Source organism: Pelophylax lessonae (genome assembly GCF_965119305.1).
Source record: "Pelophylax lessonae genome assembly, chromosome: 13".
NCBI classification, from domain to species: Eukaryota; Metazoa; Chordata; class Amphibia; order Anura; family Ranidae; genus Pelophylax; species Pelophylax lessonae.
The window spans coordinates 2,863,990-3,008,168 of NC_138780.1; the positions used below are offsets into that span (position 1 = coordinate 2,863,990).

Consider the following 144,179-nt stretch of genomic DNA (forward strand, 5'->3'; position numbering starts at 1 on the left):
GGGGTTTGGTTAAATTCAGCTCCTCAATACTCCCCCTTCTGGCAGTTCCTGCACCTCACACCCCATCTATACTTCTCTGTGGTCGGAGAGGCAGGGATATCTTCCTATAGAAGTCTATGGGATTGTAATGCACAGCCACCACCAGGAGGGGGAGCCGTTCACCACTGGATGTAAAGAAACCCCAGAGGCTGTGAAATGAGCTAAGTGCGCATCAGCGGAGGAGCGGGGAACGGAGCAAATAGGATAAATGCATTGTGGCTTGAGGTGCACCTGTCCTATAAGTATACACCCCCCCCTCCCCCCCCGGGCAGAATGTGTAAGATCATCACCAAACACATTCCTTTCATTTTCATTATGAGACCTCGCAGATCAATCATGAGACAGGGGGGGGGGGGGGGGATGATAAAATATTCTTGATTATGTGTGCGTCCCCCCATCCCCAGTCCTCCAATATCATGTATTGCCCCCCTTTACTAGCAATGGTGGCCTATCAGCCTTTGATCAGAGTTGTGAATGAGGCCTTTTATTTGTTCATGAGATGCCCATCCTTCCGGTAAGTTCTGTGGTCGTCTATCATGAGCGCCATGTTTTATGTCTCCCCAGTGTGCCTCAGTGAGGTCGGGAGATAAGATGGCCACTCCGGAACCTTCAATTATTTCCACTGCTTCCACTGAAGGGTCCACCTGGCTTTATGGTTGGGAAGTCCAAGCATGCGTCATGTGCATTCCAGTCTGATGAGTGCAGATTTCCTACCAATCCCTATCCCTCACCCATGGTAGAGACCCACCACCATGCTTCTCCGCCCAAGACGGTGTGCTTCTCATAGGTCTTCCCTATAAACAGTATTTTATGCTGCTTTTATCATTCCAACTGATTTTGTTTCTGATGTTTTGAGGCTTCTCTGGGCGCAGTTTTGGGGTTGATACACACATGGCCCATTTTCCGGTTTCTGTCGGGGGTGTAAATACTTATGAGCACATCTGAATGCCTGTCTTGCACCCATCTCCAGAGGGCTCACATCTCTGCATTGGCCTCTGTGTGTTCAATCATAGAGAAGCCTGGGCTAAGGGTGATCCTTGAATGTCAGAGCTCCCCCTGTGGTTGCCTGTATTTCGACATTTGTGAATATATTCGAGTTTCAGGAAGAGGAGATGGTCGCGGTGTCTGTCTTAAGCCTCGTACACACGCATCGATTATTGGCCGGAAATTTTCGTCCAACGTCCGATCTGCCGATTTTCGGCTTGTTAGTATGATTCTTTCGACAACCAACTCCCGACTTTTCGGCCGAATAAAATCTGGTGTGCAGGCTATAATATTTTTGTTGGCCGTCAACACAACGGCCGATTGTTCCTCAGTCAGTACAGATTTCGGCAGACAAAAATCTGATGAGTAAGTCTGGGCATGCTCAGAGAAGAAAAAACACACGGAAAGTAAACCAGCACATGACATCACTTCTGAAGTAGATTTTTGTTGGCCGAGAAAATTCGTGTGCAGTCGAGGCACATTCCAACCAACAAAACACCACTCTGGACAAAAGTCGGACGATCGGTCGGCCGTTATTGTTGCGTGTGTACGGGGCTTTAGAGTGCCGATGCTTTCTCCTCACATGTTAGAGAAGATGCCGGGGTTTATAGGCTGGAGCAATCTTTAGTTGTATGTTTTCTGGCCTTTGGGAAATAGGAGGTGTAGCGCCTCGTGTGTTGGAAGAGGAGATGGCTCGGAGGTCAGTAGGGGGTCCTGAGTTTGATTCTCACCTTAGTCCTCCTCGTCTTTGGTTTAGGTTGAATCCTCCTACTGAAGTATGATGGACGAGCACATCAGTGTGTTGGAAGAGGAGATGGCTCGGAGGTCAGTAGGGGGTCCTGAGTTTGATTCTCACCTTAGTCCTCCTCGTCTTTGGTTTAGGTTGAATCCTCCTACTGAAGTATGATGGACGAGCACATCAGTGTGTTGGAAGAGGAGATGGCTCGGAGGTCAGTAGGGGTTCTGAGTTTGATTCTCACCTTAGTTCTCCTCGTCTTTGGTTTAGGTTGAATCCTACTACTGAAGTATGATGGACGAGCACATCAGTGTGTTGGAAGAGGAGATGGCTCGGAGGTCAGTAGGGGGTCCTGAGTTTGATTCTCACCTTAGTCCTCCTCGTCTTTGGTTTAGGTTGAATCCTCCTACTGAAGTATGATGGACGAGCACATCAGTGTGTTGGAAGAGGAGATGGCTCGGAGGTCAGTAGGGGGTCCTGAGTTTGATTCTCACCTTAGTTCTCCTCGTCTTTGGTTTAGGTTGAATCCTAATACTGAAGTATGATGGACGAGCACATCAGCGTGTTGGAAGAGGAGATGGCTCGGAGGTGTAGCGCCTCGTGTGTTGAAAGAGGAGATGGCTCGGTGGTCAGTAGGGGGTCCTGAGTTTGATTCTCACCTTAGTCCTCCTCGTCTTTGGTTTAGGTTGAATCCTACTACTGAAGTATGATGGACGAGCACATCAGTGTGTGGGATGAGGAGATGGCTCAGAGGTAAGGTCTCTGGCTTCAGACCCTGGAGCTGTGAGATCGAATCCCAGAGCCAACATCTCCTAGTGACTCTGCATGGGTTGCCTCACCTCTCAGAGGAGTCACAGGTTCTCCCAGGATGGTATCCTAAGTGCACTGGGAATATCCCCCCAGGAGCACCTCTGATACCCAAAGGGTCAGAGTGGACACCTGGGGGTGAGCCATCACCTCTAAGCTGGTGACCATCCACCAAATCCCAGGAGCAGCACCCCTTAGATGGCAGTGTGGCCACCTAGGATGGGATAAAAAAAAAATATATATATTTTTTGTGGTCTATGACAAAACGTCTTCTTTTGCGAGTCCTCTGAAGGTCTTTGACCTTCTGTAGATACCACTATCCATGGGGGCTACCCTTTGATACCAGGCCATGGTTACTAGCAGCCCCTTGGTTGGAGTCAACTGAAGGTCTTCACCCTTCTGTGGTTAACCCTGTGTTACCAGGGGGTGGTCACCAGAGGCAGCTTGGCTGGGATTACCCTGCTGCCCAGGACACTGGAGGTGAGGTGAACCTGTCCAGAGTCACCAGGAGACCACTCAGGGATTTGAACTCTCAGCCCCATCGTACCATCAGCCCTTGTTGTGGGCGATAAGTCCTCTGAGCCATCTCCTCCTCACACAGAACAATATGTTCGTCCTCCTATTTCTCCAGGACTGGGGCTGGTGAAATTATGAGGAGGTAAAGAAAGGGTTCGAACTCACAGAACCAGCTCACCAGCCAGAGCACTTACCACCAAGCCAACTGCTTAGTAGGAAGTATGGGTTCTTGTCCTCCTACTTCCCCAGCACAAGAAATGGTGGAATTATAAAGAGGTAAAGGAAGGGTTCGAACTCACAGACCCAGCTTAGCAACCAGAGCACTTATCACCAAGCCAACTGCTTAGTAGGTAGTATGGGTTCTTGTCCTCCTACTTCTCCATCACAAGAAATGGTGGAATTATAAAGAGGTAAAGGAAGGGTTTGAACTCACAGACCCAACTCACCAGGCAGAGCACTTACCACCAAGCCAACAGCTCGTTCGGCAGTGTGAGGTGTGTTCTCTCCAAGACAAGGACTGGTGGAATTATAAAGAGAACAAGGAAGGGTTAAAGTCCACCAGTATCTAGAGCTTTTACATTATATCTACTCTTCATAGAGTATGGTGTGTTCCTCCTTTTTCTCTAGGACAAGGACTGGTGGAATTATAATGTGGTAAAGGAATGGTTTGAACCCACAGCTCTTTCTCATCATCTCGAAAACTTACCTCCAAGCCATCTCCTCTACCAACATTTTCTTCAATGCTCGGTGTAAAGAAGCAGTAAGGGGGAATCGAACCCATGTCTAAAAATCACCAACCATCAAAAATCAAAATACTTCACAGATGGATCCCTCGCCATATTTTTGATAGGAATGTATTTGGTAATGAGGTTTAGGAAGTCGGCTTGGATGGGGGAGATCTTCCGGTCTGTGGAGAATCATCTCTCAGCTGGGGAATTGTCTGTAGTATGGAGATGAGTTCTGTTAGGAGGAGATGGCGCCCCCGGGTGTCAGGACGGATAATGTGTTGTACAGTCATAGGACTCTATTATAAAAGAAATCACCTTTCTCAGGGCGGCTTGTTCTTGGGTTCTCCTTCCTTTATAGCGGGGATAGGATTTCCAAGTCTCCCATAGCAGGAAAGAGAAGGAAGGTTTGTGCCGGCTTCTCAGGTGCTGAGATCTTCTGGAGTCCGGGATCTCGGGTGTAATAAAGATGGGGCAATGTGGGATTGAACTCAGGGCTCCAAAAATCATACTCCCGAGCACTTACCACTGAGCCACCAGCAACTCTCAACTCTCAACCCAAGCAGCCATCGGTCTTCTATATCACAATACAACCCTAAAAGTTGACCTAAAGTTGGGCTTTTCCCTTCAAGAAAAGAAATGGGCTTTCCTAAATGGTGTAATAAAGATGGTGCACTGTGGGATTGAACTCAGGGCTCCAAAATCATGTTCCCGAGCACTTACCACTGAGCCACCAGCAACTCTCATCCCCAGCCACTCCTAGCCGCCATCAGTCTTCTATATCACAATACAACCCTGAAAGTTGACCTAAATCTGGGATTTTCACTTGAAGGAGAAAAGAAATGGGCTCTCCTAAACGGTGTAATGTAGGATTGAACTCAGGGCTCCAAGATCATATGTTCCCGAGCACTTACCACTGAGCCACTAGCAAGTCTCGGTTTTCTATGTTCTATAACACAACCCTGAAAGTTGACCTAAACCTGGGTTTTCCACTTGAAGGAGAAAAGAAATGGGCTCACCTAAATGCCCCGTCCCCAGCAGGGGAATTGTGAGCTGTTAGGAACACTCAGTGTCTACAGATGCCCCATCCAGCAGACAGTAAAAGGTCCCAGGAGGCTGTCCTGGTCATAGGCCTTGCCCCCGAGAAGCACAGATGAGATTCAGGATGTCACATGGTGCTTTAGTATTTCCAGCAGACCGTAAAGTGAGCTGGTGCTGCTCAGTTCCCAGGAGGCTTTCCTGGTCACCAGCCACTCCCCCGAGGAGCACAGATGAGATTCAGGATGTCACATGGTGCTCTTGTCAATAAACGGTTGGTCTGTCAGTGCCACACAAAGGTGTACCTGGAGAGTATGGGAACACTGTAGGCTGTTGTAAAGAAAACCTGTCAGGAGGGCCATTACCTGTCTTATTTGGGACTCCACCCAGAACTGGAATGTCGCTGACTTTGAAAACGAGGGCTTCTCTTAAACACCCCACACATTGACCACCCATGCCAGAACTAGCCCCACCTCTGGATGTAGGCTATGGCTGTCTATGACAGGTCTACTTTAAAGCCTAGCATTTTCATTGTTTTGTATAGACACAGATCTGATGTGTACACCATTCCCCCTTCTTCAGCTACAGGAATCATTGTTACGTTGTCATTGGCTGTCAATACTCTAGGGGCCATATAATGTAAAGGTGGAGTTATACTTTATAGGGTTTGGATTTAGGATGCCCCTCCCCCCCACACACATACACCCCTCCAGGAACAGACAATGTGACCACAGGGGCAGAACGGTGCATGATGGGTAGACGTAGGCGGACTCTATAGATGTGCTCCCGGTAGTCCTACAATCATGTGTCCCCTGCTCGGCCCGGTGCAGGGTGATGATGTCACCCTCTAGTATGTGACTACGCGGTGTGCGTCTTCTCTGCGGTTTCAGATTGTAAATGTGGTTTGAAATTTCTGATTTTACTATATAGACATTTTTTTTACATGAAGCTCAACCAATCACCTGTGTACAGAAAATAAAAATGTCTGCTTAACACAAACCTGGTGTCCTGTGATGTCACTGCACCACCGCCCACAAGGGGCACCGTTTTATGAAAATAATGCTACTGCTTCATTGATTTTTTTGCAGCAGTCGTTCAGCAGGGATGCTGACTGCACCACCTTACTTACACAGCGTTATAAATGTGAGATGGTAATGTAAAACTTTGACATGAGGTTCTCAGAGGATCAGGAAACAAAAAGTCAAACCCTTCCAGATCTTGGACCACCTTTATTTCTCCAGGTGGGTACACAAAGCTCTCCCAAACTTTATTCCTATGTGAGGCCAGTGTGGTGGTCCTTTGTGCACCATGGGGCTGGTTCCTCCCCAGCAGGACTACACCCCACCCCTGAGCTACGCAGAGGGCAGAAAATCCTCGGGGAATGCAGCACTGGTTCTCCGCAGGATCCCATACCCCACCCGAGCTACCCAGAGGGCAGGAATTCCTTGGAGGCCGCGGCACTGGTTCCTCCCTCAGCAGAACTCCACACCCCACCCCTGAGCTACCCAGAGAGCAATAATTCCTTGGAGGCCGCGGCACTGGTTCCTCTACAGCAGAACTCTACCCCACCCATGAGCTACCCAGAGGGCAGTTATTTATTGTAAACCGCAGCACTGGTTCTTCCACAGCAAGACCCCACCCCTGAGCTACCCAGAGAGCAGTAATTCCTCAGACTGCACAACTGGTTTCTCCACAGTAGGACCCCACACCCCTCCCCCTGAGCTACCCAGAGGGCAATAATTCATCAGATGAAGTCCAGGACGACGAAACGTACATTGGGTTGGATTGAGCTTGTTCCATGATATTGCGCCCTTTGTGGACTGTGATCACAATTTGAATGCCTGCGATTTACATGGAAAATGTAATTTCCTGGCCAGCCCCACGTCCGCACACCTGGGTTTGCTCCTCCTGCGAACCCTCAGGACCACCCATATCCTAGCTTATAAGAGAGGGCCCTCCCATTCCCTCTTGTTCTTTTTTTGGTCTCCAGGCCACCTGAAGCAAGATTTGGAACGGCAGTAGTGACGGCACCTTTGCAGATGAAATAAAGTCTATTCATAGGGCATTAAAACGGACTGTTCTTTTATTTCATTATCCCGCCCTACATAGCTAGGAAAATCCCAGGTGTGCTGACGTGGGGCTGGCCAGGAAAACGGAAAATTGTTACCAATACTTACCGTAATTTTCCTTTCCTGGCCAGTCCTCACGTCAGCACAACCTTGGAACCCTCCCTAAGTGGCCTGTCGTCGCTAAATACAGAAGAACAAGAGGGAATGGGAGGGCCCTCTCTTATAAGCTAGGATAAGGGTGGTCCTGAGGGTTCGCAGGAGGGGCAAACCCAGGTGTGCTGACGTGAGGACTGGCCAGGAAAGGAAAATTACGATAAGTATTGGTAACAATTTTCAGTTTTTTCTACTTTTTAAAAAAAGTTGTATTTTTTTGACGGTGTTGCACTATATTGAGATTTTTGTTTTTCTGAGCACCTGAGAGAACGGAAGAGGCACAGATAATCAAGGGTCGTAATAATAAGGCCTAAAGCCTACTTACTGCTTGTATGACTCTTTGCTATTGGCAGTAGAGTCCACAATTTCTGGTAAGCGCTCCTGATTTCCCCTTATGGTGACTGATGCACTTGTATTTACATAGTTTGTGATGTTGAAAAAAAGACATCAGTCCATCCAGTTCAACCTATGATGTGTGTGTGTGTTTGCTTTTAACCGTACATTGTATACCCCTGTATGTTGTACATTGTATACCCCCTGTATGTTGTACATTGTATACCTCTGTATGTTGTACATTGTATACCCCTGTATGTTGTACATTGTATACCCCTGTATGTTGTACATTGTATACCTCTGTATGTTGTACATTGTATACCCCTGTATGTTGTACATTGTATACCCCTGTATGTTGTACATTGTATACCCCTGTATGTTGTACATTGTATACCTCTGTATGTTGTACATTGTATACCCCTGTATGTTGTACATTGTATACCCCTGTATGTTGTACATTGTATAACCCTGTATGTTGTACATTGTATACCCCTGTATGTTGTACATTGTATACCCCCTGTATGTTGTACATTGTATACCCCCTGTATGTTGTACATTGTATACCCCCTGTATGTTGTACATTGTATAACCCCTGTATGTTGTACATTGTATACCCCCTGTATGTTGTACATTGTATACCCCTGTATGTTGTTACAAACAAAAAGGAGCTGGGGGAGCACACCCTGAACATGCATTTCTAAGGCTGGTGCAGCTATAGACCAAGAGACATACATATTTACAAAAAAGCACACACATGCAAAAGAAATGACTATCAAATATAAAGGCAATCAATGAATGAATAAAAATGGGTATTTAGTCCCACCATATGGCCATATTGTGCTCAAGCCCACCACTACGTCAAAGTACCCCATTATAAGTGGGATACTTTGACGTAGTGGTGGGCTTGAGCACAATATGGCCATATGGTGGGACTAAATACCCATTTTTATTCATTCATTGATTGCCTTTATATTTGATAGTCATTTCTTTTGCATGTGTGTTCTTTTTTGTAAATATGTATACCCCTGTATGTTGTACATTGTATACCCCTGTATGTTGTACATTGTGTACCCCTGTATGTTGTACATTGTATACCCCCTGTATGTTGTACATTGTATACCCCTGTATGTTGTACATTGTATACCTCTGTATGTTGTACATTGTATACCTCTGTATGTTGTACATTGTATACCCCTGTATGTTGTACATTGTATACCCCTGTATGTTGTACATTGTATAACCCCTGTATGTTGTACATTGTATACCCCTGTATGTTGTATAACCCCTGTATGTTGTACATTGTATACCCCTGTATGTTATACATTGTATACCCCCTGTATGTTGTATAACCCCTGTATGTTGTACATTGTATACCCCTGTATGTTGTATAACCCCTGTATGTTGTACATTGTATACCCCTGTATGTTGTACATTGTATACCCCTGTATGTTGTATAACCCCTGTATGTTGTACATTGTATACCCCCTGTATGTTGTACATTGTATACCCCTGTATGTTGTACATTGTATACCCCTGTATGTTGTACATTGTATACCCCTGTATGTTGTACATTGTATAACCCCTGTATGTTGTACATTGTATACCCCTGTATGTTGTGGTCTTTAAGGTGCCCATCTAATAGTTTTTTTGAAACTATCGATGCTCCCTGCTGATACCACTGCTTGTGGAAGAGAATTCCACATCCTTACTGCTCTGACGGTAAAGAACCCTTTACACAGTTTATAAGGTTAAACCGCTTTTCCTTTAGTTTTAGTGAGTGGCCACGTGTCTTATTGTATTCCCTTACTCTGAATAGTTTGTTCCTTATGCTAGGGTCGCCAGTACAGTATTTGTACATTGATATCATATCCCCCCTCAATCGTCTCTTCTCCAGAGAGAATAGGTTCAGTGCTTGTAGTCTTTCCTCATAGCTGATGTCCTCCATTCCCCTAATTATTTTTGTTGCCCTTCTCTGGACTCTCTCCAGTTCCAGCACATCCTTCCTGAGGACCGGTGCCCAGAACTGGACAGCATACTCCAGATGTGGCCGGACCAGAGTCTTGTAGAGCGGGAGAATAATCTCTTTATTTCTGGAGTGAATCCCCTTTTTATACATCCCAGTATTCTGTTGGCTTTGCTTGCAGCGGCTTGGCATTGCATGCCACTGCCAAGCCTGTTGTCTACCAGTACCCCCAGGTCTTTTTCCATCCTAGACTCCCCCAGAGGTTCCCCCCCTAGTGAGTAGCTTGCGTTCGTATTTCTGGCACCCAGGTGCATTACTTTACATTTTTTAACATTAAACCTCATCTGCCATGTAGTTGCCCCCCCCCCCCCCCCGTTATTTTGTTCAGGTCTTCTTGTAAGGTTTCCACATCCTTTATAGAAGATATTGGCCTTCTTAGCTTAGTATCGTCCTCAAATACTGAGATTGTACTAGATATCCCCTCCTCTAGATCATTTATGAATAAATTAAACAGGATTGGTCCCAGGACAGAACCCTGGGGGACCCCACTTTCCACCCCCGCCCAATCCGAGTACTCCCCATTAATCACCACCCTCTGTACTCTCCCCTGGAGCCAGTTCTCTATCCAGGTACTCACCTTATGGTCCATACCTACCTTCCTTAGTTTGTACGGAAAGTCCAGATACACCACAGCCACAGGTCTTCTTTTATCTAGGTGGCAGCTCACTTCATCGTAGAAGGTTAATAGATTGGTCTGGCAAGAACTATTTTTCATGAAACCATGCTGATTACTACTCATGATACCGTGGTGGAACACGGAGTACTTGGTTCTTTTGGATATGGATTTCACTTCTGATTCGGACATGATCTATTCACAATATGTGAACTTTGCACTTTTGTATATTTAAATTGAAATTTGGAGTTATATGGAAATATAATATATAACCAAATTATACTTTGTTATATTGGACAGTTTTGCACCACGCACTCTGGTAGATGTTACATTATATGATTGAAATGTTTATATGTGGCACTTTATATGTTGGATCAATCTGACTAGTTTCCATGTTTTTAGCGTGGCATTGTTTTTTTAGTTGCCTAAATAATATTGTCGTATTGTAGTGCCATCAATGTAGTTTTTTCTATACTTCTATAATAATTTATTAGAGTCGGTAGCAGTGGTTCATTCTCAGCAGGACTCCACCGCCCCCCCAATCCCGAGCTACCCAGAGGGCAGTAATTCTTCAGAGACCTCAGCACTGGTTCCTCCACAACTAGACCCTGCCCCTGAGCTACCCAGAGGGCAGTAACTCCTCAGGGACTGCAGCACTGGTTCCACCTCTGCAGGACTCCACACCCCACCCCTGAGCTACCCAGAAGGCAGTAATTCCTTGGAGGCTGCAGCACTGGTTCCTCGACAGCAGGACTCCACCCCACCCCTAAGCTACCCAGAGTGCAGTAATTCCTTGAAGACCACAGCACTGGTTCTTCCACAGCAGGACTCTACATCTCACCCCTGAGCTACCCAGAGGTCATTCATTTATTGTAGGCTGCAACACTGGTTCCTCCACAGTAGGGCCCCTCCCCACACCCCTCCCCCTGAGCTACCCAGAGTGCAATTATTTATCGGAGACAGTAGCACTGGTTCCTTCTCAGTGGGACTTTACTCCACAGACCCCCCCCCCCCCCAAGCTACCCAGAGGGCAGTAATTCCTCAGGGACCACAACACTGGTTCTTCCACAACAAGACCCTGCCCCCACACCCCACCCTACCCCTGAGCTACCCAGAGGGCAGTAATTCCTCAGGGACTGCAGCACTGGTTCTTCCACAGCAAGACCCTGCCCCCACACCCCACCCCTGAGCTACCCAGAGAGCAGTAATTCATCAGGGACCGCAGCACTGGTTCTTCCACAGCAAGACCCTGCCCCCACACCCCACCCCTGAGCTACCCAGAGGGCAGTAATTCCTCAGGGACCACAGCACTGGTTCTTCCACAGCAAGACCCTGCCCCCACACCCCACCCCTGAGCTACCCAGAGGGCAGAAAATCCTCAGGCACCGCAGCACTGCTTCTCCCTCAGCAGGACTCCACATTCCACCCCTGAGCTACCTAGAGATCAGTAATTTATTGTACACCGCAGCACTGGTTCTTCCACAGCAAAACCCTACCCCTGATCTACCCAGGGAGCAGCAATTCCTTGGGGACCGCAGCACTGGTTCCTCAATAGGACCCCACCCCACACCCCTCCCCCTGAGCTACCCAGAGGGCAATAATTAATCAGAGACAGTAGTACTGGTTCGTTCTCAGCAGGAATCCACACCCCTCCCCCTGAGCTACCCAGAGGGCAGTCATTTTAAGAGACCACTGCACCGGTTCCTCCACAGAAGGGCTCCATCCCACACCCCTCCCCTGAGCTACCCAGGGGGCAATAATTCCTCAGAGACGGTGAATTCCGCTGAGGGTTGTCACTTTATTGTTCTATAAATAGATGCAGCGTTCACCTCAGCACAAAATATAAAAACTGTAAAAAGCAGTAATAAAAGACAACTGAATTGTGTTCGGTATGTACAGTGCAGAAAGGCGTCCACTGAGCTTCGTCCTTGGGGTGGAGCGTCAATTGCGCTTACACAGGAGGCGAGCTATGCAAGATTCTTCTAAGTTAAAAGGTCCCCACCCTCCTCCATGGCAGGTGACATTTGGGGTCTTGGTTTTGGCGATTCACGCGTGTCAGATCTTCTCTACGTAGTTCCCAGGGAACAGACCTTCTCGCCCGCGAAGCCGGCCCTGCCACCATCCTGAGGAGTCTGCAGGAGAAAAAAAAAAGTTAGGAGGTTGGTTCCTTGAGTTTCCCCTCGGTGGGTGTAGAGCCGAATCTTACAGCAAAACTTCAGTTATCCTAAGAATCAAAGCTTCAGAGGCCTCCATTGTCCCCCCAATAAATCTCCCAATAAACTCCTCGTGGAAGGAGTTATGCAAATATCAAAACACCTGTTGGTGTCAGCCTGTAGGAGTGGACATTACTAGGCAGGCTGTATTTACAAAAGGGTAACACCCCCACATGTGATCGGTGCTGTATTTTGGCCTAGGCCAACAAGGCCCAGGCCTAGGGCGGCACTTTGCAGGGGGGCAGCAAAAAAGTCGCCCCCCCTCCACCTGAGACTTAATTGGCCACTGGTTGCTAGAGCCACCTCTCTCACCCCCCTCTCTCACTCACCCCCCTCTCTCTCTCTCTCTCTCTCTCACACCCCTCCCTCTCTCATCCCCCCCCTCGCTCTATAATCCCCCCTCTCTCTCATCCCCCCCCCTCTCTCATCCCCCCTCTCTCTCTCTCTCATACCTCCCTCTCTCTCCCATCCCCCCTCTCTGATCCCCCCTCTATCTCTCTCTCATCCCCTCTCTCTCTCTCTCTCATACCTACCTCTCTCTCTCATCCCCCCTCTCTGATCCCCCCTCTATCTCTCTCTCATCCCCTCTCTCTATCATCCCCCCTCTCTCTCTCACCCCCCTCTCCCTCCCTCTCTCTCTCTAATACCCCCCCCTCTCTCTCTCTCTCTCTCTATCTCTCACCCCCCCCCTCTCTCTCATCCCCCATCTCTCTCTCATCCCCCCCATCTCTCTCTCATTCCCCCCTCTCTCTCTCACCCCCCCTCTCCCTCTAATACCCCCTCTCTCTCCATCTCTCAACCCCCCCCTCTCTATCATTACCCCTCTCTCTCTCATTCCCCATCTCTCTCTCATCCCCCCATCTCTCTCTCACCCCCTCTCCCTCCCTCTCTATCTCTCACCCCCCCTCTCTCTATCATTACCCCTCTCTCTCTCTCTCATCCCCCATCTCTCTCTCATCCCCCCATCTCTCTCTCATCCCCCCCATCTCGCTCTCATCCCCCCTCTCATCCTCTCTCTCACTCTTTGACCCCCTCCCTCTCTTTCATCCCTCCTCTCTCTCCCTCCCTCTCATCCCCCCTCTCTCTCCCTCACCCACCCCCTCTCACCCCCCCCCCTCTTGTGAGATCTCAGGGGTTCATGCTGGGACTTGTAGTCCTTCAATTATGGAAGGAGTCACATCCGTTAAAAAAGAAGTGGGGCAAATATCCAAAGGAGGGGGGCGCCCAATTTTAGTTTTGCCTAGGGCAGCACAAAACCAAAAATACACCACTGCATGTGATGCTGAACCTCTATGATTGGAGAAACTAAAATCCAAGGGGTGAGCCAAGGACAGTGAGGCTCATTAATACGAACCCTCTCGGACAATCTCCAGCACGTCGTTGGCGTTGAAGCTCAGCTCATCCGTGTCTTGGGCATCGTAGGCGTAAAGAGCTCGGCAGTAGGGGAGCTGCGGCTGAGGTTTCGGCTTTGGCGCAGGTTTGGACCTCCCTCCTCCAGGCACGGGTTTCACCTCCTTGGAAAGTCTCCGCTGTAAGCTAGAAAGGCAAAGATAAAAATGTGAATAGGCCTCCACGAGCCGCGTTCTCTCCTGCCATTATACAATTTGTAAAAGGTGTTCCCTCACCCTAAACTGGGCGTTCTCACACCCTAAACTGGGCGTTCCCCAATTTTTTAGATGGGAGGATCTAAAGATAACATTTCCTCTAACATATACAGGTCCTTTAGTCCTCCCTTGTCTGCCATACTTACCCTGCCACCCCTTGGTCGGGCACGTTCATGAATCCCAAGTCCATAGCAAGTGGTGGCGCCTTGGCGCGAGGACTGGCGCCCTGCCTGGGAAGACTCGGCTGGTCGATGCTGCTCTGACGGGACGTGAATGAAATTCTTTTTTGCATAGGAGGCCGGGAACCCTTCTTGTTGCCTCCATTGGCGACGCGGGATCCTACAGAGGTCAAAAAGAAGGAAAATTAAATGCCAAATTTTATTGGAGACACCGAGCATTACAGAGAGAATTTTATCCCTGGGCAGAAATACCTAGCTCCTCCCCCAAGGAGCTGAGGAGAGAAAAATGATGCATCTACAACACCAACCAGTGATTGGAGGATGTAAACTAATAAAGGATTGGTCCTTATAGACAGTGCCGGCAAAAGGTCATCCAGAGCCCAGTATGCCAAAATGTGGGCCCCCCCTCAAGATATATGAGCATTATTTGCTAGCGAAAATCCTCTCGCCCAAATAAAAAAAAAAAAAAAAAAACAAGCACTAATCTGCATGCTCGCCCCTAAGAGCAAAAATTCCCCCTCCTACCAGTACAAATCACCTCCCCCTGCTGATATCACTCCTCCCTCCTACCCATATGCCCCTAGCACAGATTCCCTCCCCCCCCCAAAGAAAAAAACTATTTACCCCTCCTAGCACAAATTCTCTCCCCCACTCCAAATCCCCCCCCCCCCCTTTCCAGTACAAAATTCCCCTCCCCCAATCTCCTAACCTAGCACCAATCCCCCCCCCACACACACACAAATCCCCCCCCCCCAATCATCCCTACTAGCACAACCCCCCCCAAAAAAAAATTATTTCCCCTCTACCATTTTCTCTTTATAATCCCCCCCTTCCAACACAAATCTCCCCCAAATAACCACTCCTAGCACACTTCCCCAAATTTTCCCTACCAGAAAAATTCTTAACCGCGGCTGCCGCCCCCAAATTTTCCTTCTCAAAGCAAGTTCCCCCCCCCCCCCCCCCCACCTCACAATACCTCAGTGCCCACCCCTTGTCTAATGCCCTTTATTTCTTCAGTTGCTGGATGAAGTTGCTACCATTACTGACTTGCCCCGTCATCTTCATCCTTCTGTAACTACATAACGCCATTGACAGAGTCACAATGCGGCCATTGAAGCCGCAACTCCAGAACTGCATGCTTGTTTCAGGTCAGGTCTTCAAAAAATTACCAAAGCCTTGGAACATGCGCCTCCAAAAACAAGTCAGCAACCACCACTCAGAGAAGAACAAAAACAAAATGGTGGTCCTTGGTGCATCAATGCTGTGGTACGCGGTACTCACCGGTGTTCTTGGTATGGCAGTTGCCTCCCAGGTACTGGCTCTTGCGGTTGTCCTTCCGGGTGGGACCTGGGGTGGGAGAGAGTCAGAAAGATGTTAGATATTATTGTAACATTTCCTCGACCAGAAAACAAGATACGCCCGAAGGTTGGGAAATACTCACGGGAATCTTTGGGCAAGCCGGCTCCAATCATAACCAGCAGCACCTTTCCGTTCACCTTCGGTACCGCCACATCGCCGGATCCTGTCTGGAAGTGGATCTGCCGGGTCCCTGCCGCGCCCCAGGGGGTCCAACCTTCCTTCTTCACCTTGAACTCCAACCTGACAGAAAGAACATCACCATCTCAACTAAGTGGAATTACGTAAACAGAGGTTTTTCTCAGAAAATAGGTGCAGGTACTTCCCAATTCCAAGTCACCCCTTGTCTCTATCCCCTACCCACCTCCGAACAGAATCCCCTGCAGCCAGCAACAATAGATCCTCCCAGCAACAACAGATCCCCACAGCAACAATAGACACCCCCCCTCCAACAATAAAATAGATCATTCAGCAACAATAGACCCCCCCATAAAAAATAGATCCCCAACAGACCCCCCCCCCCCCCAATAACGATAAATCCCCCCAGCAACAGTACATTAGATCATCCAGGAGCCAGAAAAATAGACCCCTCCCTCAACAGTAGATCCCTCCAAGCAACAAGTGAGCCCCTAGTGTCATAATATCCCCTCCAACAGCAATAGACCTTCCCAGCCACAACTGGTTCCCCAGCAGCTGCACCAATAGACCCACCATCACACCCTAGTACAGGGGTCTTCAAACTACGGCCCTCTAGTTGTCCAGGAACTACAATTCCCATCATGCCTTGTCATGTCTGTGAATGTCAGAGTTTTATAATGCCTCATGGGATGTGTAGTTCCGCAACATCTGGAGGGCCGTAGTTTGAGGATCCCTGCCCTAGTACCTCATTCAGTGCTGGAGGTGCTGGAACGGCGTTCCCCCCGAGTTCCTGCTGAAAAACAGCCCTGGACTTAACCCATTCCAACCAATCATGGATCATCTCAACTGACAACATATACCAGATCTGCCGATTTGTAGCCATCTGAAGCTCAACAGATCAATAGGAAGCTACATGAGCTCTGCAGAGGACGGACAAGTAAAACAGTCCCCGCCCCTGCTTACTGATTGCTGAATCGAACGTCCATCTTCTTCTGCATCCGTTCCTCATAGCGCTTGTAGAGCAGGCTGAGGAACTCCGTCTTGAAGACACTTTCTAATACGCTGTCATACTGCGCTTCGTGGAGGATAATGAAATCGTCTTGAAGTGTGCTGGAGAGAAACATACACAAATGGGTCATACCGCATACTGCGCATGCTCCCCGTTTCAGGGCTTCGGCTTAGACCCAACTCCTGCCAACAAAAATTTTCTTAGTTTTGGGTGGAATAGTGCAGATGCGTGGATTTTTTGTCCCCACTGGAGATATTCCTCCTAAATTCCTGTGTGGTCACCAGAACAGGAAGTGAGGGGAATCCCCCCCCAATGGGGACACGGGCAGCCATAGCCTTCAGTCTTAGTTTTCTGATCTTTAAAGACACAGTGTACATTTTCCTCCAGCTACCTACCTCATCGAGACGAACTGGATGTCCTTCAGTTCAATCTTCCTCTTCAGAACCTCTTTGATTTGGCCTTTCTCTGGCCCCTGTTTCATCTTCTCCCGACCAATCAGGTACACGAACTTCGGCGTCAACACCATATCGCGCTTCAGCGTCTACACCAAAAGGGGGACAGTTATTGATCACCATTGGAAGAGCCAGAGATCCACAGATATGGGGGGGGGGGGGGGTGGATGGGGGGGTTCTAGGCTCTCACCTTAAACCGGCGGTCATATTTCACCACCGTGTCGGCAAAATCTATCCTTTCTCTGCGCCCAACGAACTGCCGCAGTTCTGGGCGACCATCCATCCCGATGTAGTCGCCCACAAAGTTGCGGTTGATGCTGTTCCGTCTTCGCTCCTTCTTGTTCAGGACGACGTTGGAAGCTGCAGACAGGAAACAATTATTGTAATTGTACTGAAAATAGGTTTATTAGTCTTTGGGAGAAGCCTCAGATAGAAGCTGTCATGGTAAAGTGGTATGTAAGCCTCCATCACAGGCTTCTCACTCAGGTACTTCTGAAATCCTGCGCCTACCTTCCTCTCTCATTCGGATGTACTTGCGGACTGCGGTATGTTTGCGCCAGGCTTTTTGGATGACACGGGCATAACTGTCGTACTTCCTCTCCCGCATCTCTTCCAGCAGGAACAGCTAAAGAGACAAACAAAACCAGAAAACCTGAGTGACCAGATTCCTGGATGTCTTCTCTGATTCGCCAATGACCAAACGCGCCCAGCCGTCATCTTAGTCAAAGCGTACAAAGCCAAAAGACTCACCGACTCCGGAGCCTTGATGAAGACTTTGGTCTTGCCCAGCTGGTACTGATCGGCGTCCATGTTCACTGACTTTAGAAGGTGGAGGACGCCATTTTTCTCGTCCCCCCGCCACTCCGGCCACGTCTCTCGCGTCAATATGGCGTACCTGATGAAATAATCAACCAGTAAAATAAAGTCAAGAAACAAACGTGCATTTGTTTCAGACGCCCTATAAAAATCCTTTCCTTGCTGAGTTATCTAGGGGGGACACTACAGTCTTCTGATCTCTATGGAAACACAAGAGTGTTCCCAAAAATTGTTGGTCAAGCAGGAGAAAAAAAATATCAGACTGACCTAGGAGGCATTATTTCACCAATTCAGCTACCATGGTCAAAGATTCAGAGGTGTGGGCAGGCAGTGGTCATTGCAAGATGGAGGAAAGCCCAACAGAACTCGGGGTACCAAAAAGCTTACAGTGACCTTAATGTGACAATAAGTGGAAGATTTAGGGGCCTCCAGGCCTTTGTGTAGTTCATTGGAGTTACGTCTACCAGGACACTGAGCAAAAACTAAAGTTCTATAGGGGTACGAGTATCTTAAACTTCCTCCTCCTAGGATTGGAGCTTACACCCCAGAGGTCTGTTGTGTCCACTATTGAACACTCAGTGGAGCGCAGACAAACTGGCAGCCCAGGTGCATGAGTCGTCTCGTACCTGTTGAGGAATTTTCGGAAGATTCTACGATAGGCGTATCCAGCACGGCGTACCCGGATGTTCTCCCGAAGACCCAAGTATTCTACCTGATGTTTCACCCTAAAAAAAGGCATATTAGAGAAGACTTAGACCCCGCCCTCGGCAAATCTCACAGCCCCTTTCTCTCACAGTTACCTTTTGTCCTCCCATTCCGTTCCCTACAGCCAGATGGATGCCCTCAACCCTACAAAGGGATGCCCCATTTCCTACAGACAGACTAATTCTCCCCACCCCACAGTAACCCCCAATCCTACAAACAGATGCCCCAACCGAAACAGATAGTCCCCCCGACCCTACAGACAGATGGACACCCCAACCGTACAAGCACATGTCCCCAGCCCGACAGATGCACACCCTACAGACCTGTCCAACCCTACAGGGAAATGTCCCCATCCCTAGAGATGGATGGATACCCCTACTGTACAGGGACATGTCCCTAACCCTACAGACAGATGGACACCCCAACCCTAAAGAGACATGTGCCCAACCCTACAGACAGATGGACACCCCAACCCTAAAGAGACATGTGCCCAACCCTACAGACAGATGGACACCCCAACCCTAAAGAGACATGTGCCCAACCCTACAGACAGATGGACACCCCAACCCTAAAGAGACATGTGCCCAACCCTACAGACAGATGGACACCCCAACCCTAAAGAGACATGTGCCCAACCCTACAGACAGATGGGCACCCCAACCCTAAAGAGACATGTGCCCAACCCTACAGACAGATGGACACCCCATGCCTACAGAGGACATATTCCCAACCATACAGATGGACACCTCAACCCTACAGAGACATGTCCCCAACCCTACAAGCAAATGGACATCTTAACCCTAGAGACAGATGGACACCCCCAACCCTACAGTTACCCTTTCCCAGTGACCTGTTGTCCTCCCAATCCTTTCCCTACAGACAGATGGATTCCCCAACCCTACATGCGGTCACCCCCAACCCTACAGAGGGATACCCAACTACCTATAGACCGATGGACACCCCCAGCCTTACAGTTACCCTTTCCTAGTTACCTGTTGTCCTCCCAGTCCCGTGGCTTCTTGGACTCGTTGGGTTTTATACAGCGGATGTAGTGGGGGGTGCACTTCATCAGCGTCTGCACCAAGTCGTTGGCTTGTTTCTACGAGGAATAAACATGGAAGAGAGTTGGGAGATATGCGCAGGAGTGAGGTTCAACGCAACAAACCCCCAGATGACAAAACAGCGTGGCCTGTTAAAGGGCCAGTTGAACTGTTGATAGTCTGTATTCACGCATTGCGGGAAGATAGAGGCCTCACCTTGATCTTGGTGCTGGCGGTGGTCGGTCGGCCTTTCTTATCCGCGTTGAGGTTCTCGGGGAAACGAGCTCTGATGAACGGTCTGCGAGATTCATTTTTATCACAGTATCACATCGGGTAGAGCAAGAGCAGAAACAAAAAAAATGTAGGTAAAATGAACAATTAATTTAATATTTTTATTTATAAATTGTATATAGCTCTACAGCCCTGATGAAGATCCCCTATAGCCCTGGAAACGCGTTTGCTTAAGACCTTGGATGTGGGTTCCCTCCTGCTTCTTTTACATCTCCAGCCAAGGCCACAAACAGGGGGGTACAGACAGTACATCTGTAGCAGGCATTGGCCCCATTGGGTCAACCAGGGGGCCCTAGGCCTAGACTTGGCATGCATCGAAGAGCAGCACTTCATTTCGTGTTTTCTTTCTTTGTGTCAACAAGCTTTATTGCCCATCCAGCCAAATTTACAAAAACAGAATTATTCTCCGAAAGGCCCCCCCGCTCCTACTTCTGACGTGTTTCTTGTCAGTAGTCATGGGGGACGACCTGTCATGTAAGATGTATGGGGCCCCAGGATTTCTATAAGAGGCCCTGCCTGTGATCATAAAATCCTGACAGAGGTTCTAACCCTTCCTGAAAAACATGTCTGTCTTTAGAGGCTCTTTAATATGAGGTACAAAACATATGCAGTTGGTTGGGTTGGTAGGTAGGTAGGTAGGTAGGTAGGTGAGAACTCACATTTCACTGCTCTGCATTAATTCAATGAGATCAGAGAAGAGGACGTCTCGATTACGCTCACAGAATCCTTCCACGTCATACGATACCTGAGGACAGGAAACAAACGTTGAGGTTTAGTATCATCAGTTGTGGTCCAACTGTACACAGAGACCCTCGGGGGCGGGGCTTAAAAAAGAACTGGAGAAAAATATATCTTCCAAAATACGGTGAAGAGTGGCAAAGCAAATACTAGATTACTTGCCAATGTTTCCTTTCTGCTCTGTTAATACCTACAGTCCCCAGCCCTGCATCTTACTTCACCAATCACAGTAAAGGGTCAGCTGCCACACACCCAGTGATTGGTCGTCTCCGCTTCTTACCTTCCCTGCATAGTGGTGGATAATGAAACCTTTGTTCCAGCTGTTGAAATGTTCGTGGCTGCCGATGGCGGATTGTAGTTTCTGGAGGAGCGTCTGATCGGCACCCTCCCCTTTGGCATGCATGGTGGCGCAGACGTCGTCCAGGATGCTCATGACCCCCGGAGGACTCTGGAAAGAGAGGAAGGAAAGAGGACAGTTTATGAACTGAGAGCAACAAGTAGTTCAAAGTGTTCAAAAGTGGAAGATCCAGCAGAAAATACGAAACCAGTCTCACATACTGTACAACCCCCATTCCATATCCAATCCCATCCCTTGAATCCCCCCCCCAACCGCTATTCTACACTCACCCTTCACTTCATCTCATGCCAATCAGCCCCCTACCATCCTACAGCCCTCCTAATCGTTACACATCATCTCCATCCCATCCAATGCACCTTTCCACCCATTCTACCTTCCCATTCACACCCAACTACCACCCCATACCTCACACTACCATACCCCTCCTCCTAACCTACCATTCCACACACCCCCCATCCCATGTCTGGTCACTCACCACTTTGTTCTCTATCAGGTCACACACAACCTTGTTGTTGAAATACTCAATCGGAGTCCAGCGGATCCCTTCTTGGACGTATTCTTCCTGCAAAATGAAGCAATTTCAGTGGGCAAAATGCATCAAAAACAGACGGACGTCCCCAACTCTATAGACAGATGGATGCTCCTAATAACACAGATGCCCCCACACCTACAGAGAAAAGGATACCTTAATCCTACAGAGCGATGGACACCTTAAACCCTACAAATATATGCCCCCAACCCTACAAATGTACGCTCCAAACCCTACAGTCCAATGAACAGCCGCAAGCCTACATACAGATCCTCCCAACCCAACAGATAGATGCCCTTGACTCCACAAACTTACCTAACCCTAAAGACAGATGGACTCCCCCAACCCTTTAGACAAATGGATGCCCCTAATCCTACAGACACATGAACACCTTAACCCTACAGAGACATGGAATACCAAAACCTTACAGACGTATGCCTCAAACCCTACAGATAAATTGTCTCCCCCAAATCTACACACAGACGATGCCAACCCTCAACAATACAGATGGACATCTCTTACCCTACAGGGAAAATGGACACCCTACCCAACAGATGAATGCCCTTGACTCTACAAACTTACCTAACCCTAAAGGCAGATGGACACCCCCAACCCTATAGACAAATGGATGCTCCTAATGTTACAGATGCTTTCCAACCCTACAGAGAAAGGGACACCTTAACCTTACAGAGCGATGAATACCCCAAACCCTATAGACAAATAGATGCCTCCAACCCTACAGACATATGGACCTCTCTAACCCTACGGACATATGGACACCTCAAAATCCACTCCCAACCCAACAGATGGATGCCCTTGACCCTAAAGTCAGATGGACACCCTGAACACTATAGACAAAAAAAAGCCCCCAACCCTACAGATGGACATCTCTAACCCTGCAGACAGATGGACCCCCAATCAGACAGATGTACACTTCAAACCCTACAGACAGATGAACACCCCCAAACCTATACACAGACGCTCCCCAACCCAATAGATGGATACCCTTGACCCTACAAACTTACCTAACCCTAAAGACAGATGGACACCCCCAACCCTATAGAAAAATGGATGCCCCCCAAACTTAGAGACAAATGGACGCCTTAACCTACAGAGAAATGGTCTACCCCAACCCTACAGACATATGCCCCAAACCTTAAAGACAAATGGACTCACCCAAACACTGGCAACCCTACAGATGCCAACCCCCAACCCTACAGATGGGCATCTCTAACCCTACAGAGAAATAGACTCCCCTAACCCTATAGTTGAACACCCAAACCCCACAGACAGATGGACACCCCCAAACCTACAGATGGATGCCCTTGACACTACAAACTTCCCTAACCCTAAAGACAGATAGACATCCCAACTCTAAAAAAAAACAAAAAAAAAAAACAGATGGACTCCTCAACCCAACCCCTATAGATGGACGCCCATGACCCTACAGCCAGACATCCTGAACCCTACAGACAGATGGACATCCTCAACCCTACAAACCGATGGACAGATATCCAAACAGACAGATGGACAGACAACCCAACCCTACAGACAGATGGACAGACAACCCAACCCTACAGACAGATGGACAGACAACCCAACCCTACAGACAGATGGACAGACAACCCAACCCTACAGACAGATGGACAGACAACCCAACCCTACAGACAGATGCTCAGACAGACAGACAGGTGGTCAGTTTGCTCACTTGTTCGGCTTTCAGGGTCAGCTCGATGAAGATCTGTTGCAGTTTTTCATTTACAAAGTTGATGCAAAATTGTTCAAATCCGTTTTTCTGTGAAATGACAACAATAGTTAATTTTACGCCCCTCCCCCACGTTTCTCCCCAGTGCGGCACTGATCTCTAATCCCTCGTTCAGGAGGAGGACACAGCCCTCTGCCAATATCGCCCACAGATGCCGTGTACATGTACAACGTACTCCGATCTCTCACCTGAAATATCTCAAATCCATAAATATCCAAAACTCCGATATTGTATTCCTCCACGTCCTTCCGCATCGCCTTATTCACCGCCTGCCGAGATAGAAGAACGTTATACCGTGGAGGACGACATGTCAACCCATTGGTTGGAGCTCGAATCTCCGCCATCTCACCTCCACCAGGAAATCAAAGAGTCGGGTGTACAGGGCTTTGGAGAGCGCGTCTCGGGTGAAACACGCCTGCTCCTTGTTCAACGTCACATCGATCACCTCCGACTTTCCACCCCATTTACTGTCCATCTTCCGGCTGGTCAACTTCTCCTGCAAACGCGTCTGGTCAATGCCCAGCAGATAAGACGGGAAGGCCAAGACTGAGCAGGGACAGAGAGAGAACCAATCAGATGTGAAGGCCAAGACTGAGCAGGGACAGAGAGAGAACCAATCAGATGTGAAGGCCAAGACTGAGCAGGGACAGAGAGAGAACCAATCAGATGTGTTGTATACTCGCAGTGTAGCTGAGGCTCAGCTCTGCATTGGTTGCCAGACTGGCATCTAAATGGCGCATTGGTCAAGATTCATAACGCCTTCTATACACCTGATGGAAACAAGTTTCCACTGAATTCCCACCACCAGGTTGGGACCACCAAGGGCATAACAGAGATCAGAATCTCCACCGCCAGCACTCACAGTCTGTGCTCTCCACCACAGCGTAGTTGCCGCTCTCTTTGAAGGCAATGTTCCCCAGATGGAGGATTCCCGCCACTATCTGAAGGACGTTGGCCTGCTCCTCGTGGGTGAGACCCACAACATCCATCGCCGTCTGTCGGGAGAGAAGAAGAGGGGCAAAAATTAGAGACAGGTATAGAGACAAATCAGGACAATGACGATGGGAGAGGAGAAACAGGGAAAGTCAGAATATTCCAGAAGTTTGCTAATTGGGGAATCTTCCCATTGTGGCATCAATTAGTCTGGAGACATTTGTGAGCGTCTGTTCCCTACTCACCACTTACTGGGGTCTCCCTTACCCGCTCACCAGGGAGGATCTTCCTTCCCTACTCACCGGGAGAGGGGGGGGGGAATCTCCCTTCCCTACTCACCGGGGGGGGGGGGGGGAATCTCCCTTCCCTACTCACCGGGGGGGGGAATCTCCCTTCCCTACTCACCGGGGGGGGAATCTCCCTTCCCTACTCACCGGGGGGGGGGGGAATCTCCCTTCCCTACTCACCGGGGGGGGGGGGATCTCCCTTCCCTACTCACTGGGTGGGGGGGGATCTCCCTTCCCTACTCACCGGGGGGGGGAATCTCCCTTCCCTACTCACCGGGGGGGGGGGGGAATCTCCCTTCCCTACTCACCGGGGGGGGGGGAATCTCCCTTCCCTACTCACCGGGGGGGGGATCTCCCTCCCCTACTCACCGGGTGGGGGGATCTCCCTTCCCTACTCACCGGGTGGGGGGATCTCCCTTCCCTACTCACCGGGTGGGGGGATCTCCCTTCCCTACTCACCGGGTGGGGGGATCTCCCTTCCCTACTCACCGGGTGGGGGGATCTCCCTTCCCTACTCACCGGGTGGGGGGATCTCCCTTCCCTACTCACCGGGGGGGGGGGATCTCCCTTCCCTACTCACCGGGGGGGGGGGGGGGGATCTCCCTTCCCTACTCACCGGGGGGGGGGGATCTCCCTTCCCTACTCACCGGGGGGGGGGGGATCTCCCTTCCCTACTCACCGGGGGGGGGGGGGGGATCTCCCTTCCCTACTCACCGGGGGGGGGGGGATCTCCCTTCCCTACTCACCGGGGGGGGGGGGGATCTCCCTTCCCTACTCACCGGGGGGGGGGGGATCTCCCTTCCCTACTCACCGGGGGGGGGGATCTCCCTTCCCTACTCACCAGGGGGGATCTCCCTTCCCTACTCACCAGGGGGGGATCTCCCTTCCCTACTCACCGGGGGGGGGGGGGGATCTCCCTTCCCTACTCAGCGGGGGGGGGGATCTCCCTTCCATACTCACCAAGGGGGGGGGATATCCCTTCCATACTAAACCGGGGGTCCCTCTCTTCCATACTCACCAGGGTCCCCCTTCCCCACTCACTACGGGTCTCCCTTCCCCACTCACTACGGGTCTCCCTTCCCCACTCACTACGGGTCTCCCTTCCCCACTCACTACGGGTCTCCCTTCCCCACTCACCACGGGTCTCCCTTCCCCACTCACCGGGGTCTCCCTTCCCTACTCACCGGGGGGGGGATCTCCCTCCCCTACTCACCGGGTGGGGGGATCTCCCTTCCCTACTCACCGGGTGGGGGGATCTCCCTTCCCTACTCACCGGGTGGGGGGATCTCCCTTCCCTACTCACCGGGTGGGGGGATCTCCCTTCCCTACTCACCGGGTGGGGGGATCTCCCTTCCCTACTCACCGGGGGGGGGGGATCTCCCTTCCCTACTCACCGGGGGGGGGGGGATCTCCCTTCCCTACTCACCAGGGGGGATCTCCCTTCCCTACTCACCAGGGGGGGGATCTCCCTTCCCTACTCACCGGGGGGGGGGGATCTCCCTTCCCTACTCACCGGGGGGGGGGGATCTCCCTTCCCTACTCAGCGGGGGGGGGGATCTCCCTTCCATACTCACCAAGGGGGGGGGATCTCCCTTCCATACTAAACCGGGGGTCCCTCTCTTCCATACTCACCAGGGTCCCCCTTCCCCACTCACTACGGGTCTCCCTTCCCCACTCACTACGGGTCTCCCTTCCCCACTCACTACGGGTCTCCCTTCCCCACTCACTACGGGTCTCCCTTCCCCACTCACCACGGGTCTCCCTTCCCCACTCACCACGGGTCTCCCTTCCCCACTCACCGGGGTCTCCCTTCCCCACTCACCGGGGTCTCCCTTCCCCATTCACCGGGGTCTCCCTTCCCCACTCACCGGGGTCTCCCTTCCCCACTCACCGGGGTCTCCCTTCCCCACTCACCGGGGTCTCCCTTCCCCACTCACCGGGATCTCCCTTCCCCACTCACCGGGGTCTCCCTTCCCCACTCACCAGGGTCTCCCTTCCCCACTCACCAGGGTCTCCCTTCCCCACTCACCAGGGTCTCCCTTCCCCACTCACCAGGGTCTCCCTTCCCCACTCACCAGGGTCTCCCTTCCCTACTCACCAGGGTCTCCCTTCCCCACTCACCATGGTCTCAGCAAACTCCTGCTTGTCGCTGACGTCCTCCACATGGTAAACTGCCGACTGGTTGAGGTATAAATAATAATCGGGGGACGTCACTCCTAGATTCTCACGGTCTTCTGCCGTGGCGCCATCCAGCAGCTGTGAAAGGAAAAGAAAGAGCGTCAGCTTCATGGCCCAGAATGACCCACCAGGTGCCATCTAAGGGTCACAACAAACAGGTGAACCTGGGGAGAAACTCGACCAGATCAGCCCCGGAATCGTCATCTCACCTGATAGAAGATGTGGAAGTTCCTCTCCCCCGTATTCTGACTGACCACCCTGGACTTCTCCAACAGGAAGTTCGAGATCTTCCCGCCATCCGGCTCCCCGCCCCTGCTGAACTGAATCTCAAAATATTTCCCCTGAAAGAGAGACACCAAATATCCCATCACTGACCCCTCTCTGCAGAGCATCGCACCATCTCCATAATCCTGAAGATTATTCCATCACTGACCCCACCAAAGATCTGCAGAACATCGCTCCATCCCCTCCCCCCTCCTGACAGATCCATATTGATATATTCTGCTGATCATTCCATCACTGACCCCTGCAGATCATCGCACAGTTTCCTATACTCACAAAGCGGCTGGAGTTGTTGTTTCGGACGGTTTTGGCGTTCCCGAAAGCTTCCAACAGAGGATTGGATTTGAGGATGATGTCCTTCACGTGCTGCGGGATGGGACGGAGAACACGATGACGCCGGGAGTTGTACAGACACAAGACATGGATACAATGAAGATACAAAGTATCACACGGAGCTTCTTCCCTACCTGGACCTTGGCCCCTCCCCCGGAGACCTTCGAGATGTAGCCCATTATATACTTGGCAGCGACCGTCTTCCCGGCTCCGCTCTCCCCGCTGCGAATCAGAACAGAGAGACGCCCCCCACAGACAGTCAGATATATATATATATATATATACAGTATCTGACAAAAGTAAGAACACCCCTCCCATGTGACAACACTGAAGAAATGAGACTTTGCTACAATGTAAAGTAGTGAGTGTACAGCTTGTATAACAGTGTAAATTTACTGTCCCCTCAAAATAACTCAACACACAACCATTAATGTCTAAACCGCTGGCAACAAAAGTCAGTACACCCCTAAGTGACAATGTCCAAATTGGGCCCAATTAGGCATTTTCCCTCCCCGGTGTCATGTGACTCGTTAGGGTTATAAGGTCTCAGGTGTGAATGGGGGGCAGGTGTGTTAGATTTGGTGTTATCGCTCTCACTCTCTCATACTGGTCACTGGAAGTTCAACATGGCACCTCATGGCAAAGAACTCTCTGAGGATCCGAAAAAAAGAATTGTTGCTCTACATAAAGATGGCCTAGGCTATAAGAAGATTGCCAAGACCCTGAAACTGAGCTGCAGCACGGTGGCCAAGACCATACAGCGGTATAACAGGAAAGGTTCCACTCAGAACAGGTCTCACCATGGTCCACCAAAGAAGTTGAGTGCCGTGCTCAGCGTCATATCCAGAGGTTGTCTTTGGGAAATAGACGTATGAGTGCTGCCAGCATTGCTGCAGAGGTTGAAGGGGTGGGGGAGGGGTCAGCCTGTCAGTGCTCAGACCATACGCCGCACACTGCATCAAATTGGTCTGCATGGCTGTCATCCCAGAAGGAAGCCTCTTCTAAAGATGATGCACAAGAAACCCCGCAGACAGTTTGCTGAAGACAAGCAGACTAAGGACATGGATTACTGGAACCATCTCCTGTGCTCTGATGAGACCAAGATAAACTTATTTGGTGTCAGATGGTGTCAGGCGTGTGTGGGTGCAACCAGATGAGGAGTACAAAGACAAGTGTGTCTTCCTACAGTCAGGCATGGTGGTGGGAGTGCCATGGTCTGGGGCTGCATGAGTGCTGCCGGCACTGGGGAGCTACAGATCATTGAGGGAACCATGAATGCCAACATGTACTGTGACATACTGAAGCAGAGCATGATCCCCTCCCTTCAGAGACTGGGGGGCAGGGCAGTATTCCAACATAACGACCCCAAACACCTCCAAGATGACCACTGCCTTGCTAAAGAAGCTGAAGGTAAAGGTGATGGATTGGCCAAGCGTCTCCAGACCTAAACCCTACTGAGCATCTGTGGGCATCCTCAAACAGAAGGTGGAGGAGGGGAAGGTCTCTAACATCCACCAGCTCTGTGATGTCATCATGGAGGAGGGGAAGAGGACTCCAGTGACAACCTGTGAAGCTCTGGTGAACTCCATGCCCAAGAGGGTTAAGGCAGTGCTGGAAAATAATGGCGGCCACACAAAATATTCACACTTTGGGTCCAATTTGGAGATTGTCACTTAGGGGTGTACTCACTTTTGTTGCCAGCGGTTTAGACATTAATGGCTGTGTGTTGAGTTATTTTGAGGGGACAGTAAATTTACACTGTTATACAAGCTGTACACTCACTACTTTACATTGTAGCAGTGTTAGACAATTATGGACACGTTGTGTCGTCTATCACATAAACTCCCAATAAAATACATTTATGGTATTTGGTTGTAACATGAGAAAACGTGGGAATTTCAAGGGGTGTGAATACTTTTTTCAAGGCACTGTATACACACACACGTATATATACCGTATATACATTCCTCACCTGATGATGACACATTGATTCTCCCCATCGATCAGCATATTCCGGTACACGGTGTCCGCCAGAGCGTAGATGTGTGGAGGATTCTCATACTGAGCCTGGAATGACATCATCATCAGACATGACATCATCCCCCTGCTCCTGCAACTGGCTCAGTGATCTCTGTACAGCACTGCGGTATATGTCAGAGCTATATAATGTATAATAATAATAATAATGTGTGACTGTGGGGGAGGGGATATTAGAGTGTAAGCTCCTCTGTACAGAGACTGATGTGACTGTGGGGGGGGGGCACTAGAGTGTAAGCTCCTCTGGTACAGAGACTGATGTGGGGGGAGGGGACATTAGAGTGTAAGCTCCTCTGGTACAGAGACTGATGTGACTGTGGGGGGGGGGGGGGAGACATTAGAGTGTAAGCTCCTCTGGTACACAGACTGATGTGACTGTGGGGGAGGGGACATTAGAGTGTAAGCTCCTCTGGTACAGAGACTGATGTGGGGGGAGGGGACATTAGAGTGTAAGCTCCTCTGGTACACAGACTGATGTGACTGTGGGGGAGGGGACATTAGAGTGTAAGCTCCTCTGGTACAGAGACTGATGTGACTGTGAGGGAGGGGACATTAGAGTGTAAGCTCCTCTGGTACAGAGACTGGAGTGACTGTGGGGGAGGGGGCATTAGAGTGTAAGCTCCTCTGGTACAGAGACTGATGTGACTGTGGTGGGGGGGGACATTAGAGTGTAAGCTCCTCTGGTACAGAGACTGGTGTGACTGTGGGGTAGGGGACATTAGAGTGTAAGCTCCTCTGGTACAGAGACTGATGTGACTGTGGGGGAGGGGACATTAGAGTGTAAGCTCCTCTGGTACATAGACTGATGTGACTGTGGGGGAGGGGACATTAGAGTGTAAGCTCCTCTGGTATAGAGACTGATGTGACTGTGGGGGAGGGGACATTAGAGTGTAAGCTCCTCTGGTACAAAGACTGATGTGACTGTGGGGGAGGGGACATTAGAGTGTAAGCTCCTCTGGTACAGAGACTGATGTGACTGTGAGGGAGGGGACATTAGAGTGTAAGCTCCTCTGGTACAGAGACTGATGTGACTGTGGGGAAGGGGATATTAGAGTGTAAGCTCCTCTGGTGCAGAGACTGATGTGAGTGTGGGGGGAGGGGACATTAGAGTGTAAGCTCCTCTGGTACAGAGACTGATGTGACTGTGGGGAAGGGGATATTAGAGTGTAAGCTCCTCTGGTGCAGAGACTGATGTGAGTGTGGGGGGAGGGGACATTAGAGTGTAAGCTCCTCTGGTACTGGCTCAGTGATCTCTGTACAGCGCTGCGGTATATGTCAGAGCTATAGACATACTGGTAGCATAGATGCAGTACTGATGATGACCACACAGTGACAGCGCAGAGTCAGAGATCTTTAATCGCTGTGTGTCACATGACCCTCTCTCAGGCAGCGTACCTGATTAAGGTGTGGTGTCAGCTGACTCATTTCTCGTATCTCACCTGCCTTCCCATCATCCTCTCTGCTCCGGCACAGCTGAAAACCCTGACCCAGATCTATAATTCAGTTACACATTTTATAATATTTGATACATTGTAGTTCTGGGTGGAGCTGATAAAGTGGATTGCTGTGTCCCCATTTGAAGGACTCTCCTCCACTTCCTGTGTGCCCCATGTAATAGAGAGGTGGGGACACAGAGGGTCCAACCCTTCCCAGCTCCATCCAAACCTTGGTGTACCCTTGGTTGGTTGGGTGGGAGGGGATTCCACTTCCCATTGGATCTCACTCATTGGGTGATTTGCCCGCATTCTCCACCTAAAACTGAAATATCCTGTTGTGATGTCATCTGCGCACTCACCGCCCCCTGGTACATCTCGATCTCCTTGTCAGAGAAGTACGGCAGTTGTTTGAAGGGGTTGACGGAGATGAGCACCGGCCCGATGTACGTCTGCGGAGCGCTGCGCTAAGGAATAACACCCGAAAAAAGGTAACATAACTCCGCCCCTCTATAGGGAGACCAGTGACATCATCAGCTCTTCTAAAGAGACCAGTGACGTCATCAGCTCTTCTAAAGAGACCAGTGACGTCATCAGCTCTTCTAAAGAGACCAGTGACATCATCAGCTCTTCTAAAGAGACCAGTGACATCATCAGTTCTTCTAAGGAGTCCAGTGACATCATCAGCTCTTCTAAGGAGTCCAGTGACATCATCAGCTCTTCTAAGGAGTCCAGTGACATCATCAGCTCTTCTAAGGAGACCAGTGACATCATCAGCTCTTCTAAGGAGACCAGTGACATCATCAGCTCTTCTAAGGAGACCAGTGACATCATCAGCTCTTCTAAAGGAGACCAGTGACATCATCAGCTCTTCTAAAGGAGACCAGTGACATCATCAGCTCTTCTAAAGAGACCAGTGACGTCATCAGCTCTTCTAAAGAGACCAGTGACGTCATCAGCTCTTCTAAAGAGACCAGTGACGTCATTAGCTCTTCTAAAGAGACCAGTGACATCATCAGCTCTTCTAAGGAGACCAGTGACATCATCAGCTCTTCTAAGGAGACCAGTGACATCATCAGCTCTTCTAAAGGAGACCAGTGACATCATCAGCTCTTCTAAAGAGACCAGTGACATCATCAGCTCTTCTAAAGAGTCCAGTGACATCATCAGCTCTTCTAAAGAGTCCAGTGACATCATCAGCTCTTCTAAAGAGACCAGTGACATCATCACCTCTTCTAAAGAGACCAGTGACATCATCAGCTCTTCTAAAGAGACCAGTGACGTCATCAGCTCTTCTAAGGAGACCAGTGACATCATCAGCTCTTCTAAAGAGACCAGTGACATCATCAGCTCTTCTAAAGAGTCCAGTGACATCATCAGCTCTTCTAAGGAGACCAGTGACATCATCAGCTCTTCTAAGGAGACCAGTGACATCATCAGCTCTTCTAAAGAGACCAGTGACATCATCAGCTCTTCTAAAGAGACCAGTGACATCATCAGCTCTTCTAAGGAGACCAGTGACATCATCAGCTCTTCTAAGGAGACCAGTGACATCATCAGCTCTTCTAAAGAGACCAGTGACATCATCAGCTCTTCTAAAGAGACCAGTGACATCATCAGCGCTTCTAAAGAGACCAGTGACATCATCAGCTCTTCTAAAGAGACCGGTGACATCATCAGCTCTTCTAAAGAGACCAGTGACATCATCAGCTCTTCTAAGGAGACCAGTGACATCATCAGCTCTTCTAAGGAGACCAGTGACATCATCAGCTCTTCTAAAGAGACCAGTGACATCATCAGCGCTTCTAAAGAGACCAGTGACATCATCAGCTCTTCTAAAGAGTCCAGTGACATCATCAGCTCTTCTAAAGAGACCAGTGACATCATCAGCTGTGTGTATCATGAATTGGTCAATGCATTCTACGCTCCATTCTCCTTCATTCACGCCGGCGCAGGCTCTTGAAGTATCCACCGCTCGTTGCAATCAGGGACCATAGAAATTGCTTCCGTTTCCTAGAGACGGCAGATACTTCCAGAGCCTACGCAGGATGGAGCTCATTAATCCCGCCCCCGCGTGGTGACCTCATCGCCACCCCCTTGTGAAGGATACGAAGATGAAGTCGTCCATGTATCTCTTCTTCAGGTTCTCCACGATGGCCTCCTCCGTGATCTTGGACAGGAGGACCATGTCGTCCACTCCGCTCTGCCGCACATTCTGCGTCTGCCAATGGTAGCGCTCCTTGCTGCCCTGCGGGGGAGGAGACAAGACGGCTTATTTGTTATTGAATTACTGGCCCTCAGAGCTGACACTCAAGTAGCACCAACATATCCATTGTGTATTATGGGACCCTTTATAATACTGACACTCAGAGCTGACACTCAAGCAGCCCCTGAAATATCCATTGTGTATTATGGGGCCAATTATAATACTGACCCACAGAGCTAACACTCAAGCAGCCCCGACATATCGCATTGTGTATTATGGGGCCAATTATAATACTGACCCACAAAGCTGACACTCACACGGCACCAACATATCCATTGTGTATTATGGGGCCATTTATAATACTAACCTACAGAGCTGACACTCAAGTGGCACTAACATCTCACATTGTGTATTATGGGACCGTTTATAATACTGACCCACAGAGCTGACACTCAAGCAGCACCAACATATACATTGTGTATTATGGGGCCGTTTATAATACTGACCCACAGAGCTGACACTCAAGTGGCACTAACATCTCACATTGTGTATTATGGGACCGTTTATAATACTGACCCACAGAGCTGACACTTAAGCAGCACCAACATATACATTGTGTATTATGGGGCCGTTTATAATACTGACCCACAGAGCTGACACTTAAAGTACTGCGTTGTGTATTAAAGGGACATTATATTTCTGACCCACAGAGCTGACACTCAAGCGGCCTGAATATACTGCTATATGGACCATGGAGCACTTTATTTTATAACACTAACCTACAGAGCTGACACTCAAGAAGCCCTGACCTACAGCATTGTGTATTTACAAGGCCACTTGTTATATTTCTGACCCACACAGCTGACACTTGAGCAGCCCCCAACATACTGCTATTCGTATTAAGGAGTCATCTATAATCTTATAATACTGACCCACAGAGCTGACATTCGAGTGACCGCAACATTCAGCTATGAGTATTATGAAGTAATTTATAATATTGTAATACTGCGCCACAGAGCTGACACCCAAGATGCGCTGACCTACAGTGTTGTGTATAACAAGACCGATTATATTTATGACCCACAGAGCTGACACTTGAGCAGCCCCAACATACAGCTATGTGTAATATGGGGCCATTTATATGATTAGATTTTTGACCCACAGAGCTGACACTTAAGCAACCCAGACATAATGCAATTTGCATTAGGGGCCATTTATATCACTGACCCACAGAGCTGACACCAGCAGTACCCGGTCATGGATAAGGGACTATTTAGTATATTTCTGACCCACAGAGCTGACACTCGAGCGGCCCCAGCATACCGCATTGTGTATTTTAGGGCCCTTTATATTTACTGACCCACAGAGCTGACACCTTAAACTACCATGTTATGTATATTATTATTATTACATTGCTGATCCACAGAGCTGACACCCGAACAACTGTGTTAGGTTTATTATTACATTTCTGACCCACAGAGCTGACACTCAAGCGGGCCCAACATACAGCTATGTGTATTATGGGGCATTACATAATTTTATGTTACTGACCCACAGAGCTGACACTTGAGGGGTCCAACCTACCACATTGTGTATTACAAGGCCGCTTAATATATTTCTGACCCACAGAGCTGACACTCAAGATGCCCCAACATCATGCTGTGTGTATTATGGGGCATTTTATGTTATTTTTTATGCTACTGACCCACAGAGCTGACACCTGAACTGGTGTGTTACATATTATTATCTTTCTGACCCATAGAGCTAACACTTGAATTGCTGTGTTATGTATATTATATTTCTGACCCACAGAGCTTACACCTGAACTACCATGTTATATATATATATATTATATTTCTGACCCATAGAGCTGACACTCAAGTGGCTCCAACATATAGCTGTGAATATAGGACATTTTTAATTTTTATGTTACTGACCCACAGAGCTGACACTCAAGTTGCCCCGGTCTATGATGGCTGAATTTTTAAGGACTGGGGGGGGGGGGGCATGCATTTTTCCGATCGGTCACATTTCGCTCGTTGTTTTGCGCTCGGTTCTCGGGCTATCATTGCACACAGGCCCATCGGTGAGGGTTGCTGGCCCTTTAAGTGAACAGTCATCCGGAGACCTCTGTACACCTGTGGAATGTGCTGCGAGCCGCGCCCTCCCAGAGGCTCCGCCCCCTACCTGCAGGTCCTGACAAGGTAAAGGGGTGAGGAATGCAGCAGCCGGTGGGTGGAGCCTAAAGAGCCCTGAGCACGTTTCTGTGTGTCAACTGTACACAGCCAGACCACAACCGTGTCAGTGTCAGCTCGCCGACCGCCAACCGACACACAGCCAATCAGAGCCAAGCGCCAAATCGGAGCCAAGCGCCAACCGCAGAGCCAAATCAGAGCCAAGCGCCAACCGACGCACAGCCAATAAAAGCCAAGCACCAACCGACGCACAGTCATTCAAAGCCAAGCGCCAAACACACAGCGAATCAGAGCCAACCGCCAACCACAGAGCCAATCAGAGCCAAGCGCCAACCGCAGAGCCATTCAGAGCCAAGCGCTAACCGACGCACAGCCATTGAGAGCCAAGCGCCAACCAACGCACAGCCATTCAGAGCCAAGTGCCAACCACCACACAGCCAATCAAAGCCAAGCGCCAACCGACACACAGCCATTCAAAGCCAAGCGCCAACCGACGCACAGCCATTCAGAGCCAAGCGCCAACCGACGCACAGCCATTTAAAGCCAAGCGCCAACCGACGCACAGCCATTCAGAGCCAAGCGCCAACCGACGCACAGCCATTCAGAGCCAAGCGCCAACCGACACACAGCCAATCAAAGCCAAGCGCCAACCGACACACAGCCATTCAAAGCCAAGCGCCAACCGACACACAGCCAATCAAAGCCAAGCGCCAACCGACACACAGCCAATCAAAGCCAAGCACCAACCGACACACAGCCATTCAGAGCCAAGCGCCAACCGACACACAGCCAATCAAAGCCAAGCGCCAACCGACACACAGCCAATCAAAGCCAAGCGCCAACCGACACACAGCCAATCAAAGCCAAGCGCCAACCGACACACAGCCATTCAGAGCCAAGCGCCAACCGACGCACAGCCATTCAGAGCCAAGCGCCAACCGACACACAGCCATTCAGAGCCAAGCGCCAACCGACACACAGCCATTCAGAGCCAAGCGCCAACCGACACACAGCCAATCAAAGCCAAGCGCCAACCGACACACAGCCAATCAAAGCCAAGCGCCAACCGACACACAGCCAATCAAAGCCAAGCGCCAACCGACACACAGCCATTCAGAGCCAAGCGCCAACCGACACACAGCCATTCAGAGCCAAGCGCCAACCGACGCACAGCCATTCAGAGCCAAGCGCCAACCGACACACAGCCATTCAGAGCCAAGCGCCAACCGACGCACAGCCATTCAGAGCCAAGCACCAACCGACGCACAGCCAATCAGAGTCAAGCGTCAACCGCAGAGCCAATCAGAAATCTTTCAGCAAACTTTTTTTTTTCCCCTCCTCAAGGATGACGCGACTTTTCAGCCTTGTATTTTCTGTGGGCGCAATTAGGGTCTCATTCACATCGCTCAACGCAAAGACAGCGAGAAAATAACCGCGTGTGCCACATAAAAAAAGGCAGTTTTTTATTTTAATGAATGTCACAGTTTAAAAATTTTTTTTTTTTTTTACTTTTAATAAAAGTTAAAAAAAGAAAAAGAAAAAAAAAAAAAAAAAAAAAAAAAAAGGTGGTTCGAACCTTTATTCGATTGGCCTTTGTGTGCATTTTCATGCGATCCGCATTACTTTCATGGGTTTCATCAGCCAATTAAATGTTGAAGTTACTATGGAAGGGGGGGGGGGGCTAGCATGCCCTGAAATTGCGCTAGAATGCATGACATGCGCCGTTGCACACTTTGGTGCATTGTGTTTCGGCCTGCAGCGTACCGAAACGCGTCAGAGGGAAAATGGACAGACACCACATACTGCAGCGCAGCAATTTTTCACACAGAGGTGTCCCTAATGTTACAACGCACGGCGACGCATCGTCACATGAAAAGTCATTTCAATAAAGTTAAAAAAAACAAACAGCCCATCGTACTCTGAGGGGGGGGGGTCAGCTGGAGGACTAGAACTCCCATCGTACTCTGGGGGGTTAGCTAGGGGACTAGAACTCCCATCATACTCTGGGGGGTTAGCTAGGGGACTAGAACTCCCATCATACTCTGGGGGGTTAGCTAGGGGACTAGAACTCCCATCGTAATCTGGGGGGTTAGCTAGGGGACTAGAACTCCCATCGTACTCTGGGGGGTTAGCTAGGGGACTAGAACTCCCATCATACTCTGGGGGGTTAGCTAGGGGACTAGAACTCCCATCATACTCTGGGGGGTTAGCTAGGGGACTAGAACTCCCATCATACTCTGGGGGGTTAGCTAGGGGACTAGAACTCCCATCATACTCTGGGGGGTTAGCTAGGGGACTAGAACTCCAATTGTACTCTGGGGGGTCAGCTAGGGGACTAGAACTCCCATCGTACTCTGGGGGGTTAGCTAGGGGACTAGAACTCCCATCGTACTCTGGGGGGTTAGCTAGGGGACTAGAACTCCCATCGTACTCTGGGGGGTCAGCTAGGGGACTAGAACTCCCATCGTACTCTGGGGGGTTAGCTAGGGGACTAGAACTCCCATCATACTCTGGGGGGTTAGCTAGGGGACTAGAACTCCAATTGTACTCTGGGGGGTCAGCTAGGGGACTAGAACTCCCATCGTACTCTGGGGGGTTAGCTAGGGGACTGGAACTCCCATCGTACTCTGGGGGGTTAGCTAGGGGACTAGAACTCCCATCGTACTCTGGGGGGTTAGCTAGGGGACTAGAACTCCCATCGTACTCTGGGGGGTCAGCTAGGGGACTAGAACTCCCATCGTACTCTGGGGGGTTAGCTAGGGGACTAGAACTCCCATCGTACTCTGGGGGGTTAGCTAGGGGACTAGAACTCCCATCATACTCTGGGGGGTTAGCTAGGGGACTAGAACTCCCATCGTACTCTGGGGGGTTAGCTAGGGGACTAGAACTCCCATCATACTCTGGGGGGTCAGCTAGGGGAATAGAACTCCCATCGTACTCTGGGGGGTTAGCTAGGGGACTAGAACTCCCATCGTACTCTGGGGGGTCAGCTAGGGGACTAGAACTCCCATCATACTCTGGGGGGTCAGCTAGGGGACTAGAACTCCCATCTTGCTCGGGGGAGGGGTCAGCTGGGGGACTAGAACTCCCATCATGCTGGGGGGGGGGGGTCGGCTGAGGTGGGTTAGAATGCCCATCATGCTCTTGGGGGGGGGGGGGGGAGGCTGCTGTATGCTGTGGATGACACTATCTGGGGGGGGCAAAGTCTAGATGAGGCGATCAATATTCTGTACTGATTACAGAGTGTTGTATGGGGGAGGGGAGGTTGTGGCGCCCCCAGGTGACCCCCTCCAGGCTCTGCAAATATTGGGGGGGGGGGATATTTGTACCACCGACATTGGACTATGCTTTTTGTTTTGCATCCGTGTACATTATGTCAGAAAATCCCATCCAACCGACCCCCATTGGAGGACACTTTATTTTTTATTTAGCACCGTGTGCGTCCGACGCGCCAGAAAATCCCATCCAACCAAAAATTACCACCTTTGGACGACGCTTTTTTTTTTTTTGGAGCATTGTGTGCATCCACCGCGCCAGAAGGTCCCATCCAACCAGAATGACCGCCATTGGACCACCCGTTTTCTATAGCACCGTGTGCGTCCACCGCGCCAGAAAATCCCATCCAACCAGAATGACCGCCATTGGACGACGCATTTTTTTTACTTAGCACCGTGTGATTCTACGGTCAGAAATCCTTTCCAACCAGAATGAGCGCCAATGGACGCACACATAATTACGTACTTCCGCCATATTGGAATAGGAGAGGGGCATTCTGCCATTGGTGGGAGGAGCCAATCTGAGATCTTCCTGTTAATGATCTCATTGGTTCTCTTTCTATAGGAAGACGGAGGCGGCCATGTTGGCTGGTTACATATTTGGGATCGGCTTCCTACGACCGATGGAATCCCATAGACATCCAATCTGATTGTACAATTCCTGCGCAATCCCCTTCAGAGCCGTATAATAGGAAGGCCGGCCTGAACCGGTCATTCGGTTTATATCCAATCCGCCAGCCCTGGAATTACAAGGATCGATTGATTCGCCATCATACCGAGGGGGCGGAGCCTCCGCAAATCAATAACCTGACGAATAATGTAATGAATGTGGGGATTGGCTGGCATCCGATAATAAAGGCAAATCGTTTGTTTTAGTGTTGGATGGAGGAGGGGAGGGATGAGAGCCCCTGGCAGGTCTTTATTGCTTTCTGTGTCCCGGTGACCCCCATCCCTGAGAGTGAGAGAAAATACCAAGGGGGGGATCGTCCAATCACAGCCAGGGATTTCCTCACTTCCTGTTGTGTCTCTGTGACAGGAAATGAAGGGAAATCTCTTTAATGGGGACACCAGACAGGAGTATAACCCCAATTCCCCCCCCCCCACCCATTCAAAATGGAAAAAAAAAAGTTAGATTTTGATAAAGTTTTCATTCAATCAGAACCCGCCGTGTGGCGACAATCGCTTCTCATTAAGGATTGGCTCCGCCTCTCGTTATGGCGACTTAGGAGCTGGAAAACAACAAGATCAGAAATTCTCACAGCACCGTACGCCATCCGACCCCACCGTACGCCCTCCGACCCCACCGTACGCCCTCCGACCCCATCGTACGCGCCCTCCAACCCCACCGTACGCCATCCAACCCCACCGTACGCGCCTTCCGACCCCACCGTACGCCTTCCGACCCCACCGTACCCCTTCCGACCCCACCGTACCCCTTCCGACCCCACCGTACGCCCTCCGACCCCACCGTACGCCTTCCGACCCCACCGTACGCCTTCCAACCCCACCGTACGCCTTCCATCCCCACCGTACGCCTTCCATCCCCACCGTACGCCTTCCATCCCCACTGTACGCCTTCCATCCCCACCGTACGCCTTCCAGTCCCACTGTACGCGCCCTCCAACCGCACTGTACGCCTTCCAGTCCCACCGTACGCCCTGAAACCTCACCGTACGCCTTCCAACCCCACCGTACGCCATCCAACCCCACCGTACGCCATCCAACCCCACCGTACGCCCTCCAACCCCACCGTACGCCCTCCAACCCCACCGTATGCCTTCCATCCCCACCGTACGCCTTCCAGTCCCACCGTACGCGCCCTCCAACCCCACCGTACGCCTTCCAGTCCCATCGTACGTGCCCTCCAACCCCACCGTACGCCTTCCAACCCCAACGTACGCCTTCCAGTCCCACCGTACGCGCCCTCCAACCCCACCGTACGCCTTCCAACCCCACCGTACGCCCTCCAACCCCACCGTACGCCCTCCAACCCCACCGTACGCCTTCCATCCCCACCGTACGCCTTCCAGTCCCACCGTACGCGCCCTCCAACCCCACCGTACGCCTTCCAGTCCCACCGTACGCGCCCTCCAACCCCACCGTACGCCTTCCAGTCCCACGTACGCCCTGAAACCTCACCGTACCCCTTCCGACCCCACCGTACGCCCTCCGACCCCACCGTACGCCTTCCAACCCCACCGTACGCCTTCCATCCCCACTGTACGCCTTCCATCCCCACCGTACGCCTTCCATCCCCACTGTACGCCTTCCATCCCCACCGTACGCCTTCCATCCCCACCGTACGCCTTCCAGTCCCACCGTACGCGCCCTCCAACCGCACTGTACGCCTTCCAGTCCCACCGTACGCCTTCCAACCCCACCGTACGCCATCCAACCCCACCGTACGCCCTCCAACCCCACCGTACGCCCTGAAACCTCACCGTATGCCTTCCATCCCCACCGTACGCCTTCCAGTCCCACCGTACGCGCCCTCCAACCCCACCGTACGCCTTCCAACCCCAACATACGCCTTCCATCCCCACCGTACGCCTTCCAGTCCCACCGTACGCGCCCTCCAACCCCACCGTACGCCCTGAAACCTCACCGTATGCCTTCCAACCCCACCGTACGCCCTCCAACCCCACCGTATGCCTTCCATCCCCACCGTACGCCTTCCAGTCCCACCGTACGCGCCCTCCAACCCCACCGTACGCCTTCCAGTCCCACCGTACGCGCCCTCCAACCCCACCGTACGCCTTCCAGTCCCACGTACGCCCTGAAACCTCACCGTACGCCTTCCAACCCCACCGTACGCCCTGAAACCTCACCATACGCCCTGAAACCCCACCGTACACCATCCAACCCCACGTACGCCCTGAAACCTCACAGTACGCGCCCTCCGACTCCACCGTACGCCCTCCAACCTCACCGTACGCCCTCCAACCTCACCGTACGCCCTCCAACCTCACTGTACATGTCCCAATAGTGGGAAGGGTGCAGAAATGTAATAATTATGATGGTGTAAAGTGTGCAGTAAAAGTGTCTGAGCCGCGGAGGAGGGCGGACCCCAGATATCGGGGGTTAGAAGAAGAGCGCCAACTAATGGTCAGTTCAGGTTCTTAAACAATATCTTAAAGAGGACCCGTCACCCATACACAGCCATGAGGAGGTAGATCACCCAATTATCACCGGATGGGTGGAGATTGGCTCATGTGTGGTCCATAGGGTGACCGAATAACGCAGAGAGTTTAGATTTCGCACCCCATCCCCCCCCCATAGACATGCAAAGCGAGAAATCTGCATGTAAAGAGGACCGGTCTGGTATCGGTGACTCTCTCCCCCTCCCCCGGCCGGGCAGTGATCACAGACAGGTCCTCTTTATATGTAGATTGCTCTGTTTGTAGGACACAAAGGAATGTCGGTTGTCTGGTCGGCCCGGTCTGCTGCATCCGTTCCTGGAACTCGTCTGCCACTCCAACCCCCGCTGGGCGACCCAGCCTGGGCCCAACTACCCCTTCACTACACCCATAATTCACTACCCCTTCACTACACCCATATTTCAGCCGGCTGACTTTTCATGATTTCCCATCTTTGCACGCCATCAATGTATGGGAATCTGAGTCGGTCACACACGGTACAATCTGATTGTACAATCTCCTCTAGATTTACCAAAACGGCCTATTCATTATTATTAATAGAGATCCAACTTCTGTCCAATCAGGACACGGCTTTGGGGGGATATAAAGGATGCCGATCTATCGGCGATATTTTGGTAGGTACAATGTTACAAGTGGCGATGGATCTTCATGGAGAGATCTGCCTGTGTGTGGGAGAGATCTCAGCCATGAACAGATCCCCGCCACCGGGTGTGGAGGTAATAAAACGCGGGGTGTGGATCCGGGCGTACCGACTTTGTATAACGGGGCGTACAGTTATGTCAGGACAGTTACCGGAGGGTCACAAATCTGTACGGGGCCCCCGACCAACCGCAACACTCACACCCAGATAGATATATATACACACAGATTGTATATACACACACAGAGGACGAGAAGTGATATTATTATATAAACAATCTACAGAGAACAGAATACAGAGGGAGGGGGGGCATGGACCTTAGAGTAGATTGTATAAGGAAGGGGGGGGGTAGATCTGGGTATAGGGGGTAGAACTGGGGATAGAGGGGCAATTGATTGTATAAGGGGGTAGATCTTGGTATGGGGGTAGAACTGGGGATAGGGGGGCAATTTATTGTATAAGGGGGTAGAACTGGGTATGGGGGGGGGGGGCAATTGATTGTATAAGAGGGTCAGATTTGGGTATGAGGGGGGCAACTGATTGCATGAGGGAGGTAGATCTGGGTATAGGAGGCGATTGATTGTATAAGGGGGGTAGATCTGGGTATAGCGGGGGGGGGGGGTAATAGATTGTATAGGGGTAGCTATGGATATAGGGGGGGGGGGGGTAATACATTGAATAGGGGTAGATATGGATATGGGGGGTAATAGATTGTATAGGGGTAGATATGGATATGGGGGGGCGGCAATACATTGAATAGAGGAAGATATGGATATGGGGGTAATACATTGTATAGGGGAATAGCTGTATATGGGGGGGGGGGTAATAGATTGTATGGGGTATATGTGGATATGGGGGGTAATACATTGTATAGGGGTAGATATGGATATGGGGGTAATCGATTGTATAGGGGAATAGCTGGATATGGGGGGGGGGGGTAATAGATTGTATAGAGGTAGATATGGATAGGGGGGGGGTAATACATTGCATAGAGGTTGATATGAATATAGGGGGGTAATAGATTGTATCGGGGTTGCTATGGATATAGGGGGGGGGGTAATAGATTGTATAGGGGTTACTATGGATATAGGGGGGGTAATACATTGTATAGGGGTTGCTATGGATATAGGGGGTAATACATTGTATAGGGGTAGATATGGGGGGCAATACATTGTATAAGGGGAAGATCTGGATATAGGGAGGGGGGGATACATTGTAGAGGGGTAGATATGGATATAGGGGGGGGGTAATACATTGTATAAGGGGTAGATCTGGATAACGGGGGGCAATTCATTGTATAAAAGGGTAGATATAGATATAGGGGAGGGGGCAATACATTGTATAGGGGTAGATCTAAATATAGGGGGGGAGGTAATACATTGTATAGGCGTAGATTTGGATATGGGGGGTGTAATACATTGCATAAGGGGTAGATCTGGATATAGGGGGGGGGTAATACATTGTATAGGGGTAGACCTGGATATAGGGGGGTAATACATTGTATAGGGGTAGATCTGGATAACGGGGGGCAATATATTGTATAAGGGGTATATTTGGTAATGGGGGGTATTAAACAGTATAGGGGTAGATCTGAATATAGGGGGCAATACATGGTATAGGGGTAGATCTGGACATAGGGGGGTAATACAGTGTATAGGGGTAGATATGGGGTGGGGTAATACATTGTATAGGGGTAGATCTGCATATGGAGGGGGGGGGGTATTGCTGGGAATGGAGGAACCATTGGCCTGTATATAGGGGGGTTCAGTAGAGTCGCCCGCTTCGCTGGGACTGTCAGTGGGGGGGGGGGGGGTGATCTTAGGGGGAAGGGGGGGGGGTAAGACTCACCATGGTGCTGCTGTGTCAGGGCTGCAGGTTCTCCTGGGTGATGTCTCCCTGGGTGTCACACTCCCATTCCCCCCCGTCTCTGGGGTCTCTCACACTCCCCCCCACCCCAACCCTGGAGGTCTCAGTAGTCCAGGTGAGTATCCTGCAGGTAGCCCAGGTAAGTGTCTCTGCCCTCCTGGAGGTCTCCCTCTGCTTTGCCCCCTCCCTGGGGTCTTCCTGAGACTCTCCTCCCCCTCCTGTGGGGTCTCTGTGTGCTGAGCGGGGGTCTCTCTTCCTCTCAGGTGTCCTTTCACCTGGGCGGCTCCTGATCCAGGTGAGCTGTGAGGAGGGTGGGGGAGGAGGAAGAGGTGGTTTGGTGACACCTGCTGGACATAAAGGTACTGCACCTCACGGGAACCCTACTGTATTAAAGGGACCCGCCCCATCACAAACAGACCGCCTCTTCCTCCGGAAAATGCTCATCGCCTGGCTGCCATACCAATCCATCGCCTTTAGTGTTTTTTTTTTTTGTTTGTTTCACAGAAATACATGAAAACGCTTGGTTTGCACGTTTTTTGAGTGTTTATAGCGCCTTTTGTCGTGCGTTTCTGAACGTTTTTCTGCTCAAACAAAAATAAATATTCAGAAATGATGAATAAATAATAAATAGATTACATAAATAATAAAAATCATAAATTATAAAAAAAAGTAAATACAAAAAATAACCCTAAGCCTAATATTAACCCATAATCCTAGTCCTAACCCCTAACCTAACAAAACAAATAAATATATAATAATAATAATAATAATAATAATAAATAAATAAATACATATATTTATCAATTAATTAATACTTAACCATAACCTCTTACAAAAAAAAAGAAGTAAATAATAAATACATTACATAAATAATTATAATAAATAATAAATAAATAATAATAAAAATAAATACAATAAAAAAAAACCTAACCCTGATACTAAACCCCATCTATTAACTCCTAACCCTAATTTTAACCCCTAATCCTAACCCTGACCTAACAAAACAAATACATAAATAAAAAAATAATATTAATAATTAAATAAATAAATACATTCAGTATTAATTAACCCCTAATCATAACCTTTAACCCCTTACAAAAAAAGAGAAGTAAAAATAAATATATTACATAAATATTTATAATAAATAATAAATAAATAATAATAAAAATAAATACAATAAAAAAAACCTAACCCCCAACTCCTAACCCTAATACTAAACCCCCTCTAATAACTCTCCTAACCCTAATTTTAACCCCTAATCCTAACCCTGACCTAACAAAACAAATAAATAAATAATATTAATAATTATATAAATAAATACATTCAGTAGTAATTAACCCCTAATCATAACCTTTAACCCCTTACAAAAAAAGAAGTAAAAAATAAATACATTACATAAATAATTATAATAAATAATAAATAAATAATAATAAAAATAAATACAAAAAAAAAAACCCTAACCCCAACTCCTAACCCTAATACTAAACCCCCTCTAATAACTCCTAACCCTAATTTTAACCCCTAATCCTGACCTAATAAAATAAATAATATTAATAATTAAATAAATAAATAAATAAATACATTCAGTATTAATTAACCCCTAATCATAACCTTTAAACCCTTACAAAAAAAAAAGAAGTAAAAATAAATAAATTACATAAATAATAGTAATAATCAATAAATAAATAATAAATAAATAATAATACAAATAAATATATAAAAAAAAAACCTAACCTCAACTCCTAACCCTAATATTAAACCCCTTCTAATAACCCGTAATTTAAACCTAATATTAACCTTGAATCCTAGTTCTTAACCTAACAGAACAAATAAATAAATAATAATAATTAAATAAAAAAATAAATGCATTAATTATTTAATCACTAACCATAACCTTTAACCCCTTACAAAAAAAGAAGTAAAAAATAAATACATTACATAAAAAATTGCAATAAATAATAAATAAATAATAATAAAAATAAATACATAAAATAACCCTAACCCCAACTCCTAACCCTAATATTAAACCCCTTCTAAAAAACCCTAATCCTAATCCTAACCCTAATTTTAACCCCTTAACCTAACAAAACAAATAAATAAATAAATGATAATATTAAATAAATACATTCATTATGATGTAACCCTTAACCATAGCCTTTAACCCCTTACAAAAAAAAAAAAAAGAAGTACAAATAAATAAATAAATAAATGACATAAATAATAGTAATAATAAAAAAATATATAAAATAACCCTAACCTCAACTCCTAACCCTAATATTAAACCCCTTCTAATAACCCCTAACCCTAATCCTAGCCCTGGTATTAACCTCTAATCCTAGCCCTAACCCTTAACCTAGCAAGATAAAAAAAAATAATTAATAATATTAAATAAATAAATGCATTCATTGATTAATTAAACAATCCCTAACCATAACCTTTAACACCTTACAAAAAAAAAAAAAGAATTAAAAAAATAAACTACATAATAGTAATAATAAACATATTATACATAAATTATATATACATATAAAAAATAAGTTATATATATATATATATACACACACATACAGTAACTCTAATCCCAACTCCTAACCCTAATATTAAACCCTTCTAATAACCCCTAACCCTAATATTAACCCCTAATCCTAACCCCTAACAGAACAAAATAAATAAATAATAATAAGTAAATAAATAAAATAAATAAATGATCCCCCTACCCATAACCTTTAACCCCTTACAAGAAAATAAAAAAATTAAATAATAAATAAATTAGCCCCTAACCATAACCTTTAACCCTTTAGAAAAAAAGGTTTAAAAAATTACTAATAATATTAATAATAATAATAATAATAATAATAAATAAATTAACCCCTTACCATAACCTTTAACCCCTTAGAAACAAAAAAGAAAAATACATAAATAATAAAAATAATAAACCAATTAACCCCTAACCCCATACTAAAAGAAAAAAAAGTATAAAAATTAATAAATAAATAAAAATGGATGAAAAGCTAAAAAGCATGGCAGGAAAAGATGAAACAGGAGATATTTTTCTCTGTTGGCTAATAAAAAACGCCAAAGCTCAAAAACGCTTAAAATGCCTGAAAACCCCCAGAAAAACTCTCAAACAGGGCGGTATAAATGCAGCGTTATTCTCAATGGCACCTCCCACAGATCTGTACACGTGAGCGCCCTGCGATTCGGAGAGGACTTTGGATGTTTCTCGTGTTTGGATCAGCCCGTGGTCCCGCCCGTAGGTGTGAACCGCGCCTTTATTTCAATGCACCGTCCTACGCTTAAAAAATGTGGAACAGAAGTTCCTGACCCCATTACAAAAAAAAGTGCCTCTCCGAAACGCGTAGTGCTACGACGCCATGCCATTTCGCGCTTGAAGATGCGTGGGGGCGCCGTTAACAATTAATTACAAAGGTCAACGCGTCGGAAAAGCCAGTGATGTTCCCATCGTAAAAAGATCTGAACCTAGCTGAATGGGACGGCCCACACATGGAAATGTAGAAGTGATCCAAACGTTGGAGGAGGTCCCTTTAAGAACCAGTGAGGATGGGAAGCTCCGATTTAAAGGAACATTCCTCATGGCGGACATCGTCATCCTTCTTCAAAGTGCGCCACCATGAGGAGTAATGACCAGGATCTACATGCTGGATATCAGGAGGCACCGACGGTATAAAATCTGACCCCCACCCTCCCAGTGTAAAGCTCCTCCCCCTGGACTGAAATCCTCCCTCCATCCTCTGGGTGTACAGACTCCTCCCCCTGGACTGAAATCCTCCCGGTGTAAGGCTCCTCCCCCTGGACTGAAATCCTCCCTCCATCCTCTGGGTGTACAGGCTCCTCCCCCTGGACTGAAATCCTCCCTCCATCCTCCGGGTGTACAGGCTCCTCCCCCTGGACTGAAATCCTCCCTCCATCCTCCGGGTGTACAGGCTCCTACCCCTGGACTGAAATCCTCAGTAGAGTTGCCGCTCCTTCTCTTCTGTGTATTCTTCCTCCTCCATAGAATCCACATTGGATATACGGAGGGGAGGGGGATAATGATTGGATCCCCTGCAGATTGTGTCCCCACCTATAGAGAAATGAATGGTCTAGAAGTTATCATAGGTCTTTTTTACCCCCCTTCCTGCCCAGGTCAATTTTGACCTTTCGGCGCTGTCACACTTTGAATGACAATTACTCAGACACACAACACTGCACCCATGTCACATTTTTTTCACACGAATAGTGCAAAAAAGTTTTTCAGATTTTGCAAACAGGTAATTTTTCTCCTTCACTGGTGGGCACTGATAGGTGGAACGGCCTTATTAGTGCCTCCTGATAAATGCAGTCTATAAGTGCCAATCAGTGCTGCCTATCAGTGCCCATCATCATCATCAGTGCAGCTTCATCAGTGGCACTGATGGCCATGGATAAGTGGCAGTAATCAAAGGGCACTGATAAGGCTACACTGATGGACATGGCTAGGTGGCACTGATGAGGCTACACTGCTGGGCATGGCTAGGTGGCACTGATGAGGATACACTGATGGGCATGGCTAGGTGGCACTGATGAGATTACAATGATGGGCATGGATAGGTGGCACTGATGAGGATACACTGATGGGCATGGATAGGTGGCACTGATGAGGATACACTGATGGGCATTAGTGCCTCCTGATAAGTGCAGCCTATAAGTGCCCATCACTGCCTCATGATCAGTGCTGCCTAATTAGTGGATCCTGATCAGTGGCGCTGATAAGGCTGCACTGATGGGCATGGTTAAGTGGCACTAATCAGGAGGCACTGATGAGGCTACACTGATGGACATCAGTGCCTATCACTCATCAGTGCTGCCTATCAGTGCCTCCTGATAAGTGCAGCCTATAAGTGCCTATCAGTGCAGCCTCATCAGTGGCACTGATGGACATGGCTAGGTGGCACTGATAAGGCTACACTGATGGACATGGCTAGGTAGCACTGATAAGGCTACACTGATGGGCATGGCTAGGTGGCACTGATGAGATTACACTGATGGGCATGGATAGGTGGCACTGATGAGGATACACTGATGGGCATTAGTGCCTCCTGATAAGTGCAGCCTATAAGTGCCCATCACTGCCTCATGATCAGTGCTGCCTAATCAGTGGATCCTGATGAGGCTACACTGATGGGCATGGATAGGTGGCACTGATGAGGATACACTGATGGGCATGGTTAAGTGGCACTAATCAGGAGGCACTGATGAGACTACACTGATGGGCATGGATAGGTGGCACCGATGAGACTACACTGATGGGCATCAGTGCCCATCACTGCCCCATCATCAGTGCTGCCTATCAGTGCCTCCTGATAAGTGCAGCCTATCAGTGCAGTCTCATCAGTGGCACTGATAGATGGCACTGGTGGGCAGTAAGGGGACGGATGTCCCTCTAACAGAAGCCGGTTACCGGCTGTCTTCTTTTCTTCATGCTGACAGTGGGAGGGGAAAAAAAGTTTCCGTTTACTTCCACGATCAGCTGTCGTTGGCTGATCACGTGGTAAAGGGCTCGCTGTGATTGGCCCTTTCCCCCGATCAGTGATCAGCCGAGTCCCAAGGTCTCAGGAGTTACAGATCGTGCAAGAATGGCGGGAGGTCCATGCCTGCCCTCCTGGCATTCTAAGCCCATGCTGTAGCTGTCTTCTGGATATAGCGTGAGCGCTAAGTGGTAAATGATAGAGACAGAGTATCAACCAATCCAGAGAAAAAACATGATACAAATGTTATAAATGGAGTTGCAGTTCAGTGAGTAAAATAAGTATTTGATCCCCCAACCAACCAACAATAATTCTGCCTCCACAGACTGGCTACAGTAGGGGCTCATGTGGTCACAGATTAGTCCTGTCAATGTAAGAAGGAGCTCCTAACGACAACTCATTATGTGTATAGAAGACACCCGTCCACAGAATCTCTTTCCTCCAATCACAGCTCACCATCATGGGAAGACCAAAGAGCTGTCAGAGGATGTCAGGGAGAAGATTGGAGACCTGCACAAGGCTGGAATGGTTACAAGACCATCAGCAAGAAGCTGTTGGAGCGATTATTGGCAAATGGGAAGAAACACAAGATAACCATCAATCTCCCTTGGTCTAGAGAGCACCATTGAAGATTTGACCTCATGGGGTGAGGATGGTCATGAGATAAGTGAGAACTACACAGGAGGTGCGTGTGAATGATCTCAAGGTAGTTGGGACCACAGTCACCAAACGATCCATTGGAAACACAATACGCCGCCATGGATTGAAATCCTGCAGCGCCCGCAAGGTCCCTCTCCTCAAGAAGGCACATGTATAGTATAGGCCCATCTGAAGTTTGCCATTGACCATCTAAATCGGGGTTTTTCAACCAGGGGTTCCTCCTGAGGTTGCTAGGGGTTCTTTGAGAAATGGGCAATTTCTGCCTCTCAGATAAGTTCCCAATGACACCATTGTTCCTTTTATCTATCTGTAAGGGGGGTAATTCTTCCCAAAGATGACAAGAGTAAGGAGTATTCTTCCCACTGACTGTCACACTAATGTGTCATGAGTTGTAGATTTTTAATTTTTAGCAGGGGTTCCCCCAAGACCAGAAATTTATTTCAAGGGTTCCTCTGTGTTGAAAGGGTTGAGAAAGGCTGATCTGAATGATTCAGAGGATTGGAAGAAAGTGCTGTGGCCGGATGAGACCAAAATTTATCTCTTCAGCATTAACGCAACTCAACGTGTTTGGAGGAAGAAAAATGCTGACTATGACCCTAAGAACACTGTCCCTACAGACATCGTCCCTACAGTCACCGTCCCTACAGACATCGTCCCTACAGTCACCCTCCCTACAGACATCGTCCCTACAGTCACCGTCCCTACAGTAACCCTCCCTACAGACATCGTCCCTACAGTCACCGTCCCTACAGTCACCCTCCCTACAGTCACCCTCCCTACAGACATCGTCCCTACAGTCACCCTCCCTACAGACATCCTCCCTACAGACATCGTCCCTACAGTCACCCTCCCTACAGTCACCGTCCCTACAGTCACCGTCCCTACAGTCACCATCCCTACAGACATCGTCCCTACAGTCACCCTCCCTACAGACATCATCCCTACAGTCACCGTCCCTACAGTCACCCTCCCTACAGTCACCATCCCTACAGACATCGTCCCTACAGACATCGTCCCTACAGTCACCCTCCCTACAGACATCGTCCCTACAGACACCCTCCCTACAGACATCGTCCCTACAGTCACCCTCCCTACAGTCACCGTCCCTACAGTCATCGTCCCTACAGACATCGTCCCTACAGTCACCGTCCCTACAGTCACCGTCCCTACAGACATCGTCCCTACAGTCACCCTCCCTACAGTCACCCTCCCTACAGTCACCATCCCTACAGACATCGTCCCTACAGTCACCGTCCCTACAGACATTATGTCTGTAGGGACGGTGACTGTAGGGACGATGTCTGTAGAGACGATGTCTGTAGGGACGATGTCTGAGACATCGTCCCTACAGACATCGTCCCTACAGTCACCGTCCCTACAGACATCGTCCCTACAGTCACCCTCCCTACAGACATCGTCCCTATAGTCACCTTCCCTACAGTCGCCTTCCCTACAGTCACCGTCCCTACAGACATCGTCCCTACAGACACCGTCCCTACAGTCACCGTCCCTACAGACATCGTCCCTACAGTCAAGCACGGAGGTGGAAACATTATGCTTTGGGGCCATTTCTCTGCTAAAGGTAAAGGCCAACTTTGCCGCATTGAGTGGCCAATGGGCGGGGCCATGTATTGTAAAATCTTGGATGAGAACCTTCTTCTCTCAGCCAGAACACTGAAGATGGGTCATGGATGGGTCTTCCAGCATGACAATGACCAAAAACATATCGCCAAGGCAACAAAGGAGTGGCTCAAGAAGAAGCACATTAAGGTCATGGAGTGGCCTACTGAGTCCCCAGACCTTAATCCTATAGAAAATGTATGGAGGGAGCTGAAACTTCGAGTTGCCAAGCGGCAGCCAAGAAACCTTAAGGATTTAGAGAAGATCTGTAAAGAAGAGTGGACCAAAATCCCTCCTGAGATGTGTGCAAACCTGGTCACCAACTACAAGAAACGTCTGACCTCTGTGCTTCCAACAAGAGTTTCTCCACCGACTACTGAGCCATGTTTTGCTTGGGGATCAAATACTTATTTTACTCACTGAACTGCAACTCCATTTATAACATTTGTATCATGTGTTTTTTCTGGATTTTTGGTTGATATTCCGTCTCTATCATATAAAATACACCTATGATAAAATTATACACCCGCCATTTCATTGTAAGCGGGCGAACTTACTCAATCTGCAGGGATCAAATCATTATTTTCCCCTCTGTATGTACAGAGCAGCCTGGAAATATTCACAGAGCTTCACTTTTTCCACATTTTATGTTACAGCCTTATTCCAAAATGGATTAAAATTAATTTTCCTCAAAATTCTACAAACAATCCCCCATAATGACAACGTGAAAAAACTTTGTTTGAAATCTTTGCAAATGCATAACAATTGAAAAAATCCCATGTACATAAGTATTCACACCCTTTGCCATGTACATAAGTATTCACACCCTTTGCCCAATACTTTGGTGAAGCTCCTTTGCCACCAATTCCAGCCTCCAGTATTTCTGAGTATGATGCTACAAGCTTGGCTCTCCGATTTTTGGGCAGTTTCTCCCATTCTTCTTTGCAGGACCTCTCAAGCTCCATCAGGTTGGATGGGGAGGGTCGGTGCAAAGCCATTTTCAGATCTCTCCAGAGATGTTCAATCGGGTTCAAGTCTGGGCTCTGGCTGGGCCACTCAAGGACATTCACAGAGTTGTCCCGTAGTCACTCCTTTGTTATCTTGGCTGTGTGTTTAGGGTCGTTGTCCCGTTGGAAGATGAACCTTCACCCCAGTCTGAGGTCCAGAGCGATCTGGAGAAGGTTTTCATCAAGGATGTCTCTGTACATTGCTGCATTCATCTTTCCCTCCATCCTGACTAGTCTCCCAGTTCCTGCCACTGAAAAACATCCCCACAGCATGATGCTGCCACCACCATGCTTCACAGTAGGGATGTTATTGGCCAGTTGATGAGCGGTGCCTGGTTTCCTCCAGACATGACGCTTCCCATTCAGGCCAAAGAGTTCAATCTTTGTTTCATCAGAGCAGAGAATTTTGTTTCTCATGGTCTGAGAGTCCTTCAGGTGCCTTTTGGCAAACTCCAGGCGGGCTGTCATGTGCCTTTTACTGAGGAGTGGCTTCCGTCTGGCCACACCCATACAGGCCTGATTGGTGGAGTGCTGCAGAGATGGTTGTTCTTCTGGAAGGTTCTCCTCTCTCCACAGAGAAACGCTGGAGCTCTGTCAGAGTGACCATCGGGTTCTTGGTCACCTCCCTAAGGCAATTCTCCCCCAATCGCTCAGTTTGGCTGGGCGGCCCGCTCTAGGAAGAGTCCTGGTGGTTCCAAACTTCTTCCATTTACAGATGATGGAGGCCACTGTGCTCATTGGGACCTTCAATGCTGCAGAAATGTTTCTGTACCCTTCCCCCGATCTGTGCCTCCATACAATCCTGTCTCCGAGGTCTACAGACAATTCCTTGGACTTCATGGCTTGGTTTGTGCTCTTCTTTAGTCTCGGTTCACACTAGGTCGCTCCGACTTCGGGGGCGACCTGTGAAGTCGCGTGCCCCGCGACTTCGGAGCGACTTGCATGGACTTCATATAATGAATGTCCATGCAAGTCGCTCCGAGGTCGCCCCGAAGTAGTACAGGACCCTTTTTCTAAGTCTGAGCAACTTGTGTCGCTCCTATTAGAAGGGGTCCTGTAGCACTGCATGGACCACGACTTGTCAGGCTGACAAGTCACGGTAGTTTGAATGGACACTTAGGGACCTTCTATATACAGGTGTGTGTGCCTTTCCAAATCATGTGGACTTCAATCAAGTTGTAGAAACATCTCAAGGATGATCAGTGGAAAAAGGAGGCCCCTGAGCTCAATTCTGAGTGTCATGGCAAAGGGTGTGAATACTTATGTACATGGGATTGGTTTCCTTTTTTATTTTTAATAAATTTGCAAAGATTGCAAACAAACTTCTCTCACGTTGTCATTATGGGGGATTTTCTGTAGAATTTTGAGGAAAATGAATTGGATCCATTTCGGAATAAGGCTGTAACATAAGAAAATGTAGAAAAAGTGAAGCACTGTGAGTACTTTCTGGATGCACTGTATGTTGTGATCAAATCTCAATATATCCCACCCCCCATTACATAAACAGAGAGGGACGGAGGCAAAGACGGAGGGAGGGACGGGCGGAGGCAAAGACGGAGGGAGGGAGGGACGGGCGGAGGCAAAGACGGAGGGAGGGAGGGACGGGCGGAGGCAAAGACGGAGGGAGGGAGGGACGGGCGGGCGGAGGCAAAGACGGAGGGAGGGAGGGACGGGCGGGCGGAGGCAAAGACGGAGGGAGGGAGGGAGGGACGGGCGGGCGGAGGCAAAGACGGAGGGAGGGAGGGAGGGACGGGCGGGCGGAGGCAAAGACGGAGGGAGGGAGGGAGGGACGGGCGGGCGGAGGCAAAGACGGAGGGAGGGACTGGCGGAGGCAAAGACGGAGGGAGGGACTGGCGGAGGCAAAGACGGAGGGAGGGACGGGCGGAGGCAAAGACGGAGGGAGGGACGGGCGGAGGCAAAGACGGAGGGAGGGACGGGCGGAGGCAAAGACGGGCGGAGGGAGGGACGGGCGGAGGCAAAGACGGGCGGAGGGAGGGACGGGCGGAGGGAGGGACGGGCGGAGGGAGGGACGGGCGGAGGCAGAGACGGAGGGAGGGAGGGACGGGCGGAGGCAAAGACGGAGGGAGGGACGGGCGGAGGCAGAGACGGAGGGGAGGGAGGGACGGGCGGAGGCAAAGACGGAGGGAGGGACGGGCGGAGGCAAAGACGGAGGGAGGGTCGGACGGAGGCAAAGACGGAGGGAGGGTCGGACGGAGGCAAAGACGGAGGGAGGGTCGGACGGAGGCAAAGACGGAGGGAGGGTCGGACGGAGGCAAAGACGGAGGGAGGGTCGGACGGAGGCAAAGACGGAGGGAGGGTCGGACGGAGGGAGGGTCGGACGGAGGCAAAGACGGAGGGAGGGTCGGACGGAGGCAAAGACGGAGGGAGGGTCGGACGTAGGCAAAGACGGAGGGAGGGTCGGACGGAGGCAAAGACGGAGGGAGGGTCCGACGGAGGCAAAGACGGAGGGAGGGTCGGACGGAGGCAAAGACGGAGGGAGGGTCGGACGGAGGCAAAGACGGAGGGAGGGTCGGACGGAGGCAAAGACGGAGGGAGGGTCGGACGGAGGCAAAGACGGAGGGAGGGTCGGACGGAGGCAAAGACGGAGGGAGGGTCGGACGGAGGCAAAGACGGAGGGAGGGTCGGACGGAGGCAAAGACGGAGGGAGGGTCGGACGGAGGCAAAGACGGAGGGAGGGTCGGACGGAGGCAGAGAGGGAGGGAGGCAGAGACGGAGGGAGGGAGGAAGGCAGAGACGGAGGGAGGGAGGGAGGCAGAGACGGAGGGAGGCAGAGACGGAGGGAGGGAGGGAGACAGAGACGTGATGTTCACTGAGACAGAACTACGCGTTTCGGATTTCCTTCTCTCTGTAAATGACAAAATAAACTGAACAAAGACGAGACGGAGACCTTGCTGGATTATCTCATTTTAATACAAAGTAAACATGAAAGCATTCAAGATGTATCTGCTTCTTTAAAAAGGCCCCTCCCACCCCTAAATAAAGACACCCCTCCCACCCCAACAAGCCACGCCTCCACCCTGCATCAGGGGGAGGGGTCAGAGTCCGTCTGCAGCCTGACGAGGCCTTGCTTACCACATCCTGTGCGGACCGATCAAAGTGCCTTTTTTTTTTTTGCGCACACAAATGGAACGCCACAGATGATAGCGGCGAAGGGATGGCGGACAGAATTCCAGATGACAGAAGAAGCGTTTTACCCAATAAAACCATTTAAATAAAAATCGGGAAAGGAGATAAATTTATAGACAAAAAAAAAAAAGTTGAACTTGATGAGTGCGGGAATCTGCGCAGCCCTCGCTGTGTCGGGAAGTGCTGCTCGTTCCTGATTGGGGGAGGGGGGATTAATAAAAATAAACGCAATTATACAAACTGTGAGAACAGAGTGAGGATGATTTTATACTGCGGACAGAAGGGGGCGTCACAGTAAGAGGTAATGCTCAAAGAAAGGGAAGGGGGGTTTGTAAACTTGCGGGGGGAGGGAATAATCGCCATCCTGCCCCGTCTCGGTAGGGGGCGCCGCTCCTGATTTGAAGTGTGTGCTGTAGTCACATGATTGCGCAGGGGGATGGGTTTGGCGGACTTGTCTGAACACTGTAGAGAGAATACTGAGAGACGGGAAAGTGGCTGCATAGTGGTCTGTGAGATGCCAGCGGGGGCGGAGCCGCCGTCACAGCATGATCCAGTTCTGAGGCGGGGCAGGTGAGGTCGCTCCTCCCCCTGCGGCTCCGGTATAAAAGTCAGGAGTCCTGGAGCGGGGGAGGGGTGCGCCTCACCCTCCGCTCCTCCTCTTCACATGATACCATTGGTCAGGTACTGGAAACCATCGTAGAGTTTGGTGGTTATGGACCTCATGCTGCCGTCCACCATCTGCTCCACCAACAGCTGCAGCTGCTCCTCCGTCATGTTCATGTGGAAGCGTTCCTTCAGGTTCCGGATGGTGCTGGAGCCATGGAAACAGGGCAGATGGGAACCTGGGAGGAGGGGGGAGAGAAAAAGAATGAGAGGGGAGCGAGGAGAGGGAGGGAGGGAGACAGAGACGGAGGAAGGGGAGGGGGGGGGGGACTGAGGAAGGGGAGGGGGGGGGGGACTGAGGAAGGGGAGGGGGGGACGGACTGAGGAAGGGGAGGGGGGGACGGACTGAGGAAGGGGAGGGGGGGACGGACTGAGGAAGGGGAGGGGGGGACGGACTGAGGAAGGGGAGGGGGGGACGGACTGAGGAAGGGGAGGGGGGGACGGACTGAGGAAGGGGAGGGGGGGACGGACTGAGGAAGGGGAGGGGGGGACGGACTGAGGAAGGGGAGGGGGGGACGGACTGAGGAAGGGGAGGGGGGGACGGACTGAGGAAGGGGAGGGGGGGACGGACTGAGGAAGGGGAGGGGGGGACGGACTGAGGAAGGGGAGGGGGGGACGGACTGAGGAAGGGGAGGGGGGGACGGACTGAGGAAGGGGAGGGGGGGACGGACTGAGGAAGGGGAGGGGGGGGACGGACTGAGGAAGGGGAGGGGGGGACGGACTGAGGAAGGGGAGGGGGGGACGGACTGAGGAAGGGGAGGGGGGGGGACTGAGGAAGGGGAGGGGGGGGACTGAGGAAGGGGAGGGGGGGGGAGACTGAGGAAGGGGAGGGGGGGGGAGACTGAGGAAGGGGGGGGGGGGAGACTGAGGAAGGGGAGGGAGAGGGTGGGAGACGGAGGGAGGGGGAGGGCGGGAGACGGAGGGAGGGGGAGGGAGGGAGAGGGTGGGAGACGGAGGGAGGGAGAGGGTGGGAGACGGAGGAAGGGAAAGGAACGAGTGACGCACACAGAGACTTGCTTACCTTGCTGCATGATCTCCACAATCTGCACCACGCGATCCATGTGTTTGCGCGCAGCGATCAGCCCCTGCAGCATCAGCATCTTGTAGTAATTGAACATGTCTCCATCCAGTCCCCCCATCACCTGGAGGACAGACAAGGCGGGTCAATACAGGAGGAACCGCCTACTGCAACCCCATCACACCTTCTGTATTATACAGCACCCCCTACAGGAGAAACTGGCTACTACAATGCCTTTATAACTTCTTTATCATACAGCACCCTCTTAAGGAGGAATAGTGTACTGCACCGCCTTCACACCTTCTGCAATATACAGTGCCCCCTACAGGAGGGCAAGCTGCTGCATGCTCTTCTACTGTCCAATATGTAATATTTGTGGAGCGTATCTTCATATAATTCAATTATGAGAACATAAAAACACCACAAGACTATTCCCGGGATGTTCCACTGCACAGACAAGGCGGGGGGGGGGGGGGTGGGAGGGTGGAAGAACACGTTAAGATTTGGAAATGATAATTAAGCGGCTGTTGCAGGTCTAAAGACCACATAGAGGAAGAGGTGGCTTCACAAAACACAGATAGTTGTTTACAGAAGAGAGGAGAACAATAGGGGTGAACTACAGGGGCGTCCACTCCCCAAACCCGTCTGTCTGCATTCCTCTGAACGCAATCACGTCAGAGCTACAAGATTCTGTCACCACACTGATGGCGGATATCGCCAAGAAATCAGAGGATTCACCCAAGAAGCTGACGGATCAGCGACCGGACTGCCCCCCCCCCCCTCCCCCAATTATTAATGCTCAGATCGCACGTCCGGCACCTCCTGGGATACGCTGCACTTACGTCCACAAACTCCGACGTCAATTTGAAGGCTGAGGTCTCGAAGCCCAGATTCCGGGGGGAGCTGGACAGGATGAAGCCAAAATCGATGTGTATGATGTGACCCTCGGCGTCCAATAAGATGTTCCCGTTGTGCCTGGAGGGAGACAACATTGGTCGTTATGGTTCTCACAACGTGTCACCATGGCAACCGAGACCAATAATATTCCCCAAAAATACCAAAGCTTTCCGACACGCAACTCTGACCCAAGACAACTTCTAATAGGTTAAGGTGAGAGTAGGTCTTGCCGGGATGAAAAAGCAAGACAACCTAAAATGCTCACCTTTCATGGGGAAAATGCTGCTCCAGACCCCCTCCAGTGATGGTCCCATGACCGAAAACCTAAGACTGGCCATGTGATCTCCGATGAAAGGGGGGAATCAGAGGATGGAAAAGCAGATCTTGTAGCCAAGTGCCAAGGCCAACACCCATAGCAACACTGAAGGGGGCAAGAAGCAGCGTTTTCTCCAGTAAAGGGTAATATCAGCAAGCCCGATGACTGCAGTTATAAAGAAAACTGTATATGCACCCATGTAATTGTAACACATGGCACAACATATATCTCACAAAAGTAAGTACACCCCTCACATTCTATCTTTTCATGTGACAACACTGAAGAAATGAGACTTTGCTACAATGTAAAGTAGTGAGTGTACAGCTTGTATAACAGTGTAAATTTACTGTCCCCTCAAAATAACTCAACACACAGCCATTATTGTCTAAACCACTGGCAACAAAAGTCAGTACACCCCTAAGTGACAATGTCCAAATTGGGCCCAAAGTATCAATATTTTGTGTGGCCACCATTATTTTCCAGCACTGCCTTAACCCTCTTGGGCATGGAGTTCACCAGAGCTTCACAGGCTGTCACTGGACTCCTCTTCCCCTCCTCCATGATGACATCACAGAGCTGGTGGATGTTAGAGACCTTCCCCTCCTCCACCTTCTGTTTGAGGATCCCCACAGATGCTCAATAGGGTTTAGGTCTGGAGACGCTTGGCCAGTCCATCACCTTTACCCTCAGCTTCTTTAGCAAGGCAGTGGTCATCTTGGAGGTGTTTGGGGTCGTTATGTTGGAATATTGCCCTGCCCCCCAGTCTCTGAAGGGAGGGGATCATGCTCTGCTTCAGTATGTCACAGTACATGTTGGCATTCATGGTTCCCTCAATGATCTGTAGCTCCCCAGTGCCGGCAGAACTCATGCAGCCCCAGACCATGACACTCCCACCACCATGCTGGACTGTAGGAAGACACACTTGTCTTTGTACTCCTCACCTGGTTGCCCCCACACACGCCTGACACCATCTGACACCAAATAAGTTTATCTTGGTCTCATCAGAGCACAGGAGATGGTTCCAGTAATCCATGTCCTTAGTCTGCTGGTCTTCAGCAAACTGTTTGTGGGCTTTCTTGTCCATCATCTTTAGAAGAGGCTTCCTTCTGGGATGACAGCCATGCAGACCAATTTGATGCAGTGTGCGGCGTATGGTCTGAGCACTGACAGGCTGACCCCTCCCCCACCCCTTCAACCTCTGCAGCAATGCTGGCAGCACTCATACGTCTATTTCCCAAAGACAACCTCTGGATATGACGCTGAGCACGGCACTCATCTTCTTTGGTGGACCATGGCGAGGCCTGTTCTGAGTGGAACCTGTCCTGTTATACCGCTGTATGGTCTTGGCCACCGTGCTGCAGCTCAGTTTCAGGGTCTTGGCAATCTTTTTATAGCCTAGGCCATCTTTATGTAGAGCAACAATTCTTTTTTTCAGATCCTCAGAGTTCTTTGCCATGAGGTGTCATGTTGAACTTCCAGTGACCAGTATGAGAGTGAGAGCGATAACACCAAATTTAACACACCTCCCCCCATTCACACCTGAGACCTTGTAACACTAACGAGTCACATGACACCGGGAGGGAAAATGGCTAAATGGGCCCAATTTGGACATTGTCACTTAGGGGTGTACTGACTTTTGTTGCCAGCGGTTTAGACATTAATGGCTGTGTGTTGAGTTATTTTGAGGGGACAGTAAATTTACACTGTTATACAAGCTGTACACTCACTACTTTACATTGTAACAAAGTCTCATTTCTTCAGTGTTGTCACATGAAAAGATATAATAAAATATTTACAGAAATGTCAGGGGTGTACTTACTTTTGTCAGATACTGTATGTGACCGGCCTTTGATGTCTATGTGCAACTTGGAATATAGGGAGGAAGAGTCTGTGAGTTGCCGCAGACTGAAGAGCGCACTGCCCGTCACAGACCCCGCCTCCTCATATCCCAACTATATTTCCCATGATGCTCAACTACACTGCAGAGTGCATGAGCATCATGGGAATTGTAGTTCCAAAACATCTGGGGGTGCCGAGGTTCCCCATCACTGATGTGGTCTCTGTTCACCTCTGTGACCAGCCGGCCGCACCGTCGGATCGTTTCTCGGGTGTGTTGGTAAAATGGGTAAGCCCAGGAAACATCAGCAAGCGAGGCGGAAGGGGGGGGTGATGCCACTTCGGAAAGTGATCCGGCACCTAATGAGCCGCTCGGAGCGCTTTTCTAAGAAAGTCAGCTGCCAAAAACAAAATAAATAAACAAATACAATTCGAAAACTATTTGAATTGATTCAAATTTTGTCCCCTTATTTTTTGGATTATTTTACGTTTGGCTCTATTGTAATTGGAAAATTCGGATACATCCGAATCTCTGAAAACAGAAAATTCGTCCTTCTGGATCTTCTTCGGCCAGATCCTTGTGGATCTTCTACCCCCGGCTCCCTCTGATAGCTTGAGCCATAACCCCGGTAAACCACTCGCACACTTTATATACGTATCGCAGTCCGCATGTGGTTATAGTCCCCCGGGCCTGTACTTCCTCCAATCACACCGGCCTGTCCTGGGCACTAAGCCCCTCCCCCAGATGGGTCACCTCTGATCTCTCACCTGTCCTTGACTTGCAGAAGGTAGCAGACCAGGCAGTAGCCGGCGCAGCTCTGTACAAAGTTGCGTTGTGCGGTCAGGAAGGCTTCGGTGGTGTAGCTGCCGTGTTCCTGGAGGAAATAATCCAGAAGGGACAGCTGGGACTGCTTCTTCACCTGATGGATGGACACGGCATTGACCACCGGCTCAATCATACCGCTGTCCGCCGAGATCACCAGGATCTTGTATGGCCGGATCCACAGCGGAACGCGTTCCGTCTCCCATATGGACTGCGTGGAAAGAGAATGAGACGGGGATTAGTACACGTCACCACTCACTTGGAATCGTCACCACCAGGAGGGTGAATGGAGCGGCGGGGGAGAAAAGAAACGGCTAGGATAGGTTGCTGGAGTGGGCGGTATTAAAGTGAACCGGTTTCTTTGTGCTGCTTTAAGGTAAACAAAGCAATATTAACTCAGAATATACACTGAATGAAAATATAATGCACTTTTCCTTTTAAGTAAGGCAGCAGAAAAGTAGCATCTCACCAGAAGAGGGAGCAATTCTTAGCTATTACTCCATTACCACATCTCTCCAGCAGAAGGAGCAATCATTCCCCGCCCACCACTACCACATCTCTCCAGCAGAGGGAGCAATCATTCCCCGCCCTCCATTACCACATCTCACCAGCAGAGGGAGCAATCATTCATCGCCCTCTACCACATCTCTCCAGCAGAGGGAGCAATCATTCATCGCCCTCTACCACATCTCTCCAGCAGAGGGAGCAATCATTCCCCGCCCTCCACTACCACATCTCTCCAGCAGAGGGAGCAAACATTCATCGCCCTCTACCACATCTCTCCAGCAGAGGGAGCAATCATTCCCCGCCCTCCATTACCACATCTCACCAGCAGAGGGAGCAATCATTCATCGCCCTCTACCACATCTCTCCAGCAGAGGGAGCAATCATTCCCCGCCCTCCATTACCACATCTCACCAGCAGAGGGAGCAATCATTCCCTGCCCTCCATTACCACATCTCTCCAGCAGAGGGTGCAATCATTCCCCGCCCTCCATTATCACATCTCACCAGCAGAGGGAGCAATCATTCCCCACCCTCTACTACCACATCTCTCCAGCAGAGGGAGCAATCATTCCCCGCCCTCCATTACCACATCTCTCCAGCAGAGGGAGCAATCATTCCCCGCACTCCATTACCACATCTCTCCAGCAGAGGGAGCAATCATTCCCCGCCCTCCATTACCGCATCTCTCCAGCAGAGGGAGCAATCATTCCCGCCCTCCATTACCACATCTCTCCAGCAGAGGGAGCAATCATTCCCCGCCCTCCATTACCACATCTCTCCAGCAGAGGGAGCAATCATTCCCCGCCCTCCATTACCACAGCTCACCAGCAGAGGGAGCAATCATTCTCCGCACTCCATTACCACATCTCTCCAGCAGAGGGAGCAATCATTCCCTGTCCTCCATTACCACAGCTCACCAGCAGAGGGAGCAATCATTCCCCACCCTCCATTACCACATCTCACCAGCAGAGGGAGCAATCATTCCCCGACCTCCATTACCACATCTCTCCAGCAGAGGGAGCAATCATTCCCGCACTCCATTACCACATCTCTCCAGCAGAGGGAGCAATCATTCCCCATCCTCCACTAACACATCTCCCCAGCAGAGGGAGCAATCATTCCCCATCCTCCATTACCACATCTCTCCAACAGAGGAAGCAATCATTCCCCGCCCTCCATTACCACATCTCACCAGCAGAGGGAGCAATCATTCTCCGCACTCCATTACCACAGCTCACCAGCAGAGGGAGTAATCATTCCCCGCCCTCCACTACGACATCTCTCCAGCAGAGGGAGCAATCATTCCCCGCCCCCCATTACCACATCTCTCCAGCAGAGGGAGCAATTAATACCACTTCCCCATCCTTACCTGCAGCTGTTTGAGGACCTGATAGGCCAGCAGCTCCTGTCTCAGGTCATCACCGCATTTCACGATGACGGAGAGCAGTCTCCAGTTAGGAAAGTGGCCATAGGGGGAGCCCTCACGGATCCTCCTGTAATACAGTAAGTCACATTAGATATATACAGGACAGTCTGGAGCTCATAGAAGGAAAACTGACCCCGCCCACAACACGCACCTGACTTTCTCCTCCCAGGGCTCCTTAAGTGCTACAGCGGACGGGTCCTCTGGGTCTCTGCGGAAAGTTGTGGGGGTGTGCGCCAGCTGCTCTGACAGGCGCCGCCTGCAGGAGATACAGGGAATTTTCAGATCATCCATTTATGACCCCATAAAAATGGTCTACTTATATGAAAGGGTTCAAAAATATTCTAGAGGTTAAAGTGCTACGGTTGGCTGAAGACCTCCAACATTGGCCTCCTACCATACAAGCTTGACTCACCGGATGTCCCCGGCAGCGATAAACACGGGCTCCTTGCTCTCCTGGCTGGTGATACTGTCTACGGAGAACTGGGAGATGTTATCACAGCTGTTGGTGTGAATTTCCGGTAGCTGGAGGAGAAGAAAGAACATCCCGGGGATGAGAACCCGCAACGGGTAAATCAGCAACCTGACGACGGGAAGATGCTCACCTCTACCTTTAGCTCGCCGATGTCGTCCACCGACCAGGCCTCATCGTCGTTGTCGTAGTTGGGCACCGTCGTGAAGCTGCTGGCTCTCTGCTCGTGGGTGATGCCACACTCTGGAAGGTTCTCCACCGATCGTGTGCTGCGGATGCGGTTCTCGGGAATGCGGGTTGGGACCAAAGATGTCTCGAAGTTCTCGCACTCAAGAACCTCCACGTAGATCAAATATGGAGCCTACAAAAGGGAACTTCTAAATAGTGATCGGCTCTGGGACTCCCTAGGCCCAATTGGGAAAAAGCCATCAAAGCAGATAGGGGGTTGTGTCTCTGCCTCTCCTACAATGGTGAAATCCCCCCAGTGGTTTGTGTCTCTGCCCCTCCCACAATGGTGAGATTTCCCCTCAGTTTGTGTCTCTGCCCCTCCCACAATGGTGGGGGGGGATTTCCTGCAGTAGTTTGTGTCTCTGCCCCTCCCACAATAGTGAGATTTCACCCAGTAGTTTGTGGCTCTGCCCCTCCCACAATGGGGGGATTTCCTGCAGTAGTTTGTGTCTCTGCCCCTCCCACAATGGGGGGATTTCCTGCAGTAGTTTGTGTCTCTGCCCCTCCCATAATAGTGAGATTCCCCCTCACATAGTTTGTGCCTCTGCCTCTCCCGCAATGGTGAAATCCCCCCATAGTTTGTGGCTCTGCCCCCCCCCCCCCACAATAGGGGGGATTTCCTGCATTAGTTTGTGTCTCTGCTCCTCCCACAATGGGGAGATTTCCTGCAGTAGTTTGTCTCTGCCCCTCCCACAATGGGGAGATTTCCTGTAGTAGTTTGTGTCTCTGCCCCTCCCACAATGGGCTGATTTCCTCCAGTAGTTTGTGTCTCTGCCCCTCCCACAATGGTGAGATTTCCTGTAGTAGTTTGTGTCTATGCCCCTCCCACAATGGGGATTTATCAGCTTACACTGCCCCTGATTTGCATATATGGTGAACACGGATCTATCATATACAACGTCCTCCAGTCCTCCTCTCTACGTACCTTGTCCTTGGAGTTCAGGACGACGGCCTGCGTGTGAGGGATTCGCACCACGTGGTGGTCGAAGCCGGCGGTGGGCAGCCAGACGCGGGCCGGCAGTTTGTGGTTAAGCAGGGAGAGTTCGGAGATGAGACGGTGGGTCTTCTGCTCCTTGGTGGGGAGGGTGGCAAGCCTCTTCCCGATAGACATGAGAGACTTGATGAACTCCCGCTCCGGGGCCAGTCTGACAGGCTGCCGAGGGGGCAAAGGCAAAACGGTATCAAAAGAATTCGGCATTTCCCCTCCCCCATTTTCATGTCAGGACCCCTTCCTTTCCCACCACCATTTACAACACCCCCACCAAAAGCCTTGGTCTGTAATATGAACTGTCTGTGTGGTTCTTTTAGGTCACCAGGCTCCAGAAAAAGGCCCACTTACCTCGGCACAAACTATTTACTATAATGTGCTCCCTGCATGTAAATCCCCACACAGGGGAGGGAGATCACTCACTACAGACTCATATCTGTACTTCAGCTTCAAACCCCTACAAACTGCACCCAATTCTCATTACAAAGAACCCTTTACTGCTGCTCTTACCGTAAAGAACCCTTTACTGCTGCTCTTACTGTAAAGAACTCCTTCCATCTGGCTGTAAAGAACTCCTCCTTCCGCCTGACTGCAAAGAACCCCTCCTTCCGCCTGACTGCAAAGAACCCCTCCTTCCGCCTAACTGCAAAGAACCCCTCCTTCCGCCTAACTGCAAAGAACCCCTCCTTCCGCCTAACTGCAAAGAACCCCTCCTTCCGCCTGACTGCAAAGAACCCCTCCTTCCGCCTGACTGCAAAGAACCCCTCCTTCCGCCTGACTGCAAAGAACTCCTCCTTCCGCCTGACTGCAAAGAACTCCTCCTTCCGCCTGACTGCAAAGAACTCCTCCTTTCACCTGACTGCAAAGAACTCCTCCTTCCACCTGGCTGCAAAGAACTCCTCCTCCCACCTGGCTGCAAAGAACTCCTCCTTCCACCTGGCTGCAAAGAACTCCTCCTTCCACCTGGCTGCAAAGAACTCCTCCTTCCACCTGGCTGCAAAGAACTCCTCCTTCCACCTGGCTGCAAAGAACTCCTCCTTCCACCTGACTGCAAAGAACTCCCTCTTCCACTCTTACCATAAAAGGTAAAGGACCTTCCTCTATCTTACTGTATGGACCCCCTTCTTCCACTCTTATTGTAAAGAACACCTTCCTATCGCCATTACTTTTTTAAAAAACCCTTACTAAAGCTCTTACTGTAAAGAACCCTTATTATACTGATGGACAGCGGATGTACCAGTTATTGATCTGCATTGAAGGATCCCCTCCCCTGTAAATGGAGACATTTACTGAGATAAACTGACACCTACCCACCACCCTGCCTACCCACAATCCACTCCAGAACCACCATGAGGGACAGGAGACCCCACCCTGCACCAGGACACACCAAACCACTCCAACCAATCACAGACCACCAACTACTAATCAACATTCCATCATCCAATCACACATTTACAGTGAAACTCAGACAGAGTTGGAGGGGTTAGATATAATGTCCAGGTTCTACTACGGTGCCCCCATTGGGGAGAGGCACCATTGTTTCTTGTCCCGTTGACTATACAGGAAGTGAGGTCTCCCACCGGGGACACAAATCCCAAAGATCTAACCCAGCCCAACTCTATCCAGGTTTCGGCTGGAGGTCTCAATGATTTTAGGGGTCAAGAACAGTAAATCTGAAGAACACCAACACTGATTACCCCCGGGATCTCATCACCATCTATGGCCGCTAGTTGGTCACCTTCAACTGGACTTCTGTAATGATGAAGACATTCGGTTACGTCTACAAACCACTTCTTTAGTTCTGAGTCTCCGAAGCAAACCCCATTTATATCTACAGGTAGCACCGCCTCCATCATCCAATCACCATGGACTGTGTCAAGACAGATACTGAGAATACAAGACGAGGACGGGAGGTGTGAATGTGGTTGAACCACCATGTCCTAGTTACATCATCCGATCCTTGGTATTAGGGTCTCTGCATGGGCGTAACCCTTCTAGTCACATGGCTGAAGATGTGAATTGTTATCGGACTGCCAAGGTACAGAAGATAAAATGATATTTTATGTGGAACAACGATGGTGTAGAACGCTCCCATCATTGTTCGGGAATTGTTCGTAGATGGCCTTTTAGACACCTCTTGCGAACAAGTTGCGTCCTCTGTGCAAAATGTGACTTCACTGCCCTCAAAAGAATAGACAGGACAACAGTCAGCTGTTCTTAGACTTCAAGGAGATGGGACATCCTTTGGAGGTGTTCAATTCCAAGAAATGGGACATCCTTTGGAGGTGTTCTTCAATTCAAAGAGATGGGATATCCTATTGAGGTGTTCTCCGACACATCAAAGTAAAGAGACAACACCTCAAAAGAATGTCCTTACTCCTTGAAGTGTAGGAAATTCTTTTGAGCGTTTTTCCGACACTTTAAGGGAAAGGGACATTCTTTTGAGGAGTTCTCCTTCCATTCAAAGAAATGGGACATCCTTTCTAAGGTGTTCTCCTACAATTCCAAGAAATGGGACATCCTTTTGAGGTGTTCTCCTACACTTTGATGAAAAGGGACATTCTTTTAAAGTGTTCTCCGACACGTCAAAGTAAAGAGACAACACCTTAAAAGAATGTCCTTACTCCTTGAAGTGTAGGAAATTCTTTTGAGCCGTTTTTCGACACTTTAAGGAAAAATACATTCTTTTGGGGCGTTCAACACTTTAAGGAAAAGGCGCATTTTTTGAGGTGTTCTCCTAGACTAACGGAAAAGGGACATTCTTGAGGCGCTCTCCGACACGTCAAGGGAAAGGGACATTCTTGAGGCGCTCTCCGACACGTCAAGGGAAAGGGACATTCTTTTGAGGCGCTCTCCTACACTTCAAGGGAAAGGGACATTCTTTTGAGGCGCTCTCCTACACTTCAAGGGAAAGGGACATTCTTTTGAGGCGCTCTCCTACACTTCAAGGGAAAGGGACATTCTTTGGAGGTGTTCTCTGACACTTTAAGGTGCATTTTGTACAAAGAGGATAACTGGTTAACATAAGGCAGGAAAGTGTCCACCCTATCTCACAATGGAACAACCTCCATTGAACAGAGGTGGAGGCCTTCAATACCATCGGTCTTCCACAAATCATTTTGTTTTATCATCTCTTCTCTGAATAGACGACAATGGTGCCCCACGTAAACTGAATGATTAACACCTATGCAGACTTCCTTACAGAGGAAGCCCAGTTGAATGTGACCAACTACTACAAGATACACCAGAACACGGATCAAGGAGAACCTTCACAAACATGAAGTGACATACATTTTTTCACTCTCAATGATTTCATCGGTGAAGAGAAGAAAAATTTAACAGCATTGATAGTGATACCTGCTAAAGAAAGGGAGGATAAACTAATTTTATTCCACCTATTTTCTACTTGATTTGCTCCCCATCGAAGAGCACCTCAGTCCATGGACCACCTAGGAATCCTCTACTGGCCATCAATCACCATGCATTTTGTTTGTACAATTTATTTTAGATCCACCAATAGCTAATCGGCAACAAGAACCTGCTAGGATTGGGTTTAGGCTGGGCCTTCACCACACAGTGGGGCCTCAACCACACAGTTGGGGCCTCAACCACACAGTTGGGGCCTCAACCACACAGTTGGGGCCTCAACCACACAGCGGGGCCTCAACCACAAAGCGGAGCCTCAACCACAAAGCGGAGCCTCAACCACAAAGTGGGGCCTCAACCACACAGTGGGGCCTCAACCACACAGTGGGGCCTCAACCACACAGCGGGGCCTCAACCACAAAGCGGGGCCTCAACCACAAAGCGGGGCCTCAACCACACAGTTGGGGCCTCAACCACAAAGCGGGGCCTCAACCACAAAGCGGAGCCTCAACCACACAGCGGGGCCTCAACCACACAGCGGGGCCTCAACCACACAGTGGGGCCTCAACCACACAGTGGGGCCTCAACCACACAGTGGGGCCTCAACCACACAGTGGGGCTTCAGCCATAAAGTGGGGCCTCCACCACAAAGTGGGGCCTCAGCCATAAAGTGGGGCCTCCACCACACAGTGGGGCCTCAACCACACAGTGGAGCCTCAACCACACAGTGGGGCCTCAACCACACAGTGGGGCCTCAACCACACAGTGGGGCCTCAACCACACAGTGGGGCCTCAACCACACAGTTTTGGTGGATCTAAAAAGGTTGTATAAGAATTGTACGAACAGATTGTAATGGGTGTGACCAGGTTTAGAACGCTCCAGTTTCTGAAACACTTCTATTTTGATTGGCTGAGGGAAAAAAAGGAAGAAGTGATAATGGAGAACAGAGCAGTGACGAGGGACAGTTCCATTTACAGCTGTATCTCTTCCAATAGAAGTTTTGGGAACTAAAACTTAAAAAGAACAAAAAACTGAGCAATAATGGTAGCCTTGGACATGACAGCCTCTCAGCCTTGGCTGGTGGCCATTTCTCAGCCTTGGCTGGTGGCCATTTCTCAGCCTTGGCTGGTGGCCATTTCTCAGCCTTGGCTGGTGGCCATTGATAAAAGTAGAATACTTTATTTATGGTAATACGAGGGCCACCTACAAATAAGGACATTAAGAACCAAAGAAAAAAAAAAGGGACAAATGACAGACGACAAATGGCCGCCAGCGGGGTGGAGCTCCGCATGGCGGACAGACACAGGACGAGACACATCAATGACGGGACACACAGAAGAGAGCAGAAGGAGAGGAATTACATCTGAAGGATCATCGGAGACCAAGTCTTCATTGTTAGAGTCATTGTGATTAATAGGAGAAGCAGCATTTCCTCTGAGCGGCCGCCATCTTTGCAGGACATAGCCGGGTTTAGAGCTTGAGGGTTATTAGGGAGGAATTTACAAAGCCAAGGGGACGCACCAAGAGAATGGAAATTCTCATAACTACCAAACTATAGATGAGCTGCCTACTGCTTAGAGAACATGGACTTCGAGATGTGAATAAATTAAAACAGATATAATAGTGAAGGGTTAGAAGCCCCGTCATGTTTTTATATCGCACCTTCTCTTGCCCTGGTGACCATTTGCCAGGAAGTGAGGGCCAATGTAGAAAGAGAGAGGATCCCTCACTTTGGAGACCTTCCCTCACACTTCCTGTTGGATCTCCGGGACAGGAAGTGAGGGCCAATGTAGAAAGAGAGAGGATCCCTCACTTTGGAGACATTCCCTCACACTTCCTGTTGGATCTCCGGGACAGGAAGTGAGGGCCAATGTAGAAAGAGAGAGGATCCCTCACTTTGGAGACCTTCCCTCACACTTCCTGTTGGATCTCCGGGACAGGAAGTGAGGGCCAATGTAGAAAGAGAGAGGATCCCTCACTTTGGAGACATTCCCTCACACTTTGTTGGATCTCCGGGACAGGAGGTGATGGCGAATCTCCCCAGACAGTGGCCCCTTTGACCGTTTTCTCAGCACGGTTAAGCCATACTATGGTCAACCAAACTTTCTACTAAGGCCAAGATGGAGAAGACCGCTCCACTTTACAGCAATGGACTCCCCACACAACTCTGTGTATGGACACAAAGATGTTTTTACTCGATCACAAATTATAAAACAGATTGATTCGCCTTCCCACAGCCAAGGTGGTGTCATGCGGTCTTGGCATGCGCAGTGGGCAGGAAGAGGTGCGGGAAGGGGGGGGGGGCACAAGGCAGGAAACACAAAAGACACAACTTGCAGCTATTGGCCAGAGGGCAGCCATGGTGATACGAGACAGACAAAAGCGTACAATGAAAGCCGCGGCTTCAGACTCTACCTGCGGCCTACTCACTGATTCTGATCCAAAGTTCCTTCAGCTTTTGTGCCAAATTGGTTCAATGATGAGCCCCCCCCCCCCCCCATGACTACGACTCCCAGAATGCTCTGGGTGCCCAGTGCCAAAAAAAGAGGAAAAATAATTAGTGAAAGCAATGGTCAGATTCAGTGAGTAGACATGGAGGACAATGACGGGACCACATTCACAAATATCGGGGTAAAGTCCAACTGCCATATACTGATTCCTTCCCACCAGCCCAGAGTGGTTGTTTTATGTTCTGGCGCCCCCCCTCTGGATACACTGTGTGGTTATGTTCTGGCGCCCCCCTCTGGATACACTGTGTGGTTGTTTTATGTTCTGGCGCCCCCTCTGGATACATAGTGTAGTTTTATGTCGTGGCGCCCCCCCTCTGGATACACTGTGTGGTTTATATGTCCTGGCGCCCCCCTCTGGGTACACTGTGTGGTTATGTTATAGCGCCCCCCTCTGGATACACTGTGTGGTTTATATGTCCTGGTGCCCCCCTCTGGGTACATTGTGTGCTTGTTTTATGTTCTGGCACCCCCTCTGGATACATTGTGTGGTTTATATGTCCTGGCGCCCCCCCTCTGGATACACTGTGTGGTTTATATGTCCTGGCGCCACCCTCTGGGTACACTGTGTGGTTATGTTATAGCGCCCCCCTCTGGATACACTGTGTGGTTTATATGTCCTGGTGCCCCCCTCTGGGTACATTGTGTGCTTGTTTTATGTTCTGGCACCCCCTCTGGATACATTGTGTGGTTTATATGTCCTGGCGCCCCCCCCTCTGGATACACTGTGTGGTTTATACGTCCTGGCGCCCCCCCTCTGGATACACTGTGTGGTTTATACGTCCTGGCCCCCCCCCTCTGGATACACTATGTGGCTATTTTATGTCCTGGCACCCCCCTCTGGATACATTGTGTGGTTTATATGTCCTGGCACCCCCCCCCCCCCTGCATACATTGTGTGGTTGTATTATGTTATTGCGCCTCCCCTCTGGATACATTGTGTGGTCGTTTTATGTTCTGGCGCCCCCCTCTGGATACATTGTGTGGTTGTTTTATGTTATAGCGCCCTCCTCTGGATACATTGTGTGGTTATGTTCTGGCGCCCCCCTCTGGATACACTGTGTGGTTATGTTCTGGCGCCCCCCTCTGGATACACTGTGTGGTTATGTTCTGGCGCCCCCCTCTGGATACACTGTGTGGTTATGTTCTGACGCCCCCCTCTGGATACACTGTGTGGTTGTTTTATGTTATAGCGCCCTCCTCTGGATACATTGTGTGGTTGCGTTCTGGCACCCCCCTCTGGATACATTGTGTGGTTGCGTTCTGGTGCCCCCCTCTGGATACACTGTGTGGTTGTGTTCTGGCGCCCCCCTCTGGATACACTGTGTGGTTGTTTTGTTTTATGCTCTGGCGCCCCCCTCTGGATACACTGTGTGGTTTATATGTTCTGGCGCCCCCCTCTGGTTACATTGTGTGGTTGTTTTTTGTCCTAGCGCCCCCCTCTGGCTACATTTGGCTCTGTGTACACATGTACTTAGGGTGTATCTAAAGCCAAAGCTCTTCTCCAGTAGTGTGGCCAGAGTGTGGATGGATTAGGCCAGCGGTTGTCAACCACCAGGTCGGGGTCACGCTGAGACTGGAGCATCCTCTGGTGGGCCCCTACCTGCAGCGCCACCTAAAAAGCTGGAGGACTACTATGAAAGGTACCCTGACTGACACTCCATGGGTGGCATGATCTGCACCTGATGGACCAGATATACAGCGCCATGAAAAAGTATTCACACCCCTTGAAATTTCCCATATTTTCTCATTTTACAATTAAAAACGTAAATGTATTTTATTGGGATTTTATGTGATAGACCGACACAAAGTGGCCATAATTGTGAAGTGGAAGGAAAATGATAAATGATACAAATAAATCTGTGAAAAGTGTGGCTGCATTTGTATTCACCCCCCTTTATTCTGATACCCCTAACTAAAATCTAGAGGAACCAATTGCCTTCAGAAGTCATCTAATTGGTAAATAGAGTCCACCTGTGTGCAATGTAATCTCAGTATAAATACAGCTGTTCTGTGAAGCCCTCAGAGGTTTGTTAGAGAACCTTAGTGACCAATCAGCACCATGAAGGCCAAGGAACCCCCCAGACAGGTCAGGGATAAATTTGTGGAGAAGTGTAAAGCAGGATTAGGTTATAAATAAATCTCCCAAGCTTCGACCATCTCACAGAGCGCTGTTCAATCCATCATGGGAGAACTGCAACCCTACCAAGACATGGCCGTCCACCTAAACTGACCGACCGGGCAACCCTACCAAGACATGGCCGTCCACCTAAACTGACTGGCCAGGGCCCTACCAAGACATGGCCGTCCACCTTAACTGACCGGCCAGGGCCCTACCAAGACATGGCCGTCCACCTAAACTGACCGGCTGGGCCCCTACAAAGACATGGCTGTCCACCTAAACTGACCGGCTGGGCCCTACCAAGACATAGCCGTCCACCTAAACTGACCGGCCAGGGCCCTACCAAGACATGGCCGTCCACCTAAACTGACCGGCTGGGCCCCTACAAAGACATGGCCGTCCACCTCAACTGACCGACCGGGCAACCCTACCAAGACATGGCCGTCCACCTAAACTGACCGGCCAGGGCCCTACCAAGACATGGCGGTCCACCTAAACTGACCGGCTGGGCCCCTACCAAGACATGGCCGTCCACCTAAACTGACCGGCCGGGCCCCTACCAAGACATGGCCATCCACCTAAACTGACCGGCTGGGCCCCTACCAAGACATGGCCGTCCCCCTAAACTGACCGGCCGGGCAAGGAGAGCATTCATCAGAGAAGCAGCCAAGAGGCCCATGGGAACTCTGGAGGAGCTGCAGAGATCCACAGCTCAGGTGGGAGAATCTGTCCACAGGACAACTATTAGTCGTGCGCTCCACAAATCTGCCCTTTATGGAAGAGTGAGAAGAAGAAAGCCATTGGTGGAAGAAAGACATAAGAAGTCCTGATTGCAGTTTGGGAGAAGCCATGTGGGGGAGGAGCAAACATGTGGGGGGAGGAGCTCTGCTCAGAGGAGACCAAAATTCAACTTTCTGGTCTATGTGTGGGGGAAAACTAACACTGCCCATCCCCCTGAACACACCATCCCCACTGTGAAACATGGTGGTGGCAGCATCATGGTGTGGGGATACTTTTCTTCAGCAGGGACAGGGAAGCTGGTCAGAGTTGATGGGAAGATGGATGGAGACAAATACAGGGCAATCTTAGAAGAAAAGACTTGAGACTGGGGGGGGAGGTTCACCTTCCAGCAGGACAACGACCCGAAACATCCAGCCAGAGCTACAATGGAATGGTTTCATGTGTTAGAATGGCCCAGTCACAGTCCAGACCTAAATCACATTGAGAATCTGTGGTAAGACTTGAAAATTGCTGCTCACAGACGCTCTCCATCCAATCTGACAGAGATGAGATATTCTGCAGAGAAGAATGGACAGAAATGTCCTCTCTAGATGTGCAAAGCTGGTAGAGACATCCCCAAAAAGACTCCCAGCTGTAATTGCAGGGAAAGGCGGAGCTACAAAGTATTGACTCCGGGGGGTGAATACAAATGCAGCCACACTTTTCACAGATTTATTTGTATCATTTATCATTTTCCTTCCACTTCACAATTATGGCCACTTTGTGTCGGTCGATCACAAAATCCCAATAAAATACATTCACGTGAGGAAAAGGGGGAAATTTCGGGGGTGTGAATACTTTTACAAGGCGCTGTAGTTCCCGGGGTTGTGGTTGAGGAGGAAGTAACGGTGGGCAGAGAGCTCTCTGCCCCTCCCCCCATGACTTTCCATCTTCCTTCCTCCACAAACGTTAACATTTTTTTAGTTCCTGAAACTTTATCGTTCCATATTTGTGAATGTTATGTGGGAGGGCGCTTGTACGACACGCCCACTGGGGCGGTGCCATTTTGCAGACATGCAAGGGGTGGGGTATATTTTGGGAGGAGGGGCTATGTTTTGGTTGCCTCCCTCCTTAACTGTAACTCCACCTGGAACACATTGGCCTGCCGGTACAATAGTCGGCTCTGTACAACTTTTATTTATTATTTTTTAATTGGTCTTATCTCAGTTGGCATGTGCAGGCTCTGGAAGTATCGGGTTCAGGTTCCAGTTTGAGAAATTAGGAGGACAAATAGATACTTCAAGAACCTGCAGAGAGATAAGAGGAAGAAGATAGGTGACAGGTGACATTCACATTTACAGAGCGATTGGGTGGGTGGAGGAGAGGTGGAGTTACACTTGAAAAGTCGAATCCGCCCCCAAACTGGTATTTCGGCTAGAAGTGAAGAGAAGTCTCACCTGATCTCCTGTGGACTCCAGCAGGGAGATCTCCTTTGTCAGGTTCTCTCTTGAAAGGGGGGACATGGAAGTGGCGGGAGGGTGGCCAGGTGGCGGCAGTAGCGGGTGGGCGGCCAGGTAGCGGTTGGGCAGCGGCAGTAGCGGGTGTGCATCCGGGCGGCGGCAGTAGCTGGTGGCAGCAGTAGCGGGCGGGCGGCCAGGTGGCGGCAGTAGCGGGCAGGCGGCCAGGTGGCGGCAGTAGCGGGCAGGCGGCCAGGTGGCGGCAGTAGCGGGCAGGCGGCCAGGTGGCGGCAGTAGCGGGCAGGCGGCCAGGTGGCGGCAGTAGCGGGCAGGCGGCGGCAGGAGCGGGCGGGCGGCCAGGTGGCGGCAGGAGCGGGCGGGCGGCCAGGTGGCGGCAGGAGCGGGCGGGCGGCCAGGTGGCGGCAGGAGCGGGCGGGCGGCCAGGTGGCGGCAGGAGCGGGCGGGCGGCCAGGTGGCGGCAGGAGCGGGCGGGCGGCGGCAGTAGAAGGGTGACCATGGCGGAGTTGAGAACACTGGTAAGTAGAGATCACTGCTGGAGACTTCCAGAGAGAGACAGATTGTGGGTGGTGAGGAAACCTTCGAGCCTCCACTTATAACCGGAACCTCCATTGTGGGCGGAGTGACCCCAGAAATCTCCGTAGAGGAAATGCTGCTATTGGTAGAGACAGAAGCCAGGAAGAGCCCCACCAGCCAACTAAGTAAAACGTGTGTCCACTTACAGAGGTAAACGACCTATCGAGACTTTCCGAACTGGATGAGAGGTCCTGGGAAGGAGGAGGAGGAGGAGGGGGGAGGGGAAGGGGCGGGAGGCAGAGGAAGAAGGGAAAAAAAAAGGTACAGATTTAGCTACTGGAGTGACAATGACATCATCAGCCCCACCCACATTACAAGCGGCGTGTTGTAGGAAGGTGCGGATGGCGGTGCGGTGTCCCTGTGTCTGTCAGAGGGAGGGAAGAAGCTCAGTAATGAACACGGAGAGATCAACACAACAACAAACAACCCGAGAGACCTCCCCTGATTACTGACCGATGGACACTCCCACCCCAACACCATGCCACTCCCCCAGAACAGCAGAGACCAGCTGATTACTGACAGCCACTCCCACCTTAACACCATGCCCTCATAACAGCAGACTCCCCGATTACTTACTGATGGCCACTCCTACCTCAACACCATGCTCCGCCCTCAGAAATAACACAACCCAACCCTATCACAGGAACAAAGGAACAGAAACACCTCCCACCAATGAATAATGGTCACTCCCACCACAACAAAATGTTGGCTCCCCCCCCCCCCGGAGGTTACACAACTCAGAATCACAGACCCGCCCCAAAGAACGGCAGATACCCCCTGATTACTGACTGATGGGCACTCCTACTTCAACATCATGCCACTCCCTCAGAACCGCCAACTCCCCAATTACTGACTGATGTCCACAGAGCTACTGCACATGTATGGGATGGAAAGGAGAAGACTGTATAGGAGAGGTAAACATTGCAATGAGAGCCATGAAGGTAAATGCAGTCGCTGACAAAAGTAAGTACACCCCTCCCATGTGACAACACTGAAGAAATGAGACTTTGCTACAATGTAAAGTAGTGAGTGTACAGCTTGTATAACAGTGTAAATTTACTGTCCCCTCAAAATAACTCAACACACAGCCATTCATGTCTAAACCGCTGGCAACAAAAGTCAGTACACCCCTAAGTGACAATCTCCAAATTGGGCCCAATTAGCCATTTTCTCTCCCCTGGTGTCATGTGACTCGTTAGTGTTACAAGGTCTCAGGTGTGAATGGGGTGCAGGTGTGTTAGATTTGGTGTTATCGCTCTCACTCTCTCATACTGGTCACTGGAAGTTCAACATGGTGCCTCATGAGGATCTGAAAAAAAGAATTGTTGCTCTACATAAAGATGGCCTAGGCTATAAGAAGATTGCCAATACCCTGAAACTGAGCTGCAGCACGGTGGCCAAGACCATACAGCAGTATAACAGGACAGGTTCCACTCAGAACAGGCCTCACCATGGTCCACCAAAGAAGTTGAGTGCCGTGCTCAGCGTCATATCCAGAGGTTGTCTTTGAGAAATAGACGTATGAGTGCTGCCAGCATTGCTGCAGAGGTTGAAGGGGTGGGGGAGGGGTCAGCCTGTCAGTGCTCAGACCATACGCCGCACACTGCATCAAACTGGTCTGCATGGCTGTCATCCCAGAAGGAAGCCTCTTCTAAAGATGATGGACAAGAAAGCCTGCAAACAGTTTGCTGAAGACAAGCAGACTAAGGACATGGATTACTGGAACCATCTCCTGTGCTCTGATGAGACCAAGATAAACTTATTTGGTGTCAGATGGTGTCAGGCGTGTGTGGGGGGAACCAGGTGAGGAGTACAAAGACAAGTGTGTCTTCCTACAGTCAGGCATGGTGGTGGGAGTGTCATGGTCTGGGGCTGCATGAGTGCTGCCGGCACTGGGGAACTACAGATCATTGAGGGAACCATGAATGCCAACATGTACTGTGACATACTGAAGCAGAGCATGATCCCCTCCCTTCAGAGACTGGGGGGCAGGGCAGTATTCCAACATAACGACCCCAAACACCTCCAAGACGACCACTGCCTTGCTAAAGAAGCTGAGGGTAAAGGTGATGGACTGGCCAAGCGTCTCCAGACCTAAACCCTATTGAGCATCTGTGGGGCATCCTCAAACAGAAGGTGGAGGAGGGGAAGGTCTCTAACATCCACCAGCTCTGTGATGTCATCATGGGGGAGGGGAAGAGGACTCCAGTGACAACCTGTTAAGCTCTGGTGAACTCCATGCCCAAGAGGGTTAAGGCAGTGCTGGAAAATAATGACACACAAAATATTCACACTTTGGGCCCCATTTGAACTTTTTGACTTAGGGGTGTACTGACTTTTGTTGCCAGCAGTTTAGACATTAATGGCTGTGTGTTGAGTTATTTTGAGGGGACAGTAAATTTACACTGTTATACAAGCTGTACACTCACTACTTTACATTGTAGCAAAGTCTCATTTCTTCAGTGTTGTCACATGAAAAGATAGAATGGGAGGGGTGTACTTACTTTTGTGAGATATTATATCTCAGGAATTGCCCCGAGGAGCTGAACTCCGCCAGTAAGAGGAAGTCCCCGGTGTGGTGGACAGATCAGGAAGTGGTCTCCTCGATGCCTCCCGTGCACAGCGTGACACTCACATGTCGGTGACTCAGCCTGTAGACTCTCACTATCTCTGTGTAAAGGTTACTGCAGACAATGACCCGCTCCCAGCACGCCCCTCTATCTTATCACCCGCAGGTAATGACCCGCTCCCAGCACGCCCCTCCATCTTATCACCCGCAGACAATGGGCCCAGCTTAAAGTCCAACCAAACCCCAAGAGGGAAAAGGTCATCTCCTACAGCTTACCTGTCCTCAGAGGTGGGGGCTGCATCGCGTTATCCTGCCAGTTACTCACTTCCTGTCCTAGGGTGACAACACTCACTCCCTATACTGTATCAATGGAGAAGGGTTGTCACCCCAGGATTACAGAACACCTCCCAGGATTACAGAACACCTCCCCCTCCTCATCTTCCTGCAGCTCTCAGAGGGAACCTGAGCAGGTTTGATAAGGCTGCAGAGTACACAGGACGGCACTGGATTTCCCCTCTTCTTCCACAATGAACCCTCATAGCTGGACTTCCACTTTAATGCGGAGAAGTGGAGAACGCCCAGGCCACAGGAGGAGAGGGGGGCGACTGGCACTGGATGAATGAGGACTCTGACGGTTTATGTATCGGGACTCCGGGAAGCGTCCCACTCAGCCGCTCCCTGAATGACGCATTGTTCTTGGATAACGGACAGTGAAGAGTGTAAGCCGGGGATCGTTATCCCTACAAAACCGGCCAGGGACTGTTCTTGGGAGGAAGGGGCAAAACACAGACCATTATTTATAATAGCATGGACATGAACCGTTTTTGAAAGAAAGGGGCAAGCTGAGGGTCTTTTTTTCCACAGTATTGTGATGGATGGTTCTTGGGGGGGGTCATTATTCCTACAGAATGGACACGGTTGGTTCTTGGAAGGAGGGAGTAAGCTGAGGGTCGTTGTTCCTACAGCATGGACATTGATGGCTCTTGGGAAGAAGGAGCAAGCTGAGGGTCGTTGTTCCTACAGCATGGACATTGATGGATCTTGGGAAGAAGGAGCAAGCTGAGGGTCGTTGTTCCTACAGCATGGACATTGATGGCTCTTGGGAGGAGGGAGTAAGCTGAGGGTCGTTGTTCCTACAGCATGGACATTGATGGATCTTGGGAAGAAGGAGCAAGCTGAGGGTCGTTGTTCCTACAGCATGGACATTGATGGATCTTGGGAAGAAGGAGCAAGCTGAGGGTCGTTGTTCCTACAGCATGGACATGGATGGACCTTGGGAGGAAGGAGTAAGCTGAGGATGGTCATTCCTACAGCATGGACATTGATGTCTCTTGGGAGGAAGGAGTAAGCTGAGGGTTGTTGTTCCTACAGCATGGACATTGATGGGTCTTGGGAGGAAGGAGTAAGCGGAGGGTCTTTGTTCCTACAGCATGGACATTGATGGATCTTGGGAGGAATGAGTAACCTGAGGGTTATATTCCTACAGTATGGACATTGATGGTTCTTGGGAGGGGTGAAGGAGTAAGCTGAGGGTCGTTGTTCCCACAGCATGGACATGGATGGCTCTTGGGAGGAAGGAGTAAGCTGAGGGTCATTGTTCCTACAGCAGAACATGGTTGGTTCCTGGGAGGAAGGGCAAGCGGAGGATCGTTATTCCTACAGCATGGACATGGCTTGTTCTTGGGGGGAGAAGGAGCAAGCGGAGGGTTGGTATTCCTACACAATGGCAAAAGATGGGTCACTACAGCATGGAAATGGGCGGTTCTTGGGAGGACAGGGCAAGCCTAGGGTCGTTATTCCTTCAGCACGAAAATGGATGGTACTTGGAAGAAAGGGCAAGCTGAGGGTTGTTCTTCCTACAGCATGGACATGGATGGTCCTTGGGAAGAAGGGGCAAGATGAGAGTCCTTGTTCTACAGCATGGCCATGGATGTTCTTGGTGGGAAGGGGCAAGCTGAGGGTCATTATTCCTGCATCATGGACATGGATGGTTCCTGGGAGGAAGTAACAAGCCGAGGGTCGGTATTCCTACATCATATGGGCAATTGGGCATGGATGGTTCTTGGGAGGAAGGAGCAAGCTGAGGGTTATTATACCTACAGTATGGACATTGATGGATCTTGGGAGGAAGGAGTAAGCTAAGGGTCATTGTTCCTACAGTATGGACATTGATGGTTCTTTGGGGGGGGGGGGGGGGGGGGGGAGTAAGCTTAGGGTCGTTCTTCCTACAGCATTGACCTGAATGTTTTTTGGGAGGAATGGGCAAACTAAGAGTCAGTATTTCTACAGCATGGACATGAATGGTTTTTGGGAGGAATGGGCAAACTGTGGGTCATTATTCCTACAGCATGGACTTGGATGGTTCTTGGGGGAGGGGGGGGGGGTCAAGATGAGGGTGGCTATTCCTACAACATGGATGGTTCTTGGGTGGAAGGGGCAAGCTGATGGTCATAATTCCTACAGCATTGACATGGATGGTTCTTGGGAGGAAGAGGCAAGCTGAGGGTGGTCGTTCCTACAACATGGATGGTTCTTGGGGGGGGGCAAGCTGAGGGTGGTCGTTCCTACAGCATGGACATGGATGGTTCTTGGGAGGAAGAGGCAAGCTGAAGGTGGTCGTTCCTACAACATGGATGGTTTTTGGGGGGGGGGGGGGGGGCAAGCTGAGGGTGGTCGTTCCTACAGCACGGACATAGATGGTTCTTGGGAAGAAGGGCCAAGCTAGGCGTTGTTTTCCCTACACACAGACGGTTCTCTGAAAGAAAGGGGCAAGCCGGAGGTTGGTATTCCTACAACTCAAGACGTGGACTGTTCTTGGGAGGAAGGGCCCGAGCCATGGGGCATTATTCCTACAGCATGGTCATGGATGGTTCTTGGGTGGAAGGGGCAAGCTGAGGGGCATTGTTCCTACAGCACGGTCATGGATGAATCTTGGGGGGGGGGGGGGGGAGGGCAAGCTGAGGGTGGTCGTTCCTACAGCATTGACATGGATGGTTCTTGGGTGGAAGGGGCAAGCTGAGGGTGGTCGTTCCTGCAGCACGGACGTGGATGATTCTAGGGAGGGGAGGGAGGAAGGGGCAAGCTGAGGGGCATTATTCCTACAGCACGGACATGGATGGTTCTTGGGAAGAAGGGCCAAGCTGGGCATTGTTATTCCTACACACAGATGGTTCTCTGAAAGAAAGGGGCAAGCCGGGGGTTGGTATTCCTACAACTAAAGACGTGGACTGTTCTTTGGAGGAAGGGCCCGAGCCATTGGACATTATTCCTACAGCATGGTCATGGATGGTTCTCTGTAGGAAAAGGCTGAGCTGGGAGTCGTTATTCCTACAACACGGACATGGAAGGTTCTCAGGACAAGGTGGGGCTTCCAACCAAAACTTACCAAGTGGATGAAACTCTGCTTTTTTTTTTTTTCCCCCAGTTTGCATCCAAATTTGGGAGATTTCTCCTCACTTCCTGCCGAGACAGGAAGTTCTTGGAATAGTCTCCAATGGGGACTCAGACAAAGCACCCTTTCAGGAAGTGTTAGAATCTCTGAAAGGTTCTTCAGGGTACATCCAGAAGAAGAGCTAGATCTGTTGATATCAAGAATTGTTATTGGCCGTCTCAATGACTAAGCTGAATTGCTTCAGTGACGTTGCTCCTCCCCAAAGTACCCCCAAAACAAGTGGGGTCCTAAAAAGATCCAAATATGTGAAAAGCAGTGAGGGCACCACACCACTGGCCATAGAGTCCAACACAGACTTATTAAAGGACTAGTGCAATATGAGCAACGCGTTTCGGCTTTCCAAACAACCCCAGTGAGGCACCCTTATTGCTTCTCACATAATTTTTACTGTCTGTCTTTCCCATCCCAGTGACAACTACCATCCTCATTCTTGTCCTGGTGTCACAGGGACAGGAAGTGATGTCACGACTCTCAAACAAGGTCAAGTATTAACTATATCCAGATCTATCCAAGACTAAAATGAAAGGTTGGGGAGCTACGATATACAAGCCAACGTGTCTTCTGGGAATACCCAAAGCATGGCTCTTCTCTACGGGATTACCGCGGGGGTCGCCAGCCGTGCTACGGGGCTGCAGTCCCATGATCAGACTTTGGATTTGCAGTCTGGACATTAAAAGCTGAATTCCAGGAATTCGGCTACTTTGTAAAAACTGCAGGCATGCCATGAGTGAAGTCTAACGAGGAGCCTGTCGTGTAGACAATATTACTCACATTAATGGGCTCCAGCAAAACATCCAACGCTGCTAACTGTGGTCTCAAGTCTATCTAGAGCAGAGCCACTGGAACAGCTATGCCCGCCATTCCCCTCCTTCTGACTATTCACAGAAGCCTGTGTATTCTGTGAACTCATTCACAAAATACACAGGCTTCTGTGAATAGGCAGTAGAGTGGAGGGACAGGCCTGGCTGCGGTGTGTGCTTCTCTCCTCTATGCCCTCCAGGGAGTGCAACACACCTGTCTCCTATAAGTAACAGAAATAAGTCCCGCAGGTGACATGCACCTACCTGGACTTCGCTCATAGCATGCCGGCAGTTTATTTGATGAATTCCTGGAATTCACCTTTAACTTCTTAGTATAAATATGCGGCCTCTTGGCGGGTGGGCCACTGACGCCGACAGGCCGCATTTTTGGGCGCCACAGTTACCGGCGCCCAACGGAAAGCTTCCTATGCTACTTGCGATCGGAGCTTTCCGATCATGTGACCGCCAATCACGGCGGTCACATGATCATAAACCCCGCCCTGCCTTCTGGCATCAGACACCCCCTAAAAGGCAAGCAAGTCCTCCTTCCGACTGCCATATTGAAGGCCGTGTTTGCCCGCCCATGGATGCACAGGTGCACCGAGTACCCCCGTGCAGGCAGTCCCAATCATGTCAATTGGGTCGCAGAAGATGCAGCTTCCAATCTGACACCTGCGCGGGTGCGAGCCCTTAAATGCATATGTCTGCGTTCTGAGACCCCGCGCGCTTTCAAAGCGGAAGCAGCGGCTGCACCCAGACACTGAAATTCCTCAAGTCCGACACGGATGGACGGCTACCCCCATATACACGGGTCCTAGAGACGAGTTTACACCTATAAAATCGCTCCCTGCGCAGCACGACGAGTAACCGACTCACATGCATGCAGCCACACCCGACACGCCCCTTATCCCCAGAAGCCCCTTACCTCGTCCTGACACGCCCCTTATTCCCAGAAACCCCCTTACCTCGTCCTGACACGCCCCTTATCCCCAGAAGCCCCCTTACCTCGTCCTGACACGCCCCTTCTCCCCAGAAGCCCCTTACCTCGTCCTGACACGCCCCTTCTCCCCAGAAGCCCCTTACCTCGTCCTGACACGCCCCTTATCCCCAGAAGCCCCCTTACCTCGTCCTGACACGCCCCTTATCCCCAGAAGCCCCCTTACCTCGTCCTGACACGCCCCTTCTCCCCAGAAGCCCCTTACCTCGTCCTGACACGCCCCTTCTCCCCAGAAGCCCCTTACCTCGTCCTGACACGCCCCTTCTCCCCAGAAGCCCCTTACCTCGTCCTGACACGCCCCTTCTCCCCAGAAGCCCCTTACCTCGTCCTGACACGCCCCTTATCCCCAGAAGCCCCCTTACCTCGTCCTGACACGCCCCTTATCCCCAGAAGCCCCCTTACCTCGTCCTGACACGCCCCTTATCCCCAGAAGCCCCCTTACCTCGTCCTGACACGCCTCTTATCCCCAGAAGCCCCCTTACCTCGTCCTGATACGCCCCTTATCCCCAGAAGCCCCCTTACCTCGTCCTGACACGCCCCTTATCCCCAGAAGCCCCCTTACCTCGTCCTGACACGCCCCTTATCCCCAGAAGCCCCTTACCTCGTCATCGTTCTCCACTTTGGGATTGCTCGCCGTCCTCTTCAGGTTGCTGCTGAGGCTGATGCTGGCGGTGGCGTCAGACTTGGACCTCTGGTGCGTGCGCTTGGACGGGGACAAGCCGGTGTCCGGCGTCAGGCTGAGCGGGGGCAGCTCACGCTTCTTGTGGGCCGGCTTCAGCTCGTCGGATAGGATGAGCTTGCGCAGCTTGGTCCCCCGGGAATGGCGCTGGGTGGAGATGTGCATGTCCGAGGAATAGGCCCCCAGGAGCCAGGCGCACTGCAGGGAGAAGTTGATGCTGTGCCGGCAGCGGTGCACAACGTACGGCTTGATGGCGTCGCCCACGTCCTCGTCCATGTGGATGTACATGTTGAGCAGCTGCGGCAGGTAGAAGTCCACGTCCTCGTTCTTGAAGTAGAAGAGCCGGTTGCCGATGTAGGCTTGCACCCCGGGCTCCTTGGAGTTGTAAAGGTACGAGATCGCCATGGAGATGTCGAAGAGCTTGCACTCGAAGAGGCGCAGGAGCCACGACTGCTTGCCGGAGTTTTTCTGTTTCCGCCGAGCGTTCTTCACGCAGTTGATGGCCACCTCGTCTTCCTCGCAGATTCTGGAGCTGATAACTGGGGCCCCGGGCTCCTCCCCCTCCGCCTTCGGGTCCCCATTGGTAATGTGATCGCCGTCCCCTATGCTCTCCAGGTTCTCAGTGGAGCTGTGCATCAGCTTCACCTTCTCCAGGACATCCTGACACGCCTTCTGCGCCACGTCCGGGTCTATTACCAGAGACACATCTGCCACGCCTTCCACAATGGCGGAGAGGGGGCTCCCGCCATTTCCCTGCAGGGCCACCTGACCGGAGAGCTTAGGAGAAGCTGGTTCCACCATGGCGTCACCCATCGTACGATCGTTCCACAAAACTGGATCTAGAGAGGGAGAAAGGACAATCGATTAGTGGAATGAAATGCTGGAGGGAGGAAACTTCAATAATTGGGGGGCGGGCCTTCAGCATCAAACGTCCCCTAACACTCCCCTCTGACACTTAGGGGCGGTTCCCAGCTGTCAAAATGACAGCCAGGAGTTGCTGTGTAAATACAGGAGATAAAGAACCGGACTCTGTCACAAAACATCATCCGATACAATGTCCATAAACATATCCAGATACAAAGTAACATTGTTTATAAACATTGATCAGACGGGAGATAGAGAGATACAAAGTAACATTGTTTATAAACATTGATCAGACGGGAGATAGAGAGATACAAAGTAACATTGTTTATAAACATTGTTCAGATGGGAGAGAGAGAGATACAAAGTAACATTGTTTATAAACATTGATCAGATGGGAGAGAGAGATACAAAGTAACATTGTTTATAAACATTGATCAGACGAGAGATACAAAGTAACATTGTTTATAAACATTGATTAGACGGGAGATGGAGAGATACAAAGTAACATTGTTTATAAACATTGATCAGACGAGAGATACAAAGTAACATTGTTTATAAACATTGATCAGATGGGAGAGAGAGATACAAAGTAACATTGTTTATAAACATTGATCAGACGAGAGATACAAAGTAACATTGTTTATAAACATTGATCAGACGGGAGATACAACGTTACTTTGTATCTCGCTGTCTGATCAATGTTTATAAACAATGTTACTTTGTATCTCTCCATCTCCCGTCTGATCAATGTTTATAAACAATGTTACTTTGTATCTCTCGTCTGATCAATGTTTATAAACAATGTTACTTTGTATCTCTCCATCTCCCGTCTAATCAATGTTTATAAACAATGTTACTTTGTATCTCTCTATCTCTGATCAATGTTTATAAACAATGTTACTTTGTATCTCTCTATCTCCCGTCTGATCAATGTTTATAAACAATGTTACTTTGTATCTCTCTATCTCCCGTCTGATCAATGTTTATAAACAATGTTACTTTGTATCTCTCTATCTCCCGTCTGATCAATGTTTATAAACAATGTTACTTTGTATCTCTCTATCTCCTGACTGATCAATGTTTATAAACAATGTTACTTTGTATCTCTCTATCTCCTGACTGATCAATGTTTATAAACAATGTTACTTTGTATCTCTCCATCTCCCGTCTGAGCAATGTTTATAAACAATGTTCCTTATCTATAGGTGAAGGTCCCTGTGCAGGCCGGATATCACAGTAGCAGTCACCGGATCCTGTACCGAGCGGCTGTCCTGGTGCTCGGTGAACACCGGAGGTCACTCATTCTGCACCAATCAGAGAACAGAGAAAAGAGAATTTTCCCCAATGAGTACAAAGTCTTCTCTGATTGGGAAGAAATGAATAAAAATGAATAAAAAGGACTTTTTAGAAGCCGAATAATCAATTTACAGAAGAATTTCAGCGATCATTTTTATATTTCAGTGTGAGAGCGCAGACCATGTGATAATACCCACCCATCCCCCCACTCATCTGCTCACCCCCCGGGGACAAAACTGAAATATTTTACACTCTATAGTGACACGGGACGCCATCACATGCCAATCATCACACACTGCACATGTCACACGCATCACACACATCACACCAGAACTGTTAATGAATAAGATGAAGAGTTCACTGCAAGCAGCAAGAATAATCCTTCCATTTCCCATGAGAAATAACCCAATACAGAATAGGAGCCCCCGACGACGAACCGCGCAACACACAGATTCCCCCCCCATGACGACGCGCGCAACACACAGAGCCCCCCCCCCCGACGATGCGCGCAACACACAGAGCCCCCCCCCCCCCGACGATGCACGCAACACACAGAGCCCCCGACGATGATGCGTGCACAACACACAGATCCCCCATGACGACGCGCGCAACACACAGAGCCCCCCGAGGAAGATGCATGCAACACACAGAGCCAACCCCCCTCTGGTGACACGCGCAACACACAGAGCCGCCACCCCCTCCCCCACGATGACATGCGCGCGCAACACACAGAGCCCCCGACGATGACGTGCGCAACACACAAAGCCCCCAACACGCGCAACACACAGAGCCCCTGACGACGACGTGCGCAACACACAGAGCCAACCCCCCTCTGGTGACACAGAGCTGCTGCCGCTGCCACCCCCCACGGTGACACGCGTGCGCAACACACAGAGCCACCCCCCCTCTGGTGACACAGAGCTGCTGCCGCTGCCACCCCCCACGGTGACACGCGTGCGCAACACACAGAGCCACCCCCTACGACGATGCGCGCAACACACAGAGCCACCCCCTACGACGACGCACGCAACACACAGAGCCCCCCCCCCGACGATGCGCGCAACACACAGAGCCCCCCCCCCCCGACGATGCACGCAACACACAGAGCCCCCGACGATGATGCGTGCACAACACACAGATCCCCCATGACGACGCGCGCAACACACAGAGCCCCCCGAGGAAGATGCATGCAACACACAGAGCCAACCCCCCTCTGGTGACACGCGCAACACACAGAGCCGCCACCCCCTCCCCCACGATGACATGCGCGCGCAACACACAGAGCCCCCGACGATGACGTGCGCAACACACAAAGCCCCCAACACGCGCAACACACAGAGCCCCTGACGACGACGTGCGCAACACACAGAGCCAACCCCCCTCTGGTGACACAGAGCTGCTGCCGCTGCCACCCCCCACGGTGACACGCGTGCGCAACACACAGAGCCACCCCCCCTCTGGTGACACAGAGCTGCTGCCGCTGCCACCCCCCACGGTGACACGCGTGCGCAACACACAGAGCCACCCCCTACGACGATGCGCGCAACACACAGAGCCACCCCCTACGACGACGCACGCAACACACAGAGCCCCCCCCCCGACGATGCGCGCAACACACAGAGCCCCCCCCCCCCGACGATGCACGCAACACACAGAGCCCCCGACGATGATGCGTGCACAACACACAGATCCCCCATGACGACGCGCGCAACACACAGAGCCCCCCGAGGAAGATGCATGCAACACACAGAGCCAACCCCCCTCTGGTGACACGCGCAACACACAGAGCCGCCACCCCCTCCCCCACGATGACATGCGCGCGCAACACACAGAGCCCCCGACGATGACGTGCGCAACACACAAAGCCCCCAACACGCGCAACACACAGAGCCCCTGACGACGACGTGCGCAACACACAGAGCCAACCCCCCTCTGGTGACACAGAGCTGCTGCCGCTGCCACCCCCCACGGTGACACGCGTGCGCAACACACAGAGCCACCCCCCCTCTGGTGACACAGAGCTGCTGCCGCTGCCACCCCCCACGGTGACACGCGTGCGCAACACACAGAGCCACCCCCTACGACGATGCACGCAACACACAGAGCCACCCCCTACGACGATGCACGCAACACACAGAGCCACCCCCCACGACGACGCGCGCAACACACAGAGCCACCCCCTACGACGATGCGCGCAACACACAGAGCCACCCCCTACGACGATGCACGCAACACACAGAGCCACCCCCCACGACGACGCGCGCAACACACAGAGCCACCCCCTACGACGATGCGCGCAACACACAGAGCCACCCCCTACGACGACGCACGCGCAACACACAGAGGCCCCAATGTCGACGTGCACCACCCCTGCTGCATCAGAGGGGACATCGGTGGGTGGGGCCCACAATGAAAGGGAGTAGTAGGAGGTGGGGCCTGTAATCTGCCACCCACAGTACTCATCCCTACACTTTACAGGAGTACCCCACCCCCACCCCCCACCCCCATGGCACCCCCTGTCTCCAGCAAAGTACCTGCACTGATGTGGCGCCCAGTCCCCGTCCATGCTCCACCCTGGGGGGGATGGGGGATGGGGGATGTTTGTTCAGTCTCACTATGTGGAGAACAAAGCCGGCCGGAGTTGAGTTACACGGAAACTTTCAGCCTGGGCGGCCCGACACCCGAGAGCACAGAGTCTGCATCATCCTCCGTATCCAGGAGATGATGGGAGGGGACTCTGACGTCCTCCACTAGAGTGTCAGCTCCTGGGACCGGCCTCCCAGCAAAGGGGACCAGGAGGATGGATAATATTATAGAGTGTCAGCTTCGGGGGCCAGACATGGCTTCATATTCCATCACCTACTGGCAGGCCAGGCTGGGAGTTGTAGTCCCTCTACTGAAAATGACAGGGCAGGCTGGGAGTTGTAGTCCCCCTTACAGACATACCAGAATATACTGAGAGTTGTGGTACAGACGCAGAACAAGCTGGGAGTTGTAGTCCCCCTACAGGAGGGGCAGGATGGGAGTTGTAGTCCCCCTACAGGAGGGCCAGGATGGGAGTTGTAGTCCCCCTACAGGAGGGCCAGGATGGGAGTTGTAGTCCCCCTACACCCAAATAATTCTGGGAGTTGTAATCCATCTTGATACATGACAGACTGGGAGTTGTAGTTCTCCCACAGTAGGAGCAAGCTGGGAGTTGTAGTCCCTCTACAGATTTAACAGATTATGGCGGTTGTGGGGAGTTATAGTCCTTCTATAGGCGGGGCAGGCTGGGAGTTGTAGTCCCCCTACAGACATACTGAGAGTTGTGGTACAGACGCAGAAAAAGCTGGGAGTTGTAGTCCCTCTAAAGAAAATGACAGGGCAGGCTGGGAGTTGTAGTCCCTTTACAAAGAGCCAATGCTGGGAATTGTAGTCCCTCAGCAGATGACAGGGTAGGCTGGGAGTTGTAGTCCCTCAGCAGATGACAGGGCAGGCTGGGAGTTGTAGTCCCCCTACAGACATACCAGAATATACTGGGAGTTGTGCAGACGCAGGGCAGGCTGGGAGTTGTAGTTCACCAGCGTCACACACCCATTCCAGGCCTTCCCCTCTCCTCACCTCCTCGGGCGGTCACTCGGTCTCCTCCCTCCCGGTGAGGCCGCTCACGTCTTCGGGCCGGGCCGCTTCCTCCGCCATCCCGGCTCTTCCCAGCTCCTCACACCATAGAGACTGACAACAACCGGCCAGAGAGACCCACCATAGAGACGGCGGCCCTCCGCACTGTCAGCGCTGGCTAGAGCGGCTCCCGGAACCACAGAGACTGAGGCAAGGAGAGCAGAGCGTCACGCGGAAACCACAGAGACAGCTGAGAGAAGACAGAGCTGGTCACATGACCCCCCCAGTCTCTGCCTGCCCTCTGCTGGCCAAAGAGTGGAATGACGGAGAGCAGCTGACAGAGCTCAGGAAACAAAATTCAGCCTGGAGATTCATTTCCACCCCAAAGCAGAGACCCCGGAGAATAGAATGGTGGGAGTTCCGATTTCACAAGATAAAACGGTGTGTGAAATGCAAAATGGCAGCAAAAAATACACTAAAGTGAATATTCATCCCCACAAAGACAATCCAACACCCAATAATTCCATAAAATATAACAATTATTCCCAATAAATAAATATCAAACATGGCGAGAAACTTCTCTGCCCAAAATTCCCGATTCCTGGCGCTGGAAACGCCTTCACAGGATTTATAATTAAATTGTCATTTTATTTCTTTATTCATTTTTTTTTACTTTATTTCTTTATTTATTATATGTAACTTTATTTTTCTATTTTTTTTGCGTGTTTTATTATATGTTCCTTTTTTTTTAGATTATTTATTTATTTATATGTTACTTTATTATTTATTGCATGTTTCCTTCATTTTTTTCTACTTTTTTTAAACTTTTTTTAAACTTTTTTTTTTAATGTGTTACTTTACTCTTTTTACTTCTTTTAATGTTTATGATACTTTATTCTTTTCACTTTTTCATGTATTTCATTTATTTATATGTTACATTCATTTTATTTTTCTGCTTTATTATAAGTTCCTTTTTTTTAAATGTATAATGTTACTTTATTTGTATTTATTTCTTTTTTACTCTTTTGTCCTTTTTATTATAATGTATTTATTATATGATGCTTTTTTTTTGCGTTTTATTATATGGTACTTTGTTTTTGTTTTTTGTTTTTTTTACTTTTTTAAAATTTAGTTATTATATGTTACTTTGTTTTACTTTTCTGCTTTTTTTAAATGTTACTTTATTTATTTTTTACTTTTTTTTTATTATCTTTGACAATAATCTTTTTAGTTCTTTGTTTTTTAAATATGTATCATATGTTACTTTTTTATGGGGGGGGGGGGGGGGTTATTATATGTTACTTTAATCTTTTAAGGTTTTTTTTATTGTGTTTTTTATTTAATATGTCACTTTTTTCTTTTTTGAGTTCTCTTTATTTTCATTTTATTACGTTACTTTTTTTTCTTGTGTTTTTTTATCTATTGTTATCTTACTTTTTTTTTATTAACACATATTAATAAATACTATTAATATATATATATTTATAATTTATTTAAAAAAATAATAAATGCTATCATATAGGGAGGGAGTCGGTGCCACCAACTCCCAGCCGGGACCCTGCATTGGGTTTTGGAGTGAAAAGGCACCCTGGGCATCCTCACCACCCAATCCTCTGCAGACTTGATTACCCGGGAGCTTTACCCCAACCTGGCTCATCCTCTTTTCCTCTGATCCACTTCTCCTCTGATCCACTACTCCTCTAATCCACTGCTCCTCTGATCCGCTACTCCTCTGATCCACTGCTCCTCTGCTCCTCTGATCCGCTACTCCTCTGATCCACTGCTCCTCTGATCCGCTACTCCTCTGATCCACTGCTCCTCTGATCCGCTACTCCTCTGATCCACTGCTCCTCTGATCCACTGCTCCTCTGATCCACTGCTCCTCTGATCCACTGCTCCTCTGCTCCTCTGATCCGCTACTCCTCTGATCCACTGCTCCTCTGATCCACTGCTCCTCTGATCCACTGCTTCTCTGATCCGCTACTCCTCTGATCCACTGCTCCTCTGATCCACTGCTTCTCTGATCCACTGCTCCTCTGATCCACTGCTTCTCTGATCCACTGCTCCTCTGATCCACTGCTCCTCTGATACTCTGCTCCTCCGATACTCTGCTCCTCCGATACTCTGCTCCTCTGATCCACTGCTCCTCTGATCCACTGCTCCTCTGATCCACTGCTTCTCTGATCCACTGCTCCTCTGATCCACTGGTTCTCTGATCCACTGCTCCTCTGATCCACTGCTCCTCTGATCCACTTCTCCTCTGTCCTCTGATCCCCTGCTTCTCTGCTCCACTGCTCCTCTGATCCACTGCTCCTCTGATCCACTGCTCCTCTGATCCACTGCTCCTCTGCTCCTCTGATCCACTGCTCCTCTGATCCGCTACTCCTCTAATCCACTACTCCTCTGCTCCTCTGATCCGCTACTCCTCTGATCCACTGCTCCTCTGATCCGCTACTCCTCTGATCCACTGCTCCTCTGATCCACTGCTCCTCTGATCCTCTGCTCCTCTGATCCACTGCTCCTCTGATACTCTGCTCCTCTGATCCACTGCTTCTATGATCCACTGCTCCTCTGATCCACTGCTCCTCTGATCCACTGCTTCTCTGATCCACTGCTCCTCTGATCCACTGCTCCTCTGATCCACTGCTCCTCTGATCCACTGCTCCTCTGATACTCTGCTCCTCTGATCCACTGCTTCTCTGATCCACTGCTCCTCTGATCCACTGCTCCTCTGATACTCTGCTCCTCTGATCCACTGCTTCTCTGATCCACTGCTTCTCTGATCCACTGCTCCTCTGATCCACTGCTCCTCTGATCCACTGCTTCTCTGATCCACTGCTCCTCTGATCCACTGCTCCTCTGATCCGCTACTCCTCTGATCCACTGCTCCTCGGATCCACTGCTCCTCTGATCCACTGCTCCTCTGATACTCTGCTCCTCTGATCCACTGCTTCTCTGATCCACTGCTTCTCTGATCCACTGCTCCTCTGATCCACTGCTTCTCTGATCCTCTGCTCCTCTGATCCTCTGCTCCTCTGATACACTGCTTCTCTGATCCACTGCTCCTCTGATCCACTGCTCCTCTGATCCACTGCTCCTCTGATCTGCTACTCCTCTGATCCACTGCTTCTCTGATCCACTGCTCCTCTGATCCACTGCTCCTCTGATCCTCTGATCCTCTGCTCCTCTGATCCTCTGATCCACTGCTCCTCTGATACTCTGCTCCTCTGATCCACTGCTTCTCTGATCCACTGCTTCTCTGATTCACTGCTCCTCTGATCCACTGCTTCTCTGATCCTCTGCTCCTCTGCTCCTCTGATCCACTGCTTCTCTGATCCACTGCTCCTCTGATCCACTGCTCCTCTGATCCATTGCTCCTCTGATCTGCTACTCATCTGATCCACTGCTTCTCTGATCCACTGCTCCTCTGATCCACTGCTCCTCTGATCCTCTGTTCCTCTGATCCTCTGATCCACTGCTTCTCTGATCCACTGCTCCTCTGATCCACTGCTCCTCTGATCCACTGCTTCTCTGATCCACTGCTCCTCTGATCCACTGCTTCTCTGATCCGCTACTCCTCTGATCCACTGCTCCTCTGATCCACTGCTTCTCTGATCCACTGCTCCTCTGATCCACTGCTCCTCTGATACTCTGCTCCTCTGATCCACTGCTTCTCTGATCCACTGCTTCTCTGATCCACTGCTCCTCTGATCCACTGCTTCTCTGATCCACTGCTTCTCTGATCCACTGCTCCTCTGATCCACTGCTTCTCTGATCCACTGCTCCTCTGATCCACTGCTTCTCTGATCCACTGCTCCTCTGATCCACTGCTTCTCTGATCCACTGCTCCTCTGATCCACTGCTTCTCTGATCCACTGCTCCTCTGATCCACTGCTCCTCTGATCCACTGCTTCTCTGATCCACTGCTCCTCTGATCCACTGCTTCTCTGATCCACTGCTCCTCTGATCCACTGGTTCTCTGATCCACTGCTCCTCTGATCCACTGCTCCTCTGATCCACTTCTCCTCTGATCCCCTGATCCACTGCTTCTCTGAACCACTGCTCCTCTGATCCACTGCTCCTCTGATCCACTGCTTCTCTGATCCACTGCTCCTCTGATCCACTGCTCCTCTGATCCACTGCTCCTCTGTTCCTCTGATCCTCTGCTCCTCTGATCCACTGCTCCTCTGATCCGCTACTCCTCTAATCCACTACTCCTCTGCTCCTCTGATCCGCTACTCCTCTGATCCACTGCTCCTCTGCTTCTCTGATCCGCTACTCCTCTGATCCACTGCTCCTCTGATCCACTGCTCCTCTGATCCTCTGCTCCTCTGATCCACTGCTCCTCTGATCCACTGCTCCTCTGATACTCTGCTCCTCTGATCCACTGCTTCTATGATCCACTGCTCCTCTGATCCACTGCTCCTCTGATTCACTGCTCCTCTGATCCACTGCTTCTCTGATCCACTGCTCCTCTGATCCACTGCTTCTCTGATCCACTGCTCCTCTGATCCACTGCTCCTCTGATACTCTGCTCCTCTGATCCTCTGATCCACTGCTTCTCTGATCCACTGCTCCTCTGATCCACTGCTCCTCTGATACTCTGCTCCTCTGATCCACTGCTTCTCTGATCCACTGCTTCTCTGATCCACTGCTCCTCTGATCCACTGCTTCTCTGATCCACTGCTCCTCTGATCCACTGCTTCTCTGATCCACTGCTCCTCTGATCCACTGATCCACTGCTTCTCTGATCCACTGCTCCTCTGATCCACTGCTTCTCTGATCCACTGCTTCTCTGATCCACTGCTCCTCTGATCCACTGGTTCTCTGATCCACTGCTCCTCTGATCCACTGCTCCTCTGATCCACTTCTCCTCTGATCCTCTGATCCACTGCTTCTCTGATCCACTGCTCCTCTGATCCAAGGCTCCTCTGATCCACTGCTTCTCTGATCCACTGCTCCTCTGATCCACTGCTCCTCTGATCCACTGCTCCTCTGATCCGCTACTCCTCTAAACCACTACTCCTCTGCTCCTCTGATCTGCTACTCCTCTGATCCACTGCTCCTCTGATCCGCTACTCCTCTGATCCACTGCTCCTCTGATCCACTGCTCCTCTGATACTCTGCTCCTCTGATCCACTGCTTCTATGATCCACTGCTCCTCTGATCCACTGCTCCTCTGATCCACTGCTTCTCTGATCCACTGCTCCTCTGATCCACTGCTCCTCTTACCCACTGCTTCTCTGATCCACTGCTCCTCTGATCCACTGCTCCTCTGATCCACTGCTTCTCTGATCCATTGCTCATCTGATCCGCTGCTTCTCTGATCCACTACTCCTCTGATCCACTGCTCCTCTGACCCACTGCTCCTCTGATCCACTGCTCCTCTGATCCACTGCTCCTCTGACCCACTGCTCCTCTGATCCGCTACTCCTCTGATCCACTGCTCCTCTGACCCACTGCTCCTCTGATCCACTGCTCCTCTGATCCACTGCTTCTCTGATCCACTGCTCCTCTGATCCACTGCTCCTCTGATCCTCTGCTCCTCTGATCCACTGCTCCTCTGCTCCTCTGATCCACTGCTCCTCTGCTCCTCTGATCCTCTGCTCCTCTGATCCACTGCTCCTCTGATCCACTGCTCCTCTGATACTCTGCTCCTCTTATACTCTGCTCCTCTGATCCGCTACTCCTCTGATCCACTGCTCCTCTGATCCACTGCTCCTCTGACCCACTGCTCCTCTGATCCACTGCTCCTCTGATCCACTGCTCCTCTGACCCACTGCTCCTCTGATCCACTGCTCCTCTGATCCACTGCTTCTCTGATCCACTGCTCCTCTGATCCACTGCTCCTCTGATCCTCTGCTCCTCTGATCCACTGCTCCTCTGCTCCTCTGATCCTCTGCTCCTCTGATCCACTGCTCCTCTGATCCACTGCTCCTCTGATACTCTGCTCCTCTTATACTCTGCTCCTCTGATCCGCTACTCCTCTGATCCACTGATCCTCTGATCTACTGCTCCTCTGCTCCTCTGCTCCTCTAATCCACTGTTCCAATGATCTTCTACTGCTCTGATCCGCCGATCCTCTGATTGTGTAAGCAATGCTTTGCAGGCTCCTGGGGGAAATATAATAAAGGGACACTTTTTTCTGACAAAAATGTATATATTGATTATTTTCCCCCAAAGGTGAACTTTTTGAAAAGTAAATTTTTTATTTTTTTTGCGGTATATTGTTTTCACACAGTGGAGTTACCCTTTAACTATTATTGGGAAGGGGAGCTCCCGGTACTCATCTCTCTGGGAAGGGAGAACATCCGGGGTTCCCCTTAAAATGTGACCGTATGATTTCTGTATAGGAATAAATATAATTCACCATTAATGAGTCTCTTCCAGCTGACTGCCCCCGTCTCTTCCCTGCCCCCGTCTCTCCCCCCCCCCTTATCACCGCCGCCTTCCTCTGTGTCTGAGAATATCCATTGTGAGAGGAGAGAGCGCCGCGCCGCGTGAGCGCCTGTGATGTCAGCGCCCGCTAATCTGCCAAACTATTGTATGAATTCTATACAGCTCGGAATTCTGTATTGTCACCCTACTAATGGAAGGGAATAAATCATGGTGCCGGCCTTTCAGGTAACTGAACATAAAAATAGACGTAACCCCAAAAAAAACACAATGGGGAGATTTCCTGCAGTAGTTTGTGTCTCTGCCCCTCCCACAATGGGGAGATTTCCTGCAGTAGTTTGTGTCTCTGCCCCTCCCACAATGGAGAGAGTTCCTGCAGTAGTTTGTGTCTCTGCCCCTCCCACAATGGGGAGATTTCCTATAGTAGTTTGTGTCTCTGCCCCTCCCACAATGGGGGAGATTTCCCTGCAGTGGTTTGTGTCTCTGCCCCTCCCACAATGGGAAGATTTCCCTGCAGTAGTTTGTGTTTCTGCCCCTCCCACAATGGGGAGATTTCCTGCAGTAGTTTGTGTCTCTGCCCCTCCCACAATGGGGGAGATTTCCCTGCAGTGGTTTGTGTCTCTGCCCCTCCCACAATGGGAAGATTTCCCTGCAGTAGTTTGTGTCTCTGCCCCTCCCACAATGGGGGAGATTTCCCTGCAGTAGTTTGTCTCTGCCCCTCCCACAATGGGAAGATTTCCCTGCAGTAGTTTGTGTTTCTGCCCCTCCCACAATGGGGAGATTTCCTGCAGTAGTTTTTGTCTCTGCCCCTCCCACAATGGGGAGATTTCCTGCAGTAGTTTGTGTCTCTGCCCCTCCCACAATGGGGAGATTTCCCCCAGTAGTTTGTGTCTCTACCCCTCCCACAATGGGGAGATTTCCTGCAGTAGTTTGTGTCTCTGCCCCTCCCACAATGGGGAGATTTCCTGCAGTAGTTTGTGTCTCTGCCCCTCCCACAATGGGGAGATTTCCTATAGTAGTTTGTGTCTCTGCCCCTCCCACAATGGGGAGATTTCCTGCAGTAGTTTGTGTCTCTGCCCCTCCCACAATGGGGAGATTTCCTATAGTAGTTTGTGTCTCTGCCCCTCCCACAATGGGGAGATTTCCTGCAGTAGTTTGTGTCTCTGCCCCTCCCACAATGGGGAGATTTCCTGCAGTAGTTTGTGTCTCTGCCCCTCCCACAATGGTGAGATTCCCTGCAGTAGTTTGTGTCTCTGCCCCTCCCACAATGGAGGGATTTCCCTGCAGTAGTTTGTGTCTCTGCCCCTCCCACAATGGTGAGATTCCCTGCAGTAGTTTGTGTCTCTGCCCCTCCCACAATAGGGAGATTACCTGCAGTAGTTTGTGTCTCTGCCCCTCCCATAATGGTGAGATTTCCTGCAGTAGTTTGTGTCTCTGCCCCTCCCACAATGGGGAAATTTCCAGCAGTAGTTTGTGTCTCTGCCCCTCCCACAATGGTGAGATTCCCTGCAGTAGTTTGTGTCTCTGCTCCTCCCACAATGGGGAGATTTCCTGCAGTAGTTTGTGTCTCTGCCCCTCCCACAATGGGGAGATTTCCTGCAGTAGTTTGTGTCTCTGCCCCTCCCACAATGGGGGAGATTTCCCCTCAGTAGTTTGTGTCTCTGCCCCTCCCACAATGGGGAGATTTCCCTGCAGTAGTTTGTGTCTCTGCCCCTCCCACAATGGGGAGATTTCCTGCAGTAGTTTGTGTCTCTGCTCCTCCCACAATGGGGAGATTTCCTGCAGTAGTTTGTGTCTCTGCTCCTCCCACAATGGGGAGATTTCCTGCAGTAGTTTGTGTCTCTGCCCCTCCCACAATGGGGAGATTTCCTGCAGTAGTTTGTGTCTCTGCCCCTCCCACAATGGAAAGATTTCCTGCAGTAGTTTGTGTCTCTGCCCCTCCCACAATGGAGAAATTTCCTGCAGTAGTTTGTGTCTCTGCCCCTCCCACAATGGTGAGATTTCCTGCAGTAGTTTGTGTCTCTGCCCCTCCCACAATGGGGAGATTTCTTGCAGTAGTTTGTGTCTCTGCCCCTCCCACAATGGTGAGATTTCCTGCAGTAGTTTGTGTCTCTGCCCCTCCCACAATGGGGAGATTTCCTGCAGTAGTTTGTGTCTCTGCCCCTCCCACAATGGGGAGATTTCCTGCAGTAGTTTGTGTCTCTGCCCCTCCCACAATGGGGAGATTTCCTGCAGTAGTTTGTGTCTCTGCCCCTCCCACAATGGTGAGATTCCCTGCAGTAGTTTGTGTCTCTGCCCCTCCCACAATGGGGAGATTTCCTGCAGTAGTTTGTGTCTCTGCCCCTCCCACAATGGGGAGATTTCCTGCAGTAGTTTGTGTCTCTGCCCCTCCCACAATGGGGAGATTTCCTGCAGTAGTTTGTGTCTCTGCCCCTCCCACAATGGTGAGATTCCCTGCAGTAGTTTGTGTCTCTGCCCCTCCCACAATGGGGAGATTTCCTGCAGTAGTTTGTGTCTCTGCCCCTCCCACAATGGGGAGATTTCCTGCAGTAGTTTGTGTCTCTGCCCCTCCCACAATAGGGAGATTTCCTGCAGTAGTTTGTGTCTCTGCCCCTCCCACAATGGGGAGATTTCCTGCAGTAGTTTGTGTCTCTGCCCCTCCCACAATGGGGAGATTTCCCCCAGTAGTTTGTGTCTGTGCCACATGATCACAGGTGCGATGCTCTGCAGGCTGCTCTGCAGATGGATCATGACATCAGTATCGCTGTATTTAGTAGTTCTTTAGAAAAGGTGGAGTGATCCTTTAAGCTCCAGACTTCCAGCATTGATGGAAGGTCAGAGGTGTAACCCTCTACATACAATATATTCCTTTTTATATTGATGATATTGGTGACCCCCCGGGGTTGGGATATAGCGCCCCCCATGCTGAGCTCACATTGTAATGCAGTTTCATGTCATATACACCTGAATGGGGCAGGTGGGGTCCTGGGAGACCCTAACAAAGGGGGAGGGGCGGGTAATGAATAAGAAGAATCATGTGACTTTATTTACAGGTAACAGAGGAGGACTGCTGTATGGAATGGGGGGACCTGCATGCCCCTCCCTACTGGAGCGTTCTGCCACCCCTTGAAAAATAAAAATATATATATTTTTACAATGTAATTTTTTTTATCATTTTTTTACAGTTTATTTATTTTTATTTATACAAATTTATTTTTTATAATTTTTTTTACCTTTTTATTTTATATTAGTTTTTTTGTTTAGCTTTTTTTGTGGGGAGAGGAGGGGAAGCTGGCAGGGCTGCGGGGGGGGGGGGGGGGAGGACCAGGCAGCATACGGGAGAGGAGGGGAAGCTGGCAGGGCTGGGGGGGAGGGGGAGGAGGGGAGGACCAGGCTATAGATGGGAGAGGAGGGGAAGCTGGCAGGGCTGCGGGGGGGGGGGAGGAGGGGAGGACCAGGCTGTAGATGGGAGAGGAGGGGAAGCTGGCAGTGCTGCGGGGGGGAGGACCAGGCAGCAGATGGGAGAGGAGGGGAAGCTGGCAGGGCTGCGGGGGGGGGGGAGGACCAGGCAGCAGATGGGAGAGGAGGGGAAGCTGGCAGGGCTGCGGGGGGGGGGGAGGACCAGGCAGCAGATGGGAGAGGAGGGGAAGCTGGCAGGGCTGCGGGGGGGGGGAGGACCAGGCAGCAGAGGGGAGAGGAGGGGAGAGGAGGGGAAGCTGGCAGGGCTGCGGGGGGGGGGAGGACCAGGCAGCAGATGGGAGAGGAGGGGAAGCTGGCAGGGCTGCGGGGGGGGGGAGGACCAGGCAGCAGAGGGGAGAGGAGGGGAAGCTGGCAGGGCTGCGGGGGGGAGGACCAGGCTGTAGATGGGAGAGGAGGGGAAGCTGGCAGCGCTGTGGGGGGAGGAGGGGAGGACCAGGCAGCAGAGGGGAGAGGAGGGGAAGCTGGCAGGGCTGCGGGGGGGGGGAGGACCAGGCAGCAGAGGGGAGAGGAGGGGAGAGGAGGGGAAGCTGGCAGGGCTGCGGGGGGGGGGGGAGGACCAGGCAGCAGATGGGAGAGGAGGGGAAGCTGGCAGGGCTGCGGGGGGGGGGGAGGACCAGGCAGCAGATGGGAGAGGAGGGGAAGCTGGCAGGGCTGCGGGGGGGGGGAGGACCAGGCAGCAGAGGGGAGAGGAGGGGAGAGGAGGGGAAGCTGGCAGGGCTGCGGGGGGGGGGAGGACCAGGCAGCAGATGGGAGAGGAGGGGAAGCTGGCAGGGCTGCGGGGGGGGGGAGGACCAGGCAGCAGAGGGGAGAGGAGGGGAAGCTGGCAGGGCTGCGGGGGGGGGGGAGGACCAGGCAGCAGATGGGAGAGGAGGGGAAGCTGGCAGGGCTGCGGGGGGGGGGAGGACCAGGCAGCAGAGGGGAGAGGAGGGGAGAGGAGGGGAAGCTGGCAGGGCTGCGGGGGGGGGGGAGGACCAGGCAGCAGATGGGAGAAGAGGGGAAGCTGGCAGGGCTGCGGGGGGGGGGAGGACCAGGCAGCAGAGGGGAGAGGAGGGGAAGCTGGCAGGGCTGCGGGGGGGAGGACCAGGCTGTAGATGGGAGAGGAGGGGAAGCTGGCAGCACTGCAAGAAGGGGAGGGGGGACCAGGCAGCAAAAGGAAAGGGATCCTGGACAGGAGGGGGTGATCGGTGCAGAAGAGGGGGCGTCATTTACTGGAACCGATTCCCTGAAGTTCTCCCCTGCAGCAGCTGAAATCCTGTTTCTCCTCTTCTCCTTCCCACCTGCTTTCAGCTGCTGCAGGGGATCGGTTCCAGTAAATGACGCTCCCTCCTCTGCACCAATCACCCCTCCTGTCCAGGATCCCCTTCCTTCTGCTTGTCAGCTGCCCCCCCCTGGAACTGATTGAGCCCCCGTACAGGGTGACTGGAGGCACCCCCATTATCAGCGGTCCGGGTGGCACAGCATTTCTCAGGGCCGCTCTCCTGATGGTGACAACGCTGGATCATGACTGTGTAATGTGTGATAATGTAGATGTGGGATGGGGAGGCGGGGTCTGATGTTGGAGTTCCTCCATTTTTATTGATTTTTGGGTGGAGTTCCCCCATTTGTATTGATTAAGGATGGAGTTCCTCGATTTTTATTGATTTTTGACTGGAGTTCCCCAGTTTTTATTGATTTTGGGTGGAGTTCCTCCATTTTATTGATTTTTTGGGTGGAGTTCCTCCATTTTATTGATTTTTTGGGTGGAATTCCTCCATTTTATTGATTTTTGGTGGAGTTCCCCCATTTGTAATTTTTTTTGGGTGGAGTTTTTTTCCATTGTTATTGATTTTTGAGGGAGTTCGACTATTTTTATTGATTTTTGGGTGGAGTTCCCCCATTTTGATTTTTGGGTGGAGTTCCTCCATTTGTATTGATTTTGGGTGGAGTTCCTCGATTTGCATTGATTTTTGGGTGGAGTTCTTCCATTTTTATTGATTTTTGGGTGGAGTTCCCCCATTTTTATTGATTTTTTGGGTGGAGTTCCTCCATTTTATTGTTTTTTTTGGGTGGAGTTCCCCAGTTTCTATTGACTTGTGGATGGAGTTCCCCAGTTTGTATTGTTTTTGGGGGGAAGTTCCTCCATTTTTTTTTATTTTTGGGTGGAGTTCCCCCATTTGTATTGATTATGGGTGGAGTTCCCCCATTTGTATTGAATATGGGTGGAGTTCCCCCCATTTGTATTGATTTTTGGGTGGAGTTCCCCCATTTTTATTTATTTTTGGGTGGAGTTCCCCAGTTTTTATTGATTTTTGGGTGAAGTTCCTCCATTTTTATTGATTTTTGGGTGGAGTTCCCCCATTTTTATTGATTTTTGGGTGGAGTTCCTCCATTTGTATTGATTTTGGGTGGAGTTCCTCGATTTGCATTGATTTTTGGGTGGAGTTCTTCCATTTTTATTGATTTTTGGGTGGAGTTCCCCCATTTTTATTGATTTTTTGGGTGGAGTTCCTCCATTTTATTGTTTTTTTTGGGTGGAGTTCCCCAGTTTCTATTGACTTGTGGATGGAGTTCCCCAGTTTGTATTGTTTTTGGGGGAAGTTCCTCCATTTTTTTTTATTTTTGGGTGGAGTTCCCCCATTTGTATTGAATATGGGTGGAGTTCCCCCCATTTGTATTGATTTTTGGGTGGAGTTCCCCCATTTTTATTGATTTTTGGGTGGAGTTCCCCCATTTTTATTTATTTTTGGGTGGAGTTCCTCCATTTTTATTTATTTTTGGGTGGAGTTCCTCCATTTTATTGTTTTTTTGGGTGGAGTTCCCCAGTTTTTATTGATTTTTGGGTGGAGTTCCTCCATTTTTATTGATTTTTGGGTGGAGTTCCCCCATTTTTATTTATTTTTGGGTGGAGTTCCTCCATTTTTATTGATTTTTGGGTGGAGTTCCTCCGTTTTTATTTATTTTTGGGTGGAGTTCCCCCATTTTTATTTATTTTTGGGTGGAGTTCCTCCATTTTTATTGATTTTTGGGTGGAGTTCCTCCGTTTTTATTGATTTTTGGGTGGAGTTCCTCCGTTTTTATTGATTTTTGGGTGGAGTTCCCCCATTTTTACCTTTATCTATGAGTAGACCGCCATCTTTGTACTCTCGGCCTCCCTCTCCCACCTTTGTCTATGAGGAGATCCGCCATCTTTGTACTCTCCTCCTCCCTCCATTTCCCGCATTGATCACGTTGAGTGCGGCAGACATTTTGTTTTGTCCATTCATCTGAATAAAGTTTTTTTCTCCCCAACCATTAAACGCGCCACTATTCTAGTGCCTTCTGCTGGGCGGGCGTGGCCTACGTCCCCTCCCTTGATTGGACCTCGGCTATGTCAGTCGTGGTAGTCAGGGCAAGCACTGTGTTTAGCGATTGGTGGAGAAGAGAGAAGGGGGCGGGTCGTTAGCACGGCAAGCTGCGATTGGACAGGCTGCCGGTGTTTATAGCCAATAGACGGTCGTTTTGTTGGTCCAGTGTCGCATCCTCGAGGGTCGAGCGGGTGTTCATTGTCCGGGAGCGTGTGAGGAACTTCCATCGGAAACATGAGGTGAGGAGGCCGGGGACGGAGCGGAGGGCCCCGGGGGTGAGGCGGGATGGTAGTTAGGGGTAGAAGCGGCCGGGTTCTCCATTCATTGCAGTGCCGGAGCACAGCGGCGTGGGCGGCCATTTTCTGAGCCTCTCATGTGGAGGCCGCAGCGGCCCGGGACAAAGAGCGGGACCGGGCTAGGCCTTAATTCTCAGCGCGGGAGGGCCCGAGACACAGAAACTCAGCGCCGCTTTTGTGTCTCGTCTGTGCGGCTCATTGAAAGTGGAGCGGGCGGCTGATTTGATCAATATGTGAGAGAAGCGTGTTCTCTGCCCGGGATTCTATCCTTGTACGGTGAGGCGGCTGCGGGACACGTGCAATGTTGGCTTCTCTGTGTCTCAAAACCGGTGCGGGCGGGCCTAGGATGAAGGAAAATGCGTTTTAGGAAACTGGTGCGGGCGGGCCTTTATTACAATAGACTTTAGTTTTGTGTTTCGCATCTGGTGGCCAGATATAAAAACTGGTGCGGGAGGGTTTATAATATGTAAGACTATCATTTCTATGTAAAACTGGTGCCGGAGGGCCCTTATAACGGGGGACTTTCGTTTTATGTTTCGCATCCGGTAACCAGATATGAAACTGGAGTGGGAGGGTTTATATAATATATGACTATAATTTATATCTAAATCTGGTGCAGGAGGGCCTTTATTACAGAAGACTTTAATTTTATGTTTTGCATCTGGTAGCCAGATATAAAACTGGTGCGGGAGGGTTTATAATATGAAAGACTATCATTAGTATATAAAACTGGTGCGGGAGGGCCCTTATTACTGGAGACTTTAGTTTTGTTTTGTCGGCCAGATTTGAAACTGGTGCGGGAGGGCTAATAGAAGACTATAATTTCTATATAAATCTGGTGCAGGAGGGCCTTTTATTACAGAAGACTTTAGTTTTATGTTTTGCATCTGTTGGCCAAATATAAAACTGGTGCAGGAGGGATTATAATATGAAAGATTATCATTTGTATAGGGTGCAGGAGGGCCTTTATTACAGAAAACTTTAATTTTATGTTTTGTGTCCGGTGGCCAGATATAAAAGTGGTGCAGGAGGGCTTATAATATAGAAGTCTTTAATAATTTCTGTATTTCAATGCCTGGGTTTTTTGTTTGCAGAGACCCAAGAGAATAAAATGGCGATCGTTGCAATACTTTCTCACACCGTATTTGCACAGCGGTCTTGCAAACACAATTTTTATGGGGGATACAATTTTATTTTGGAATTGAATAAGAAAACAGTAAAATTAGCCATTTTTTTTTCTGTTACGCCGTGTCGATACCTAGCATTTCATGCTTCGAAATTGCGCACGCTTATGGAATAGCGACCAACAGTGGTACTTAAATCTTCATAGGCGACACTTTAAACATTTGTAAGTTCCTTTAATATAAAATGGAATTGTCATGGTGTCTGACCCTTCCCCCGCCCCGGGTGTTCACCCCACAAGGCTGTGGAGATGTGGATTTTAACGTTGTACACTCTAAATAAAGTTTTAAAGTGGAGCTGTAGGCAAAACCTCTTTTTCTTTTTAGATGTAGTAAGGCGAGGGTTATATTTTTTTGTCTGTGTCCCGTTTTGGGGGAGATTTCCCTTCACTTCCTGTCCCATCGACCAAAACAGGAAGTGAGGGGAACGTCCCTGCGAACCAAGAGAAGTTCCTGTCTGGGTTTACGGAGCTACGAATACCGGAGCTGCTGACTTTTCATTGGAAGGCACTTACCTGTCGGAGGAGCTCGCTATCTTTGCACCCGCAGCTGATCCGTCCATGGGCTCCAGGCACCGGCATCCGAGAGTGAAGCCTTGTCTGTTTCCTACTGCGCGTGGGGGGTTGCGGTGCCCATAAAGCGGTTGTAAACCCTAAAAAGAGAAAAAAACCTGCAAGACAAAGGCATAATGAGCTAGTATGCATCGCATACTAGCTCATTATGTATTACCTTAGAACGAGCCCCGACACGGACCCCCAGACATCGCTGTGGGCGCTGCCATGATCCCTCGGCGGCTCTGGCGCGGTGATTGGCCGGAGCCGCCATGACGTCACTCCCGCGCATGCGCTCTGGAGTGATTTTCCGGCAAGCAAAACTGAAGGTCCCCCCCGGACCTTCAGAGCGATGCAAATATCTCCTAAACCGTGTTAGTTTAGGAGATATTATTTGTACCTACATGTAATCCTTATTATAGGTTCACCTGTAGGTGAAAGTGTCAAAGCGGGATACTACCGCTTTAACGGTCCCACTGTCTTCTGGGACCGCTCTCCTGGAAGGAGGGGGCGGAAGTTGCGTAGATCGGCACACAACCATTGCGGCAATCTTACTTCGCAATTAGGAGCAGGTTGGTTTTGACAGGTACCCCCCTCCTAAATGTGCCAGTGTAGAGGAGGAGGTAACAAACAAGTGGCGCTTCCTCTTTTGGGCGGAGCTCCGCTCTAGTTTACAAATGCACAGGCGGAGCAATGTGCGTCAACGGCCAATCACACCGCCAGACAGGAGGTGCAAGCTGGCACAGTTTGAGCGTTTTGGTGATTGGACCTGGGGGGGGGGGGGTGTAACCACGTGCATTGCTTAGTCTTTGAGTTGTGAATGAGCCCTTGTTGGGAGAGTCCACCTGAAATGAATGGGGGGGGGGAGTGTGACTAGATACACTAGGACTGCCCCTGCAGATGGGGGGGGCTTTATTTGAAAGACTCAATGCTGATTTCATTTCCCCATCTCACATGTGGTCTCTCCTCTCCTGCTGTGAGCTCAGCGATGGAAAAGATGGACCATACGCACCTGCTGGAGTTGAGACCCTCCCGTCCATTACTGCTCACCCCCCACCATCACAGGGGCGAGTGTGGGGGTGAGCACTAATGGTTGGGAGGCTCTTAGCAACATCCTAGCAACAGGGCAAGCTGGCGATCATCTCCACGTTTTTGTCAGGTATAGAAGAGGTACATAAAACAGCCTTGCTGTAGGTGGCGGCCATTTTTATGTACCGCCTTTTACGTACCTGACTTAAAAATGTGGGGGTGGTTGCCTGTGAGCCGTGCCTTGTTGCTAGGGACGTTGCGAGCCGTGCCTTGTTGCTAGGGACGTTGCGAGCTGTGCCTTAAGAGCCTCCCAGCCATTAGTGCTCGCCCACACACTTGCTTCTGTGATTGGGGGGAGGGGGGGCGAACAGTATTTCCTGGGATGGGCTCAGTACACCCTTGCTCTAGGTGGAGGCCATTTTTGAGACATCCCAGCCATTACTGCCTACCCCCCCCCCACCATCACAGGAGGGAGCGTGGGGGGGAGGGGGAAGCAGTAACAGCTGGGAGGGTCCTAGGAACAAGACTAGATGGTTAACCATCTCCAGGAGTTTTTCAGTTAGACTTCAGGAGGTAAATAAAAATGGCCTCCACTTACAGCAAGGAAGTTCTGTAGTAAGAGCTGCACAGACTTTTATCTGTAGACTCCCCTTCTCGGCATAGGGGGGGGGGGGGTTAGTATAGTTTAACGAACCCTTTAACTTCTGACTGCAGCTCCAGGTGGATTTGGTTCCTTTAATGCTGAGTTTTGTGCTGGTGTTCCCAGCTCCGCCCACCCGTTCAGGCCATTACATGGTGCTCTCACCCCTGTTGGCTCAGCTTATCTTGAATGCTTCAGGAGTGAGGCTGCATGGGAGTGGGAGGAGCCTGTAATGGGGAAGCAGCACTCCATCCACCCCACAGTCACTTTTCTTCATTGAGGCTGCATTGATGATTTGTCTAATCTCTGAATATTTTCTATTTCAGGGGAGAAAGAGGCCGCGGAGGACGGGGACGTTTTGGATCCAGAGTGGGACCTGGCACTGGGTAACTATCTCAGTTCATTGACCTTTGTATTGGTGTGGGGTACATCACTTGTATCTCGCTGTTCATGGCCAACCTCTGCGTTGGCTGTATGTGGTCGGCTATGTACGGGAAGCCAAAGTCTTTCTCCAGATGTTCCTTATAGACATGGCAGACCGGTGAGCTGTCCAGAGATTGGACGCAGACTGCTAAAGGTTGTCATCTACAGGGGGAAGGACCTTGGCGCCTCTTCTGTGGCTCCCTGGTCCTTCCTCTGTATCGCATTAGGACCTTTAATTCCTGTCCTGGGTGGACCAGGTTTCATTTGATCCTTTTAATGATGGTGACCAGCTTCCTGTGACCATTGGATTTATAAGGGTTCCTCTTGGATAAACAGCCCTGTGATGGGTATAGGAAAACTTCTGGTAAGCCGTTTTCTCTGGGCTCAGTCTTTGGACCTTCGCAGTAGCTCACCCATATTTGCATCATAGGTAGGGGGCTTTTGGACCCCTGTCCCTTCGTATTGCTCATGGTTTCCTTTTTTCTATATCATGAAGGCTGACAGAGCGGTTCTGGTCTTTGTCCACCTCTGTATCCTGTTTGAATAAAGTCTGATAGTTTTTGTGTATGTGGTGGCCTTGGGTATGATGTCAAATTAATGATGATCCTGTGTGGTAACCTTGGATGTGATGTCTAATGGACAGTGTGGATCTGGTGTGGTGGCTTTGGTTGTGAAGCCTAATGGACTGTGGCATAGTTTGGTTGTGCATCTGTGATGGCCTTGGCTGGGAAGTCTAATGGCTGGTGTTGGTGGCCTTGGATGGCAAGTCTAATGGCTTGTGTTGGTGGCCTTGGATGGCAAGTCTAATGGCTTGTGTTGGTGGCCTTGGATGGCAAGTCTAATGGCTTGTGTTGGTGGCCTTGGATGGCAAGTCTAATGGCTTGTGTTGGTGGCCTTGGATGGCAAGTCTAATGGCTTGTGTTGGTGGCCTTGGATGGCAAGTCTAATGGCTTGTGTTGGTGGCCTTGGATGGTAAGTCTAATGGCTTGTGTTGGTGGCCTTGGATGGCAAGTCTAATGCCTGGTGTTGGTGGCCTTGGATGGGAAGTGTAATGCCCGGTGTTGGTGGCCTTGGATGGGAAGTGTAATGCCTGGTGTTGGTGGCCTTGGATGGGAAGTGTAATGCCCGGTGTTGGTGGCCTTGGATGGGAAGTCTAATGGCTGGTGTTGGTGGCCTTGGATGGGAAGTCGAATGGCTTGTGTTGGTGGCCTTGGATGGGAAGTCGAATGGCTTGTGTTGGTGGCCTTGGATGGGAAGTCTAATGGCTTGTGTTGGTGGCCTTGGATGGCAAGTCTAATGCCTGGTGTTGGTGGCCTTGGATGGGAAGTGTAATGCCCGGTGTTGGTGGCCTTGGATGGGAAGTGTAATGCCTGGTGTTGGTGGCCTTGGATGGGAAGTGTAATGCCCGGTGTTGGTGGCCTTGGATGGGAAGTGTAATGGCTGGTGTTGGTGGCCTTGGATGGGAAGTCTAATGGATGTGGGTCTGTGTGGTTGCCTTGAATGTGATGTCTAATGGGATGGTGTGGTGGCCTTGGTTGTGGTTTCACATTGTCAGTACAGCTCCTCCTACATGTATATCTTGATGGCCTTCTATCATGATGCTTGTTAACGCCTTATTTTTCTGTCTTCAGGTTCCGGCCCTTCGTCCCACACATTCCATTTGATTTCCATGTGGTGAGTATCTCTCCTTGATATTTCATGTAAAATATTTAAAGGTTCTCTTCCCTTCCTCAACCGATTCGTTCTTTTCTCCATCAGTGCGAAATGGCGTTCCCCCGTGTAAAGCCCGCCCCGGACGACGCCCCCTTCAGTGAAGCCCTGCTCAAACGAAACACAGACCTTGCACCAACACCCGCAGAGCAGGTGAGTGTCCACTTAGATCCCGTGTGATTGGCCGGCACATTGCTGCGCTGGGTCCTGGGTGTTTTGCTCGGATTGTTCTGATATGGGTGAACAAGGTTCTGTAGCTGGACCACCAAGTGGGAGGAGTCTCTCTCTTCTGGGCTCTCTGATTTGCTTAGTGGCAGCGCCTGATTTCTGGTTTAGCGGTTTAATAGCTCCTGGATTGTCCTTGGGCCTGACTGGCTTTACCCAGTTGGGTCTCCTCTAAGAATCCTTCAGGAAAGGGGTGTGATTGGATGCCAGGGCCATGGGGGTGGTTTTGGAATACATGGGGTGCTATGGGGACCTGAGCTTGTTTGTGGGCACCACCTTATTAAAGGGTCTTGGAAATGAATGTGGTGGTGATGTTGGCACAGAACACTCATCTGAATCTTTCTTCCTCCTCCAGGCCTCCATCCTTTCACTGGTAACCAAAATCAACAACGTCGTCGATAATCTGATTGTGGCCCCAGGAAACTTCGAAGTGGTAAGTTCTCATTTGACTGACGTGTGGATTTCTAGAACTTCCTACAGAAGCTGTGAGATCCAACCTTTGTTTCTGAAATTCTGGAATGAGTTTTCCTCCACTGCCCAACATTGTCCTCCGCAGACCGGGAGGGGCTATAGAAATGACATCCATGGCCATTAATCATTCGTCCTATTGACGATTGGGCAGTTTACTTGTAGGAAATGGAATGTTTGTGGTCTTTATGAGTTACCCTTTGAATTGGGATTCCCACTATGTGCATTAGACAGGGCCAGACAGTACAACGTGGCCCTATAGGGACTATCCTAGTTCCTATAGGGCCCTTATTTGACTCTGGCGACAGTGTTTGATATAGTCCCTATGGAGCCCCTAGCTGACTCTGGGGGGGCAGGGAGGATGCAACAACCTTGTCCCTATGGGGGTCCCCAGACAGTACAACATGGGGCCACTAGCTCATGGGGGGTGGCAGTATGATAGTCCCTGTGGGGCTACTAGTTGACTCTGGTGGCAGAAAGTATGATCTAGTCCCTATGGGGTTCCCCTAGCTGACTCTGTGGGGGGGCAGACAGTACAACATGGTCCCTATGGGGCTCTTGGCTTACTTGGGGGGGGGGGGGGGGGGTAGACAGTACAACATTTTTCCCATGGGGCTCCTTGCTGACTCTGGGGGGCAGGGGAGGATGCAACAACCTTGTCCCTATGGGGCTCCTTGCTGACTCTGGTGGCAGAAAGTATGATCTAGTCCCTATGGCTTCCCTAGCTGACTCTGGAGGGAAGGGGGGGTAGACAGTACAACATTGTCCCTATGGGGCTCCTTGCTGACTCTGGGGGGCAGAGTATGATCTAGTCCCTATGGGGTTCCCCTAGCTGACTCTGTGGGGGGCAGACGGTACAACATGGTCCCTATGGGGCTCCTAGCTTACTCGGGAGGGGAGGTAGACAGTACAACATGGTCCCTATGGGGCCCCTTGCTGACTCTGGGGGGGGGGGGGGGGCAGATGCTATATGGCTCCTCTGGTCGAGGAATGTTTAAGTACCAACATTGGTAGTAAAACTTGGGAGGGGGGGCAGGGCCTATCTGAGTCAAGAGAAGAGGGACCTTATTGTGGTCTCCATAAGGGGAACCTGAGGGCTGATATCTCAGATTTTTTTACTTAATCTCCTCTCTTCTTGCAGCAAATTGAAGAGGTGCGACAGGTCGGCTCATACAAGAAAGGAACAATGACCGCCGGTCACAATGTGGCAGATCTGGTCGTCATCCTGAAGATCCTCCCCACATGTAAGTTATTCAGGATTTGTCACAGCCACTCTCCTCCTGACCCCCCCCCATGTTCTCCTACTGACCTCCTGACCCCCCCCCATGATCTCCTATTGACCGCCTTCTAATCTCCTTGCAGTGGAAGCCGTTGCAGCCCTTGGAATGAAAGTAGTTGAAACCCTCAGAACACAGGAGCCCTCAGAAGGTAAGGAGTCCTTCAATTTGGTCAAATCTGAGACTCGAGTATTATCTGGCCACAAGATGCCGGTACATCCTACCCGCGAGCTGGACTTCTAAGCAAATAGTCTTCTCTAGGCGTTTAGTCTACTATCCATTCTCTTGTGTCCCTCAAATGCATGGTTCTTCATGGTTTCTCTTGTGACCCTACATGGTATCTTGTGGTCCTTCATGGTATCTCTTGTGACCCTACATGGTATCTTGTGACCCTACATGGTATCTCTTGTGACCCTACATGGTATCTCTTGTGACCCTACATGGTATCTTGTGGTCCTTCATGGTATCTCTTGAGGTCCTCCAATTCATGGCCCTCCATTTTTATCTTATCGTCCTTAATCCTATCTCGCATGGCCCTCCATGGTATCTCTTGTGGTCCTTCATCCTATCTCGCATGGTCCTCCATGGTATCTTGGGGTTCTTCATGCTATCTCACATGCTCTTCCAATGCATGGCCCTTCATAGTATCTCTTGTGACCCTTCATGCTATCTCGTATGGCCCTCCTCCAATGCATGGTCCTTAGTATCTCTTGTGGACCCCCCCAAAAATGCATGGTCCTTAGTTATCCTACGGAGGTGAACTTTTATCTCCTTTTGAAATTTGTGGTTTTGCATTTGCTCAGTTCTGACAATTTTTCTTCCAGTACTTTCCATGCTTACAAATGAAACCGGCTTTGAGATCAGCTCTGCTGATGCCACTGTGAAAATCCTGATCACCACCATCCCCCCAAACCTGAGGAAGTTGGATCCCGAGCTGCACTGTAAGTAAATGACTCCTAATTGGGTTTCTGCTGCTTGTCTGTCCATCCCCCCCCCCCCCCCCCACCGCTTCCCCTCACTCTGTGCTCCTCATTGCAGTGGACATCAAAGTTCTGCAGAGCGCCCTGGCAGCCGTTCGGCACGCCCGCTGGTTTGAAGAGAACGCTTCCCAATCCACGTGAGTACAGCCTGGTTTTGGCTCTGGGGGGAGGAAAACTGAGGAATAAACCATTGGAAATGTGGGGGGGGGTGTTTGACAGTATTGCCTTTAGTGGCTTCGCAGCCCAACATATTTATAATTTGTCTGTCTGAAGTAAACCTTGACTGTAGGTTGTCGGTGTCACCTAAGTGGAAGCATTTGCTGTTTCCCTCTTGCTTGTTTAGTCACTTATACTTTCCTCTCTCCCCTCAGCGTGAAGGTTCTGGTCCGATTGCTGAAAGATTTGCGGTCACGATTCTTGGGCTTTGAACCCCTCACCCCCTGGATTCTGGACCTCTTGGCTCATTACGCAGTTATGAACAACCCCTCCCGACAGCCCCTGGCTCTTAATATTGCATACAGGTAAGAAGGTGGAGGGGGGCTGGGGGTGACATTGTTGGATGTTAGGAGAAGCTGGGGGGGGGGCGATGTTGGGAGAAGCTGGTTGAGGAGACTGAGGGATAGGATAAGCTGGTTTGAGGGAGTGAGGGTTGGGACAAGTTGGTGAGGGGACATTGAGGGTTGGGAGAAGTTGGTGAGGGGACATTGAGGGTTGGGAGAAGTTGGTGAGGAGACATTGAGGGTTGGGAGAAGTTGGTGAGGAGACATTGAGGGTTGGGAGAAGTTGGTGAGGGGACATTGAGGGTTGGGAGAAGTTGGTGAGGGGACATTGAGGGTTGGGAGAAGTTGGTGAGGGGACATTGAGGGTTGGGAGAAGTTGGTGAGGGGACATTGAGGGTTGGGAGAAGTTGTTGGCGAGGGGACATTGAGGGTTGGGAGAAGTTGTTGGCGAGGGGACATTGAGGGTTGGGAGAAGTTGTTGGCGAGGGGACATTGAGGGTTGGGAGAAGTTGGTGAGGGGACATTGAGGGTTGGGAGAAGTTGTTGGCGAGGGGACATTGGGGGTTGGTGAGTGGACATTGAGGGTTGGGAGAAGTTGGCGAGGAGGGGGGCAGGAGTAAGAAAGCTGTTGATGAGGGGGTGTTGGGTTAGGAGAAGCTGGTGGGGGACATTAAAGGTGAATGGGGGGGGGGGTGTATGAGAAGCTGGTCTGGGGGGTGTAGGAGGCTGGTGAGGGAACATTGGAAGTGTTAGAAGCTGAAGGGGGTGAGGGTGTTAGAAATTGGTGATGGGACATACATGGGGTCCAGAAGCCAACCAGAGATGACGGTTTTCTCCCTTCCACAGGCGATGCCTCCAGATCCTGGCTGCCGGTCTCTTCCTCCCCGGCTCCGTAGGGATCACTGATCCTTGTGAAAGTGGAAACTTCAGAGTTCATACGGTGATGACCCTGGAACAGCAGGTGAGCAGACATTTCCATGAGTCCGTCTTACGGCTGCTCCTCCCCAGTTGTCGGTAGTAATTCCCGGTCTCTTCTCTTCTCCCTCCCCAGGACATGGTATGTTACACGGCTCAGACATTGGTCCGTATCCTGTCTCATGGAGGATACCGCAAGATCCTTGGCTTGGAGGGTGATGCCAGTGGTAAGCAGAGGGGAAAGCCAGTGTATATATGGGGGGGGGGGTTTGGTTTTTAGAGGTGGTGGTCCTTTTTTGAGTGCGGATTTTGAGCCACCATTGCGAGAGATCCCAATGATGGGACAATGGGGTGTCATTCTCATCTTGTAAATTTTTTTGCAGCTCTGGCCACAGAAATGTCCACCTGGGATGGTGTTATTGTGACTCCATCAGAGAAGGCCTATGAGAGACCTCCAGAGAAGAAAGAGGGTGAAGAGGAGGAGACCCCTGAGATCGCAGAGGGAGCCGAGGAGGAAGAGAACATGGAGACACAGGAGTGATACAAAGAGGTATTCACTACAATTCTAGTCGTATCTGGGGACAGCTGTCTGTACATGGGGGGGGGGTTCAGCATTTCAAGATGAGAGATGGCTCCATCATTCGCACCATCTTTGGGTTGGAATATCAGTGCTCTGGCTCCAAGTGCCTCCACATTCCAACCAGGGATCCTCAAAACTACGACCCTCCAGCTGTTGTGGAACTACACATCCCATGAGGCATTGTAAAACTGACATTCAAAGACAAGGCATGATGGGAATTGTAGTTCCTGAACTGGAGGCCCATAGTTTAAAGACCCCCTGGAATAAACAATAGGCTTTGTAGCCAAGACTAACGTGTTTCGTCTTTTTAGCCAAAAGGGCATTGGCTTTGATATTAAAACAAATTTAGGTGTAGCTATTCATTAACATTGTCCAGCAAGTGTGAGCTCTTTAGTCCAGTTTCTGAATACAGCAAGTAACAAGCCAACGCGTTTCATCTTTATAGCCAAAATAAAGACTTCACGGAAATGCCCTTGGAAAGCTGTATTTTGTTTTTCATTGGATAAATAAAATCGTTTAACCAAAAAAAGTCTTGGAAATGCCCGTTGTGGGTGCAGCTGTCTTTTCATTGCAAGTGTCAGCTCTTTGGCTCAGTCTTTAACTTTTCTTTTTTTCTCTCCTGCAGATTTTGGTCCCTCCCAGAGGCAGAAGAATAAGGTCTATTCCTGGACCAAGGTCCCCTCCCCCCTCGCCATGTTCTGTGTTGTGCCCCCCCACTTGTGTTGTGAATTATTTTATACTGTAGACATTTTTTGTTTTGTTGCAGATGACAATAAATTTTTATTTCCACCGTTCTTAACACATCCTTCGTAGTGTCTGATCTGTGTCCTTAACACTTTATTTAAACCCCCCCTCAAAAAAAATTGTCGCTTGACATGGTCTCCTCCCCTCCTGAACTTCTAGCCACTTATGTGATTGGTTGCACAGCATATCTGTGCATAATTGGGACGTGCTTGGCAAGCAATTATTCCCCAGTCCCCCCCCCCCCCCCCAGCTCGCCCTTCCCGATCTTGGGTACTTCCATCTTCTCCCAGTCTTCCTCTTGGTTCCAAATATTTGGCCTCTTGATAGATGGGCTGCAACACGTGCTGTGAATGCACACAGAGCTGCGCATGTAAGACTGCATGCACAAGTAATGATGGGTAGGGAGAAGCGGGTATGACTGAGACCAATGGGGTCTCTTCTGTCATACAAATATCCTGCTTACCTGGTTTTCTTAGATTTAATTCCCGTTTTGAGAGTCTCTCTGACCGTTTGTGCCTGGAGCAGAGCTGCAATAAAATGTATTCAACCACCATAAAAGCCGTCAATCCACGTGTAACAAATGCCTTTGCAGAAGCAGCAGTGACATCACTGTGTATAATGTGAGCAGAGCTGTGGGAGGGGTATAGCAGACCTGCCCACTACAATAGGGGGTGGGGTTGAGACCAACGCCGTGCACAGGGGGGGCAGCAGTGACATCACTGTGTATAATGTGAGCAGAGCTGTGGGAGGGGTATAGAAGATCTGCCCACTACAATAGGGGGTGGGGATGAGACCAAGGCCGTGCACAGTGGGAGCAGCAGTGACATCACTGTATAATGTGAGCAGAGCTGTGGGAGGGGTATAGCAGACCTGCCCACTACAATAGGGGGTGGGGATGAGACCAATGCCGTGCACAGGGGGGGCAGCAGTGACATCACTGTGTATAATGTGAGCAGAGCCGTGGGAGGGGTATAGAAGATCTGCTCACTATAATAGGGGGTGGGGATGAGACAAGGCCGTGCACAGGGGGGCAGCAGTGACATCACTGTGTATACTGTGAGCAGAGCTGTGGGAGGGGTATAGAAGACCTGCCCACTATGATAGGGGGTGGGGATGAGACCGGGGGGGGGGGGGTGGGTGGCAGTGACCGGTCTTTATTACAGGAAGCTCCTGTCTAGAGGCGGTGTATAGCACTGGATTACTGTGCAGTTCTGGAAGGAAATGTACAAAGAATGTTTTTAGACAATATTTGAACCCGGGGGAGGATCGGGGAAATCTGCACTAGTCTGCCAAGAGACAGTTGGAACGCTACAGCACTGGATGGTAGAACGGCACAGAACTCTCCAATGGTCTCCTGCAGTAATCCTCTCTCCCCTCTTAGGGCTAACGCTAAACGAGTGTAACCATGCCCAGTAGGAAGAAACTGTTGGCAATGGGACTGTAGGGAACTGTACCCAGCAGGAAGAAACTGGGGCGGACAGGACTGTAGGTAACCGTACCCAGCAGAAAGAAACTGGGGGGATGGGACTAGGTAACTGTGCCCAGCAGGAAGAAACTGGTGGCAATGGGACTGTAGGTAACCGTACCCAGCAGGAAGACACTGGGGTGATGGGACTGTAGGTAACCCTACCCAGCAGGAAGAAATTGGGGGGATGGGACTGTAGGTAACCCTACCCAGCAGGAAGAAACTGGTGGCAATGGGACTGTAGGTAACCGTACCCAGCAGGAAGAACCTGGGGTGGACTGGACTGTAGGTAACCCTACCCAGCAGGAAAGAATACTATACACCAGTGCACCTGACTCCATCCAGGAGAATACTCAGTCCACGTGGCAAATCTGGAATGTGTGGCACTCAAATTCCACGTAGGGGATGAACAACACTGATCCTTTATTGATCTGGATGGCATTAGCCAATTAGTGCTGTTCCAGCGGAAGAACCCAGGCCAACTATTGCTGCAATGGTTCCACCTCTCAACTTTTGAGACACTAGGATGTAACTGAATCCGGTCTTGCAGATAAGGGGATTGGCCGCCATGAGAGTGCTGCCCCCTAGGTATGATTTTTACACTGCGCATAGCTTCCTACTACTGATGGTGGTGACGTCATACCAATCTATGAAAAGTTCAGCTGTGTCCTTCAATAATTATAGAGATTAGATCTACAGATGGGGGGGTTCCTAGTTTATTTGGACATTGGCTTTAGTGAGATCTTTACACTTGGTATGGAACAGAGGAGTATTTAGGAAAGCAGTTGGAAAAGTGTTTACACTTGATCACCTCGCTGAATTATGGGTGAGCTTAGGCCTAAGGCATCTCTGGATCTGCAATGGTTCTGGTTTCCAAACATGGCTTTTAGCCGTAGAACTTTGCTGCAGAAGCCTTTACAAAACTTGCCTCGAACGGTCGGGTAATGGCTTTATATGGCCAAAGGTCCACGAATGCTTGGGCATCCCATGTGTTGGATCTTCTTGAATGTCCAAAACTATGACCAGAAATATGGAGGACAATTACAGCACCTTCCCTCACCAATATCCTTGGAGCTGTAATGGCCCCCGTTCTTTTGAGAAGGCTTTCCACAAGATTTCGGAGGGTGTTGGGTAATTCCAGTGATTGGGTACTGTTGTTGGATGAGATCTGGTTCCATAGTTGAAGCTCATCCAGAAGGTGTTGAGGTTGGGGCTCTGTGCAGGACACTCGTGTTCCTCCACACCAAACTGGTCATACATGTCGTAATGAGGCTGGCTTTGTACAAGGTCATGGTCTTCACCGAACTGGTCATACATGTCGTAATGAGGCTGGCTTTGTACACGGGCACAATCATGGTCTTCACCAAACTGGTCATACATGTCGTAATGAGGCTGGCTTTGTACACGGGCACAATCATGGTCTTCACCAAACTGGTCATACATGTCGTAATGAGGCTGGCTTTGTACATGGGCACAGTCATGGTCTTCACCAATCTGGTCATACATTTTGTAATGAGGCTGGCTTTGTACACGGGCACAGTCATGGTCTTCACCAAACTGGTCATACATGTCGTAATGAAGCTGGCTTTGTACAAGGTCATGGTCTTCACCAAACTGGTCATACATGTCGTAATGAGGCTGGCTTTGTACATGGGCACAGTCATGGTCTTCACCAATCTGGTCATACATTTTGTAATGAGGCTGGCTTTGTACACGGGCACAGTCATGGTCTTCACCAAACTGGTCATACATGTCGTAATGAAGCTGGCTTTGTACAAGGTCATGGTCTTCACCAAACTGGTCATACATGTCGTAATGAGGCTGGCTTTGTACATGGGCACAGTCATGGTCTTCACCAATCTGGTCATACATGTCGTAATGAGGCTGGCTTTGTACACGGGCAGTCATGGTCTTCACCAAACTGGTACCACAAGGTTGAAGAAGCACAATAGTGATTTCCAAACTCGGTCCTCAAGTACCGCCCAACAGGCCATGTTTTAGGAATTTCCATTTGATAAAATACTCATAAATGCCGAGCAATTGACATAGATTGAGGACATCACCTGTAAGCCTTTATGGAGCTGGCGTTGAACAGAAAAGGGTCTTCATCAATCTGTTACCACAAGGTTGGAAAAGCATTGTCAAAGTCTGGTACTGGTTCTCAATACTTTGGGGTCTTGAGACAATGACTCCCCCAACAGTAATCTACAAATGGGGGTTCTAGAACAATAGTGCCCTGACCATAATCGACACTTGGGTGGGACGATGTATGAACAGTAACCAATATGGGGGTCCCAAAACTTTGACACCCTGACAGAAAACACTTGGGGGGTCCTACGATAATGACTCCTTGACTGTGCCTAGCACTTCGGGTACCCAAGACAAGGAAATGGACAGTAGCCAGCACTTCATGTGTCATTGTTCCAGGACCCTCGAACGTTGGTTAACGTCTGTATGTCATTGTCCCAGGACCCTCGAACGTTGGTTAATGTCTGTATGTCAGTGTCCCAGGACCCTCGAACGTTGGTTAACGTCTGTATGTCAGTGTCCCAGGACTCGTAAGTGTTGGTTTCTGTGTGTAATTGCCCCAGGACCCCTCAAGCTTTGATTGTCATTGTCTCAGGACCCCCAAGTGTTGGTCGTCTGTCATCTTCTCAGGACCTCATGTGTTGATCACTGTCTGTGTTTCGTTGTCCTAGGACCCTCAAGCGTCAGTATCAGTATCTCAGAATCCGCATAGTGTTGGTCAACGTCTGTCATTGTCCCTGTACCCTCAAGCGTTAGTCAACGCAGTGGTGTATTTTGGTTTTGTGCTGCCCCAGGCAAAACTAAAATTGGGCGCCCCCCTCCTTTGTAAATTTTCCCCACTCCTTTTTTAACGGATGTGACTCCTTCCGAAATTGAAGAACTACAAGCCCCAGCATGAAACCCTGAGATCTCACAAGAGGGAGAGAGGGGGAGGGGGTCAAAGGGTGGGGGTGGGAGGGAGACAGGGGGTCAAAGAGTGAGAAAGAGGAGGGATGATACAGAGAGGGGGGTGAGAGGAGGGATGAGAGAGAGAGGGGGATGAGAGAAAGAGGGAGGGAGGGGGTCAAAGGGTGAGAGAGAGAGGGGTTGAGAGGAGGGATGATAGAAAGAGGGAGGGGGTCAAAGAGTGAGAGAGAGGGGGGTGAGAGGAGGGATGAGGAAGAGGGAGGGGGTCAAAGAGTGAGAGAGGGGATGAGAGAGAGAGGGGGGGTGAGAGGAGCGATGAGAGAAAGAGGGGGGATGATAGGAGGGATGAGAGAGAGAGAGGAGGGATGAGAGAAAAAGGGGGGATGAGAGAGAGAGAGGGGGTGAGAGGAGGGATGAGAGAGAGGGGGGATGATAGGAGGGATGAGAGAAAGAGGGGGGATGAGAGAGAGAGAGAGAGGGGGGATGATAGGAGGGATGAGAGAAAGAGGGGGATGAGAGAGAGAGAGAGGGGGGATGAGAGAGAAAGAGAGAGGGGGGTGAGAAAAGGGAGAGGGAGGGGGTCAAAGAGTGAGAGAGAGGGGGGGTGAGAGAGTGAGAGTGGAGATGAGAGGAGGGATGAGAGGGGGGTGAGAGGAGGGATGAGAGAGAGGGGGGATGATAGGAGGGATGAGAGAAAGAGGGGGGATGAGAGAGAGAGAGGGGGGGGATGATAGGAGGGATGAGAGAGAAAGAGAGAGGGGGTGAGAGAGGGAGGGAGACAGGAGGGGTGTGAGAGAGAGGGAGAGACACAGGGGGGGGGGTGAGAGAGGCGGCTCTAGCAACCAGTGGCCAATAAAGTCTCAGGTGGAGGGGGGAGGTGACTTTTTTGCTGCCCCCCCCCCCCCCCCCGCTGCAAAGTGCCACCCTAGGCCTGGGCCTTGTTGGCCTAGGCCAAAATACAGCAACGTCTGTAGGTTCTTCGAGCATTGGTCAATGTCTGTATGCCATTGGCCCTGGACCCTCAAGCGTTGGTCAACATCTTAATGTTAATGTCCCAGGATCCTCAAGCTTTGGTCAATGTCTGTATGTCAATATCTCAGGACCCCCAAGGGTTGGTCAACGTCTGTCTTTGTCCCACACCCCCCAAGGGTTGGTCAACGTGTGTCATTGTCCCAGGACCCTCAAGCGTTGGTTAGTGTCTGCATGTCATTGTCCCAGGACCTCCAAGCACTGGTCAATGTCTGTGTCACTGTCCCAGCACCCTCAAGTGCTGGTCAACGTCTGCGTATTTTTGTTCAAGAACCCTCAACTGTTGGTCAGTGTCTGTGTGTTACTGTCTCACGACTTCCAAGTGTTGGTCAGCATCTGTATGTCATTGTCCCTCAAACGTTGCTTAACGTCTCTACATCATAGTTCCAGGTCCCCCAGATCTTGGTCACTGGCTGTGTGTCATTGTCCAGGGACCCCCCAGGTGTTGGTCACTGTTATGTCCTTATCCTGGGACCTCTTGACAGTAACACTTAGGTAGCCAGGGACAATGATGCACAGAGAGTGACCAACATTTGGGGGCTGCGGGTCAATAATGCACCAACAGTGAGGGACAATTTGGCCCCCCGGGGCCAATGACCCAGTGAAATGGACCATGGCCTCAGAGTCTTGGGACACCGATGGTAGCCAAGTCAGGGACTTCTTTAATATATGCCTGGAATCGTACTGTATAATCTTGATGACTCCATGCCTTCGATCGATACAGACGCTCACCTGTTGCAGTTCACACATAAAGCCAGAAGATGGCGCCCAGGCTTTATCCTATTCTTAAAGGCGATTTCCTGGCAGTGTGGAGTCTTCTGGCTGCCGGTTGGGGTCAGTGGAAATTTTTAATAATGCCTTCTATCAGTTTACAAAGGTTGGATGGAAGATTTATATTGTGTTGGACGGAGTCCATAGTCCTGGATTGTCAGTGTGGTTCCAGAGGCACTCCGCCTGTTTATCACCCCTCCTCAGCGCCCTTACACTCACTTGTGGGGGTTGTTCCATTTGTTTGGGAATTGTTTTGACCTGGATGGAAAACGAAGGAGCTCCCCGTTTCTGGGACTCAAGGCCTCCGGGTAAATAGTGTCACTCCAGCGTGAAATGACACAAGCCTCAGAAATAACAACCTATATATAGTTTCCTCTTCATTTCCTGTCCCAGGAAGACAACAGGAAGTGAGAGGTCGTCTCTCCGAAGTGCTTAGTGTGAATGTTTACTAAGCTTAGTAAATAAGGTGAATCTGTTCAATCAGCTAATTCTGTATTTCCCGTCACTGTCCTGGATGCAGCAACAGATTATGAATCTCTTCAGCTGGCACATAAACACCTGATGGGGGTTCGCAACCTTCCATACCATTCAAAGGTGTTGCCTTAAAATATGTGTGTCCCCTGCAGTAGTTCATTGTCACCACTAGATGTTCTCAGTCTCAGTCCACCATTGCACAATCCGGAAGACTGTGGGTGCAGGGTGTCACGGAACGGCCCCCTAAGGTGGCGTGTCAAGGAACAGCCCCATAAGGGGGGTGTTATGGAACAGCCTCATGTCACGGAATGGCCCCCCGAGGTGGCATGTCACGGAACAGCCTCATGTCAAGGAACGTCCCCTTGAGGAGGGTGTCCTAGAACGGCCCTCTGGGGTGGTGTGTCACGGAACAGCCTCATGTCAAGGAATGTCCCCTGAGGAGGGTGTCCCAGAACGGCCCCTCCGAGGTGGTGTGTCACGGAACAGCCTCATGTCAAGGAACGTCCCCCTGAGGAGGGTGTCCTAGAACGCCCCCTCCGAGGTGGTGTGTCACGGAACAGCCTCATGTCAAGAAACGGCCCCCTGAGGAGGGTGTCATAGAACGGCCCCCTGAGGAGGGTGTCCTAGAACGGCCCTCTGGGGTGGTGTGTCACGGAACAGCCTCATGTCAGCCCCCTGAGGAGGGTGTCATAGAACGGCCTCCTGAGGTGGCATGTCACAGAACAGCCTCATTTCAAGAAACGGCCCCCTGAGGAGGGTGTCCTAGAACGGCCCCCTGAGGTGGTGTGTCACGGAACAGCCTCATGTCAAGAAACGGCCCCCTGAGGAGGGTGTCCTAGAACGGCCCCCTGAGGTGGTGTGTCACGGAACAGCCTCATTTCAAGAAACGGCCCCCTGAGGAGGGTGTCATAGAACGGCCCCCTGAGGAGGGTGTCCTAGAACGGCCCTCTGAGGTGGTGTGTCACGGAACAGCCTCATGTCAAGGAATGTCCCCTGAGGAGGGTGTCCCAGAACGGCCCCTCCGAGGTGGTGTGTCACGGAACAGCCTCATGTCAAGGAACGTCCCCCTGAGGAGGGTGTCATAGAACGGCCCCCTGAGGTGGTGTGTCACGGAACAGCCTCATGTCAAGGAACGTCCCCCTGAGGAGGGTGTCATAGAACAGCCCCCTGAGGTGGTGTGTCACGGAACAGCCTCATGTCAAGGAACGTCCCCCTGAGGAGGGTGTCATAGAACAGCCCCCTGAGGTGGTGTGTCACGGAACAGCCTCATGTCAAGAAACGGCCCCCTGAGGAGGGTGTCCTAGAACGGCCCCCTGAGGTGGTGTGTCACGGAACAGCCTCATTTCAAGAAACGGCCCCCTGAGGAGGGTGTCATAGAACGGCCCCCTGAGGAGGGTGTCCTAGAACGGCCCCCTGAGGAGGGTGTCATAGAACGGCCCCCTGAGGAGGGTGTCATAGAACGGCCCCCTGAGGTGGTGTGTCACGGAACAGCCTCATTTCAAGAAACGGCCCCCTGAGGAGGGTGTCATAGAACGGCCCCCTGAGGAGGGTGTCCTAGAACGGCCCTCTGAGGTGGTGTGTCACGGAACAGCCTCATGTCAAGGAATGTCCCCTGAGGAGGGTGTCCCAGAACGGCCCCTCCGAGGTGGTGTGTCACGGAACAGCCTCATGTCAAGGAACGTCCCCCTGAGGAGGGTGTCATAGAACGGCCCCCTGAGGTGGTGTGTCACGGAACAGCCTCATGTCAAGGAACGTCCCCCTGAGGAGGGTGTCATAGAACAGCCCCCTGAGGTGGTGTGTCACGGAACAGCCTCATGTCAAGAAATGGCCCCCTGATGAAGGGTGTCACGGAATGGTCACCTCAGAAGGGTGCTATGAGGTGGCCTTCTTAGGGGCACTCATAGTGGAGTAGTTCGGAAATGAGGAGGATGATCTCTTTTGTTTGGGAAAGAGATCATCCTCAGAATCCTCAGAATGGAAGAAGTATGAATTGCTGGGGGGGTTTGAGGCCGGAGTTGGGCTTTAGGCTCATTTCACCCAGCACTCCCACATGGGAATATTAGAGGCCGGTTTTGGAGAAGGTGGAATCTGTAATTTGGGGGACATCTGGAATGGGAATGATACGGATATAATTCTGCCTCATCTCTGAGGTTCGGAGTTGGGATGGAAGGTCATGCTGGAAGTTGTAGTTCGTCTGATGACTGATAATCTGGGATGAAGTGAAGATAACGGCCATTATACAGGGACTCAGCACCATTACTGGTGGCGGGGTCAATGGATATATGCGGTAATTGTCAGCTGGTGGATCTCATCCTTTCATCTTTCAGTGTGGAATAACAGAGAAAAAAGAAGCAGAACTACCCCCCCCCCCCATCCATCCATCCATCCGCCCCCCCCCCCATTCATCCGCCCCCCCAGTGCCTGGAGCTTTGATAAAAGACTCTGAAACCCGCCTGTCCATTACCGCCTACTGAGTGCCGGATAACTGACAGGAGCTGACCCAGGTTCCAGCTATGTGTGTGGCTAGACTACAACTCCTATTATCCACATCACCAACAAATCCTACATGTACAGTATATGAGGCTAGACTACAACTCCCATTATCCACATCCTACATGTACAGTATATGAGGCAAGACTACAACTCCCATTATCCACATCCTACATGTACAGTATATGAGGCTAGACTACAACTCCCATTATCCACATCACCAACAAATCCTACATGTACAGTATATGAGGCTAGACTACAACTCCCATTATCCACATCTCCAACAAATCCTACATGTACAGTATATGAGGCAAGACTACAACTCCCATTATCCACATCCTACATGTACAGTATATGAGGCAAGACTACAACTCCCATTATCCAAATCCTACATGTACAGTATGTGAGGCTAGACTACAACTCCCATTATCCACATCCTACATGTACAGTATATGAGGCAAGACTACAACTCCCATTATCCACATCTCCAACACATCCTACATGTACAGTATATGAGGCAAGACTACAACTCCCATTATCCATATCCAACATGTACAGTATATGAGGCAAGACTACAACTCCAATTATCCACATCACCAACATACTATTTGTACAGTAAAAAGGTAAGACTACAACTCCCATTATCCACATCACCAACACATCCTACATGTACAGTATATGAGGCAAGACTACAACTCCCATTATCCATATCCAACATGTACAGTAGATGGAATAAGACTACAACTCCCATTATCCACATCACCAACATCCTATAAGTACAGTAAATGAGGCAAGATTACAACTCCTGTTATCCGCATTACAGACACATCATAATGATACAGAATACGGGGCTAGACTGCAACTCCTATTATCCGCATCACCAGCACATCCTATATGTACAGTATATGAGGCAAGACTAGAACTCCCATTATCCACATCCTACATGTACAGTATATGAGGCAAAACTACAACTCCCATTATGCACATCACCAACACATCTTATAGATACAGTATGTGGGTCAAGACTACAACTGTCATTATCCACAGTACTGACACATCATATATATAGACCATATGAGGCAAGACTACAACTCCCATTATCTACAGACTGACACATCGTGTATTTGCAGTATTATAGGTCAGACTACAACTCCCATCATCTGTAGCACTGACACATCTTATGAGGTCAGACTACAACTCCCATCATCTGTAGCACTGACACATCTTATGAGGTCAGACTACAACTCCCATCATCTGTAGCACTGACACATCTTATGAGGTCAGACTACAACTCCCATCAGCTGTAGCACTAACATATAAAAATGCAGTATAAGAAGTCAGACTACAACTCCTATCAGCCACAACACTGACGCATATGAGGTGTTAGAGGCTAGACTACAAATCCCATCAGCTGTAGCACTGACATTACATACAAGCCTGGATTACAACTCCCATCATTGTGGGGGGGGGGGGGGGGGTGCCTGCTGACCTCTTCCTGCGATGGATCGTTAGCGGTGGGTGTCTGAGGCTGAAGAGGGGTGCGTCATTCTTTTCTCCGGATACATAAACCTTTGAAGTACCTGTATAGCCGGCCAATGGGTATCTGTCCATCCAGTCCAGACATTTACACTGCTCTGCCACACAGTGCAGCTCTGTCTGGTAGGGAGGGAGGAGCCTGATTTTGCTCTGCTGCAGTTCAGTAACACAGGTCTTGTCCCTCCCCCATCCTGTGATTGGACAGTGAAAGGAGCAGAGAGATGAGTTTACCTCTCTCTCACTCCGCTGTCTCCCCCTATCAGCGTGCTTCATGGTTATCTCATAAGCATTTCAACGCGACTGATTGGCTCCCTGTTCTGCTTCTCCCACCCCATCCTGTGATTGGACAGTGAAAGGAGAAGCAGCACAGGGATGAGCTCATCTCTCTCTCACTCCGCTCTCTCCCCCTATCAGCATGCTCCATAGTTATCTCATGAGCACTGCAGCGTGACTGATTGGCTCCTTGTTCTGCTTCTCCCTCCCCCAGTCTGAGCTCTGCTGTACAGGGGGACTTTCTTGGAGTTTCTTGCTGCACCAATGGCGACGCCATGAATTCTCTATCCCTTGTGGTGTAGTGATGGTGGACCGTATACTTTCCTGGTGGGCGGAGCAACCTACCATGTGTATGCTGCCATGTAGGTATCAGGGGTGGGCGTGGCTTAAGGTGCAACAAAAAAAAAAACCCCAAAAGACTACCCAGTCAGCTCTGCTTCTCTCCTGATGCTGCTGTGAGCTACACAGTGCGGGACCGCCATTCACACTCGGTGAATCCAGAAGCCATTCTAGATCTATGTGTGCGGGACCGCCATTCACACTCGGTGAATCCAGAAGCCATTCTAGATCTATGTGTGCGGGACCGCCATTCACACTCGGTGAATCCAGAAGCCATTTTAGATCTATGTGTGCGGGACCGCCATTCACACTCGGTGAATCCAGAAGCCATTCTAGATCTATGTGTGCGGGACCGCCATTCACACTCGGTGAATCCAGAAGCCATTCTAGATCTATGTGTGCGGGACCGCCATTCACACTCGGTGAATCCAGAAGCCATTCTGGATCTATGTGTGCGGGACCGCCATTCACACTCGGTGAATCCAGAAGCCATTCTAGATCTATGTGTGCGGGACCGCCATTCACACTCGGTGAATCCAGAAGCCATTCTAGATCTATGTGTGCGGGACCGCCATTCACACTCGGTGAATCCAGAAGCCATTCTGGATCTATGTGTGCGGGACCGCCATTCACACTCGGTGAATCCAGAAGCCATTCTAGATCTATGTGTGCGGGACCGCCATTCACACTCGGTGAATCCAGAAGCCATTCTAGATCTATGTGTGCGGGACCGCCATTCACACTCGGTGAATCCAGAAGCCATTCTGAATCTATGTGTGCGGGACCGCCATTCACACTCGGTGAATCCAGAAGCCATTCTAGATCTATGTGTGCGGGACCGCCATTCACACTCGGTGAATCCAGAAGCCATTCTAGATCTATGTGTGCGGGACCGCCATTCACACTCGGTGAATCCAGAAGCCATTCTGGATCTATGTGTGCGGGACCGCCATTCACACTCAGTGAATCCAGAAGCCATTCTAGATCTATGTGTGCGGGACCGCCATTCACACTCGGTGAATCCAGAAGCCATTCTAGATCTATGTGTGCGGGACCGCCATTCACACTCGGTGAATCCAGAAGCCATTCTAGATCTATGTGTGCGGGACCGCCATTCACACTCGGTGAATCCAGAAGCCATTCTGGATCTATGTGTGCGGCGATCAAAGGCTCTGCGGAGGCGTTTCCTCCATTGGAGGCCTCTGGGAGGTTTGTTGGGTACCGCCCATCGTGCTGGGCTCTCATTGGATCACCCTTCAATCTCGGGTCGACCCAATCGCTGTGGAGCGTCTCATGGCCGGCCGTAGGGGAAAATTAGCTACAATTTGATTGGCTGTTCAGGGAGACTCCAGGGCCCCATGGTAGCACCGGCGGCCCCCGGAGTCTCTTTGATCTGCCGATGATTGAGGGGGCGGAGTTTTATGAATGGCGCAGTTCATGGCTTATTTTGGCATTGGAGCTGGTCGGACGAGATTTACTGCAACCGCTACAATGGAGCCTTTTATCTGCGCATCCAACATCACCTCCGAGCGGGAAACAACAAACCTGACACCTCAGCCAGAAATACTGCATCACACACCTGGGGTAATACCCATCTGCTGGCTTCAGGGGTGTCTGAGTTCCTGTGAGCCATAAATCCCGCATCAGACATCCGGGGTAATACCCATCTGCTGGCTCCACGGGTGTCTGAGTTCATGTGAGCCAGAAATCCAACACTCCACATCAGGGGTCATACCGATCCACTGGCTTCAGGGGTGTCTGAGTTCCTGTGAGCCATAAATCCAACACTCCACATCAGGGGTAATACCCATCTGCTGGCTTCAGGAGTGTCTGCGTTCATCAGAATCTGATGCCATCTCATCATTCCTCTATCTATACAGGGCTGCATTGCTGACTTCATTTTCCGGGATCATACCAATCTACTGGCTTCTATCTCAGTCACCCATCAGGAATACGTATGCAGATCAAGAGAGACAGCCAGGGAACCAGCATTTTCAGTAATTGCAGCCTCTACATTTCTGCCAGCGCAGGTTTCCATTAAAGTGGACATATTTGTAACTTTACACAAATGAATCCCAGATGTGCCCCAAGTTATGCTACAGGATCAATTTTAAGGAAAGCTCCGCCTTCAATCATTAAACAAACTCCCCTGAGCTCCAGTCAGTGACTTTACATAAATAAATCCCGGACACGCCCCAAAATACAGCAGCAGGATCATTGTTCAGGAAATCTACGCCTTTAATCAAACACCCTCCCCTGAGCTTCAGTCAGTGACTTTAGATAAATTAATCCTGGACACGCCCCAAAAAACAGCAAGAGGATCATTGTTCAGGAAAGCTCCGCCTTCAATCATTAAACACCCTCCCCTGAGCTCCAGTCAGTGACTTTACCTAAATGAATCCCGGATGTGCCCCAAGTTCCAGCTACAGGATCAATTTTAAGGAAAGCTCCGCCTTTAATCATTAAACACCCTCCCCTGAGCTCCAGTCAGTGACTTTACGTAAATGAATCCCGGACACGCCCCAAAATACAGCAGCAGGATCATTGTTCAGGAAAGCTCCGCCTTTAATCAAACACCCTCCCCTGAGCTTCAGTCAGTGACTTTAGATAAATTAATCCTGGACACGCCCCAAAAAACAGCAAGAGGATCATTGTTCAGGAAAGCTCCGCCTTCAATCATTAAACACCCTCCCCTGAGCTCCAGTCAGTGACTTTACCTAAATGAATCCCGGATGTGCCCCAAGTTCCAGCTACAGGATCAATTTTAAGGAAAGCTCCGCCTTTAATCATTAAACACCCTCCCCTGAGCTCCAGTCAGTGACTTTACGTAAATGAATCCCGGACACGCCCCAAAATACAGCAGCAGGATCATTGTTCAGGAAAGCTCCGCCTTTAATCATTAAAAACCCTCCCCTGAGCTCCAGTCAGTGACTTAAGGTAAATTAATTCCGGATATGCCCCAAGTTCCAGCTACAGGATAAATTTTAAGGAAAGCTCCGCCTTTAATCATTAAACACCCTCCCCTGAGCTCCAGTCAGTGAATTTACGTAAATAAATCCTGGATGTGCCCCAATATATTTCTACAGGATCATTGTTCAGGAAAGCTCCGCCTTCAATCACTAAACACACTCCCCTGAGCTCCAGTCAGTCATTGTTCAGGAAGGCTCCGCCTTCAATCATTAAACACCCCCCCCAAGTTCCAGCTACAGGATAAATTTTAAGGAAAGCTCCGCCTTTAATCATTAAACACCCTCCCCTGAGCTCCAGTCAGTGACTTTACGTAAATAAATCCTGGATCTGCCCCTATATACAGCTACAGGATCATTGTTCAGGAAAGCTCCGCCTACAATCAATAAACACCCTCCCCTGAGCTCCAGTCAATGACTTTATGTAAATTAATCCCGGATGTGCCCCAAGTTACAGCTACAGGATCATTGTTCAGGAAAGCTCCGCCTTTAATCAATAAACACCCTCCCCTGAGCTCCAGTCAGTCATTGTTCAGGAAAGCTCCGCCTTCAATCATTAACCCCCCCCCCCCCCCAGCTGAGCTCCAGTCAGTGACTTTATGTAAATGAATCTTGGAAATGCCCCAATATACAGATCATTGTTCAGGAAAGCTCCGCCTTCAATCATTAAACACACTCCCCTGAGCTTAATTAGCTACTCACTGCGTTTTTTAGGTGCCATTAAAATGAATGGCATCTGAAATGCGCATTGTGCGATTTCTCATTTTAGCAGAGCATTTTTTTTAAATCATATGCACAATCGCGGCGATTCGTCCTGCGATTCCAAACGGCCAGCTGTGAATGCAGCCTTAATGGCGCCACTGAGCATCCACTAAAGGACATTGCGTTCCTGTGCGTGTCAGGAAAGAGCGTGACTTTGCGATGCAACACGCAGTAGTGTGAGCCCAGCGTTCACACTTGTAAGACTCCAGAGTCCTGCGACTTTGGAGGGGTGCGACTTGGATGCGGCTTTGGCTTTGACCAATAATATGGACCACTGCACAACTGCGACTTTTGTGTCCAAAGTTGCATGACAAGTGGCACAAGTGTGAATGGAGCCTAGAATTTAGGACTCCATTCACACTTGTACGACTTCACAGTCCCATGACTTTGGAGTGCAACTTTGGTGCGATTTTGACAACTGTGGATGGGTGCGACTTGGATGCGACTTCTTATCCCTCTGCAAAGTCGGACACACTGTTGCATGTAAAACGTTCAGGTGCGACTTTCATCCAACTTTTGAGAGTCAACACTGAAGCCTATGGCCCTTAAGTTGCATGAAATACTTTGAAGTCGCTGCGACTTTTGCTCATATATGAATTGCTATCATTGGAAAACATGGGGGAACGGCTTGTCTAGCAACTTTGATGCCCAAAGTCGCATGACAAGTTGCAGAAGCGTGGAGTTTCATTCCGCTTTAAGGCCCCTTTCACACTTGTGCGACTTGTCCTTTGCAGTCCCAAGTCGCAGGACAAGTCGCATAAGTGTGAAAGGGGCCTTAGGTTCTATTGACACTTGAGCCATGCGACTTTGGAGTGCAACATTGGATGGATTTGACTTGGCTTCGACCACCGATAATGGACAACTGTTGCATGTAAAAATTCAGGAGCGACTTTCATGCGAATCTTGAGAATTAACATTGAAGCTTATGGCCCTCAAGTTGCATGAACTACTTTGAAGTTGCTGCGACTTTGGCACATGTATAAATTATTATCATTGGAAAAGACTTGTTTTGCGACTTTGATGTGTAAAGTTGCTTGACAAGTTGCACAAAGGGTGAAAAGAGTTTCATTTTAAGGCCCCTTTTACACTTGTGCGACCTGAAAGTCGCATGACTTTGACACGACTTGAAGTAATGCCTCTGTAATCTTGAGGTCTGTTGACCTCAAGTCGCATCAAAATCGGACCAAAGTAGTGCAGGGGCTACTTTGAAGTCGCACAGATATGAATGGTACTCATTGGAAGTCATGGGGTACGACGTATCATGTGACTTTGCAGTCCCAAGTCGCAGGACAAGTCACACAAGCGTGAAAGGGGCCTAAGGTTCCATTAACACGAGTTATGCGACTTTGGAGTGCAACATTGGTGCAGCTTTGGATGGCTACGACTTGGAAGCGACTTTGGCTTTGAGCACTGATAACTGTTGCAGAAATGTCGCATGTATAACATTCAGGTGCGACTTTCATGCCACTTTTGAGGGTTTACATTGCAGTCCATGGCTTTCAGGTCGCCTGAAATTCGAGCCAACGTAGCGCAGAAGCCTTTTATAAAGTCGCACGAGCGTGAGCCGAGTTTAATTTGCTTTCAGTAATGAAGTCGAATGTTAAATATTGACAGTCACTTCTTCCATTGTGTGCGATTTCTCCTCCGCCCGTCACTCTGTACACAACGTATCGCCTTCTTTCCATCTCATTGTTACAATGTTACAATTGTTTGTTGTATACACAGCCGTCTGCGATTTCCATCATGTCACCCGGGACCCGGAAACCATCCGAGGGAAAGGAGTTAACTCTTCAGCGTCCCCCCCAGATCTCTTCATATGGCCGAACCCCGCAGTTTGCCCCGGCCGCCCTGTAATGTCCCTGCCCCGGGCAGCAGGGGGCTCCTCACTCTTGGGATGGTTGCGGCGCTGGCTCTGCGTCCCCCCCCCACTCTTGGGATGGTTGGGGCGCTGTTTCTGCATCCCCCCCCACTCTTGGGATGGTTGGGGCGCTGGCTCTGCGTCCCCCCCCACTCTTGGAATGGTTGGGGCGCTGGCTCTGCGTCCCCCCCCCCCACTCTTGGGATGGTTGGGGCGCTGGCTCTGCGTCCCCCCCCCCCCACTCTTGGGATGGTTGTGGCGCTGGCTCTGCATCCCCCCCACTCTTGGGATGGTTGAGGCGCTGGCTCTGCCCCCCCCCCACTCTTCGGATTGCTGCGGCACTGGCTCTGCCCCCCCCCACTCTTGGGATGGTTGGGGCGCTGGCTCTACGTCCCCCCCCACTCTTGGGATGGTTGGGGCGCTGGCTCTGCGTCCCCCCCCCACTCTTGGGATGGTTGCGGCGCTGGCTCTGCTCTCCCCCCCCCCCACTCTTGGGATGGTTGCGGCGCTGGTTCTGCGTCCCCCCCACTCTTGGGATGGTTGGGGCGCTGGCTCTGCACCCCCCCCCCACTCTTCGGATGGTTGGGGCGCTGGCTCTGCGTCCCCCCCACTCTTGGGATGGTTGGGGCGCTGGCTCTGCGTCCCCCCCCCACTCTTGGGATGGTTGGGGCGCTGGCTCTGCATCCCCCCCACTCTTGGGATGGTTGAGGCGCTGGCTCTGCGCCCCCCCCCCCACTCTTCGGATGGTTGGGGCGCTGGCTCTGCATCCCCCCCCACTCTTGGGATGGTTGAGGCGCTGGCTCTGCGCCCCCCCCACTCTTCGGATGGTTGTGGCGCTGGCTCTGCCCCCCCCACTCTTTGGATTGCTGCGGCACTGGCTCTGCGTCCCCCCCCACTCTTTGGATGGTTGGGGCGCTGGCTCTGCATCCCCCCCACTCTTGGGATGGTTGGGGCGCTGGCTCTGCGTCCCCCCCACTCTTGGGATGGTTGGGGCGCTGGCTCTGCGTCCCCCCCCACTCTTGGGATGGTTGGGGCGCTGGCTCTGCGTCCCCCCCCCACTCTTGGGATGGTTGGGGCGCTGGCTCTGCGTCCCCCCCCCCCACTCTTGGAATGGTTGAGGCGCTGGCTCTGCGCCCCCCCCCACTCTTCGGATTGCTGCGGCACTGGCTCTGCGTCCCCCCCCACTCTTTGGAAGGTTGGGGCGCTGGCTCTGCATCCCCCCCCACTCTTGGGATGGTTGGGGCGCTGGCTCTGCGTCCCCCCCTCACTCTTGGAATGGTTGAGGTGCTGGCTCTGCGCCCCCCCCACTCTTCGGATGGTTGTGGCGCTGGCTCTGCCCCCCCCACTCTTTGGATTGCTGCGGCACTGGCTCTGCGTCCCCCCCCCACTCTTTGGATGGTTGGGGCGCTGGCTCTGCGTCCCCCCCCCCACTCTTGGGATGGTTGGGGCGCTGGCTCTGCGTCCCCCCCCACTCTTGGAATGGTTGAGGCGCTGGCTCTGCGTTCCCCCCCCCCACTCTCCCACTCTTGGGATGGTTGGGGCGCTGGCTCTGCGTCCCCCCCCCACTCTTGGGATGGTTGAGGCGCTGGCTCTGCGCCCCCCCCCCCACTCTTGGGATGGTTGTGGCGCTGGCTCTGCATCCCCCCCACTCTTGGGATGGTTGGGGCGCTGGCTCTGCGTCCCCCCCCACTCTTGGGATGGTTGAGGCCCTGGCTCTGCCCCCCCACACTCTTCGGATTGCTGCTGCACTGGCTCTGCGTCCCCCCCCCCCCCACTCTTGGGAGAGTTGCGGCACTGGCTCTGCGCCCCCCCCCCCACTCTTGGGATGGTTGTGGTGCTGGCTCTGCGTTCCCCCCCCCCCACTCTTGGGAGAGTTGCGGCACTGGCTCTGCTTCCCCCCCCCCCCCCCCACTCTTCGGATTGCTGCGGCGCTGGCTCTGCGTTCCTGTTGCTCGGGGATGTGACTGCTTCTGGTTATTTATTGTCCAGCGTTTCCGTCTTTCCACATCCTGACCGTCACACAGGGGAGCCCGCGGCCCTGGAACAATGCTCAGGTTTCTAGGGGCCAGTTCCCGTTGTCTGCCCTTCCAGCAGCAGGAAGCGGCTTAATGTCCTTGTGTGTGCGCGGTGACAGCAGATAACAGCAGGAAGTCGCAGCGTGGCCGCGATGACACCGAGTGACCCGACTGAGGCGCGCAGGGAACACCCTCAGGACATCATCACTGCGCCTGCCATGTGTGCTATGTACATAACTCCTGATTACATAGGCAGGTTCTGCTTCCTTCATAATCGCTCTGCACAGCGACTGAACCTTCTGATTCCTCTGATTGAACACAATAGACTTGTAGTCTCTAATGACATGAAACATCCACAGTGATTCTAGCAGACAGGGATCATGTGATCAGGCTTAGGGTCAAATGATGGAACAAGATCAGAGTACAGGTGAGGGGAGCGGGCTGAGTACAGGTGATGGGAGTGTCTGAGTACAGGTGAGGGGAGCGGGCTGAGTACAGGTGAGGGGAGCGGGCTGAGTACAGGTGATGGGAGCGGGCTGAGTACAGGTGATGGGAGCGGGCTGAGTACAGGTGATGGGAGCGGGCTGAGTACAGGTGATGGGAGCGGGCTGAGTACAGGTGATGGGAGTGGGCTGAGTACAGGTGAGGGGAGCGGGCTGAGTACAGGTGATGGGAGTGTCTGAGTACAGGTGAGGGGAGCGGGCTGAGTACAGGTGAGGGGAGCGGGCTGAGTACAGGTGATGGGAGTGGGCTGAGTACAGGTGAGGGGAGCGGGCTGAGTACAGGTGATGGGAGCGGGCTGAGTACAGGTGATGGGAGCGGGCTGAGTACAGGTGAGGGGAGTGTCTTAGTACAGGGGATGGGAGCGGGCTGAGTACAGGTGAGGGGAGTGTCTTAGTACAGGTGAGGGGAGCGGGCTGAGTACAGGTGAGGGGAGTGTCTTAGTACAGGTGAGGGGAGCGGGCTGAGTACAGGTGATGGGAGCGGGCTGAGTACAGGTGATGGGAGCGGGCTGAGTACAGGTGAGGGGAGTGTCTTAGTACAGGGGATGGGAGCGGGCTGAGTACAGGTGAGGGGAGTGTCTTAGTACAGGTGAGGGGAGCGGGCTGAGTACAGGTGAGGGGAGTGTCTTAGTACAGGTGAGGGGAGCGGGCTGAGTACAGGTGAGGGGAGCGGGCTGAGTACAGGTGATGGGAGCGGGCTGAGTACAGGTGAGGGGAGCGGGCTGAGTACAGGTGATGGGAGCGGGCTGAGTACAGGTGAGGGGAGTGTCTTAGTACAGGGGATGGGAGCGGGCTGAGTACAGGTGAGGGGAGTGTCTTAGTACAGGTGAGGGGAGCGGGCTGAGTACAGGTGAGGGGAGTGTCTTAGTACAGGTGAGGGGAGCGGGCTGAGTACAGGTGAGGGGAGCGGGCTGAGTACAGGTGATGGGAGCAGGCTGAGTACAGGTGAGGGGAGCGGGCTAAGTACAGGTGAGGGGAGCGGGCTGAGTACAGGTGAGGGGAGCGGGCTGAGTACAGGTGAGGGGAGCGGGTTGAGTACAGGTGATGGGAGCGGGCTGAGTACAGGTGATGGGAGCAGGCTGAGTACAGGTGAGGGGAGCGGGCTGAGTACAGGTGAGGGGAGCGGGCTGAGTACAGGTGAGGGGAGCGGTCTGAGTACAGGTGAGGGGTGCGGGCTGAGTACAGGTGAGGGGAGCGGGCTGAGTACAGGTGAGGGGAGTGTGCTGAGTACAGGTGAGGGGAGTGTCTGAGTACAGGTGAGGGGAGTGGGCTGAGTACAGGAGAGGGGAGCAGGCTGAGTACAGGTGAGGGGAGTGTGCTGAGTACAGGTGATGGGAGTGTGCTGAGTACAGGTGAGGGGAGCGGGCTGAGTACAGGTGATGGGAGCGGGCTGAGTACAGGTGAGGGGAGCGGGCTGAGTACAGGTGATGGGAGTGTGCTGAGTACAGGTGAAGGGAGCGGGCTGAGTACAGGTGATGGGAGCGGTCTGAGTACAGGTGATGGGAGCGGGATGAGTACAGGTGAGGGGAGTGGGCTAAGTACAGGTGAGGGGAGCGGGCTGAGTACAGGTGATGGGAGCGGGCTGAGTACAGGTGATGGGAGTGTGCTGAGTACAGGTGAGGGGAGCGGGCTGAGTACAGGTGATGGGAGTGGTCTGAGTACAGGTGAGGGGAGCGGGCTGAGTACAGGTGAGGGGAGTGTCTTAGTACAGGGGATGGGAGCGGGCTGAGTACAGGTGAGGGGAGTGTCTTAGTACAGGTGAGGGGAGCGGGCTGAGTACAGTTGAGGGGAGTGTCTTAGTACAGGTGAGGGGAGCGGGCTGAGTACAGGTGATGGGAGCGGGCTGAGTACAGGTGATGGGAGCGGGCTGAGTACAGGTGAGGGGAGTGTGCTGAGTACAGGTGATGGGAGCGGGCTGAGTACAGGTGATGGGAGTGGGCTGAGTACAGGTGAGGGGAGCGGGCTGAGTACAGGTGAGGGGAGTGTCTTAGTACAGGTGAGGGGAGCGGGCTGAGTACAGGTGAGGGGAGCGGGCTGAGTACAGGTGATGGGAGCGGGCTGAGTACAGGTGAGGGGAGCGGGCTGAGTACAGGTGATGGGAGCGGGCTGAGTACAGGTGAGGGGAGTGTCTTAGTACAGGGGATGGGAGCGGGCTGAGTACAGGTGAGGGGAGTGTCTTAGTACAGGTGAGGGGAGCGGGCTGAGTACAGGTGAGGGGAGTGTCTTAGTACAGGTGAGGGGAGCGGGCTGAGTACAGGTGAGGGGAGCGGGCTGAGTACAGGTGATGGGAGCAGGCTGAGTACAGGTGAGGGGAGCGGGCTGAGTACAGGTGAGGGGAGCGGGCTGAGTACAGGTGAGGGGAGCGGGCTGAGTACAGGTGAGGGGAGCGGGTTGAGTACAGGTGATGGGAGCGGGCTGAGTACAGGTGATGGGAGCAGGCTGAGTACAGGTGAGGGGAGCGGGCTGAGTACAGGTGAGGGGAGCGGGCTGAGTACAGGTGAGGGGAGCGGTCTGAGTACAGGTGAGGGGTGCGGGCTGAGTACAGGTGAGGGGAGCGGGCTGAGTACAGGTGAGGGGAGTGTGCTGAGTACAGGTGAGGGGAGTGTCTGAGTACAGGTGAGGGGAGTGGGCTGAGTACAGGAGAGGGGAGCAGGCTGAGTACAGGTGAGGGGAGTGTGCTGAGTACAGGTGATGGGAGTGTGCTGAGTACAGGTGAGGGGAGCGGGCTGAGTACAGGTGATGGGAGCGGGCTGAGTACAGGTGAGGGGAGCGGGCTGAGTACAGGTGATGGGAGTGTGCTGAGTACAGGTGAAGGGAGCGGGCTGAGTACAGGTGATGGGAGCGGTCTGAGTACAGGTGATGGGAGCGGGATGAGTACAGGTGAGGGGAGTGGGCTGAGTACAGGTGAGGGGAGCGGGCTGAGTACAGGTGATGGGAGCGGGCTGAGTACAGGTGATGGGAGTGTGCTGAGTACAGGTGAGGGGAGCGGGCTGAGTACAGGTGATGGGAGTGGTCTGAGTACAGGTGAGGGGAGCGGGCTGAGTACAGGTGATGGGAGCGGGCTGAGTACAGGTGATGGGAGTGTGCTGAGTACAGGTGATGGGAGCGGGATGAGTACAGGTGATGGGAGTGGGCTGAGTACAGGTGAGGGGAGTGGGCTGAGTACAGATAAGGGGAGTGGGCTGAGTACAGGTGAGGGGAGCGGTCTGAGTACAGGTGAGGGGTGCGGGCTGAGTACAGGTGAGGGGAGCGGGCTGAGTACAGGTGAGGGGAGTGTGCTGAGTACAGGTGAGGGGAGTGTCTGAGTACAGGTGAGGGGAGTGGGCTGAGTACAGGAGAGGGGAGCAGGCTGAGTACAGGTGAGGGGAGTGTGCTGAGTACAGGTGATGGGAGTGTGCTGAGTACAGGTGAGGGGAGTGTCTGAGTACAGGTGAGGGGAGTGGGCTGAGTACAGGTGATGGGAGTGGGCTGAGTACAGGTGATGGGAGTGTCTGAGTACAGGTGATGGGAGCGGGCTGAGTACAGGTGATGGGAGCGGCCTGAGTACGGGTGATGGTAGTGGTCTGAGTACAGGTGATGGGAGTGGTCTGAGTACGGGTGATGGTAGTGGTCTGAGTACAGGTGAGGGGAGTGGTCTGAGTACAGGTGATGGGAGCGGTCTGAGTACAGGTGATGGTAGTGGTCTGAGTACAGGTGAGGGGAGCGGGCTTAGTATAGGTGATGGGAGTGTCTGAGTACAGGTGAGGGGAGCGGGCTGAGTACAGGTGATGGTAGTGGTCTGAGTACAGGTGAGGGGAGTGGTCTGAGTACAGGTGATGGGAGCGGTCTGAGTACGGGTGATGGGAGTGGGCTGAGTACAGGTGATGGGAGTGGTCTGAGTACGGGTGATGGGAGTGGTCTGAGTACGGGTGATGGTAGTGGTCTGAGTACGGGTGATGGGAGTCGCCATGTTTTCTCATTATGTTAAAGAGAATGTTGCTTTGGAATTTCAAAGACTCTCGCCTAGGCGAGAAGAACAGGAGGGCTGAGAACCGAGAGGAGGGACTTTACAGGTACCAAGTAGACATTAAACATACATCAGGAAGTATATAAAAAAATATTAAAGCTTTATTTAATTACACATAATAAAATATTATCTGCTTTGCAATAGGCAGAATGAAACAACTAAGAACTACATAAAACAACACAAACAGTTATTGAATATGTCACATGAATGCTTGCAACAGTGTTATCAAGACCATACTGTATAGAATAGAAGTGGCTAATCCGCTCGATAATCCGGTTCTAGTCCACCAAACAGGTGCCCAACACGTTTCGACCGGAGGCTTCTTCAGGGACGTTTAGGCTGTTGAAAATATGGACATGCTGATATATCAAAAAACAATAAAAGGGGAAAAAAATAAGAAGACAAATGAGTACAGGCAACTATATACTTGTGTGGGCATTGTGCCATGCAGATCCACAAGAGGAAAGCCACACCAGTTGGAGAAAATACCCAAAAGCCCGAACAAACATACCCAAAGGGTGACACACATGCAAAGGGCTATGGGAGACCAATAGGAAGCTGGGGGGGAGTGCGGGAGCCGATATTAAGTAGTTCAAATGATAAAAAGGTATATGTATAATTAATAGAGAACGTTCTCTCAGGAAGTGATATATACACATATTCATTCAATACAGGGAGAGGCCCGCTTACACACCTGAACCACTGCCTTCAGCCAGGTAGCTAAGCTGGTATTAACCACTTTAGCCCCGGAGGATTTGGCTGCTGAAAGACCAGGGCCTATTTTGCGATTCGGCACTGCTTGACTTGAACGGACAATTGCGCGGTCGTGCAACGCTGTACCTAAACGAATTTGACGTGCTTTTTTTCCCACAAACAGAGCTTTCCTTTGGTGGTATTTGATCACCTGTGCAGTTTTTTGATCATGCGCTATAAACAAAAAAAGAGCGACAATTTTGCAAAAATAACAATATTTTTCACATTTTTTTATATGAAATTCCCCCCCCCCCCAAAAAAATGTAAAAATCACATTTTTTTAACATTTTCGGCCAATTTGTTTTATGCTACATATGTTTGGTAAAAAAAATCGCAAAAAGCGTATTTTGATTGGTTTGCGCAAAGGTTATCGCGTTTACTAACAAAGGGAAAGATTTTTGTCATTTTTGTTGTTTTTTTTTTTTTAACGCATAATGGCGGCGATTTGCGATTTTTTTTGCGGTACTGCGACATTGTGGCGGACAGATCGGACCCTTGACTGACATTTTTGACACTTTTGGGGTTACCAGTGACATTTCTACAGTAATCAGTGCTATACATATGCACTGTTACTGTAAAATTACACTGGCAGTGAAGGGGTTAACTTTATTTGAGAGGGAGGGGCTGTGTGTGTCCCTAGGGGCGTGATTCTAACTGTGATTGGCTGTGGCTTGAGCTGTAGGAACACTGATCAACGGTCCTACATAGTAGAACCGTGTGATCAGTGTTTCTACACAGGGGAGAATGACAGGCGGCTTGTTTACACAGCCCGCCTGCCTTTCTCCCTCTCCCCCGACGATCGCTGAGTAACTGGCTGACATTGGGTCCGCCGGTCACACGCGCGGGGGGGGGGGCCGTGACCATGCGGGAGCGCGCCGCTGGCGGCACGCGCTCGCTCCCCAGAGCCTCACAGGCTAGTGACGTACCGATACGTCACTCTGCCTGTGAGGGGCTGACCGCCGCAGTATATGTACTTGCGGCGGTCGGCAAGCGGTTAAGAGCTAACATAGGTAACCGAGTCAAGTCCCAAGAATAACAGCCTGAACGAGGTCACTGCTGTCAGATTGGAAGTAGAAAATGTAGTGCAGGAATGGAAGGGAATTAGCAGTATATTAGACCATGTATGCATGTTAGGAGTTACATATCACATAGTCATGTAAAAAAGTAGTATAGAGTTCCTCAAAACACTTGCCTGTAGACGTGATTCCTACACCGAGTTCCCGTGTACTGACGCCATCATGGCGCCGGTTTATATATCGGCTCCAACCCGACCGCGTACTTCCTTCCACATTCTTGGACCTACATATATGTTTGGTGAAACACAAAGCGAATTGGAATTATTAATCTGGTTCCAATGTATAAATTCATATATATAAAAAAGCAATCATTATGTTAGAATTTTGTTGTTTTCAAATGTCTTTTATATTGTTATTATTTTTGTAGTATGTTTGTATCCCAATGTCATTTTTTGCCACATATATGTGTATGTAGAATGTGTCCTTATTTAGGCTCAGTATTGCGGAATTTGTTTTGGCAATATAATAATATACTATCTCTATATATTACATGTAACATGCTTGTAATTAATTAGTGCACGCAACTTATGGGAGCGCTGTTTAGATCTCTTGAGGTGCTACCTTCCCGGATGCTGCCTATGGGCAGTGCTGTATTGTGGCCTAGGCCAACAAGGCCAAGGCCTAGGGCAGCACTTTGCAGGGGGGCAGCAAAAAAGCCACCCCCACCACCTGAGACTCTATTGGCCACTGGTTGCTAGAACCACCTCTTTCACCCCCTCTCTCTCTCTTACTCACCCCCCTTTCTCACTCTCTCACCCCTCCTCTCTCTCTCCCTCCCTCTCACCTCCCTCTCTCTTTCTCACCCCCTCTCTCTCTATCATCTCCCTCTCTCACCCCCCTCTCACTCTCTCTCTCATCCCCACTCTCTCTCGCTCTCTCTCATCCCCCCCCTCTCTCTCTCTCTCTCGCTCTTCCCCCCTCTCTCACTCATCCCCCCTGTGTCTCTCTCATCCCCCCACTCTCTCACCCCCCCCACTCTCTCATCCCCCCTCTCTCACCCCCCTCTATCTTTACCTCCCTCACCCAACCCCTCTCTCTCCCACCCTCAACCAATCCCTATCTCTCTCTCTTTCATCCCCCTTCTCTCTCCCTCCCTCACCCACCCCACTCTCTCTCTCCCTCACCCACCCTCTCTCTCCCACCCCCTCTCATCCCCCCTCTCGTGAGATCACAGGGGGTTCATCCTGGGACTTGTAGTCCTTCAATATTGGAGGTAGACACATCCGTTAAAAAAGGAGTGGGGAAAATTTACACGGGAAGGGCGCCCAATTTTAGTCTTGCCTAGGGCAGCACAAAACCAAAATACACCACTGCCTATGGGGACACGCATGTTAGGCTTGGGAGTGGATTCTGGTGTGGGGACGAGTGTGCGGTCTCCTCATAGGACAATGGGTTCCCTTTTTGGCATCCCATGTTGCCCTATGGCTGCAGGAACTTGGGCTTCCCTTGATTCCTTCTTTGTTAGCACTGCGAATGCGCCAATTCTTGGGGCATGTGCAGTTCGAGACTGGACCCGGCTTTTGTTACTTCCTCTGGAAGTACGCGGTCGGGTTGGAGCCGATATATAAACCGGCGCCATGATGGCGTCAGTACACGGGGTCTCGATGTAGGAATCACGTCTACAGGCAAGTGTTTTGAGGAACTCTATACTACTTTTTTACATGACTATGTGATATGTAACTCCTAACATAGGAACAAACTATTCAGAGAAAGGAGATACAATAAGACACGTGGCCACTCACTAAAACTAGAGGAAAGGTGATTTAACCTTAAAGTGCGTAAGGGGTTCTTCACTGTAAGAGCGGTAAGGATGTGGAATTCTCTTCCACAAGCAGTTGTATCAGCAGGGAGCATCGATAGTTTCAAAAAACTATTAGATGGACACCTTAAAGACCACAACATACAGGGGTATACAATGTACAACATACAGGGGTATACAATGTACAACATACAGGGGTATACAATGTACAACATACAGGGGGTATACAATGTACAACATACAGGGGTATACAATGTACAACATACAGGGGTATACAATGTACAACATACAGGGGTATACAATGTACAACATACAGGGGTATACAATGTACAACATACAGGGGTATACAATGTACAACATACAGGGGGTATACAATGTACAACATACAGGGGGTATACAATGTACAACATACAGGGGGTATACAATGTACAACATACAGGGGTATACAATGTACAACATACAGGGGTATACAATGTACAACATACAGGGGGTATACAATGTACAACATACAGGGGGTATACAATGTACAACATACAGGGGGTATACAATGTACAACATACAGGGGGTATACAATGTACAACATACAGGGGTATACAATGTACAACATACAGGGGGTATACAATGTACAACATACAGGGGGTATACAATGTACAACATACAGGGGGTATACAATGTACAACATACAGGGGTATACAATGTACAACATACAGGGGTATACAATGTACAACATACAGGGGGTATACAATGTACAACATACAGGGGGTATACAATGTACAACATACAGGGGGTATACAATGTACAACATACAGGGGTATACAATGTACGGTTAAAAGCAAACACACACACGCATCATAGGTTGAACTGGATGGACTGATGTCTTTTTTCAACCTTACTAACTATGTAACTATGTAACATGCATACATGGTCTAATATACTGCTAATTCCCTTCCATTCCTGCAGTACATTTTCTACTTCCAATCTGACAGCAGTGACCTCGTTCAGGCTGTTATTCTTGGGACTTGACTCGGTTACCTATGTTAGCTCTTAACCGCTTGCCGACCGCCGCAAGTACATATACTGCGGCGGTCAGCCCCTTACAGGCAGAGTGACGTATCGGTACGTCACTAGCCTGTGAGGCTCTGGGGAGCGAGCGTGCGCCGCCGCGCTCCCGCGTGGTCACAGACCCCCCCCCCCGCGCGTGTGACCGGCGGACACGATGTCAGCCGGTCACTCCGCGATCGTCGGGGGAGAGGGAGAAAGGCAGGCGGGCTGTGTAAACAAGCCGCCTGTCATTCTCCCCTGTGTAGGAACACTGATCACACGGTTCTACTATGTAGGACCGTTGATCATTGTTCCTACAGCTCAAGCCACAGCCAATCACAGTTAGAATCACGCCCCTAGGGACACACACAGCCCCTCCCTCTCAAATAAAGTTAACCCCTTCACTGCCAGTGTAATTTTACAGTAACAGTGCATATGTATAGCACTGATTACTGTAGTAAGGTCACTGGTAACCCAAAAAGTGTCAAAAATGTCAGTCAAGGGTCCGATCTGTCCGCCGCAGTCCCGCAAAAAAAATCGAAGATCGCCGTCATTACGCGTTAAAAAAAAAACCAACAAAAATCTTTCCCTTTGTTAGTAAACGCGATAACTTTTGCGCAAACCAATCAAAATACGCTTTTTGCGATTTTCTTTACCAAACATAGGTAGCATAAAACAAATTGGCCGAAAATTTTAAAAAAATTTGATTTTTACATTTTTTGGGGGGGGAATTTCATATAAAAAAATGTGAAAAATATTGCAATTTTTGCAAAATTGTCGCTCTTTTTTTGTTTATAGCGCATGATCAAAAAATCGCAGAGGTGATCAAATACCGCCAAAAGAAAGCTCTGTTTGTGGGAAAAAAAAGGACGTCAAATTTGTTTAGGTACAGCGTCGTAGGACCGCGCAATTGTCCGTTAAAGTCACGCAGTGCCGAATCGCAAAATAGGCCCTGGTCTTTCAGCAGCCAAATCCTCCGGGGCTTAAGTGGTTAATACCAGCTTAGCTACCTGGCTGAAGGCAGTGGTTCAGGTGTGTAAGCGGCCTCTCCCTGTATGGAATGAATATGTGTATATATCACTTCCTGAGAGAACGTTCTCTATTAATTATACATATACCTTTTTTTTCACAGCTCGGTAATTCATTAATTGCCAGGGCTAACAATCATTGACGTGTTCCTGCTCATCTCCTCATGATTTCCAACTAGCAGTTCTCTAATGCCCCGTAC

At 50.6% G+C, this 144,179-nt stretch overlaps 3 protein-coding genes across 5 annotated transcripts in view; 1 reads left to right on the forward strand and 2 right to left on the reverse strand.

Annotated features, from left to right (window-relative positions):
- Positions 1-12,036: 12,036 nt before the first annotated feature.
- On the reverse strand, positions 12,037-44,125 carry LOC309543292 (unconventional myosin-Ie-like). The gene is made up of 28 exons (XM_082242749.1): positions 44,035-44,125; positions 32,823-32,960; positions 31,075-31,164; positions 29,215-29,309; positions 27,377-27,464; positions 27,186-27,275; positions 26,837-26,968; positions 26,571-26,705; positions 24,092-24,224; positions 23,579-23,775; positions 23,418-23,498; positions 23,173-23,259; positions 21,411-21,497; positions 20,858-21,025; positions 20,499-20,584; positions 19,765-19,846; positions 19,501-19,607; positions 18,430-18,528; positions 17,738-17,882; positions 17,498-17,612; positions 17,178-17,347; positions 16,931-17,076; positions 16,490-16,636; positions 15,474-15,631; positions 15,314-15,379; positions 14,000-14,192; positions 13,604-13,785; positions 12,037-12,168 (listed from the first exon to the last, which is right to left on the reverse strand). Exons 1-28 carry the CDS (start codon positions 44,035-44,037, stop codon positions 12,092-12,094), a joined length of 3,297 nt encoding a protein of 1,098 aa, XP_082098875.1. The 5' UTR covers positions 44,038-44,125; the 3' UTR covers positions 12,037-12,091.
- A 12,250-nt stretch (positions 44,126-56,375) lies between these two features.
- PI4KB (phosphatidylinositol 4-kinase beta) lies at positions 56,376-90,374 on the reverse strand. Of its 2 annotated transcripts, XM_082275140.1 has the most exons (12): positions 90,187-90,374; positions 84,349-85,265; positions 76,077-76,121; positions 65,101-65,328; positions 64,081-64,308; positions 63,891-64,000; positions 63,630-63,734; positions 63,422-63,545; positions 61,492-61,757; positions 58,517-58,649; positions 57,678-57,798; positions 56,376-56,835 (listed from the first exon to the last, which is right to left on the reverse strand). In XM_082275140.1, the coding sequence occupies exons 2-12, from the start codon at positions 85,237-85,239 to the stop codon at positions 56,654-56,656; spliced, it is 2,433 nt and encodes an 810-aa protein (XP_082131266.1). In that variant the 5' UTR covers positions 85,240-85,265; positions 90,187-90,374; the 3' UTR covers positions 56,376-56,653. The 2 variants fall into 2 exon arrangements, with proteins under 2 accessions (XP_082131266.1, XP_082131267.1); XM_082275141.1 differs by lacking the exon at positions 76,077-76,121.
- A 13,140-nt stretch (positions 90,375-103,514) lies between these two features.
- ILF2 (interleukin enhancer binding factor 2) overlaps positions 103,515-144,179 on the forward strand; it is a 181,362-nt gene continuing 140,697 nt past the window's right edge. Inside the window, exons 1-14 of one of the 2 annotated variants that reach the window (XR_014226064.1) lie at positions 103,515-103,621; positions 107,406-107,465; positions 109,134-109,176; positions 109,261-109,365; positions 109,793-109,870; positions 111,047-111,149; positions 111,268-111,333; positions 112,007-112,123; positions 112,221-112,299; positions 112,534-112,683; positions 113,509-113,623; positions 113,714-113,804; positions 113,961-114,145; positions 114,802-114,832. Coding sequence is in view for 1 of the 2 variants with exons in the window: in XM_082275159.1 (XP_082131285.1) it covers positions 103,617-103,621; positions 107,406-107,465; positions 109,134-109,176; positions 109,261-109,365; positions 109,793-109,870; positions 111,047-111,149; positions 111,268-111,333; positions 112,007-112,123; positions 112,221-112,299; positions 112,534-112,683; positions 113,509-113,623; positions 113,714-113,804; positions 113,961-114,118 (1,170 nt within the window). In the remaining variant the exon portion in view is untranslated. Of the gene's footprint in view, positions 103,622-107,405; positions 107,466-109,133; positions 109,177-109,260; positions 109,366-109,792; positions 109,871-111,046; positions 111,150-111,267; positions 111,334-112,006; positions 112,124-112,220; positions 112,300-112,533; positions 112,684-113,508; positions 113,624-113,713; positions 113,805-113,960; positions 114,146-114,801; positions 114,959-144,179 lie in introns of those variants that run through there. The other variant, XM_082275159.1, reaches the window with a different exon arrangement.

Bases quoted from the DNA above. Each gene is read 5' to 3' on its own strand.
- PI4KB (XM_082275140.1), bottom strand. From the start codon at position 85,239: ATGGGTGACGCCATGGTGGAACCAGCTTCTCCTAAGCTCTCCGGTCAG. The intron at 64,001-64,080 runs GTGAGCATCTTC...CTTCTCCTCCAG, and splicing joins TCGGCGAGCTAAAGGTAGAG to CTACCGGAAATTCACACCAA. The intron at 58,650-61,491 runs GTGAGAGATCAG...GTCTCCCTCCAG, and splicing joins CTTCTGCAAGTCAAGGACAG to GCACAACGGGAACATCTTAT.
- LOC309543292 (XM_082242749.1), bottom strand. The intron at 31,165-32,822 runs GTATCCTTCACA...AGCGCTCCGCAG, and splicing joins ACATGGACGACTTCATCTTC to ACGTACATCGGGCCGGTGCT. The intron at 19,608-19,764 runs GTGAGGCCTCTA...TATTCCTCGTAG, and splicing joins CCGCCAGCACCAAGATCAAG to AAACAAGCCAACGACTTGGT.